This window comes from Augochlora pura, chromosome 6, assembly GCF_028453695.1.
Source record: "Augochlora pura isolate Apur16 chromosome 6, APUR_v2.2.1, whole genome shotgun sequence".
Lineage (NCBI taxonomy): Eukaryota > Metazoa > Arthropoda > Insecta > Hymenoptera > Halictidae > Augochlora > Augochlora pura.
Genome location: NC_135777.1, coordinates 23,479,366 through 23,618,264, shown reverse-complemented (window position 1 = coordinate 23,618,264; position 138,899 = coordinate 23,479,366). Strand labels below are relative to the sequence as shown.

At 39.5% G+C, this 138,899-nt stretch overlaps 20 protein-coding genes across 43 annotated transcripts; 9 read left to right on the top strand and 11 right to left on the bottom strand.

The window, feature by feature from the left end:
• The first annotated feature begins 17,666 nt into the window (after positions 1–17,666).
• LOC144471309 (uncharacterized) lies at positions 17,667–27,297 on the top strand. 2 transcript variants are annotated; one of them, XM_078183225.1, is made up of 13 exons: positions 17,667–17,835; positions 17,955–17,978; positions 18,166–18,281; positions 18,353–18,590; positions 18,958–19,757; positions 19,916–22,139; positions 22,681–22,878; positions 23,064–23,751; positions 24,342–24,542; positions 25,168–25,302; positions 25,583–25,860; positions 26,022–26,219; positions 26,327–27,297. In XM_078183225.1, the coding sequence occupies exons 1-13, from the start codon at positions 17,763–17,765 to the stop codon at positions 26,566–26,568; spliced, it is 5,415 nt and encodes a 1,804-aa protein (XP_078039351.1). In that variant the 5' UTR covers positions 17,667–17,762; the 3' UTR covers positions 26,569–27,297. The 2 variants fall into 2 exon arrangements, with proteins under 2 accessions (XP_078039351.1, XP_078039350.1); XM_078183224.1 differs by having other exon boundaries at positions 25,144–25,302.
• Positions 27,298–27,567: 270 nt separating this feature from the next.
• Positions 27,568–48,004, bottom strand: Capt (adenylyl cyclase-associated protein 1). Of its 6 annotated transcripts, none has more exons than XM_078182715.1 (9): positions 42,937–44,121; positions 41,454–41,681; positions 37,322–37,676; positions 36,943–37,227; positions 36,627–36,868; positions 36,372–36,550; positions 36,053–36,259; positions 29,605–29,748; positions 27,568–29,516 (listed from the first exon to the last, which is right to left on the bottom strand). In XM_078182715.1, the coding sequence occupies exons 1-9, from the start codon at positions 43,586–43,588 to the stop codon at positions 29,433–29,435; spliced, it is 2,376 nt and encodes a 791-aa protein (XP_078038841.1). In that variant the 5' UTR covers positions 43,589–44,121; the 3' UTR covers positions 27,568–29,432. The 6 variants fall into 6 exon arrangements, with proteins under 6 accessions (XP_078038841.1, XP_078038842.1, XP_078038845.1 ...); XM_078182716.1 differs by having other exon boundaries at positions 41,454–41,666; XM_078182719.1 differs by lacking the exons at positions 41,454–41,681; positions 42,937–44,121 and adding an exon at positions 47,866–48,004.
• LOC144471184 (uncharacterized) lies at positions 30,027–30,385 on the top strand. Its single transcript, XM_078183005.1, has 2 exons — positions 30,027–30,057; positions 30,177–30,385. The coding sequence occupies exons 1-2, from the start codon at positions 30,042–30,044 to the stop codon at positions 30,341–30,343; spliced, it is 183 nt and encodes a 60-aa protein (XP_078039131.1). The 5' UTR covers positions 30,027–30,041; the 3' UTR covers positions 30,344–30,385.
• Positions 30,379–35,810, top strand: LOC144471183 (uncharacterized). The gene is made up of 4 exons (XM_078183004.1): positions 30,379–30,694; positions 30,761–30,934; positions 31,072–31,393; positions 31,590–35,810. The coding sequence occupies exons 1-4, from the start codon at positions 30,564–30,566 to the stop codon at positions 35,808–35,810; spliced, it is 4,848 nt and encodes a 1,615-aa protein (XP_078039130.1). The 5' UTR covers positions 30,379–30,563.
• Positions 48,005–48,437: 433 nt separating the features above from the next.
• Spt-i (serine palmitoyltransferase subunit I) lies at positions 48,438–50,437 on the top strand. The gene is made up of 2 exons (XM_078183624.1): positions 48,438–49,674; positions 49,759–50,437. Exons 1-2 carry the CDS (start codon positions 48,774–48,776, stop codon positions 50,280–50,282), a joined length of 1,425 nt encoding a protein of 474 aa, XP_078039750.1. The 5' UTR covers positions 48,438–48,773; the 3' UTR covers positions 50,283–50,437.
• A 193-nt stretch (positions 50,438–50,630) lies between these two features.
• Rplp0 (ribosomal protein LP0) lies at positions 50,631–53,187 on the top strand. The gene is made up of 5 exons (XM_078183113.1): positions 50,631–50,682; positions 51,142–51,229; positions 51,320–51,730; positions 51,875–52,219; positions 52,912–53,187. The coding sequence occupies exons 2-5, from the start codon at positions 51,176–51,178 to the stop codon at positions 53,053–53,055; spliced, it is 954 nt and encodes a 317-aa protein (XP_078039239.1). The 5' UTR covers positions 50,631–50,682; positions 51,142–51,175; the 3' UTR covers positions 53,056–53,187.
• Positions 53,188–53,616: 429 nt separating this feature from the next.
• Gclc (glutamate--cysteine ligase) lies at positions 53,617–58,208 on the top strand. Its single transcript, XM_078183071.1, has 9 exons — positions 53,617–54,000; positions 54,649–54,758; positions 54,927–55,112; positions 55,189–55,361; positions 55,464–55,678; positions 55,788–56,156; positions 56,225–56,572; positions 56,656–56,837; positions 56,928–58,208. Exons 1-9 carry the CDS (start codon positions 53,851–53,853, stop codon positions 57,106–57,108), a joined length of 1,914 nt encoding a protein of 637 aa, XP_078039197.1. The 5' UTR covers positions 53,617–53,850; the 3' UTR covers positions 57,109–58,208.
• Positions 57,802–58,871, bottom strand: Mpv17 (Mitochondrial inner membrane protein MPV17). Its single transcript, XM_078183128.1, has 4 exons — positions 58,577–58,871; positions 58,373–58,488; positions 58,066–58,287; positions 57,802–58,001 (listed from the first exon to the last, which is right to left on the bottom strand). Exons 1-4 carry the CDS (start codon positions 58,647–58,649, stop codon positions 57,870–57,872), a joined length of 543 nt encoding a protein of 180 aa, XP_078039254.1. The 5' UTR covers positions 58,650–58,871; the 3' UTR covers positions 57,802–57,869.
• Positions 58,872–59,159: 288 nt separating this feature from the next.
• On the top strand, positions 59,160–75,861 carry Nhe3 (Na[+]/H[+] hydrogen exchanger 3). Of its 10 annotated transcripts, none has more exons than XR_013494228.1 (14): positions 59,160–59,505; positions 60,171–60,397; positions 60,474–60,551; positions 60,636–60,712; positions 60,901–61,110; positions 61,198–61,448; positions 61,536–61,738; positions 61,826–62,091; positions 62,175–62,226; positions 63,257–63,313; positions 64,385–64,573; positions 64,639–64,725; positions 74,826–75,044; positions 75,658–75,861. XR_013494228.1 is itself a non-coding variant. In XM_078183059.1 (13 exons), the coding sequence occupies exons 1-13, from the start codon at positions 59,262–59,264 to the stop codon at positions 74,979–74,981; spliced, it is 2,112 nt and encodes a 703-aa protein (XP_078039185.1). In that variant the 5' UTR covers positions 59,160–59,261; the 3' UTR covers positions 74,982–75,861. The 10 variants fall into 10 exon arrangements, 6 of the variants coding, with proteins under 6 accessions (XP_078039185.1, XP_078039186.1, XP_078039191.1 ...); XR_013494227.1 differs by having other exon boundaries at positions 64,370–64,573; XR_013494230.1 differs by lacking the exon at positions 63,257–63,313.
• Positions 71,339–73,174, bottom strand: LOC144471243 (replication protein A 32 kDa subunit-like). The gene is made up of 2 exons (XM_078183120.1): positions 72,846–73,174; positions 71,339–72,458 (listed from the first exon to the last, which is right to left on the bottom strand). Exons 1-2 carry the CDS (start codon positions 73,093–73,095, stop codon positions 71,959–71,961), a joined length of 750 nt encoding a protein of 249 aa, XP_078039246.1. The 5' UTR covers positions 73,096–73,174; the 3' UTR covers positions 71,339–71,958.
• Positions 75,862–75,977: 116 nt separating the features above from the next.
• Positions 75,978–77,915, bottom strand: Psidin (phagocyte signaling impaired). The gene is made up of 6 exons (XM_078183089.1): positions 77,753–77,915; positions 77,403–77,627; positions 77,068–77,321; positions 76,755–76,978; positions 76,366–76,675; positions 75,978–76,289 (listed from the first exon to the last, which is right to left on the bottom strand). The coding sequence occupies exons 1-6, from the start codon at positions 77,811–77,813 to the stop codon at positions 75,978–75,980; spliced, it is 1,386 nt and encodes a 461-aa protein (XP_078039215.1). The 5' UTR covers positions 77,814–77,915.
• A 382-nt stretch (positions 77,916–78,297) lies between these two features.
• Positions 78,298–79,991, top strand: LOC144471240 (GPN-loop GTPase 3). Its single transcript, XM_078183115.1, has 3 exons — positions 78,298–79,016; positions 79,105–79,301; positions 79,376–79,991. The coding sequence occupies exons 1-3, from the start codon at positions 78,972–78,974 to the stop codon at positions 79,962–79,964; spliced, it is 831 nt and encodes a 276-aa protein (XP_078039241.1). The 5' UTR covers positions 78,298–78,971; the 3' UTR covers positions 79,965–79,991.
• Positions 79,992–80,051: 60 nt separating this feature from the next.
• Positions 80,052–83,199, bottom strand: LOC144471219 (PHD finger protein 12). 3 transcript variants are annotated; one of them, XM_078183069.1, is made up of 5 exons: positions 82,994–83,199; positions 82,692–82,891; positions 81,729–82,003; positions 80,634–81,646; positions 80,052–80,521 (listed from the first exon to the last, which is right to left on the bottom strand). In XM_078183069.1, the coding sequence occupies exons 1-5, from the start codon at positions 83,039–83,041 to the stop codon at positions 80,141–80,143; spliced, it is 1,917 nt and encodes a 638-aa protein (XP_078039195.1). In that variant the 5' UTR covers positions 83,042–83,199; the 3' UTR covers positions 80,052–80,140. The 3 variants fall into 3 exon arrangements, with proteins under 3 accessions (XP_078039195.1, XP_078039194.1, XP_078039196.1); XM_078183068.1 differs by having other exon boundaries at positions 80,053–80,521; positions 80,634–81,649; XM_078183070.1 differs by having other exon boundaries at positions 80,283–80,441; positions 80,634–81,649.
• Positions 83,200–83,554: 355 nt separating this feature from the next.
• Positions 83,555–93,135, bottom strand: Smg (sterile alpha motif domain containing protein 4 smaug). Of its 2 annotated transcripts, none has more exons than XM_078182506.1 (9): positions 93,000–93,135; positions 91,360–91,696; positions 90,969–91,287; positions 90,638–90,882; positions 90,439–90,549; positions 89,988–90,359; positions 89,706–89,865; positions 89,359–89,611; positions 83,555–89,255 (listed from the first exon to the last, which is right to left on the bottom strand). In XM_078182506.1, the coding sequence occupies exons 2-9, from the start codon at positions 91,571–91,573 to the stop codon at positions 89,088–89,090; spliced, it is 1,842 nt and encodes a 613-aa protein (XP_078038632.1). In that variant the 5' UTR covers positions 91,574–91,696; positions 93,000–93,135; the 3' UTR covers positions 83,555–89,087. The 2 variants fall into 2 exon arrangements, with proteins under 2 accessions (XP_078038632.1, XP_078038633.1); XM_078182507.1 differs by having other exon boundaries at positions 90,650–90,882.
• A 439-nt stretch (positions 93,136–93,574) lies between these two features.
• On the bottom strand, positions 93,575–95,021 carry Yippee (yippee zinc finger protein). Its single transcript, XM_078182349.1, has 2 exons — positions 94,678–95,021; positions 93,575–94,046 (listed from the first exon to the last, which is right to left on the bottom strand). Exons 1-2 carry the CDS (start codon positions 94,836–94,838, stop codon positions 93,833–93,835), a joined length of 375 nt encoding a protein of 124 aa, XP_078038475.1. The 5' UTR covers positions 94,839–95,021; the 3' UTR covers positions 93,575–93,832.
• Positions 95,022–95,872: 851 nt separating this feature from the next.
• Bbx (bobby sox) lies at positions 95,873–102,629 on the bottom strand. Of its 3 annotated transcripts, none has more exons than XM_078182077.1 (8): positions 102,186–102,629; positions 99,749–99,949; positions 99,203–99,652; positions 98,933–99,120; positions 98,724–98,846; positions 98,524–98,631; positions 98,097–98,425; positions 95,873–97,911 (listed from the first exon to the last, which is right to left on the bottom strand). In XM_078182077.1, exons 1-8 carry the CDS (start codon positions 102,210–102,212, stop codon positions 97,823–97,825), a joined length of 1,515 nt encoding a protein of 504 aa, XP_078038203.1. In that variant the 5' UTR covers positions 102,213–102,629; the 3' UTR covers positions 95,873–97,822. The 3 variants fall into 3 exon arrangements, with proteins under 3 accessions (XP_078038203.1, XP_078038204.1, XP_078038205.1); XM_078182078.1 differs by lacking the exon at positions 102,186–102,629 and adding an exon at positions 101,358–101,399; XM_078182079.1 differs by lacking the exon at positions 102,186–102,629 and adding an exon at positions 100,684–100,773.
• Crn (pre-mRNA splicing factor crn) lies at positions 100,932–106,902 on the top strand. Of its 3 annotated transcripts, none has more exons than XM_078182075.1 (15): positions 100,932–101,019; positions 103,304–103,501; positions 103,603–103,692; positions 103,770–103,930; positions 104,006–104,202; positions 104,279–104,580; positions 104,665–104,779; positions 104,858–105,033; positions 105,122–105,222; positions 105,284–105,395; positions 105,487–105,633; positions 105,713–105,789; positions 105,871–105,988; positions 106,081–106,344; positions 106,414–106,902. In XM_078182075.1, the coding sequence occupies exons 2-15, from the start codon at positions 103,466–103,468 to the stop codon at positions 106,576–106,578; spliced, it is 2,061 nt and encodes a 686-aa protein (XP_078038201.1). In that variant the 5' UTR covers positions 100,932–101,019; positions 103,304–103,465; the 3' UTR covers positions 106,579–106,902. The 3 variants fall into 3 exon arrangements, with proteins under 3 accessions (XP_078038201.1, XP_078038199.1, XP_078038200.1); XM_078182073.1 differs by lacking the exon at positions 100,932–101,019 and adding an exon at positions 102,940–103,188; XM_078182074.1 differs by lacking the exon at positions 100,932–101,019 and adding an exon at positions 102,940–103,229.
• A 223-nt stretch (positions 106,903–107,125) lies between these two features.
• Positions 107,126–109,313, bottom strand: LOC144470668 (inositol-tetrakisphosphate 1-kinase). Of its 2 annotated transcripts, XM_078182081.1 has the most exons (6): positions 109,167–109,313; positions 108,658–108,790; positions 108,434–108,532; positions 108,229–108,370; positions 108,010–108,146; positions 107,126–107,930 (listed from the first exon to the last, which is right to left on the bottom strand). In XM_078182081.1, exons 2-6 carry the CDS (start codon positions 108,778–108,780, stop codon positions 107,337–107,339), a joined length of 1,095 nt encoding a protein of 364 aa, XP_078038207.1. In that variant the 5' UTR covers positions 108,781–108,790; positions 109,167–109,313; the 3' UTR covers positions 107,126–107,336. The 2 variants fall into 2 exon arrangements, with proteins under 2 accessions (XP_078038207.1, XP_078038206.1); XM_078182080.1 differs by having other exon boundaries at positions 108,658–109,312.
• On the bottom strand, positions 109,278–115,552 carry LOC144470665 (uncharacterized). The gene is made up of 7 exons (XM_078182072.1): positions 115,501–115,552; positions 113,781–114,054; positions 113,465–113,628; positions 110,166–113,306; positions 109,948–109,984; positions 109,706–109,876; positions 109,278–109,417 (listed from the first exon to the last, which is right to left on the bottom strand). Exons 2-7 carry the CDS (start codon positions 113,970–113,972, stop codon positions 109,388–109,390), a joined length of 3,735 nt encoding a protein of 1,244 aa, XP_078038198.1. The 5' UTR covers positions 113,973–114,054; positions 115,501–115,552; the 3' UTR covers positions 109,278–109,387.
• A 3,471-nt stretch (positions 115,553–119,023) lies between these two features.
• Pits (Protein interacting with Ttk69 and Sin3A) lies at positions 119,024–135,919 on the bottom strand. Its single transcript, XM_078182340.1, has 5 exons — positions 134,236–135,919; positions 124,386–124,537; positions 124,055–124,241; positions 123,435–123,679; positions 119,024–123,236 (listed from the first exon to the last, which is right to left on the bottom strand). The coding sequence occupies exons 1-5, from the start codon at positions 134,942–134,944 to the stop codon at positions 123,096–123,098; spliced, it is 1,434 nt and encodes a 477-aa protein (XP_078038466.1). The 5' UTR covers positions 134,945–135,919; the 3' UTR covers positions 119,024–123,095.
• Between the last annotated feature and the right edge of the window lie 2,980 nt (positions 135,920–138,899).

Genomic DNA, 138,899 nt, shown 5'->3' with positions numbered 1-138,899 from the left:
GATCTTCGCGAATTTTCTACGCGCGCCGAGCTGGTTAACCCTTTCGGTACGAGCGCCGGATATATCCGGCATCCATGTGATGACCTGTATGGACGAACGTCGGATATATACGGCGTCCACGTGCTAACTTGTATAAATAACAGAATTTCGTATCTGTTAATATTAAAGCTGGAAGTAACATTTTTTGTTTAAAAAAAAACACTGTTTTATTGCTCATAGTTTTTATTTAACGCTTAGGAGAATCTTTAGAAGAGCATCCGTGACGCCGCGGATCGACGGATCAGCGCGCCCGGCCGACCTCGACGGGGCACTGAAATTCGCGTTGATCGTTACGCAGGTATGCGGTCACGATCTTGATCCCCGCGCGCACGCGATCCACGACCGCCCATTCACGCTCGATCAACGACGACCGCTAGGCGCCGATCCTACCGCGCCGATACTACTTTCATCCGAGATCTTCGATCGCTCGATCCGTCGCGATCGGCGCTGTGCGAAAAAGGTTACAGCCGAGAACAATTTTTCAAAAAGAATTGCCAGATTCAATTGTTTATAACTCTACGAAAAATCATCGCAGGTCGATGAACTTTCTTTTAAATTAAAGCTTGAAGCTTCTACTTTAAGATCGTGTATCTAGATTTTACGTTCGATGCGTCCTCATCGCTGTAACCCTTGCGAAGTATAGCAATGCGAAGCCATCGTCGTGTTCGTTTATATACAAAGTTTGAAAAAGTGCTCGGACTTTGGAAAATTTTTTCCTAGAATGCCGTTTGCGGGAGAATCAAGTTCGATTCTTCCCCTTTAATTGAAAAAAAGCGAAAGTTAGCTGCGATTTTTTTTCGCAAAGTTATAGCAGTTGAAAGGAAGCATTATTGTCGATAACTCGGCCGGGGGGTCATTTTTCGATACCGATGCAAGGGTTGATTCAAAGTGCTGTAACTTTGCGAGAAAAAATCGCAGCTACGTTTCGTTTTCTTTAAATTAAAGGGGAAGAATCAAGCTTTATTTCACCGCAAACGGCATTAGCGAGAAAAATTTTCCATACTTTGTGCGTGTCGTCGAACTTGACAATTTTCAGGATAGCAAACGTTTCTATAGAAGGTCGCTAATAGCCTTGCAGCTGATGCGACGTAAAACCTCTAAGAAAAAAAAAAAAAACAAACATTTCTACCACTGTGCGAATCGCGAACGTAAACACGAAACCTCGCGCGCTCGCCTGATCGCGGGAAAAGGAGCGAGCATTGTCTCGCCCGGCTCCCGGGAGCACGCTCGCGCTTGTTTCTCGGGATGTTTTTGCGCGCGCGCGCGCGCGTTTCGCTTCTGTCTCCGCGCCTCTTTCAGAATGTCGCCGAGTCTTGATTTCATCGAGGAAGAAAGTGAACGACTCTCGGTTGCGCTTCTCCGCCCCGGTTTTATTTCTGTTTCGCGCGTGCTCCATTTGTTAACGGTGTTGTTCCCGATCGCGCGCGCGCGCGCGTCGATCATTAAAACGGCTCCGCCGGGGCGACGCGCGCGATGACACCGGATCTCTACTTTTTTTTTCTTTTTTTTCACGGTCCACCCGGCAGTTATCCGCGGCCTTGTCGACGAAATCGCAGCCATTTTTTTCCCTCCCGATCTGCGCTCTGTTCTAACGGTGAATCCCGAACAGGTTTGAAACGCGTGTCGCGCGAAATAAAATTCGTTTGCCCGTTGGCCCGGTTTCGCTGGCAAAAATATTGCAAGAACGAACTTGTCCACCGTCTTCTTGTAAAACGAATTCCTTTGACACGGATACGTCGGAACATCGTGCGCGACAAGGTCGACGAACCTTCGTCCGGCATTAATCTCCCGTGGTATAATTATTGAAAAAGAAGCTCGGGGTAATTAATGGGATATCCTGTTTCGATTGCAAAGTGTTACAAATCCTATTCCGCCGAGTTTCCAGTTTGATCGATTATGCGTGGATTAGCGATATACCTTTTTGCGTGGGCGGTGTTTTCGATAGCCTGCGATAACGTTCGTTAATACTTTTTTTATAATATTGCCGTCCGTGGACTATTTTATTTGGTAATTGTATTACGATCGACGATGTCGGAGTCGGCCATGTTTTGCTCGAACAAGGAATAATTAACGTTTATTTATTATTTAATTAACGTTATTTTAAAAAAATAACGTTTTTATTCCAACAAAATTATTCGAGGAATATTCTTCGATATTCGTTCGAAATGTATTCCATGAATTTATTCAGAATATATATATAAATAAAAGAAACGCGATAAAAATTTATTTTATGTTTTTGAACGGTGTTGGTACGGCGACAGTGACGTCACAGTATTTTTAAAACTAGTTAATATTTTGGATAAGTATTTCTAAACGAATTTTTTCTCTTCGCTATTCCGCATTTTTACTGTCCGCAATTTTTATTTATTAAAATTACGAAAAAATTGATACCGTAGATTTTTCAGCTCCTCGGTTTTTTATAATATTATTAGAAAAATACAGTCGTTCGAAAATTGCAAAATAGAGTTTCGGCCGTGGGGGTCGCTGCACCGCGCGCGAGCAAACACACGGTCCAAGCACGGATAAACAGAAGGATCGCATCCTTGGCAGGTCATTCGAAGCCACGGGCTTCTGTTTACGTTGCAACGAACGATTCTTTTTTGGTCGTCGTTTAGCGAGCGACCATAAAGGAAGAGCACGGTGTACAGAGGCGACGCTGCGATTATTATTGCTTCGAGTCTTTTAAATATTTCATTCGCTGAGCACCGTGTCGGCCCCGACACCGTTCGTTCCGTCTCCGGCGAGAGAGAAACGACCGCGTCCGTATTGTTTATTTATCCGTTCGCGTAGCTCTTATTACGAAGGTTTGTCGACCTTCGCGCGTTTCCTCGTCAGGAATTGTCTACTCGAAGGATCGCCGAGATTAATTCGTTTATTCTGCCGTCTTATAGACCGAATTATATTAATTTTTATTCGATAGAATCAGAATGATTTTTCTATCGAATCGGTGAATATTCTTATTTTCTAAGGTAATAATTATTTACGTTTGAAATCTGTGAACGTTTCAGTCGTCTGAATTTTTGTCAGTTTCTATTCATTAAAATAATAATTATTATATGTTTCGTATCGGCGTGGTACTTTTACTTTCTATCTATTAATTATTTATTAAATAATATTATGGTACAGCGGAAAAGTGGAGGGGGAGAGATAACTTTTAGAAAAAGGGCATAACGAGGCTTCCCCGAGAGACGGAAGAATATTACACGATAATAATCAATTTTAAACAACAAATTTCGTCTATCGATTTCCCATAAAAAGAAAATAGGAAGGAACAAATGGTATATATTTGAATAATATTTTTCTTGGTAAGACGTTGGTTGGAGATGGTTCTGGACGATCGATTCTGTAGTTGGATCCGGAGCGTTCGCGGCGGTCTGGAAATCCTGGTTCCGTGCTCGCGAGGTCCTGAGAGAACGAGAAGGTCAATACGGCGTGGTACATCACGAGCCTCCGCAGTCTCGCTGCCTTCCGGTTCGCGGTAAATCATGAAGGGGGAGAGGCGGGGATCCTCGCCTCGCCTCTTCGCTTCGCTTACAATAGAGACACGCCGCTAACTCGAGCCGCGTGGAGCGGGTGGCGAGAAAGCCGGTCTCTTCTCCCGTGGACGATCTCGTGTCACGGTTACCGGGATATCGTATTATGTTGCGTCTGCGCGTAACGACGCCGGCCGGGACCCGATCACGTGTCGGCAACACCCTCGATCGCTTAGTTTACCCGAGACGAGCCTTATCGCGAAGAAAACTTCCTGCGGCTCCAGGAGCCGAGCCAACGATCGAGAACCAGGCATCGACTGGCTTCTCGATCGACAGGCATCTACGCGGGGTATCGATGATAGAAATGCTACGAACGACGTAAACGATTCGCCTGTATTGTTTTAGAAAATTAACGAGAATTTATTAGTTAAATTGCTCGATAGATGAATTTTTGATAAAAATTCACGGACATTCGAGCGGCGATGATTCTGCGAAAAATCATCGTAGCCCAATGAAATATTTTTTAAATTAAAGCTTGGAATCTCTGCTTTAAAATCATGTATTTCGATGTTAAATTCGTCGCAACCCTTTGAATACGAGAACCGTTCAAATCCAAACGCAATTCGTACGCCCCTATCACCACAATTCGCCAAGTTCGACGAAACGTACAGAGTATGGAAAATTTTTTCCCAAGATGCCGTTTGCAGTGAAATAAAGCTTGATTCTTCCCCTTTAATTTAAAAAAAACGAAACCCAGCTGCGATTTTTTTTCGCAAAGTTACAGCACTTCGAAGCAACCCTTGCATCGGTATCCAAAAATCACCTCGACAGTGATGCAGGGGTTGCTTCGAAGCGCTGTAACTTCGCGAGAAAAAATCGCAGCTGGGTTTCGTTTTTTTTAAATTAAAGGGGAAGGGACGAACTTTATTTTCTCATAATCGGCGTCGCCGAGAAAAATTTTCCGTAGTCCCTGCAGTTCCTCAAACTTTATGCAATTTTCGATATGACGGCTTGACGTTTAAAGGGTTTGCGGTGACAAGGGTGCATGGGAAGTAAAAACCAGAGAAACTATCTTAAAGTAGAAACTCGAAGCTTTAATTTAAAAGAAGGGTCGTCGACCTGCGATAATTTTTCGGAAAGTTGTCGCCACTATATTTAGCCACCCCTGACGGCGACGTGTCAACGAGTCCCGTCGAAATCCTTGTTAACTCTTCGACGGCCAGGCGTACGTGACACCGCGAAGCGTCACGTAGGCAAATGCAAATGTAAAATGGCAGTGGCATGGCGTTCGAGGCTATCACGCGCGCCGGAAGGCCTCCTCTTTCGGTGGAATCGTATCCGGTCGGACAACCCTTCCGGTTTCTAATTATACCGAAGGACGGCTGTAAAATAGCCTAAAGCTATCAAAAAACCTCTGTGTAAAATCGTTGGTTTATCATGTAATGGTGGTGTAGGTAAGGGTAATTATACGTAATGGTTGTTTGATGGGATCGTAGACACCTGTGGGATGCGTCCAATGAGTTTAATGCGTTGCGTGCTGCGTGTCGTGTTTAAGGAGTTATTTGCAAGGAATGGTCTTCGACGCGGCGACTTCAACACGTTGCTTCCAATATGGCGACTTCGAAGCGTCGTCTTCAAAGCGTCGTCTTCCATATTTCGATTTCAGAGCTTCGATTTCAAAGCGTTGACTTCCATAATTCGATTTCAAAGCGTTGTCTTCCATATTTCGAATTGAAAGCGTCGCCTTCGACGCGTCGTCTTCTCCACACTTCGACTTCAAAGCGTCGCCTTCAACGCGTCATCTTTCATACGTCGTCATCCATACTTTGTCTTCAAAGCGTCGTCCTCAACGATCGAACTTCAACCCCGTCGTCTTCACCGCCTCGACACCAACGTGTCGACTTCGATCTTCCGTTTCCAGCCAGCCAGGTCGAGCGCGTCGCGTCGCGTCACAAAATAGAGAACAGTAATGATAGGATAAAGTTCGTAGAATAATTCCCGTCGTATAAAGCCGAGTCCAGCGGCACTAGATGTTCGAATCGGCCGGGACATAATAACCGACCAGGCGGCCGGTCGGCCGGCCGAGATCGGATGCCGGAAAAAATGAGGAGGCTCGTTCTCTCCCGTGAGAGAAGGAGGGTGGGTGGGTGGAGTGTGTCTTCGACGAGACGTCTCCGGGCGTGGATATTATCTGGCCGGACTGTTCCGAGTTCTTCATGGTCCGAGGGCGATGATTACGCGGACACGGCGAAGGGGATGGGGTTTACGGTGATGGGAGGAAACTGTTGCTGGACAGAAGAAGAGAGAGAGAGAGGGAGGACGATGCAACGGTCACAGCAATTACACGCGAACATAAGGCAGATCGCAATCGCAATTGGTCGCGATTCGCGACAAAACGCTGTCCTCGAGCGACTCGCGGCCTCGGGAATCGCTAACAAACTGTTCCGGGGTGCTGAACTATTTTTAACAATGGAACACTACCGAGCTTTATACGTCACTAATATATTATTATTCTTGTTATTTATTAATTATTATGCCGGAGAAGTTTGATGGAATAATTTACTAATCAATGGGTTCTTGCAACAGTATGCACGTTACCTGATACAGATACGACAATAAATAAATATATAATAATTCTCATATTTTATACACCGTCCAAAACCGTACTAAAAAGTCTTATAAACAATACCTGAGCGTTATTACAATGCCCAGCGTTTTTAGGCAATGTATAAAACAATATTTAACATAACCTTATCAGGATCTTTTTTCATACTTTGCCTAAATAGCATTAATCATTTTACAGAATATCTCCTATATTATATACAATGCTCGGAACAAATATACAATAATCCTCATACTACAATTTTAATTTCCAACAAATCGTTCTCCACGTAATTCCCTTTAGATCAAGCAAACTACGCGTAAAGAGCAAACGCGAGTAACAAACGACGCTGATACCACCGTAGAAGCAAACGGACAATCGAGTCCCATCGGATAATGCAAACCGCTCTGAAATTCCCCGAACGATTCAGCAGTTTTGTTTTCTTTTTTTTTTCGAGCCGAGCCGCTGCTTTTTGCCGGGAGCGCATAAAATCGGTAGTCCGGTTATTATGCTCGTTGGTAAACGCGAGCGGGCGCCGCGTATCCACGAGCGTTTACGATATTCCACTGTCTCCTCCGAGCGCGCGCGCGCGCAGCCTACATTCGCGCCGGGTTCCCTACTCGCCAATGGTTGGGAACGCGCGGACGAGTATTCCCCCGACAGAAAAATACGTAGTCGCGGCCGGTCTGCTTTTTGCTCCGCCTTTCCGTTTGCTTTTCCTCTTTGTCGGGGAATCGGCTCGCACCGCGGTACACCGGCCAAAGGCAGAAACGTTTTATCGGTGCGCAGGCGCCACTTAATGCTCCGTACGTACGGAGAATCTTCTTAATAAGCGAGAGAAATAAGCGAGAGGATTAAGCATCGTTTAACAAGCATCGTGCTCTTTTGTACGTATAATGAACAGTTCGGTACCAATCCCACATGACGATCACCTTGGAATTGGAACATCCTGCGAATTCGCGCGTATTCCTCCGCGTTATTTCGCTCCTATCGCGGACAAAGCGGCGAAAGATCGCTTTCGCGTCTCAATTATCGATCGAAAGCGATCGGGAGATCGTCGGCGCAATGTGTAATAGGACATTTTGCTTCTAAAAATGAATTTTAATTGTTCCAATCAATATTTAAATATATATATAGTTAATATTCTTTCAATTTTATTTTGAGATCAATGGCTCAAGTATTTTGTCGACTGAAAAGTATCGATTCGAACAATTATCGTGGACAAACGATTCTTGGAAGCGTTTCGCATATAACGAAATATTATAATTATATAATTATAACGAAGAAGACGATTAAGACGTTTCGCGGCGAATCCGCGGATAGGCGAGCCAATCTCAGCGATCCGAAAATTGATGTCCGTTTGCGGATCCATTGATTGGCAGCGTCCGGGAGGGAGATGATCCCGGCCGATGCATCATTCGGGATCTCTAAAAACTCGTTTACACTAGATAATTAGCGGCTGCGGTGACGCTAATGGCAAGCCGAGGGCCCGAGGCTACCTGCAATTGCCGATGCGGCTCTCTCTCTCTCTCTCTTTCTCCGAGCGCCGGGGCTATCTTAACGCAGTTTATCTCGAATCGCTTATTTCGCATCGGGGACCGGCCTGTTCCGAGAACGCAGGACCGGCGGAGGGTCCCCGTCGAATGAGATACTTTCCCCATAAACGAGGCCCTTTTCTAGCGAACGGACACCGGCCCCTAGGAACTAGACGCTCTCTCTCTCTCTCTCTCTCTCTCTCGAGGTCGATAATGTTCCATCGAATTCTCTCTTTCACATAATATTTAGTAATTATTTAGAGTGAAAATACGAGATAAAATTATTGCGGAAAATAATTTTGAGTAGAAATTGAGCAAATATAATATATATATAAGTAAATATAATAGACGCGAAGGTACAGTATTTATTATCTATCGACGTTTCCAGGCGGCAACCTGAAAATTAGGCAGAGGAGTTTGCCCGTTATTTAGCGATCGCCAAGGACGTCTTATTATAGCTCGTTGAAATCGTCTTTAAAGCGAACATCGGGTCGGGTACCAGCAAAAAGTTGCAACACTGGCACGAACGCGCGATTATTATACGCCCATTGGCGCGCAGCGTGCGTCTGCTGATGCATCTAAGATTTTTAAGAGATTCCGAATACAGCACAAATATTTCATTACATGTAAATACGTATATTTACATATTTATATCTATATTTATATATTCATTATATTTATATATTTATAGTTATTTACTAATTAATATATTTATATTTATATGTTCATATACGCATACATATGTTTACCTATCGATATATTCATATGTATGTATTCATATATATATAAATACATGTACAAGAACCAACGGAACAACGAGATCAGCAGAAACCAGAAAAGCACGTAGAACAACTGGAGCCAGAGATCAGTACGCGGATACGGCGCATTCCAGTTGTCGCGGATCGCGGCCGCAGCGCAGCGGCGCGTTTAAACGGGCGTCGCGTCGCGGGATCGCCATAAATCATGCAGCCGATGAAAGCGGATAAGCGGCCGCCGGAACCACCTTGCCGGCCGGTTACCATTTAACGCAACAATATTAATAACCGCGAGAGTTTTCTGTCGACGGGCAGAGCCGCAGAGCCGTGACGTCGCGCAGCGGGCCGGCGAGCCAGCGATCCGTGACCGAAATCATCTCGGGCGTTGTTTCAAGGTTTACTGTTATAATTATAATATAGTAGGTCGTCGGAGTCGTCACCGCGGACGCTGGAGACCACAGTCGAGTTGAAAGTATATAAATATAATATATAAATTAAATATAAATTTAAATAATGAAATATAATATTTAAGTATAATACAGTCGCGTTTTAAATTGCATCTGATTTCTACGGTATATTAAATTCTATCTAAAGAACGCCTATTTGGTACTTATGACGATAATCAATGTTTTCTGAGGTAATATTTTCGATTTTAAGTGACTGGAGGGTGGCGACACCGTTCGAAAGACAGTCATATAACATTATTAAACATATAAGAGTTGCGAAACGGTGTGCCGACCATAGATAGCAACTCTGCTCCAGACCACTTAGCCGTCGACGGTCGCGGAAGAAATAAGCGCGACGCGGCGCCGTGGTCCGAGATGCGTAGCATCGCAGCGTGCCGCGCGTCTGGGTACACAGGTGCGATCCGCACGCAGGTGCGTGGATCGTGACCTGGGCGGAGCCGTTTCGCGGCCTTCGAAGGGGCGGCACGAAGAAAACGCAAGGCGAAGATGCGACCACGAGAGACCGGAGTGCAAAGATCTCTCAAGGCCGCCACCGTAGCCCTCTCGTCCTTGTCTCGCCTAATGAGACTCCCTAGAAACCCGCGCGTACACACCGAGCGTACACGCGCTTCCACGCGGTGCTCCCGCGGCCAGATCCACGCGAATATCAATCGATTCGATACGGTCGGCCCGTTCGCGCTCGTATTGAGACCGTTTCGAAACGCGGTATTAACCCTTTGCCCCCGCGATGCCATTTTAACTGTAAATCGGGAATAATTTTCCTAACGAGTTCAATTCTATGCAACGAAGTGCATTCTCGATTGTCGAGCAAAAATTGGCCAACTTTGACTGACGATAACTCAGCGTAAAATGGTCGTAGCTGGACGACCTTGATTCTATGTTAAAGCTTGAAACTTCTACTTTAAGACGGTGTTTCTCAATTTTTAATTCGATGCACCCTCGCCGCTATTATTAATTAAATGCGAGACCATGTTTACTATGCTGAAAATTGCCAAGTTTGACGAAGTCCACAGACTTTAGAAAATTTTTCTCGGCGGTGCCGTGTACAAGAGAATAAAATTCGATCTTTCTTCTTTAATTTAAAAAAAATGGAACCAAGCTGCGATTTTTTCTCGCAAAGTTACAGCACTTTGAAGCAACCCTTGCATTATTGTCAATAACTCGGCCAAAAGTCATCGTAGGATAACGCAAGGGTTCCTTCAAAGTCCTGTAACTTTGCGAGAAAAAATCGCAGCGACATTTCGCTTTTTTTAAATTAAAGAAGAAAGATCGAATTTTATTTTCTTATACACGGCATCCCCAAGAAAAATTTTCCGAAGTCCGTGGATTTCGTCAAACTTGACAATTTTCAGTATAGCAAACATGGTCTCGCATTTAAATAATAACAGCGGCGACAGTGCATCAAACTTAAAATGGCGGAGCACTATCTTAAAATAGAAGCTTCAAGCTTTAATATAAAGTCAAGGTCATCCACCTACGATGATTTGTCTCGCAGTTATCGTCAGTCAAAGTTGGCCAATTTTTGCTCGAGAATTTACGCTATAATTCGAATCATCGGTGCATAAATTATCATAAATCTTAGAACAACTGCTAAAGATATTCAGCCTAATGGAGATCACACGTATATATCCCACAATTTACTTTCCAAAGTACTTACATCCTAATTAATAAAGAAAACGCCGCGCACGAGCGTTGTTCGACGGAAGAACCCGAAGCCGGAGCCGCTGAGTTGTGCCCGATTCCCGATTCGGTCCAGCGAGCAGCAAGCTACTCGGTCGTCATTAATCATCCCGCGCGATCCGATCCGATGTGCGATCCTTTGACGTTGGCACGAGCAAGAGGAGCCACCATTAAAATTAATTCCGGAAAGCCGTGGGTTACGCGGAGCGTGAAAGGACGGTGATCCGTTGACACGTTGCGATCTCTCTCTCTCTCTCTCTCTCTCTCTCTCTCTCTCTCTCTCGTTCTCTATTGGTCTGTTGCTCTCTCTTTCTCTCTCCTGAGGAAATGACGCGTTAAAGTTAAACGAACCCGCTTGTTTGGTGCCCGCAGCGTCATTACCGATAATCCGAAAAGAAACGGCGCTTCCTGATCGTTACACGTACAGCAAACCGATCGCAAGAACGCCACTAATTTGAATTTCAGTTATAATTGTATAACTGTTCCTTACTTCGTTCAGTTTCTTTCGATTTCGCATCCACAGATTCGGTTTTTAAATCCTCAACCTGAAATATTAAGCTGTACCATTAAATGTACAGTGACAAATGTACAATCGAGCTGAATTCTCCGCTCTTATGTAATTTATATTGTGGTCGTTGAACGGGGGGCGATCAAAGCGTTTCTCAGCGTTTCATTCGACAGTTGTACTTATCGACAGTTTCAGCAAACAAGAGCCGCTCGCGACAACCACCGCGTCGACGTCCACGGGGAGCTAATGGCCTCCCGGTGGATCCTGCGTAGCTGTTACCACGGTTTCTGATCCATATAGTTGGATATGCTCGGTAACGCGGCTTAAGTGCACGCGGCTAATTGTTTTTGCGGCGGCGGCGCGCGCGCGCCGCATATTTCGTGAAATGCAACAAGAGTAACGAACGGCCGTGCAAAAAACTGCCGGCGATTCCATTTAACGTGCTCGCTGATCTGCAACGCTAAACATCCGAGCACGCTGGAATCCGGCAGCTTTACTTTTGTCGGCACCGCGGCGCGCCGCGGTCGACCGATCTCGCTTGCGAGAACTCTCCTTCTCGACGGATTAAATGAATCTCCGTCGCGAGCTGGCCATTGTTTCCTTTAGAATTATTCTTGAACCGCCACGGAAAAGAGAAAAGTATTATACATTAATTAGATGGTTTATATTGTTCGTTTTAAGGTTCATCTATCGACGTGCAAGTGAATATTTATATATAGTAAATATTTTTCAATTGTTGCTGCGACATAACCTTGTCCAAGGTCGAAAGAAATGCTCGCGGAAAATTTCCGTACAAATGAATTAGCAATACGATTTACGTCGCACGAAAATATACGTTGCACAATAAGAGAATATTAATCGGCACTAACAATATCATAAAGAAATATTAATCGTACATATTTTCATACCTTTGAACTAAATCGAAGAACAGCAGCAGCGGATTTTAAGACGTATCCATTTTGCAGCGCCCTCTTGTATTACACTGCGCGATCGAACCTAATATTATTCTCGCTCGATGTAATAAATTTCCTTAAAATACTACAAATGGAGAAAAACAAATCGGAAACATTGTTAAAAGAAGCATGGTAATTAGATACAAGTTTAGCCGTATTGGATGAGAATTCGAGTATTCAATGGAAGCTTCGGCATCCACAAATGCTGACAGGAAGACGCGGAAATTGAGATCTACCTTATTGGTTAGTAGCTCCGACCGTAATCGTCGAGCGCCAATCGCGAACGAGCGCGATTTAATTTGCGCGCGCGCCGCGCTTGTTGGTAGAGTTAACGACTTGATGAACGGTGAAAAATAATTTCACGCTGAAGTAACACGGCCGATCGGAGAGGCCTCACGGTCATGTAATCGGAAGCCGATGTGTACAAGGAGGTCGTTGCCATCGGAAAGTGGAAACCGAATCGTCGAGGTGTGTATACTTGTGACGCAACCCGAATGCCATTCGCGTTCCCGGTACCATTCGGCAGCGCCTTTATGACCGTTTTAAAGCACGCAACGATTTACGAGGTCCAACGTGTGGCGATATAAATTGACGGGGCATCGGTTTTCGCCGTTTGAATATTATTCTTTGTAATGGACACTCGACGCTGTCAGACAATTATACGGCCACCACGGTAATTAGTCAAATATTGAAGTAGGATCCTTCTCGTTTGCATATTCATCGCATGGAATATTTCTTCCGATCGCGAACGTTCGACGTTAATTTATATGATATGGACGATAACGCTAATTTATATATTTATTACCTTCTCAGGGCTTGTTTGCGTTAATCATTATAACGGTAATAAATATTTTAACAAATGCCATACGCAGCCCTTCCAAAAAAAATTCTCAACTAAAAACTGTTGATGGTAATTTTTCAGCACGCAGACTATTTTTCAAGGTTTCTCTTTCCGCGTGTCCACGTGTTAAATAATCGAGAGGATGATCAAATATGTACACTATAATCGAGTGCAAAGAGAAATTAACGTAAATGGTCGTCCAAGTGGAGTGTGTGGCTGCGTAGCCATGAACACCAACGCGGAACAGAATAGGATATTAATTTTAATTATTTAATCATTTTTATTTCGTACGCTGATGATCACTACGATTGTTTGTTTCAGTGGATTGTATTCGGAATCGCGACGCGGCCTGTATAATATGATAAACGATCTATTTACGAGACAAAGAGTTAGCGGGAAACAAGTGATTCGAATCACTCGGAGGTCCGCGCGACTTCCCAAAGGTCCATTCGTTACAGCGTCCCTTGATTTATTGCCGGCCATGTTTTCTCATTAGCATCGCCGAACAAGGGAGAAATGAGAAAAATTAAAGCACAGAGGAAACTGTGGTCGACGCCGGGGGGCGCGCTGCTTTATTTATCTTAACCGAGAGCGGGCGCATATGTATCCGTCGAATTATTTAACTTATTCAGTTGAAATAACTGGACTGTGGAATTTAGCACCAGAGAACAAATGATCGTCCAAAACAATTGTAGATAATATAGCAGTAATATATAAAGTGTTATAAAGCTGTTTTAAAAAATATAAAGGTTATTTCATCAGAATCGAGACGCAAGAGCGAATTTGTTATTTACTTGGACATTTTATAGGGAAGGTAGCGGAGGAGTATTTTTAATGTTTGCTCTGAACTATGCAGTTTTTTTTTTGGTCCCACCAATCTACGCGCGTCATCAACGGAACACAAGATCCGAAGCCCGGCCATTTACGATTTGATATAGCGACGCGCGAGGAATATTTAAAACCGCGATTTCCGTTAGGGAACAGATCCATGGAGAATTGTCATTAACGAGGCGATTCGGCGCCTTTGATACTTTATTCGCACAAAGGCTCCGTGTGCCCCCACTCCGTGGACCGCACACAGGGGTTTTGTTATTACTATTTCCACTCCGCGTAGGGCGCGTCGAAAAGAGCTCGAATTTTACGACCGAATAATAAACGAACCCCGTCGTCGTAGACACCGGAGACGATACTACGCAGAATACAGGAACATAATCGTTTCAGTTTTCTATCTAGATTCTGATCGAATATCTTAAAAATATAATTCTTTTTATTCTCTTTTCTTGCCTCAACAAAGCATTTTACGATTTTTGTAAAATTAAATTAAAGGCGAACCGTGACAGGCGAACCCGTAGGTTATGTGAAGTACGTGTCCACATAACCTCGATCGAGCGATCATTCGCAGTTAACTGTAGATTCGACAAATCGATTAGACACGGGATTATTCGTGTGTTCGCATTCCGTTTCCGTCGGGCTCGGCCCTGCCTCGGATTTGCTGACCAACATAGCCGGCGTCGCTTGACGATTCAATAATCCGAGCGCGCAATAAAAGTCGGTTCGTACAGTAATACATATAACGGTACTTACGCGGCGTGCCGGTACCGAATGCTCGAAACGGCGAATAAAAAAAGGCGAGAGGACAGAAACGCCGGCAGAATTTTCGAAGTGTGACAGCAACAGGTGGAGCCGAGCAAGAAGACACGGTATCTCGTCTCGATCAGCGGTACAGCGAGCGCGGTCGGCACGGAAATCGAATCTATCGCGTTCCAAAGCCGTGCTTCTATCGGGAACGGACCGCCATTACCATATTTGCCATGGTTCTCCATCGCGAATCGTACCGATTTAACCGCGTCACGCGGCTAACATTCTGTTCCGAGTTTTCGAGGCCACAGGACAGAACATTTCTTGCGGTATTTACTAGACGAGGACACACACACACGCGCGTGCAATTGTTCTCCGAGCACTGCCGCCCCCCTCGCAGCTATTCGATCAACTACCCTCCCCCTTTTTAGGCGAATACTCATGGAAATTGAAATGTTTAGTTACCCGAAACTGTTGGAATATTTTAACGTGTCGCGCCGGTCGCGCTCGTCGCTCATTGGTCAGACGACCGTTATTAACATATCTGCTGCAAGTAACGTATATATTGAATAAATAACTTATAAATGTATCCCTACAATCTGAGCAATCGCATGTTAACAAATCACATTTCTTAACACTTTTCAAACTAGCCTAATCGAGCCTTCGAAACCTTTCGAAGGTTCGTGCATGTGAATTTTTTCACCGTGACACTGGCGAAAGATGACCATCCGCGCGTTCGAAAAATAATAGAATGCGGACGAAAGAGAGGTCGTCCGAAGGTTGCGGTATGTTTTGATGGGTCTTGATCTGTCATCCGCAGTTCTATGAACGCGTCGATACATCATTTCGATGCGAAAGAAGCTCGGCGACCTTCGAACCTCCGTGGGAACAACCGTTCGTAACGAAAAACTCGTCCGATGGTTATAATACATCTTCGAAAAGGCGCAGTCCGCCGCCATTAATGTCGCCTATAGATCGCCAGAAATAATGATCTATCATTCAGTCGGGAGAACAGTGCGACGGCGGCTTCGAAATCATGGAACAAAAGTAACATAGGTGGGGATCATCAATTATCGCGCATTGTTCTTTGGTTGGTAGCTCCGAGAATATCGTGTACGGACATGGTTAATTGGATATATCGTTTCAGACGATCCCGTGCGTTCACGAGACGCCCGTGGAAACTGCGAGGAATCTCGAATTCGAGATACAATTCGGAATGGAATTCAAGGAGTTTGCTCGATAAAGCAGACGTCCGATTCTAACGTCAGGGGAGCATCACGGAAGGTGCAAAGGTTCTCGAAGCCGGCCCCGTACGCCTGATAATAAGGCAAACATTCAGGTTTCTGCCGGCGGAGGCCTTTTCAGGGTTACGCGAAACGACTGTCGATACTGTCGACGATAATGGGGATTCTAACGGCGGGCTCCGCGTCTCCGGCGAGCCGCCGCGCCGCAAACCCTCGACCTTCGACGGAAATTGCATAGTCGGACGGTTCTTTTGTCGTTGTAACGATCCGCAGATCGGCCGGATCCAATGAGAGGGAACCATTTAATGGGAAATGTCAAGCAACCCTTCCAATGCTGACTAATGAATCATACTTGTGCAACTAATTAACGCTTGTACGTTGCTCGAACGCGCCGCGACGCACGACGCGACGATCGGCGTACGATGATCGAAAAATTGATTTCTAAAATTTCATATATGCTGTCGTCTTCGGGAAATAATTAACGCAACGCGGATAATAGAAGAAAGAATAATAGAAGAAATTTCTCTTGTATACAGGGTGTCCCAAAAGTCAGTTCCAATCGGGAAAGGAGAGGTTTCTGCTCATAATTTTCTCCTTAACGAATTATTAACAAAAAAAAAAACAGTAACTAATGAAAGATAGGATCGACTGGCAAGATGTCGAGCCAATGAGCGGAATTAAAAACCAATGAGGGAAAACGCTAAAAGGATCGTAATTGAAATCCATGGAAAGAAAAAACTTACATTTCAGAAAGTGTTTCGCCGCGAGTTGACGGAGCCCGACCGACCGCCTAACGATGTTAATAAACGTCGCCGGAGATCTAAGCACGCACGCGGTCGACGTCCTTCGACGAAAACTCTCTTCTGGGAACCGAGAACCGACGGACAGCTTTTATCGCTAGGCGTTAATGCTGTGCGCGCGGAGGGAACCTTGTCAGATGGCAATTTCATCCGGCTGCTAAAACTTCTAAGGAACCATTAACATATCGGCCGATTAGGCTAAACCGATCCCCGCCTCGTGGCTCTATGCAGATGAGACCGGAGTAGTTCTCGTGTCGGTTATCAAGAGCCGCTGACCCAAATGCAGATCGCTATCGTTCGGTGCACGTCGACCAGATCGGGCTGACTCATTGTCAACGGGAATCGCATAAATCAGCATCGCTGATCGACGCGCTCGGCTTGACCCTTCTCGAGGAGCTGAATTAATTCGATGCTGGCCGGACCTCCGCGAGGATCACGCGGTAACAAACAACGCGTAATCGCAAACAATGCGATCGAAGAACAAACGTTCCGTTGAATTGCAAAGATTAAATAAAGGATTAATTTATACGTTGGTGAAAAAGGTTGTAGCGTAGATAAATTCTTGAGAAAAATTGGCTAACTTTGATTGACGATAACTCGGCGAAAAATTATCGTAGGATCATAACTTTGTTCTTAAATTACAGCTTGAAACTTCTACTTTAAGACAGTTTTTGTGGATTTTAGGCGTAACGCTGTATCGCCACTGTAACAATTTAAATGCGAGCCCATGTTTGCTGTATTGAAAATTGCCAAGTTTGAGAAAATGCACGGACTTTGAACAATTTTTCTCAGGGATATCGTTTATGGTAAAATAAAGTTCGATCTTTTCCCTTTAATTTAAAGAAAACAAAATGTAGCTACGATTTTTTTTCGCAAAGTTACAGCACTTTGAAGAGACCCCTACATTATCGTCAATAACTCGGCCAAAAGTCATGATGCAAGGGTTGCTTCAAAGTCCTGTAACTTCGCGAAAAAAAATCGCAGCTACATTTCGTTTTCTTTAAATTAAAGAGGAAGAATCAAACTTTATTCTGTTGTAAATCGCATCCTGGAGAAAAAATTGACCAAGCCTGTGTATTTAATCCAATTTGAATGAAGTTGTCGCGCTTCGAAAGGTGAAGGAACACTTTCGTATCCGACTGTACTCGTACGAATCTGATATGCGAATCCTTTTATGTCTGATTGCAGAACGATTATTACTTGCCACCGCGGTCAACATGGTCGAGGGTCTCGCCGCACCAGTCGAAGAAACAAAGAGGCAGCACCACGTGGAAAGTGGGCAGTGCGATGTTAATTATCTCCGCGATGCTGGTATTAATCGCTGTGTTCGCGATCGCCGGTCTCGCGTTATGGATGGGAGGTACGTAATCACTTTATAATTCGGTTGGTCGGGTCGGCTATTAACGGGTGTACCTTAGAAGTCTACCGAGCGAACACGACGCAAATCATTCTCATACTAAAATCAACTTTCTGTTTCAGCACTACGAACAGACTCGAAAAATGGTAAGAGAACGTTTTCCTACATTTTACAACGGATCTTAGTTAGAATATATTTTTAAAAATAATTCATTCATTTAATCGATATTAGAAATTGTCAATTATCTGCATCTGCGATAAAGCGCAATTATTCGCGATAAATAGAATTAAAAATAGAGCTAACAGAAACAGTAAACGTTTCGAATGATTTCAGCGATTGTCGGGTTCTCGTGCACCTTCAGGGTGGCCAAAGGCGAGAAGTACAACCCGATGTTAAAGCTGAACACGAGCATGGTGTTCCGGGAGAAGGAGCGGAAATACAAAAATATTGTGAGTGCCGGTAATCTGCGAGATCGTTCTGGCCCGTATACGAACGTAACCCGTTCATGTCGACTTTTCAGTTCGAGCTGTTGTTTCGGAGGAGCGTGTTAGGCAGCGCTTATCAGAAAACGATTATCGACAAATTCGAAAGCGGCGTGCTGAAAGTGTTCTTCAGAATCTACCTGGACAGGAGGAAGATACCGCGATCGATCACGAACGTCGAAGATACGATCGAGGACATTATCGCGAAGGAGACGTACTCGACGTCCTCCTTGTTCAAAGACATGGAACTGGACCTCACCACCATATCGGTAAAAAGTAAGTATCCGTTAGATTGCCGCGTATCATTCTGACAAGATAATGACGCCGGGACTGCTGCTACTCCTCGTGTCATATTTTACCGGACGTTCGATCCGGCCTGCTCAAATTGATACATCCGTTTTTGTAACGAAGCGAGGTAATAAGCCAAAGAAATCTGTACCGAGCATTTTCCTGCGGTCCGAGGATCTTCGTAGACCAGTTCTTTAACTGATTAGAATCAGCAAAATTATACAATTATTCTCTTTACCGGAATTAATAAATTATTCACATTATTGAAATATTTTCTTTGGCAAAACATATTCGATTATTCTTTCGGCAATCAGTCTCTTCGACTCAACGACGATAACTGTTTCCTCTGCCCCAGGAATAAATCCGGACATGTCGGGTAACCAGAAGCAGGCCCAGCAAAGGAACGCGATGATCACGAAGAACGGGCTGCTACGGCCGAGCAGGAACAGTTCCCTGATCACGAGTCCGAAGCTAAAAGCAAAGCCGAGTAAACCGGAGTCGAGCGAGCCCGAGATCGACTTCAGCAACATACCGACGATCCAAGGAACGTACAAAGCGTCGAAAGTGAACGCGACGTCGCCGGGCAAGTCGAACGGGACACAGGAGATCGTGAGGACGCAGCTGAGCATCAAAGACGCGACGAAAGGGCCGTCGACTTCGCAGGACCAAACGACGCCGAAGACCACGGCCGCGACGACTACGGAGGTCAGTCAGATAAACGCGCAGACCACGGCGTTGAGAATCAAGGAGAAGCCGGATCAGACGGGTCACGCTGAGAAACGGCCGGTGACGATCGAGGAGCCGGCGAAGAGGGTAGTGCCGACGTCGACGGCGTCGACGACTCGCGCCGATGATATATTCAAGGACTTCCGGAAGCCGGACTTCGAGACGTCGCCGTGGAAGCCGATTGTTCCCGGATACGTGAACACCGAGCTGAAGCTGCTGCCGGATACCATGATCAAGACCAACTACAAGGTGAATTACAGCAACGCGAACACCGGCGAGATCGTCCCCGAGGCGGCCGTCAAGGTCGTGAGCGAGGCGCCGACGATTTCTTCGACGAGAACGACGCCGGAAGCGTTCGACTCCTACGTGAGGAACCCAGGATTCGACCCGGAAGACACGGACTTCCCGCACGATAGGATCGTGCCGCAGGTAATGTTGAGACTGATTCGTGAAGTATCAAACGAAGTATCGATACTTTCTTTAAAGTATCGAAGAAGCCTCGATGGTTTCGACGAGCTATACTTAATACCTTAAATTTCAATGCACAATAATGCCAGTACCAATTCCATCCATATCACTGACCGCAGGAAACGGTGAACTTCCGCGTGAACGGCAAGTTCAAGAACAAGATCCCAGGCCTAATGGAGGACGGCCAGATATTCACCGCATCACCGTCGTCGGGGTCCGAGGACCGTCCCGAGATCGAGGTCTCTGGTCACCTTCCATCCGAGACGTACAACCTGAAGCTGCGGACGTCCCCGCAAGCCGAGAAGTCCGAGTCGTCGTTCACGAAACCTTACCGGTCCACGAACGAGAACGAAACCGGATGGAGAGTGCCGGAACAACCGTCGGTGTCTCACGATCAAAGGATCACAGAGAACGATGGATCAAAAGGTGTACCGAACGGTGGGATTAAGAACAATGGACCGAACGGTGGGACCAAGAACGCTGGTCCGGGTAAGGACAATAAGAAGAGGCTGGAGGAAAACGCGAACGTGCTGCCGACGATCGGGACCAGCACGTCGAAGTGGCAGCGGCCGTCTCATCTGGTAGAATCGAGTACTTCGACGTCGAGGATAGGCATCGCGGAGCCAGTGGCCGACGGGGAAGTCGAGATGGAGCCGAGAAATAGATTTTCGGACATACAGGCGGAGCAGAGCGACGGTCTGCAGGACAGGAAAGTGGACAAGATCAGCCAGGAGCCGGTCTACACCAGCTACAAGACGCCGGACCTGAACGGCGCCGGCCCAAGACCCAGCCTGATCGAGAACTCTGGAACCCTGAAGCCGTTCAGACATACTATACCCGTCGACAAGATTACCTCTGTAGTCAGTCTCGATCTTGAAGACAAGCGAACGGTCAGCGCTGTCACGGACAGTATAATAAACGACGAGAGTATTCAGTCGAACGCGACTGACTCGAGGGTAAACCCGACAGAATTGAGAATAAAACCGACAGGGGTCAGCGAGACGTCCCCCGAGGATGTCGTCGAGGTCGAAAGCTTCGGCACGAAGGGCAACGGTTACAGGAAGAACGCAAAGGTCGAGCTGTCGTCGGACAGCGATTCGACAGAATCCAGTGACCTGATCGACCAGGACAAGTTCCTGAGGCTGGGGACCACCGAGGTCTACTCGGAGCTGATCCAGCCAGCCTACAACAACATAGACAAGCTGATCCTGAAAGTTGAGGACGCGAAAGCTCCGCCCGGTAGACTGACTCCCAGTATCTCGAGGAACTCCACTTTCATCGAAATCGACACCTTGAAGCACACCCCCACGGATCCCAGCGACCCGGACGATAAGACGTCCTCTGACAACGAGGACGCCATCTGGCTCTCGAATGGAACCAAGTCCGGGTCGGCGGACACAAGGAAGAAGGTCTACAACGACACGTTGAAGGCGTACGTGGTCGAGAACTTGGTCACCTTAGCGCCCGCGAAGAGCAACACCGGCGTCGGCAGACCCGTCAGACCTAGGCCGTTGATGGACAAGGAGAAATTATCGAAGCTCGCGGAGAGGACGTCGAATCGCAGTTCGTCGGAGGACGCTATTCTTCTGGAGCAGCTGTTCGGCGTGCAGAGCTACGACCGCAACACCACCAAGCGCCACTCGTTGACCGATAGGGAGCATTTGGAGGCGGATCACCGGCACGGTGGTCACGCGAGGATCGAGCAGATAGTGGAGGTTGTGACCTCGATCAGCACCAAGGTATCCTCGAACGTCGGCAACGATCCCGTTCTCTTGAAGCTGCTGGCCGCGAATTCCACGAATTCCACGTCGGTTAGGGCCGAGCACCGCGAAGAGGAGACCTCGACGCCGCAGTTCTCCATACCCGAGGATTATTCCGCCGACGAGCAAGAGGAGAATCGGTCCTTCAGGGAGGAGCCGGAGGCCAGCCAGGAGTCGAGCAAGTCGACGAAGGGGTCCGCGACGGCCGCGGACGCGCAGACTTCCGACAGGAAAATCGCGGCGACCGAGGAGGGCAGTTATCTTCTGGAGAAGCTGAAGCAGCTCGCCGATGTCGGAACGGACGACACGCCGGCGAAGAGCAGCAAGAACAGTTCCAGGCCGGCTGCGAGCTTCGCGCACGATTCAAATACGAAGTCGGATACGAAGGAAGCTGCGAAACCGTTCGATTTCGATAAACTGAAAGAGATCGCGGACATCGCGACCGGCAACGAGACACTGATGAACTCCAGCGCAGGGTTCACCATGACCCGCGACGGCGTTGAGATATTTACGAAGATCCTGAACAAGATGGAGGACCGCACCGACAAGATGATATCTACCACTGAGAAGAGCGTGGGAACTGGTAATAGTTTTTTTCATTTTGATATCTGAAAGATGACGGTGGATCAAGGGTTAAATTGAAGCATTTTTTGGCCAAAAGGTTGATCTTTGGACAGCTGTAACTCTGTTAGAAATTATCGTAAAATTATGATTTTTTTTTTAAATTAAAGCTTGAAATCTCTACTTTACGATAACATACTCTAATTTTTATTATCAAGCATTTCTAGATATGCTGAATCAGAGAACCAATGTTCTCGATACCGAAATGTGTTCAAGTTTAACGGGCTCTACGAACCTGGACAAATTTTTTTCGAGGATGTCGTTTGCAACGTCGTGAAGTCTAGACTTTTCCCTTTAATTTGAGGGCCGAATCAAGTCGCTGCGATTTTTTCTCGCGTAGTTACAGCACTTTGAATGACACACGTGACTCCGGTATACGAATAACTCAAGGTACTCTGAGAGAGGAGTGCATAACAACCAAGATTTTTTTAAAAGAATAGATGCCTAATTTCTAAAAAAAATTTGACCACATCGAATGCATAAATTTCGTTCATTTTTCGCAGACGATTGCCTCGGCTTTCTATGCAGAGATGGAAAATGCCTGCCATCGAGCGGCAGATGCAACATGTTGGGCGAGTGTCCGAATTCAGAAGACGAGGCCAACTGTACGTGTGCCGACTTCCTAAAAGCGCAGCTACTGCATCAGAAAATTTGTGACGGGATCGCGGACTGCTGGGACTACTCCGACGAGACCGACTGCGGTATCCATTAATTATTTCTAAAACAAAACTGAACCGTTGCTGATCTACCGATTTTATATCCTCGCTCGGCATTTTTTCCTAAGCGCATCAGCAACGGCGTCACGATACGAAACAATTGCGCGAACAACCCTGTACAATGTCTGTCGAAAAGTCCTGTTGAACCGAATTGCTTGTTCATTATCCAGATTGGTGCGAGGAGGGTCAATTCGTATGCGGCAACAGCCGCACCTGCGTGGATCAGGACAAAGTGTGCAACGGCTTCACGGACTGCCCGGAGGGCGAGGACGAGAAGAAATGCGCCGCGTTGATCGAGGACGACGCGATACTGAATTACGAGGACGAGGGCGTGCTCGACGACGCCGGGAACAATTCGAACGCGGCCGCGACGACAGCTGATTACCCGGAGAACGTCTCTAAAACGGAGTCGAATTCGGGAAAGGAGGCGATCTTCGATCAGGAGGCCGTCGAATCCTCGATCTCTGAGTCGAGTACGCTAAGCTCCCCGAAAAATGACGCCAGACCGGAGAAGATGATAAATGTTAAAGGCGACGCGACGACCAAAGAGACCGCCCACGACAATCGCGATCATCCATCCACCCTCGTGTCCGGCAGGGAGATCTCCTCGAACGCGAAGGACGTTCTGACCCACGGGAACTCGATCCATTTGAACCCGAAGAAGAACGGGTCCGCGTCCGTGGTCAACTTCAAGAAAGAAATCAACAATTACAATGAGAAGGGTTACATAAACATTCGGAAGAACGGCAAGTGGGGCAAGCTGTGTCTGAGCGGCATGGACGGTCTTCTGCAAGGGAGACAGGCTAGCTGGAGCATCGAGGACCTCGGCAGAGCGGTCTGCAAAGCGATTACGTATCAGTGAGTAGCCTGTGCAAAGATCCTGCTTGATACGCAGGACAAACGGCACTTATTATTTTTTATATGTTCCGAGAACGAGTTCTCTTCCGCGGAATATGCGTTGAATAACAAAGCTCTGCGAAACGTTCGAAAACATGTATGAATCACGAGCTTCTTTAGCATGCGTTTATATCTAAACGCAAATCGTTGTAAATGAATTTTTTGAACGCGTTAGATAAGCTTCCGTTATTTTTAAACGTTCTTGACAAATTTTAGGAAGGTATTAACAAATATTCCACTATTTCATACCAAACAGTATTATCTGCAATACTATTATTATTAGTCTGCTGATTTTAATGCACAAATATTATATACATATAATGCAATTAAGTGATTGCGAATTTTGTCGATAGATGGTCTTTACACTTTTTTTTTGTTTTACTAACCTAGTCAAAGCGACTAACCTATAATTTTTTCTTATTGTTTGAACTTCTACTTTTAATTTAGTAAAAAAAATTATATCGATTGGTGCTTTAGTTTTGTTTTTATCCCGATTTAGCTTTGATATTATAGTATATTGGTAATATTATTATATTTTTCGTGGTTCACAGAGATTTCGAGACGGTCGAGAAGGTGCTGGACGAAAATCCGGAGTCGAGCCGTCCCTATTACACGCTGTCGTACAACGAGAAACCCTTGGATAAAACGATCCTGACTTTCAAACCTTCCGAGTGCCCGAGCGGCGAGATTCTCAGGGTCAAGTGCAAGAACCTTGAGTGCGGAATAAGAACGCAAGCTCCCTCGCAGGCCAGGTATACTCACTGAACCAGTTTCTCATAATTATATACCGGCTGGAACATTTGTAAAACTATTTGTGTACATACCGCGCTCGAGGGCGATGCTCTCCCACGATACACTATGAACGGGATGATAGTCGGTTGCACAAAATTCTAACGAACGAGCCGAATCACTGTTCCGCCCCTGGACCGATTCTTTTTACGGATTTTTAGACCCGTGATCGTTTATGCGATTCTGAAATCCGACTGTAGACGCATGTACAGCAGAGTCTCGATTATTCGAACTGGGAACGTAATTGTTCGGATAACGGAACGTTTAAAGAACTAGATTCTTAATAATTTTTATAGTGAACAGTGTTGTAGCTATATAATAAAGAATATAATATAAGAATAGAATTCAAACATTTGAGATCCGGATAATCGAGGTTCTGTTACAGTTCCATTCTTTTTATATTGAAATATTGTTGCAATTTATAGATATGATAAAATTATGAATCGCATAAATTAGATTCTTCTTGTTAAAATCTATTTTGCGACAGTAATTTAAAATGAAAAAGCAATGAATAGTACAAAAGGATTTTAATTGACCATTGATCTCGATCAACGATTGAAATAGATCGAATGTTTCACGACGTTCCAGGATAGTCGGCGGCGGTAGCTCCTCGGCCGGAAGCTGGCCGTGGCAAGTGGCACTGTACAAAGAGGGGGATTATCAATGCGGCGGCGCGCTAATCAACGACAGGTGGATCTTGTCCGCCGCGCACTGCTTCTACCAGTGAGTCAACTAATCCACGAAATGAAATACAAAAATCACAGTTTAAGTTAACTAGAAACTTCTATTATATTAAATGAAATATAAAATACTTTGAATAGTATTCGAGGGATAATACTATAAACATTATCGAATAATTATCACACTCGAATCTCTATTTTCTGAACCTGTTACTTATTCTAAGACCTCTACAGTAGTAATTCTAAGGATAACAAAAAAATATTTTAAAACGAACGAAGATTGAAATAGGAGAGAGAGTAGTACACGAAATTGTTTGTTCCAGTGCTCAAGACGAATATTGGGTAGCGAGGATCGGTGCAACCCGCAGAGGAAGCTTCCCGAGTCCGTACGAGCAGGTCCTGCGGCTGGATTACATATCTTTGCATCCTGAATACATTGATAACGGATTTATAAACGATATAGCTATGCTAAGACTCGAGAAACCGGTCATCTTCAGCGACTACGTGAGGCCGATATGCCTTCCTGAAGCGGAGCCGAAAAGCGGCACTATGTGCACCGTGACAGGATGGGGCCAACTATTCGAGATAGGACGAATATTTCGTTAGTATTTTCACCGTTCAAAGATAAAAACATGAACTATATCTGTTAATACATCAAATTGATTATCCATGTAAAAATAATCAATTGTCGAAAACAACATGGAATGAGAATATTCATTTTAGTTGATAAGAAAATTTCTTACTTGTACATTGCTTGTGCAGCGGACACCTTGCAAGAGGTACAGCTTCCGGTAATATCGACGGAGGAATGTCGGAGGAAGACTCTGTTCCTTCCTTTGTACAGGATCACGTCCGGTATGCTTTGTGCTGGATTGAAGGATGGCGGAAGGGATGCTTGCTTGGGAGATAGCGGTGGACCATTGGTTTGCTCGGGATCTGACAACAAGTACACGCTTCACGGTCAGAACACGACACTTTTACAAAATAGTGATAAAATTGTCTATAGTTTTGCTTTGTATTTTTGTTGAAACGACGGACGATTGAACTATCGTATTTTAATTGATCAGGTATCACTTCAAACGGTTATGGCTGCGCGAGACCGGGAAGGCCGGGAGTCTACACGAAGGTTCATCACTATCTTCCTTGGATCGAGCACACTATATCGAGAGACGACATCCGATCCACGATGGTGTCCTGCAGAGGCCATCGATGTCCTTTGGGCGAATGTCTACCGAAGTCTCGAGTGTGCAACGGCTACTTGGAGTGCTCGGACGGCAGCGACGAGCGTAACTGTCTTGTTAATCTTTAATGAGCAAAGACTGAAGTAACTCAAATTATACACGCCGCGCTGCCACCCTAATCTAATTTCGTATATCGGAGATTCCTGTTGTCCCTGTGACTCAGCGCAGTGGGCACATATTAATTGAGAGACATTATCTTTCGCGCTCACTGCTCGTTCTCCGACATTCGATTGAAATGGCAACGAATTCTATGCGAACAGAATGGCGTTAGTCGACGCGTTAATACCAGCGAAGATACGCAAGTAAAGTTCAATATTTTTAATCGACGATAGGAATGTTGCAACTGGCGAATAGTTCTGTGTAGCATCATATGTTCGTTGAATTAATGTATGTGCAATATCTAGGTCGAAATCAAAAGTTGAAGGTAATTGTTGGAGAGTAGCTAAAACGTTATCAATAATTAACGACACCACGGACACTGATTTATACTCTTCCACGCAATTATCTTTGGCGTTTGATTCTTATAACGCGTTCGAGTAGTAGACGAGGGTTCGCAACATTGTACGTTCGACAATGACGTGAACACGGCCGCGAAGAATTGTATTTCTGAGCCACGGTGATGACTCAGAAATACTTGACGTAGAAATATTTCAGACGAACCTGGCTTTTGGATTCTTTGTTAAAGGCAAAACGAATCTCTAGGCCACGTATATCGTGCTATCTCCAATTTAAGTTTTCCCTAAGTACGACAAACGAAATATGTATATATCGTGGCTAATGTATTATGTAAAAATGAACCTGATGCTAATAAATAAGAATTTTTAGAAAATAACGCTACTCCTGTTCGATCGACGTTCAAATAATAAGTAACCTCTCACAATTGAAAGTAATTACGCGCTGAACAGCACAAGTTTCTAAAAATAATAAAATTCAGATTTCCAAGCGTCATTAAAAAGCTATCGTAGCTTTCATTAAAAAGAATTCATCAGAATAAAATTTAAAGCCCGACGACAGCACTATGGATTACGATGTATTTCTCAAGGGAACGAGCAATAACGATACAGATGTGTTATAGACGGTATATCATTTCATTTTATTAGGACAATTAGAAATAGCACTGAAAATCATATTTGGAAACAAATATTGATTATTCTCGATACAATACTCTATCGATATTAAAAATGAAAGCTGTTAGAAGTCTACCATGTTAAGAACAATACGATCCTTGGGAGTAAAGAACGTCAGTCAATAAATCGTCGTTCCGTCGCGAAACACGTTTTTAGTACCATACAAAATAGATAAATGAAATCGGACCATTCGAGTACCCTCCGTATAGTTCATTCGTTAAAGAAGGATCGTACTGTTTTGAATCCATTGTTAATCCTAAAACGATCTCGTTACTCTATATCGTGCCGCTTTTAAGTAGAGCGCTAGTTATTACATTATACCTACGATTAGCACAATATACCAAGTGGTAAAAATCACAATGTAATTTACGTCACGTTCAAACAGCACGCTTTTTGATGTTCAATTTTCAGGTTTCACAACATACCCCTCCATCATTGTTCGCAATAGCTTTCCTCTCCTCAACCAGTGGACCGTCCAGACTTTTGCACGTCCATCATTTTGATCATTTCGCACGCATAAGCAGCGTGTACGCCAAGACCTCGAGAATTCTCGGGTTAATTGGCCCTTCCGTGAATAACGTTCCTGTTAATTAACCAGGGTGGTCAAGAAGGAGTGTACAATCTTTATGTTCTCATCCAACTGTTATAGCCAGTAATCCTTCATTGTCTAGCATTTTCTTAGTTTTACTTTTAGCAAGTAATTCGTCTGAAGAGAATGACCACCTTGGCCAACTACCTGACGTTCGTTTTAATCGAAAACGAAAATCTGATTAATCTATTCGTAGATCACGGACACTTATAAACTCGGAAGACTCCTGAACCGAAATGTTACGCAGTCTTAGTACAATAATTACTAAACTTTTCGACAACAGGACTGAATTTTGACGGAACCCTTAATCGATCGTGATGAACAGCCTTCGTTGCAAAAGTCAAGAGACGATACATCCAACCATTGATATGACATCGCCCGAACGCTTCGGAAATAGCTCCGAAATGCTTTCCAATTCTATCTTCCCGGTGTGCCCGAAGCGACACTCGCTCTAATCACCCGCTAAAAAGAAAATCCCGAAACTAAATGACGTCGAGCGGCAATTCCTTGGCGAGTCATCTTGACGACCGGTTTGGGCAAAAGTTCGATCACGTTAGAAAACGGTGTAAATGTATAAAAGTGCGGTCCGAAGGTAGCAAAACTTTTGTCCATACCTATATACTCTTAATACCGACCTACAAACTGTCCCCATAAATCAGCACCGTACGTGCGAACCGAAAACAGTCTCGTGGAGGATGCCGATCCCATCTACATGTATGAACGAATCACAACCACTAGAGATCTAATTAATCCTATATTACAAAATATCATGTCGCAGATTATCGGATACCCGCGTATTCAAATTCCGTGAGCGTAATCGTTTGAATTCGTGCAATCGTTTCCCTATTAGAGTGACCTTTGTATTTTTTTTTTCATCCTCTCAATTTTCGCCTGAACCGGAGTCAGTGATCTCCACGAAATGCACGCAGTATTGCATCGAACGAGATGGGACTGTGTAACGTTGTGTAGTGAAATTGTCTAATCGAACGCCGTGTCTGCTACGCGGACACGGGACCCTAACCCCCGCGGATGAGTCTATTCCGTTGGCTAATTCACCCCTCCCCTCCCTCCCCCCCTTCTGATTCGTCTTAAATTAACTCGAAGAAGCAATAAATAAAAAATCGATGAATCCTCTGAAGACGATACCTCTAATGAGCCGTACTCTTAATCGGATAGTTAGTTTAGGCTATGAATGATGTTGTACCGCCTGGCGACTTTAACCAAGCGAGTCGACCGCGATCGTGCTGAGACCTTTCGGACTGACCGTGGTCTTAAACTGCTCCGGTACGGGATACTCGACCTGCAATCAACGTTAAAAAAATATATATATATAAACGTACTGAATTATATCTCATCCGGTCGAGGCATTTATTGTGCAAGGCTCTTACGTAATCGCCGTTTCCTTTCGGCACCATGACATTCATCTCGCTCGACTTGCTGCTGATCAATTCAACCTCCATCGATTCCGAGCTTAGATACATCTGGCAACCGTCGGTTTTATCGATGGAGATGGTGGGCACCTTCCCCAATACCTGTGTAAAAAACGAAGAAAATCATTTTTAATTAATATTCAAAAAATATCTTAAGCAAGAATTTTATAAGAACTTTATTAACGTTTTTAAATAATGTATCTAGTCTTCGGGTCACCCTCTACACAAAATATCGATTGAATCTCGTCCTCTATGGACGAACAATTGCAAGTCGTGGTTTCTCTCGATTTTTCATGGTTTCACGGGGTACAGATTCCTGGACTGGATAATAACAATAGGCACGAACCGATGACTTCTTGAAACTTACAATCACGGCCTATCCACCTCCAGACAGAATGCAGTGGCAATTCGGTGAGGCTCAAAAAACCGGTCCCTCGTCCACAATTTGCAATCTGTTCATTCTCTATTCGAGCTAGCCTCAACGCGTTGGGAAAAAACAAACGAGACCTATTAACCAATTTGAATTCTAGGTGGAAATCTGGAACCAGTGCAAATGGTCTGCGAAGTTGATTGGAAAGAATGTCCTAGAGCAATCGCGAATTATGTCTGGAGCGAGATCGTGACCGACGTCGTCGATTGCATGACTCAAGGGATCATTTTAAAGGTGCGCGTCTTCCTACATTTAAATTGCGAATGAATTTTCGAATGTAATACTTGTCCAGTCGGAAGATGAAAAATAATTCTAATCATTTGTTCGGAAGGTATTTTGTACGTTCCTCGTTTGTACCGTATTGCTCCGTGTAATACATTCGAAAACTAAGCGACTAAACGAGTTCCTAGACGATAAAAGGATCCTGAACAAAGTCGGATACAAACTAGAAGATCTCGAGCTGAAAGTGAGCATACTAACATACAAAATGCAATACGGCTCGTGGCCTATGCCCCACCAGATTCAAAAGCCAGGCTTCAAGAAACATTTGAAAAATCTTCGATTGACCCTGTCGAACACCAATGACCGCGCTGATTGGATCAAACGCGTGCTGCTAAGGTATCGTGAGCCTTTCGAATTTTTCAATAATTAACAAAGCATGGTATACAGTTATCACTGTTTCAGCCCCCAAACGAACAAGTCGTTCATTTCGTTTCAAAACAGAAGTTATTATCCCTCCGAGCACCGTGTGACGGAGCTATTCGACGCAAAGAAGAAGCCTCTTCATCCCTACGTGAAACGCAACGCCCTAGAACAAAACAGTAGATCTTCAAAAAGCGACAGCGACGCGTCTCGAAAGTACAGCGCAATCTTAAAACCACACTTAAGAATTTACCAATAATTAGTATAATAGTGTTATATCTCTATAAATGGCATATTGTACCGGCAGGAATTTTGACAGCAATTGCAGTGTCGTGAACATAATTTAATTACAGGATAAATTCCATCGAACCTAAGAGGACAAGTCGAACACGACGCAGAGTGTCGAAAAGCGAAAATTTTGAAGTGCAGAACAGAAACACGGTCGCGAATCCGAACGTGGAGCCGAACCGACACAGTAAATCGACGAGTAAATTAAGAACCCGTAGAACTGAGAAAGCGGCCGCCGCGCCTTGCAAGAGATTCGCGAAAACTATGGACGATTGCAAGCGATACTTGAAGGAGTTGCACGAGAGCAATAAATATCTTGGACTGGTCTGTAGCTCTGTGGAAAGCAGCAACGAGTCCTCGTCGAGAAATTACTGGTCGGATGCACAGGTAAAGGCAGAACAAACTCGTTAGAATCTGTGAACTCCGTTTTCGTATAGTAATTGGGGTCAGCCTCCTGGATTATAGAGATTGGAAGACAGTCTATAAAAATAAAATATCGTATTTAAAACCACAATCTAATAAACGTATGATATAATTTTACAAAGTCTCATAAAAGAGTTACAAATAATCGTCTCTATTTTAGGAAGGGAACTGTACTCCGCAAGAAGATACATCCAACGCGGGTGAAAAATCGAGAGAGAACCCAGACGAGAAGATATCGTCGGAACGAACAACTGGTGTGACAGAAAATGAGACAAGACGACAACTGAATGAGGAGAATTGTTTGGAACTTTCTAATACCGTTTGTCCAGTCATGAAATTGGAGGAGAGGTGCTCGATACCATCGAAAATGAATATAACGTTTCACAGCGAGATATTTCCACAACAATCTTCGCATATACTCATCCCACAACCGTGTAAACGCCAAAAGTTTGTAGAAACGTCCCAGGAGACGTTGTATCAAGTGAAGAAGAAACTGGAGAGTTTGCACAACGTGTTGCGGACTTATGAGACACAGAATTCCGAGGCGAGACTAACAGGTAAACTACGAGGCATTAAAAGCAACTTGAACAACATTGGTAACGATCTCACGAACGAGTCTGTTTCATTTAAAACAGAGAGCAACAGTTGGAACGAGAAAAACAAAAACAGAGTGAGGTTCGATACCGCCGCGAGAAAGCAATTCGACGATCTACACAGAACCGTCTACATCAGTTCGGAACAGTACGACAGCGACGAAACAGGCAGGAGTTCCGACGTGTCTGTTCGAAGTTATTCCCAGGTGCTCAGCACTTACTATTCGAACGATATGAAGAAGTCGTATTCGGTCGACAAAAGGGAATATTCTTCGATCAGATACGACAAAATTCCGGAGAGGATATATTACACTATCTCGTCCGACTTCTTCGATAACGAGAACATCGCCGTAACAGGTAATTTCCCGTCACCGGACGCATACGTAGAAAACACGCGAACAGGATCGTTCGGACATTTAGATAGACAGACGGCGCCAATGGATACCGATGAAGATTTACTAATAACTTCGCCGGCCTCGAGTCGCACAGAGATATCCAAGGAGAGCGAATCAGACGATAAATCCACGGCGGTGTTGCTTCAAGAGGCGCTGCAAATCAAAAGAGCACTGCTTACACGCGTAGAGTTGGAAAAGATATGCTATACGGACAGGGACGAGAAAATTGTGCAGGGGGGCTGTACCGGAACAGAGTGCGGTAAATGTTCGTACATTAACAATAATCTACAATCGAAGCTATTGGATATCATATCGGAGGAACAATCGATTAGCAGCTCCACTGAAAGAAGCAGTCGAACTTACATGTATCTCAACATAAAGCAAGGAAAACAATTGGCTCATTCTTCGACATTCAGCAATAATGCGAAGAACTTTAAACACGAGAATGAAATTGCAGATCGAGGTATAGATATGGAGAATATCGAGTCGACTCGAAACCTGGCGTCAAACTCCGAATACTTTAGTATCAGTAACATAATGCAGGAGAACGACCAAGTATCATTGTCAGAATACAAAAGCTGTCACGAGACTAGATCTATTAAATCCGGAGAAATGGCATCGGATAATTTACGTAAAAAATGTCAAAGTTACGCTTCGAGTAGGTCCGACGAAATGCGCGAAAATTCGAAACAGGCAGGCTGTACGAAGAATGAAAGTAACGAGAACAAATTCGAGTCGAACTTCTTGCGTATGAGCAACATAAACGAGCTCGCGGATAGCAACAACAGCAGCACAGAGATATTTTCGCAGAACTTGAACGACTCCTTTATAAATGAACAGGATTTCACCTTGAACAAAAACGAAGAGTGCAATTTTCTGGATTCGGACACCGCGGACCGACGTGGGAACGTTTCATTTATCACAGACATAGACAACTTTGTAAGTACAACGTCGGATGCATCGCAGAAAAAAAAATACAGCGAAGAAAACGAGATTTTTATATCTAGTCCTAATCTGAGTTTAAAAAGGCACCCAGGCACGTGCTCTCTAATAGAACAAACAGTGGTAACAGAAAACGAAACAATGAAAATGCACATGGTGATAAATGTCGCAGACAGAATGTACGAGTTATCAGCTTCTGAAAGCAAAGAAAATTCTTTGGAGACGAACATGCAAGATTCGTCGAGTGCAAATCAGTCGAACGATTCGAACATTCCAGAGCCTTCGTCTATGACAGCGCTCACTGTTAAATCGTTCGATGAAGAAGAAATAAATGTAAATTGGTCAACCGCCAAGAACAATTACACTGACCGTTACAGTAACGAGAAAAATACGCAAAGCGCTTCAACGAACACTATTACTCTTCAGAAACATGATTACGCGGAAGTGGCAGATTGTAACAGAGATCCATACAATGAAGATGCAACTCTAACAGAGTACAGAAGCTTAAAAGTTCATTACCATGAGAACAGTAAATTGGATAATGAAAAAGATAATACAGTTGTGAGGAGTTCTTTTGCAACCCCAAGCAACAAGGAAATAACGAATGTGCCGGATCTGTATAAATCTTATTCCAACCTCGTTTCTCCACAAAGCAGCATATACTTTACAGACGATGCTTCAAATTCTGCTCTAAAATTAAACGATACAAATTCAAAGCATATGGAAATCGATCTACGCTCGGCATCAAAGAAAGAAGAAGTTGATATCCATGTACGATGCCATGAGAAAAACGTAGGCGGCACTGAAAATGATGATTTATTATTTATTAACGTGTCAAACAATGATGATATTAGTCAAAAATTAAAAGAACTCTACGTTAAAATTATGAAAAAGGAACATTGCATTGAACAAAAATTAGCAGATTTTAACGAAGATATAGATAATAAGAGCAGAACAGAGGAAACTATGAAAGAGGAGAAAACTTGTGATGAAGCTTCGATATCATACGATAATAAATGCAATCAAACATCGTTACAAAGACCAAGTATAAATCTCAACGATGAAGAGCAATCTAATTCATCTAAAAACAAAGCGAAACTGATACACGTCGATCAAACTACAGCTTCGTCGGAAGTATCTTCGCGTCAGGTTTCACCGCGGAATACGAAAGACGGTCTACAGATGAAAAATATAAATACGATAATAAAGTCGAAAAGTCAAGAAGAGTATACCGTGAAGTCTGAAATATTCAAGAAATCGGTTGCAACGCAAAATTCCAAAAATCTCAAATCTGATGCGATAAATACTGTTCACAGTGCAAGGGACCATGCTGGTACATCACGGACCCAGATGAAAGCAAGAAATTTGTCTACCGAACCTAGACATAGTGCCGATCATAGTTTTAAGTTAGATAAAAAGAGATCTCAGTCGCAAGTAAGTTTTCGCTCAAACGCCTCGTCGAGTAATGCAAATTCTGTGAATTGTGCGCAATTGCTTGACTCCAAAATGAAATTAAAAAATCTCGCGAAGTCGTTGACGCCGAAGACCTCGTCGCGGTCGTGTATTCCGATTTTAAGAAGTAGACTGGAAGCAGCGCGTAAAACAGAAAACGAGGCGAGACACAGAAGTCCGGTGAGAGGGCCGCTGACGATGACAATGTTCTGGAAGGATAATTTATCTAGTAAGAGTCATTTTGCGACGGAAGAAAGTTTAAAATTAGAAGGCACATCGGAAATCAATGATCAATACGTCGAGCAGAAGAACACGTGCGAGATAGCCGCAAACGATGCCGGATCATTGTGCGTGATGGACAATAAAATTGCAAATACCGATAGCACGATCGTTGCACAAGAACAGATGGTGATCTACGTTAACATATTCACGAAATATGATCACAACACGACAAAAATAGTAGATCCCAGCAAATTTTTAAAATATGCTAGAGACAAAGAGTTGAATTCGCAAAACGAAGCTATGGCTATCGAGTCTAAGAAGAGAAACGAAGATTTCGTTTCAACAAGCGCGGTCGAAGAGAAACAAAGTGCGATGCACAAAATTCTTACTATTGTTTCTTCAGTCGTAAATGGTAACGAGCTGAATCAGAATTTGTCCACTGATTTAACTGCTTCGAAAACGAACAGTGAACCGTTAACAAATAATTTATCAAACGAGAAATTAAAACAGTTGTGTTTCCTTTCTGTGGAGCAAAGAGAAATTGATGTTACTGCTAAGCCATCGGTGACCGATACAAGCACGTCCATCACGGATTTAGGGAATGTTACGAGACCGTCAGATACCGTGTTAAGTAAATTCCAAATATGCGGGGTACCCAAAGAATTAAACAACGACGAATACATAGCATTACTCGAGATACTCTACCAGGAACCAAACATGGCACACCTGCATGAATTACAAACCATTTGCAAGAGACTTGTATCAGAATTACAATAATTTAACTGACCGTCGATAAAAAATATTATTTAATATCTACATCCATAAAATTCATAAATAATGGTCCCAGGCATACTTTTTATACATTGTCCTTTTAATTTTCAATATAGGGATGACCACTCTGTGTAATTACGTTCTGTATATACGAACACATTTTGAAATAAATATATTTTTTATACGTTACACTAAACGAAAACATAGGAGACCACATTTATACATGTAACGGCGATAAAAAGACTTACCTGCATTTGGACACTCTGACAGTTGACGAATTCAATGCTCGACACAAGTGAGTCGAAAACAACGGATGATTTGCGGCACGAGTCCATCACGACAGAATTCACTTTGCCTTTAACAACTAAAGTACTATCTTGACATCGGAACATGTAGATGACGTTATTCATCTCCACGTTTTCAACGAGCAAATCTTTGTTTCCTTTATGATATTCCTATAATAGAAAATGAGATATACCATCAATCATATATGAACGCATAATAAATAATGTAATAGTTCAATAACGATACCATTTTTAAACTAATAATGTCAAAGGTAGTACTTACTATGAGCCATTTCTTTCCATCTTTAGTAAATACCGGTGGCTTGTCAATTGGTGCATTTGCAGGCGGTACTATCTTCGTTGGTATGGCATTACCGACTACTGGGGCCTTAAATGGTGCCGGGCCGGTTCTGAGCGAGGGGTTTTTATGCGTTTGCATGTCAGAAGTTACTTTCTTTAAATCTGTTTAAACGAAACGTACATTTTATGATTTCCTGCAACCGAAATATTAATATTCTAACACTCGTGTAATATTTACTCTTCGTGATAGCTTCTCCCTGATTGATTTCCGCGAAAAGGGCGCTTCTGTCGTCGCCAATGCCGATGGGCGCCACATCGCCAATAGAAGGCATACACGGCGGTGGAGGTGGTGGTATACCTGCTGGTGCAGAGCCACTTTTTGCCCACACCAGTCCTGTTGTGTGATGTTGTTTTATGTATTGCTGAAGATCGGTTAACGTTTGTACCCAAGCCTTGCACCATTCCGCATGCACTTTATCTCTGCGGATATCAAAGATTATAATGAACTCTCCGTCAAGGAATAACTTTTTTTTTTTACAAACACAAGTACCCACTTTTCTTTCCAGTCTTTTAAAACGCGATTGGTATAAAATTGTCCGGCGTTGTTCATCTCTTTCACGAAAGGTGCCGGGGCGGGTGTCACGACCACCCATCCTAGAGCTGGAATACTTTCGCTAATCGCTGACAAATGATTGAAAAACGGAGAAGCTCTATTCTTTTCGCGGAAACTTTGTATCTGTTCAATTTGTGTGGCGGTGCGCGAAAGGATATTAACCTGTTCCACTTGGTTTGCTGGCTCCGGCCGAGTTGCCGCGGTTTGAATGAAATCCAGCTGAATTCTATAAGTAAGAAAAGCAAAAGATTTATTTGATCAATTTTATTCGTCTATAGAAACTTTGAAACGATATCGCTGTTCAATACGAAACTACTTACTGAAATGCTGCTTCTACAAGCTTGCTGTGAGCTGCCACATCTCCGCCAATTTTATTACTCAACTGCAAGTATTCTCTGACAGGTCCAGCCAGAATATCTTCGTAGCCAGCGACCGACATGCTTTCAATTTTTATTGATGCTGATTTCGCAGGTGACTGAACAGGCGAGGCAGACTGTACCGACGTACCGTTCTCGACTGGTTTAGACCTCCTCGGCGAAGGAGTGTTCGTCTGAACAGCAGTATCTTGAGTTTCAGCTAACGGATGATGTCGCACGTTTTCTAATCGTTTGGTGACGCTTTCCAATCGATTTACTAGTTCTTCTAAATGATCCTCCTTATCGCTAGAGTCGCAGCCTTTAATGTAATACAAATTGAACCAGTCAATGCATAGAGATAAAAATGCTATTAAGAGATAATGAAAACCATCCTTATATAACGGCATATAAATCATTTACATCCCATGAAGTGTTAAAGAATGCATGCAGAGAGAATGAAAATTGTATTTCTTAGTGCTCGTAAAATTTAAGAGCGAATCACATAATTATTTTATCAGAACACAACATGCTATTACGGATTTTATGCATTTTGTTAGAAGATCGGCTGACCGTGACTCTAACGGATTGTCGGTACCGAGGGATAGGAGAGCGTGAAAAGGTCTTGAACAAAATCTACTCCAGTTGGTGGAAAAAGCAACCCAGCGATTTATTTCGACGCTTCTACAGGGCGATCTCCTGCGTGTTGTCGTTTCGCTCGCTTCGTCGGGTGCGGTCGGCTGGGACCAGGCGCAGCACGATGCGTGGGTTGCGTCCGGGTTCTGAAAAATAAGAAATATTGGCCGGAACCACCAACAAAATTAATAAAGCTGTCAATCAGCTATTTGTTGTCCCAACTCAGCTGGGCAACAGCAAAACGCGTGCTCCAGCGAGAAGGGGGCCACTCAGTCGTGAATCCGTCCTGAGTGAGCCAATTTCGGTCGCACTGATGCTCCTTTGAAAGCCAAGGAATGCATCCAGTGACGAGCGCGTGGAATCGTACGTGAGTTTCCGATACCACGGTCTCACCCTCTGTAGCCCAGGACGGCCGATGTCCCGTCGGTCATGTCCGACTATCCACAAACGGCCGCTCTACGCAGATTCGGAATCATCCAGCGAATCTGCGGGCAGTCCTGGCTAGAGAGATACATTTCTGCTCGGCACTCGTCCACTGGAGGTCGTAAATCTCCAGCAGATCTGTTCCACGAGCGATACGACGTTAAGAATCCCCAATCGAAACTCTCACTCCTATTTTCGAGATGCACGGGTCTCGAGGAGCAACGGGGAGTGGGGGGCCACAGGGATCTGCAGCATCCAGACCTACCCCAAACGATCCCGTTGAGCGAAGTTTAGTACCCGCCGGAGCTCGACCGCTAGACAAGTGCAGGGCGTGCACCTCCTGCATCTTGCTAGCGAGGTTGACCCTCGGTGTGATCCGCCCAAGAGAAACCGTTCGACGAGGCCAATCAATCGTAGGTCCTCGCCGTACGCCGTATACTACAAACAGAAATGCAAGACAGTCGCTCTAATCGAGCTCAACTGTCTAGCGAGTCAGGAAAAGATTGTTGCGACCCGAACGTTCGACTCGTGCACTGTAACAGTACAGGACGCGCCGAACTCGGAAGATTCGCGTATCACCTGAATGCTCTGTTAATGCGCTACAAACTCACAGCTCGAGCACAGCAATAGTGCAGGCCGAGCGGAGGGTGTAGGCTCTAATCTCTCTAATTGCGCTGGAGAAAGCACAGCACAACTAGAGTCGCTTTTCGGTAGAAAACGCGCAAATGTAAAACACATTTGAACTCTTAACCTTACCGAAAGCTCGAATCTTGTCTGCGTCCAGAAGAAACCGCTTCTGGTTAAACCTCTTTCCTTTTCGTCACACGAAAGCACACGATGGCACACGACAAAACGATCGATGTGTCTCGTACGAGGTCACAGCACAAAATCTGTATGCTCGAAGAGCGGAGGTGCCTTCGAAAAATACTTCGGGCCCCGTCGCGCTTCATCGGCTATATTCGGGAAGTTAGCGTAACCGTTCTAACTTGCCGATTCTCTCTCTCTCTATACCCGGTTACCATGCAAATTTTTCCGAAGTCCGTTAAAATTTGCTTTGTCCTCTGTATAACGTTCCGATTTCGATTTTGACTCTATTATCGTTCGTTGTTGCCGAGGTCGCCGAGTCTCAACGGCCGCCGGTTCGAAGTGTTTTTCGACCGGGGTCGTGACTCCGAGCGTTCCCAGGCAAAAACTCAGAATCCGATAAATTTAGTATCGCTTTCGAGGAATTCCCTTCGAAAATTAACGCGATATTTAAACACATTTATTAAATGCCAATGAGAACTATTAAGAATACCGTTGTATCACGTTTCACCTAGTAAAATGGCTAAGTACAGAAATAAATGCCCACATCTTGCGATCAATGCAAGCAATTTTTATTTTACATAAAATATCACGTTCTAGTAACAACCACAATGTAGAATTATTTTGAAGCTAAAGAAATATATTCCAGATAGTTCGCGTTTATGAAATGTAATATTAAATATAGAATGAGTGTATAAATAGTTGGAGCAACATCCACAGCCATTAGATCATTATGTTGCAAGCATGAGTAATAGAAATAAATCTGTGTTTCCATCGAATCACTAAAAATATTTTAGTACATTATTTGCGCAAATACGATCGAAGTAACATTCGATATTTCTAAATTCCAGCGTCTTCGTTTAATGAGCAGACGAGACAAACGATCGATTTTGAAACAACAATAAACCGAAACAATAGTTCCCGCGTCCATCGAACTCGACATAAAACAAAGTTAAAATCGCTCTCCGTTTTAAGTATTTAATCTAATTTACCGAGGATTATTTTTACAAATGAAACGATCGCGGTCCGCGGCAACTCGACTTTTCAGAAGCTGGTGAAGAACTAAACCGCGATCCTAATGTTATTCAACGCCGTGTACACGCCGGCCTATTCTTAGGAAATCTGTGAAAACTGAATCGCAACCGTCAGCGTTATAATACCCAGTGTGGGCAGAGGCGCTATTTCGTCCAGCGGATTTTTCACGGTAATTCCAACGATTATTTAACGACAATGAAATCGCATCGACGCAAATAAGTAACAAACATTTTAATATTCTCAGCTCTCCGTAAATATTATTTCAGAAATTGCATTGCAATAATAAATTCAACAAATGTATCATAAATAAATAAAAGAATCATTACGTCGATCAATTCTCACAATTATAATTCCTTGATCGAAAATAGTGTTTCACGCTATATGGAGCTCGTTAAATATTACAACCGATTGAAAGGTAAATAGGTCGAACGATAAAAATAGAACGAACCAAGTTCGAGACAATGCGTTAAAGCCTGAAAACTTGTGATAAACGCGAGAATGCTCCTGTATAAACTTGAGAATGGAGAATGTTTCCCGACGCCGGTACATGTACCTTCATCTCGGATATACATTGTACCACACATTATACGTCACGTGTATTTCAAAGTTACTACGATCTGTAAGATATTTATGACCGTTCATATTTTAAACTTGTGCTCAAGTTCGATCACATTATGGTGCCTTCAGCTTTGCTACACATCGGCATACATATTAATAATTCTTTTCATAATTTCAAGTTATCGAAAGCAATAATATAACATTCGATCGAATTGCAAAAATAAACTTAACTAACAACTATGAGATTATGATTGAGACATACAGTTCTACAAAACAGCGATGGTCACCATAATCATGTAAGTCACCGATTGGTGTCGCATAGTATAAAGAAAATAAAAAAATATTAAGGTATTGTTGCGCGTGGACAATACACGACACTACGTTATATTAACAGTGTTACGATCTGTTTTTGTTTTTTTTTTTTTAAGAAGACTTGTTTCTTCAGACTTGCAACATATAAGCGGAATGGACAGCTATTACCATTATGACCGTCTATCGGGTGTCTCCTTAAAAAAAAAAGATAAAACAGATCATAAGAAACAAATGCAATGTATTGGAAACGAACGTTTGAAATTACAAAAAAAAAGAATGCAATCAATAAAAATCATACAAAGTAAGAAATGGATTTAGGGTGAACCCTAACCAGTGTGCACCATCGGTCCTAGGGGGTCGAACCTCACTCTGTGCTCGGTCGCGTTTTGCGCGGCTTGTAATAAATCGGAGAAGAATCTGTGACGCCTTAAGGCTAGCTCGTCGCGGGCAACTGGCGTCGCGGGTGGTTCTTGCATTCCGCTGCACTCTTCCGAATCATGTTCGCCGTCGTCCTCTTCCGACAGCCATCGAGGCACTGACGAAGCTGTGCATCGTACATCTTAAAATTGACATTTTATCACACAGAGTTTCCTCGATATCCTATTAACCGGGGAATACGTATCAACACGTCACTGGAATATGTCTTCTGCAACGCGCCGGACGAGTTAACTCGTCGCCAAGGAATACTTTAACAGCCCGCTAACCGAGCCAACTCGCCGTCAGGACAATGATTGATTCCGCAACACGCTGCAGCGAGTCACTTCATTATTCAAAAATATGTATATCTACAACGCGTATAGAACGGCGCTGATTCTATACGAAATCGTATAGACGTCATACAATACGTTGAAAAAATCGATACATCGTTTTTTTTTATTATCACCGCGTTGGCACACGTATCAATATCCCCGCGGCACCTTTTGTCTCCGATTGATCAGAACGCATCGCTGACGCTGTTTACTCGTGACTCGTGGCACAGCATTTTCCGGATAGATCGTTTAGGTATAAAACATTTGTATTCGAATGATGGGATTTTGCTCTCACTGCGAGCTAAACAAATGAATTCCAGTTAGAATTGATTCCAGCACCGGTAAAATTCGCTGATACCTATTTCCCCGGTTAACGGATTAAATACAATTTTTACAGTGAAAATACAGTAAAAGTTAAATCGAAGAAGACGCCGCTTTGGAGGGTTGATACATTATTGATAGAAGCGAATTCCAAAGTGGGGTGACGAAGATAAAAATCGACCCAATAAAAATAAAATACACAAGAATAGTTTATGGAACGTGCTTCGGAATTTTACCTATCGTTTCCCTTCAGAAAATATTATAATAAAACACAAACTCCAACGAATTCCATTTCACTTCGGAGCAAATTATGCTTTCAACCAGTTAGCTGTTGCGACCTCTAAAAACTGTGTACCTTAAAAAAACTATGGCGCAAACAAATACTAGCTAACGTAGACACCATACACAGTTCTTTCGTAATAATAATAATAATAATAATAATCTTGCTCTTTGTCTGATTTATTTCGTTACGGCCTTCGAATATTCAAACCATTTTATATATTTTAATTTGCATTTGAACAGCAAAAATTTCACAGATGACGAGTATACTGCCGTGACAGAAACACGTCGCCGTCAAAAACAGTTAACTGGTTGCCGCACTACCGATGAATTGTACAACGCAATCTAACAAAAATAATGTAACAGTCGAGGGTAAAACAGGTGATAAAATAATGCTAAGAGAATTTCGCGTCCGAAGTAGTTACGAAAACTGACGGTAAACGTTGCATAAGTGAAAATGTGTACCTGGCGGTGGTTTATTATTCGTGGAGTTGTCGTTCGGACAAGCTTCGAATACCGAATCGTCGCCTTCCTCTTCCGGTCCATCGTCGATCGTTCTCTCGATGTACGCGGTGGTCGAATCGTAAAGATTCGTTTTGACGGTATTAGAAACGCCGGAATTTAGTATAACCGCCAACAACCCACCCCCACCCTCGACACCGCCGCTCACGCTAACATTGTCACTCGCATCTACTTCTCCGTTTCCACTTTCATCCTTGATTTCACTTGCTCGTCTTATCGTCTGCTCTTTCGTACGACCGTCGTCCCCATTTTCGACATCGTCGCAGTTCTTGCCGCCCGATTCCACCATCGAATCGTTCCTCGATCTAACCGAATCATTGACTTCGTCGCGTTTACCGGATGGCAGCGGACTCTTCACAGTCAGATCGTCGACGATCGGTTCCGCCGGGCAATTCTCCATCGACGGGGAAACTTTCTCCGATCTCTGCACGTCGCCGTTCAACTTTTCGCCCCTTCCGATCTGTCCGTTACCGTCTACCGTCGTCGAATCGATGGGAACTATCTGCGAGTCGCCCGCTTTCTGACTTCGCTTCGTCACCTCGCCGCCCAGCTTCTCCTTCTTCGGGGTCTTGTTACCCACACAGCATTTAAACATCGTCAATATCGATCGTGGATTTCCGTTGTATCAGCAATAAACGCTCTCGGCCCCGCTTTCAACCGAACCTCGGCTTTACGAAAGGCGAGACCCTCGCGACGTGTCGCACGTTAGTCGTACGGCCGGTATCGATTTTGACACTCGTGTATCGCGACTAACCGTCGATCGATATAGATCAGAGTCTACTACTACGTTCGTCAAAAAGCTGACCGCAATACCGATTCCAACAAGAAGACAGATATACGCCGGAAAATACGTAGTATACAACTATAATAGTAACAATGTAACGTATGCGAATATCGGCTAAAAATCCAATATTACATCACGAAGTCAACGTTGCAGCTTATTCAACAGTTATAATGAAACAATGCGGCAATTAAAAACCGTTGACGTTTTTTTTTTTTTTATAACAATTCCTCGGAATATTAGAAGCGATAACGACGAGAGTAACAATGCTTTAATATTTCAGGTGAGCTCGCCGTTGACCCGCCGCCCCCTCTTACAGCCTACGTAACTGCTGCTTGCATATTTGAATTTGAGCACGCGTTCTGACGGCCCTTCCCGGGCGGCGGAACTTTGACGATCGAATACACTATTTCAGCCGGATTTCCCACGGGAATCACGCACTATAAATTGCTCGGTATACAAACGTGCTTCAATTACATTCGCTCACAGCCGGTGCGTGTGTTCACGGTTGGAGGAATGGCTAACTCACCATTAACAGCACTAAACAATGATATCATTAGGAATCAACGGGCTCTTATTATTTCCATCAGCGCCAATGTAAACATCGCGCCTGCATTTGTTAATCGGCAAACGTGTATTAACAAAACAAAGCTCAATAGAATTGAGATGCAACATCTAGACACATCTCTCGTTTGTTTTCGTATCAACAATGAAATTTATCATCCGTAAAACCATTACATAGAAACAACAGGTCTCGTAACACCATGATAATATTTGACAACGTAACGTTAATTTTCTAACAAAATTACATTCACTTTTTATTAGGCTCCGGCTTAACCGAGAGATCTCCGCGACGTGTTTTCCCCGCGAAATTCTGTTGATGGCGCGATGATCGATTTCAACTACGCCCAGGTTTATGTTTTCGAGATTAGTCGCGACGAAAATGTGTACCGAAAGGGGGGGATGTGTCGTGAATTTTGCACTTTCATGGGTTTACTCGTCGAACAATGTTTATCGTTTCTCAACTGCGCTTGAACGGTTTCCAATCGCGATTAATTGGAAACGCGGGCGGGACAGATTTCGTTGTCGGAGAGCAAACACACACGCCCTTTCTAACCAGGATGATACATCTCTGTGGCTATATACGGTATCCACCACGTTTCTCATGCTCGCACAGAACAAACTGACCGACTCGACTTGTCGCGTGCTGATAGATAAACGGTCACATACATGTATAGATATATATATGTATATAAATATATTGTATATATCTATATCACATTGTATGTCGTTCAGTATGTGGAGACAATGTTTCCGACGGAGACATGTGTGTCACTGAAACGACGGATAAGCATTTCACATGGACAAGTGACCGATTAACAGAGAAATCTCGCGTAGATCGTACGAATCACTGTCGATAATTGTAAACAACGTAATTGACCATGACAATTAACATCTTCGCTGGTCGATTATTGTACTCGGGCACCGGGTCAACCATTGAGATCACTCGAAACAATATTCTCCGGCGCGCATTCAGGTTACGCACACTCGAGTAACAATGTATTGTTAATTGCGGTTGAATTACGAAGAAATGCGTACGGTCCGTGAGACAAATTTCTTTTTTTTTCAAGAAGCTCGCGACGAACGGACGTTTTCACTTGTAATTATTCGGACGTTGTTGACACTCGGTGAACGCGTGAATTTACTCTTACGTGTACATACGGAACATTTTAATTGAATTACGTGAGCCGCGAGGGTGGAGTTTGTGTCCTCAAAAACAGTCCACTTTGGAAGTAACCCGGCGCAATGCTCTACCGCTTCTGGTTTCGACCGGCAGACTGCGGTGCTGCCACAGGGTGGTCGAGACCCGAAATTGTTGCAAGTTTCTTAGGCAGGGGGGCCACGTGCACCAAAGGACAAAGGACTCTCGAAGTGTGACTTCTCTCCGCGATGCTGCTAAACCTCGATCTAACGTCTTCTCCGTCCGTTGTTGAATCAATCCTACGGCTCGCCCGAGTTCATCTTTCGAATTTCAAATAATAATTTCGAAAACTCGATCGATGGTTCAACGACAGGTAACACAACTCCTTGTCATTGCACAGCGGCCTTGAAGAGAATAATGTTCTTATACCATATTTGACTACTTATCGAAAATTAGTTCCAAAGAAACAGTTCCAATCACAGTTTAAGTTAATTTCGACAAGAAGCTAAAATAATTAAATAAACATAATATTTGACGACTTTGTTTTTGCGGTATAACATCTGATCGAAAGATCGTCCGAAAAAGAAAAAGCAACTTTCGAATATCTAGAAAGTCGTTGATTTGTTAAAAAAAAGAACGTTGAACAATTGGATTTTCGCCAGAAATTACCGCTTTCTGAGCCACCGTGCAAAAGCATTACTGACACCGATATAAGTAGGAAACAGGATGAGTTAACAGCACGATATTACAAGCAAGAATTTGATACCACACATTCAAGAATATTAAAAGAAGTTTTACAGATTAGTCATAACAGTCTCTAATAGCCGTGAACAAATACACGCATAATGTGACTCATATTATTTCCGTTGGCTTGCGATTGTGTTCAATTGTTCTTTATCAGTTTTCAGACCATATTATATGTACATATGTAGGAGTAACCCACCGAGAATTGATAATTTATCTAATGTTTGTCAAGTATATATGTATAACTTCGATAAGAAATGTTCCAATTTTTTGTAAAAATAATATTATAAATTATGAACAATAACAGAAGAATTGCAATCTTAATGGAGGTTAGCTTGTTGAAAACCGTTTTGAACAATAAAATGCGTAGCACTGATAAAAATTAGTACACTGACAAGAAATTTCAACAACTACGAAAACGGATGAAACTAGTTTGCTGTAACATATAATAATACTAATAATACTATTCTAACATATAGAATAGTATTAGAATAATATTATTTTAATTGATTCGTACAATCTTAACGAAATTATTTACTTATACTTACTCAATAATAATATTTCTAACATATATACATTTTATATTACAGACTATGGAATTTTTGCGATAAATTCGACGAAAGTATGTAACTAAAAAACCACCGTTTTATACTCACGATTTTTCCACATGTTTAACACTCTTTTGTATGCACCTGGTACCATTCGGGAATCATCCTCCTTAACTTTATGAACTTCAGACATTTTAAATATATTTTATTTACAGTAATAACTACTAGTTTCGAATCGATCAACGTAACGAAATAACTATACAAAATTAAAAGACAGATCCGTTCGACGTGTAACTGATGAGTGATGATAACGGACTCACTTCGTCAGCTTTCACGATGGTATTTTAATCTCGCATCAGGATCGCAGGACCGTATCATATAACCAACCGAATAGTAAAAACTCTGACCTATGAATTTCGTTGTTTCTTTCAATTTCGAATTGGACAAAAATTTCGTTTGAGAAACAATTAAACAGAACGAATTCTCACTGAAAAACATCAAACATAATCTAGAATTTCTCGATGTCTCGATGGTAACGCTTGATATTCTTTAACTACATTTACATATTCACTTTTTTTTTACACGAAAAAAGAACGTTCTCCCTCAATGCATACATTTGATGTCGTTTGTTAACATGAAACTACGAAAATATGAGATATTTGCTGTGACGCGAACAGATATTTTCGATCATTTAATTATTGTTTTTAATTAAATTGTGCATAAAATATTTATACGATACAATTACAATACATCAAGATACATTACCAGGTGTCAAGAGTCAGGTGCACTCTAGTATGACTCACAGTTGAAACGTTGCAAGAGGCACAAACTGCACACGTATAATTGTGTTCATAACCAAACGAACGCTCTCTCTCTCATATTTTCATTCCGATGAATTACTTTCTCAATATTTCGAGACCCACAGTTAATTATACCACGCTCCTTGCGTACATAGATATCCAATGTAAACGTATAAATAATACACAAATTATGGGAAAGCATAAATAGCGAAAATGTTTTCAGAAAAGTTCATATGTATCTAGCGGCTGTGGTATGCTTTATTCCACTATTCTGCAAAAATATGATTGTTCACTCACCAGTATGACGGCTTACGGGAGTTCAGCACCATGTATGCTGTCACCTTATGACAATCGATTTGACAATAACACAACAAACACGATACGCAAGTAATACGAATTCAGTCTGACAACATTACTACACTGGGGCGTTTGCCGGATACCGGAAGTACTACTCTTGCTATTATGGGAGCTTAGAATCCTTTACTGCGCGTGCGCCTACATTCAAGCGCATTTCATTCAAAATGAAATTTATTGTATTAGAATAATATCGATTATAAATTTATAGTAATTTAATTACGAGACGTGAAAACTTCTCTCTTCCATTTGATAGATCAACAAACTTGACTATGCTTTGCATGATTAAATAGACTCAAGTTGATTCGTTTAAATATTTCTAAAAAATTTTGATTCAATACCCAAGTTTAAAATACGATTTAGAGCGATGCAAAGTTTAAACAAATTTAAGAATTAAGCATAAGAAAATCTGTCTATTTGAAAAGTTTGAGAATTCCGCATTCATTCTCGCACACATGTGTGCATACGTATGGATGTACAATTTGTTCCGGGTGCTGCCATCTGGTCCTGCGGTGAAAAAAGGTGACTGCAGTAACTAGGCTAGGCTGAGTTTATCTAGTATTCGCTTAAGTAGTACATATTCGATATCATGAGGTTCAAGGTTTCGTAGTACCTGGTGATGTGTCTTTTCTTTTGATTAATATTACTAATCCATGTAATTTAAGTAAATAAGATGTTTTCTTAACGTTATAAATTTTACGTGAACCGATCGCACAAGTTGTACATACATAGGTATTAGCGTAATATTGTCGAAGCGAACGTGTATAAAATAATACATGAAGTGATTGATTTTACTAATTTACGAAACAAATAGAAACAGGGTACAAAGAATATCATATAAACAAAAAATCATGAGCACAAAGTTTATATTTATCGAATCGAGAGACATTTTAAGTACGATACCCCAGTATCATACACTGATAGGAGCGTTCTTGGTCTTCTGGTTTATTTGGTTTATTGCTAAGAGGCGGTACAACAGACATGAAAGAATTCCGACAGAAGAGGAAGTTCAGAAGAAACTCTCTGAGTGGAATCCTGAGCCGCTTATAACCAATCCGCAAATGTCTCATCCGTCTTTAAATCCGAGATGCGTTACATCAAGAATTGGCAAAAGAATAGTGGTCAATGGCAAGGATTGTTTAAATTTAGGCACACATAATTATTTGGGTTTTATGGAAAATGAGGATATAGAGAAAGCAGCGACAGCAGCGGTAAGGAAATATGGAGTTGGTTCCTGCGGTCCTCGTGGATTTTATGGTACCGTAGATGTACATCTTGAATTAGAAGAACGTTTAGCGAACTACACAGACACAGAAGAAGCTGTGGTATACTCGTACGGATTTAGTACAATAGCGTCTGCGATAGCAGCATACTGTAAGCGTAGAGACCTTATATTTGCAGATGAGAACATAAATTTTGCCATACAGAAAGGTCTAGACGCGTCTAGAGTCAATGTTAAATATTTTAAACACAACGATGCCAATGATCTCCACGATTTATTAAAGAAACAAGCAAAGCTTGATGAGCAAAATCCCGTTAAAGCAAACAAGGTGAAACGCTTTTTAATAATAGAAGGTATTTATGCAAATACGGGACAAATTTGCCCGTTACCAGATTTCTTGGCACTTTGTAAGAAATATAAATTACGAATATTTATCGATGAGTCAATATCATTTGGCACCCTTGGTGCACATGGAAAAGGGGTGACAGAATATTTTAATATTCCCATAAACGAAATTGATATGATTATGGGTAAGTATTCCCGAATGTGAATTCATTGTATTATAGTCGGATATCTTAATGTATTCTTATTTGAAATGTTTATGTAAATTTCAGGATCTTTAGAGTTGGCAATAGGATCCATTGGTGGATTTTGTGTTGGCACATCCTTTGTTATTGAACACCAACGCTTGTCCGGACTTGGGTATTGTTTTTCAGCATCTCTACCTCCACTTTTAACATCTGCTGCTATCACATCTCTAGACATTATGAAAAATAATCCGCAAATGTTTGACCTGCTGAAAGAAAATTGTATAACCATGAATAATGGACTTCAAGAAATCCAATGTTTAGAGTGTACGAGCTTTCCAGGCTCGCCGGTAAAACACGTCTATTTGAAACAACGATTAAGTCATATTACAGAAGAAGCGTTACTTTCTGCGATCTCTAAGAGATGTATTGAAAATAATTTAGCTATCATAATGCCCGTGTATTTGCAAATAGAAAAGAAATTACCAAGACCTAGTCTGAAAATTTGTATATCTACACTTCTAAATAAAAATGATATCGATTTTGCACTAAATGTATTAAAGAAATGTACCGAGGAAGTTCTGTCTTCTACAAGTTGCACAAATGCATAAGATCTCTCACCGATTGTACAAGCAACGAATTTTTCTATTTTACAAATATTTTATTTCTTATTTCATATCATGCTGTTTTCACACAATTACAATGTATTCTATAATGTATTAATAGTTTAAAAAACAAATAAATACAAAGTACAAATCAAAACGTATACATAGAATTATAATTTATTTCTTCTAATAATTCTTTATAATTTTATTATAATCTATATTTAATTTGAAAACATTAATCGAATTATCGAAATTCACGACACGTACAGTACATAGAACACAAATTATATTTTGAAATTCAAAAAATTTCGCGGTTCTATGACGAACTTCCTGTAACATGGCCGTTAGAGTTACGAAGAAGATGACTTCCTCTTTCTTCTTCATTGTATCTACAAAGGTTGCCGCGGTGAGTAAAACCGATTCTGGCATTTTTGTCAAAATCTCAGTAAAAACTCGTATTTTGTATTCAATAACCACTTAACAATATTAATCATGTTTCATTATATAAATAGAAGAAAAAAATTATGAAATATCTTTGGTATTTCTTTGATAAAACTTAAAATAAACCTTCCGTAAGGTTAGCTCTCCATGTGTTCATCACATGAAATTACTTGTGCTTTATCGATGCTTTTGTGATGAACAAAAAGTTGTAAAATTTATAAGTAAATGCAACAGTAACTTCATGATGATAAAATTACGCGTCCGATAAGCCGAGAACCACACAGAAGCTAGAAATAGCTGAACCCATCTGTGTGCGGTTTAGAAGATTATAAATCGCATGTGTGCAGTCTGATCACAGCTTCGCATATAATTATTGCGTCGATTTTATCGAACTGTATTCTAACGAATTTGTTTATCTTTTTAGTTCTTAAACTCTTCGGTATCCCTACATACACAAGATGGGTAGGGAGGACAAGGCAACATGGAAGTCGAACTACTTCACCAAGCTTGTTGTACGTATTTTATATCAGCACATCTGCACCATCGAAAAATATACTTTATAACAATTTTTTTTTTTATAACAATTACATTTTTTTTTATAGCAACTTTTGGATGACTATCCTAAATGTTTCATTGTGGGTGCCGACAATGTGGGCTCTAAACAAATGCAACAAATTCGTATGTCCCTTCGTGGAAATGCTGTTGTATTGATGGGAAAGAATACAATGATGAGAAAGGCCATACGTGGTCACATTGAACGTAATGCAGCATTAGAAAAGCTCCTGTCACATATTCGTGGCAATGTTGGCTTTGTTTTCACTCGTGGGGACCTAATTGAAGTAAGAGACAAACTTTTGGAAAATAAGGTCAGAGCTCCAGCTAGAGCAGGTGCTATTGCGCCACTGAGCGTTATTATTCCTGCTCAAAACACTGGGCTTGGACCCGAAAAAACATCATTCTTCCAAGCTTTGAGTATTCCGACAAAGATTTCCAAGGGTACTATTGAAATTGTGGTATGTATATAATATATCTTATACTTTGTTAATATAATTAAACTTCAAATATGCAATTGTATTTTTATGTGAATTAATTTGATATTGCTATTGTCATATCAGAAACGTACAATTGATATTTCATTACTTTTTTTTTTTTCTTAGAATGACGTACACATTTTGAAACCAGGTGACAAGGTAGGAGCATCAGAAGCTACTCTTCTGAACATGTTGAACATATCTCCGTTCTCATATGGTTTAATTGTGGAACAAGTTTATGATTCCGGTACCATTTTCGCCCCTGAAATTCTGGACATCAAGCCAGAAGATCTTCTCGAAAAATTCATGAGTGGAGTTGCAAATTTGGCTTCAGTATGTTTAGCTATTAACTATCCAACAGTAGCAAGTGCTCCACACAGCATTATCAATGGATTTAAGAATCTGTTGGCTATTGCTGCTGTAACTGAAGTCGAATTTGCTGAAGCTGCTACAATCAAGGAGTACATCAAAGTACGTTTATATATGTTGCTTAATATTTATAATTCTATTAATATGACCAATCAGATTTTTCTAGGTATAGACGTTTTCGAGATTTTAAAATGAATTTTGTATTTTTTTTTTTTGATGGAATTATACATTTCCACTTAGCCAGATTTTTACGCGACTCCAAAACGAATTCTTTAACCAATCATTTGCTTAGCTGAATAGTTGCAAGATTTTCCTCGTATATATAACTAAGATTCATGCGAGTAAACAGTACTATCTTGTAGTCATTCAACAAAGGTAGAATTTAAAGAATCATAAATAATCTTGGAAGGCCAACATTATAGACCAATGAATTCGTCTTGAAATGAGCCAGCTAAATGAAAATGTATAGTTGTATTTTGAAAGACAAGGTCGCCTTAAGATCTTGGAAACGCCTACGCTTGGACACATTTTTTTTCAATAAGGAATAGTTTAGAAAATGATTGCATGGATATATTAAAATACATATGTATGTCATCCCGCACAAAGTGATGACAACAGTTACCGTCTTAAATTTCTGTGCACGGTGTCAGAGCTAGAAATAGCAGAACCTACTGACACTTCAGAATTTTATGTTGATAAATGCTTTAGAAGCGGTCTGATATCGGGCATAAATACTATAAGCTGTGCAAATTATTGTTACGCTTGTAAAATAACGATTACTAACGTTTTTATAGGATCCGAGCAAATTTGCTTCAGCTGCTGTTACTGCGGCACCGGTTGCTGCTGCTGCGGAAACACCAGCCGCTGAAAAGAAGGAGGAGAAGAAGGAGGACTCCGAATCCGAAGACGAAGACATGGGATTCGCTTTGTTCGATTAAAAAAATTACGTGTATTTATACATGTATATACAAGGTTCAATGTGACCACACATGACCATAATCGAGTCATGTTTTTACAAGCTGAATATGAAAAACATACATACTTGTAATAAAACAATCTTTTAATATCAATGATAAACAAATTTAATTATCCTCAAGTGTCTTACCCTATTGCACCATTTTTCGCTTCAATGATTTAACGTTGTGTCATAACATGTAGTGAGTTGCTATTTTACAGATAATTTATAGAGATTAGATACTCCTGCAATCGAATCTGATAAGTCAATCGATGCACAAAATCGGCTTTTTGAAATATAAGTTCTTTTTTTTCTAAGTTGAAAACACGAATATATTCATTGTTTACATTTGTTATTAAATTGATAGACTATAAATTCTCGGTAGAAAGGGATTCGACGATTGTAACGTAAGAGATGACTAATTGATTGCTCCAGGTTGTCACACCAGATGACTATTAATCTTTCAAATTAATATCTCGGGATACAAGTATCGTTACAACGCGATAGTAGGAGGTATGGTTACCTTGTATTTATACATCATTGAAAAGTAACAGAAGAGTAGTTCGTAGAAGTGCACCTAGTTGGTATTGGTTGGTATGTATATAAAGCGTCGGTAGTGCTATGTTTCATTTCATTCTGAAATGTTGGGTGATTTCGTAAACACAAGTTACATTGTGCCTCGGTGTACCTTAACATAACTCTGAGCGTGCCGATTTTGTAGAAAATTTCGTTTCAAGCATAAAGGTTTGAAAAATTATACTGGCTAACCTATACAAATATGGGTCTACTCTCCGAAGGAAATCCTTTAAGTTGGGAAGAAACGAAAAATCTTGGCGATCATGTGCGAAAACATGGGATTATACAATTTATTAACTTGTACAAAAGACTCAGAGATCGTCAAGGTGATGTGTTGAAATGGGGCGACGAGGTAATATACATTTGCCGATTTTTCTTACTCATGCTTGTTTAGAAACTTGTCTTTGAACATGTCATATTACAGTTTCTGCATATAACTATGTACACATTATGAAATATATTGCAAACTGTATTTCTCGCAATCGGTATCATAAGTGAAAGTTGTACAATATTAATTTGAATCAAATCTCAAAATAATGGTGAAGTAAACAATGAATGTTTACGTATAAAATTTATTTTTTCAATGAACAAAATATTACAGTTTTTTTATTGTGGCATAATAGAAGAATTATATACTTCACATTGAGAATTATTGATTTATGTATTGATTGTGTCTGTAAAAACATTCTTTTTTCATTACTTTGTAGTATCAACCTATTGTTTCATGGTATTGATTGAATTAATCAATGAATGTTGTCAGCAATTGTAGTTTATGGGCCACGATTGTTATGACCTTGTGGTTTTTTTCAATTATACTTCAATGCTTGCTGATACATGAGTCAACACTTTTAGTTAGGTTACTATCTAAGTCTGATATGTCATTAGATACTTATGACTGTCAAGATTATTAGAAAATCCTCTAAGTGACATCTCATCTAAACACTAAACACTTCAAACCAATTTTTTATTGTACCTATGTCTATTTTTTGTTTTCATATAGGTGGAATATATGTTAATAAAATTTGATGATGAGGCAAAAACTGCTAAACTCAGTTTAAGAGCAGAGGAAATATTGAAAACTTTAAATGAAAAAGAATACAGTGATCCAGAGTAAGTGTTTCTCCCTATTCTTTGAGCAAAACACTAAAGTTATAAATATCATTAAGAAGATATTATGATAATATAAACATTTTATTTGAAATAGTTGTGGTTACAAAATACTTTTAAATATCTAATACAAGCAGATTCATATTCCTCTAATACACATTTCCTTTACAGAAACATTAAATCTTTATGGAGACCTGAATATGGTGCTTATATGGTAGAAGGAACACCGGGAAAACCATATGGTGGACTACTGTTTCATTTTAATGTTGTTGAAGCTAACATGAGATATAGAAGGCAAGAAGCTTCGAAATTACTGAAACCTAATGAAGTTCTAATGTCTTTGACCAATTTCCCAAGGTGTGTCAAGATGTTATTATATTGTTAAACATTAAACAATAGGAAGCAATTTAACTATTTATATTTTTCTTTACAGATCAGGAGCCCCTGATTTCACAGATCCACCTACACAGCCAACTCCAAATTCTGGTGTATCAAGAAGTTTATTTTTTCCGGATGATGCTATATACCCAGGTCATCCGCGATTCAAAACATTAACAAGGAATATAAGACAACGACGTGGAGAGAAAGTGGCTATAAATATTCCTAGTTTGTATTCATTGCTATCTACTATTTGCATGATATAAAGCATAATAATGTTTTTTGTCAAATGAACGAAATTATCGTTTAGAATGAAATGTTTGTTTACAGTATATAAGGATAAAAATGTTCCAAGTCCTTTTAAAGAAGATTTTGGAAATTTGATTGAAAGTGAATCTAGTAATGCTGCAAAAGAAGATCATATTTATATGGATGCAATGGGATTTGGTATGGGATGCTGTTGCTTGCAGCTCACTTTTCAAGCTTGTAATATAGAAGAAGCTAGGACATTGTATGATCAATTAACACCTTTGTGTCCAATAATGGTAGGTACCACACCATATGTTATTAATGTATTATATGCAATTACACAACCATGTGGCTAGCATATTTTTTCGCGTAAACGTTACAGAACATTTATTTAATATTCGACAGTTGGCTTTGACCGCTGCCAGCCCATTTTATCGAGGATATATAAGCGATGTAGATTGTCGATGGAATGTGATATCGTGTTCCGTTGACTGCAGAACACAGGAAGAACGCGGTTTGAAACCTCTGAAGGAGAACAAATTTAGAATTAGTAAATCTAGATACGACTCAATCGACTCGTATCTTAGCGACCAAGGAGAGAAGTATAATGACGTTCCTTTAATGTACGATCACGAAATATACAAACAACTGATGGATAATGGAATTGACAAATTATTAGCGCAACATATAGCCCATTTATTTATTAGAGACACTGTATCCTTGTTTTCTGAGAAAGTATATCAAAATGATGAAGAAGATACTGATCACTTTGAAGTAATTATCATTTAATACCGCTAATCGATCCTGCGTCATTCAATAAACATTCAAATATGAAATTTCAGAATATTCAATCTACCAATTGGCAAACAATGCGATTTAAGCCTCCTCCACCAAATTCTTCTATAGGGTGGCGTGTTGAATTTCGACCGTGCGAGGCGCAAATTACCGATTTCGAAAACGCCGCAATAGTTTGTTTTATTGTCCTTCTTACAAGAGTTATCTTAAGTTACAAATTAAACTTATTGATACCAATTAGTAAAGTTGATAAAAATATGGCTAGAGCACAAAGGAGAGATGCGATCAAGAGAGAAAGATTTTGGTTCCGACGAGATATCACATCGGACACGAAAAACGAAGACGGTCAACCAGAATATGCAGAATATACCATTGGTGAAATTATCAATGGAAAGGTAAACCAGTTCTTTTCTATTGAATAGACGAAATTGTATGGTTTCGTGCGAAATTAAATGAATGTACATACTTGGCTTTTTAGGATGACGTGTTTCCTGGTTTAGTACCATTGGTAAATTCATATTTGGCTAGTATGGATGTAGATGTTGACACTCACTGTTCCATACAAGCATATATGCAATTAATACAAAAGAGAGCTTCTGGAGAATTATTAACAACTGCTGCATGGTTGAGGAAGGAAGTTATTTCACATCCAGAGTACAAGCAAGTATTTTTTATTACTCTATACATGAACAGAAAATAATAAAGCCTGTTGCTAAATTGTTACGTAATAATTATGTTATTTAATTGTAGAAACGACTCTGTAATAACGCAACGTATTAATTATGATTTACTTAAGAAAATACAGAAGATTGTATCGAATGAGATATCGTGTCCAGAGTTACACGGGACGTGTATATCGTCTAAAACTAACGAAACAATACCTGCGGCTGTTGCAAAAGCGGAAAAGGTTCCATTGACTATTAATCATTAATAATTTAATACGCTTATGTAGACTGTATTAATTCGGATAAAATTTTAGTTTATTTGATTACACTACGAATATTTTGCATACTTAGTGTGAATAATTAATACTCTTACATAGATACTTAACGGTTGTTACTTGCATTCAATAACTAAAAAAACTTGTAAATAATTACATTCCAAGGAACAATTTTATTTTGTAGCATTTTAAAGTGCAACTATTTGTGAGGACGTTTACATAGCGTGTGATTAAAAAGTTCCAAAACTGTAGTTTTAGAAAGATTTGGGGAGACACTCTATCTTCTTAATGTCTATATCTGACGTCTCAAAATGGCATCTACTTAATCGTTTTTCATTTTGAGAAACAAAAGGAATCGGCTGGAGTTTGATCTCGTGAATATGTTTAATTGCAGAACAATTGACTATGTTATAGAAATGTGGCATTTAGATATGTATTATCCGTGTTTCTTATCCCAAATTATCAACAGATTGTACAATTCTGTAACTTTTATTTTACATTTAAAACTTAAACAAAGATGATCACCTTGTATGGTTTGTATGTATATATAGTTATACATTATTTTTTTACAATACTATTACCACACCATTCATAATGAATGTCATTGTTTGTATGATTGTGAAAAAATAGTTATTAATCACTACATTACATGGCATTTTTGAGGTATACATTTTGAAAAAGAACAAATATTTATATTATAAGAAATAAACTATATTGTACTCATGCATAACAGTTTTCATTATTTGATACTCTTATTCTTGCTTTTTTATACTAGTTTTATAAGAAATATAGGTGTTCCATAGCAGGGCTATCGATTGTACAACCAAGACTTGGTATTGCAGGGGTACAAAATAGAAGTTACATAATTGTACCATAGGCCACACCTGAAAGAAACATTGTAATTATTGATTCTTGGACATACATACAAAATAAAATTATAAACGTTACCTTATAGTTAGTCCTTAAAATATCAAAATATTCGTTTTGCAATTTAGCTTTTAAATGTTCCACATCATTTCCTTGCAAAATACCAATTACAGATAATAAGACAAAAATAAATGTTGGCGCAAATAGTAGTTGATCACAGCATACTTTCTTTAATACTATAATTCCTCCCTTAGAACCAATGTATCTATCTAATATTCCATACCAAGTACGCGTTGCTGGACCCTGTTGTGCGATTTGATATTAATAAAATTTTATAAAACAATACAAACCGTTGGAATAAGGATGTTTTTGCAGTAAAATTACTCACAGCAATACAAAAACCTATACATGCAAATTGTGCTGTACGTTTATAGTCTAATTCTCTAAATGTTTTCCGTTCAATTAAGTTTTGTGCAATCTCGTCTCCTAATGCCATTAATATACCTGTTCATTCCAAAGTGTAAATGTTAGTATTAACTACGAATAAATAATGTGACACTAAATTTTGTATCTTATATGCATATAGATTTACCAGCTTGAACAGCTTGGGTCCTAAATGGATATTTTGTTAATACCCTTTGATATAATTTTATAATACTTCGCATGTTTGTAATTAATAGGATAACCAAAAGTTCACGTAATAATACATTTAACGTATATACATACGCGAGCTTCCACTGATTTAATATTTAATAAAAATCACCGACATTGTAAACACACATTTTATAAGAAAACGCATGAACTATGAATACATACGTGCAATGTAGGTATTTGACATGCATGCATTTACATATACAGACATACACAGCGTAGAATTCCGTTCGAGATGCGCAGCACGTGTGTTATTCAATATGGAATTAATCACTTACATATTTCAAGTCATAAAATTCATACATGACACATAGATCGATCAACATTTTTAACATACCCCATACGTGTTAAACATAAGAATTTCTCAATGATAACATATCGTTTTTCACGATAAACGAAATTTAAAATATTTTCTTTCTATACAATGAAGAGGCATATTTTTTATTATATCCATGTATATGTATTGCTGGCACCATATGTACCTCTGCATGAACATGTACATATTGTATTTGTTTGGTTTTCTATCTAGCAGCGTCACATTTCGATTGTATCATTTGCATCATTAACACACAGTTGGTCATACTGCTGAACTGACAGTTTCATTGGGAAATGGTTGTAAAGTAAAGATGGCAGTGAGAGGCGGTGCACGAATTTTTCTCCTTATAATTTTGTGTATTATCGTGTTAGAATCGTGTAACGGGGCCGCGACAGACATTGAATTAGATGCGAAAGCACAGTTCTTACATAGGCTCGATAGTTTGAATCTTCTATTGTACACATTTCTATTAATATTAACTGTTTTAACAATATGGACATTTAAGCATCGTCGACTTAGGTTCCTCCATGAAACTGGTCTAGCTGTCATTTACGGTAAGTCGTCTGCTTTTATCGTGTTTACGAGACAATATCATTAATAGAAACGTATTACGAAAGTTTTTCTATCGGTTTGCAATTGTAGCCGTATAAAATGTTCTATTACGTCGTTAATTCATGTATAGATACATGTACATACGATATGTAGTTCTGTTTAATGTTAGTAGTTATTATTGTATAGATATAATAAAACGTTCTTTTCGATTTTTTGTAAGAAAGAACAATGTTTGTACATTCAAGAGCGTACCGGTGTAAAATAAATCATTGTACACTACCATGAACAATCTTATTTCGTAATTACAGCAAGAATGGATCCTTTGTTTTTAATCAGTCATAGAGTTTACATCTAAAATATAACGAAACGCTTTAGTTTTGTTATCAAACGTTTGAAAAAAATAACATTAATGTTATTTTCTATTGAAATATTACAAATAGTGCAGGCTTTGAACAGCCATTAATGATTGATCATTATAAAAATGTATTTTTTATATTTCAATCAATTAACACAGATACATAGACTATAAGAAAATTATATAATGATAATTCCAGTTATGTAAATGTCCAAGGGTACATACTTGATGAAATGAAAGACATTAATTTATACTCTCCACAATATGTCACATGACTATTTCAATTAATTTCAAACATATGACATTTTGCAGGATTAATTATAGGAGCAGTAATTCGCTATGGCTTTAAAAAAAGTAGCACCATACTCCATATGCCTGTTGTGCCAGACAACAGTAGTAAATACAACCAATCAGTTCCTCCAGATACATTGTGGTTACGTTTCCCAGAAGATAAAAGTGGTGGCACTATCAAAAATAAAACATTCGCTTACTCATTTAGGGGGGAAATTTTCAAGCAGGATAATGAAATTGATTTAAAGGTATTGCAATGAAGTAATGTATAAAACACATATGAACTTAGCATATATTTTCTCAAAAATAACTGGATTATTATAGGCCACCTTTGATCCAGAAATATTTTTCAATATTATTTTACCACCAATTATTTTCCATGCTGGTTACAGTCTAAAACGAGTGAGTAACTTCGTTATATATTTATTGTACCTATTGTACTGCTTGATATACGATATAATTTGCTTCATAATTCTTTTATTTCAGAAATACTTCTTTAGAAATTTAGGTGCAATTCTTACTTATGCTCTAATTGGAACAACAATTTCAGCACTTGTCATAGGGTATGTACTTATTATGTGTAATAAACGTACCAGACTAATAATTAATGATAAAAAAATATTTTCTTGATGTACAAAAGTTTTAATAATGGTCTTATCTTGCGATAACTCCATAGGTCAATTGGATTAAACTTATCTCTTCTCTTGGAATGTAGTCAGATATGCAGTGTATATTTCTTTATTTTTTTCAGAATTCTAATGTATGCCTTTATGCAATTAATACCACATCTTTCCCATTCGTTCACGTTTTTGGATACGTTATACTTTGGAGCATTAATATCTCCTACAGATCCACTAACTATAATTTCTATTTTTAATGATTTACATGTAGATGTAAATTTATATGCTTTAGTATTTGGGGAAAGTGTTTTAAATGATGCGGTTGCTATTGTGCTCAGTGGGTATGTATATAATTATATGGATATAGTTTTATAATTATACTTGTGTCAGTGTTATTTTTAAACTACTGCGTATATATTTCATTGCAGTTCTATACAGAACTATGGAGAACGTTACCAATCTGGTTCAGGTGGTTTTGAAACTGTAGCCTTTTTCCAAGCATTTGGTGATTTCGTTGGTATCTTCAGTCTATCATTATTTATTGGTGCCACAATGGGCTGTATTACGGCTTTGTTAACTAAATTTACTAGAGTCAGGGATTTTCCTTTGTTGGAATCGGCATTATTTGTCTTAATGTCTTATAGTACCTTTTTAATTGCGGAGGCGTCCGATCTTACAGGTAAATTGTGATGTAACAGTACAACGAATAATTTTTCAACGAACCTCATTTTCAATTGATATAATTGTAAAAAATATTTTTATATAGGCGTAGTTGCTGTTTTATTCTGCGGTATATGTCAGGCACATTATACCTATAACAATTTAAGTCCCGACTCTCGTCAAAGAACGAAGCAACTGTTCGAACTTCTGAATTTTTTAGCTGAAAATTTTATATTCAGTTACATTGGTGTCACGATGTTCACCTTCCCGAAACACCACTTTGACCCAGGATTTATTTTCACAGGATTTGTATCCTTCAATGATAGAATTAATTCTTTGGCCAACATTTTATAATATTTTTACGATATAAGAAGTCCTTAACTTTGTTTCTCATAGTTGTGCGCAATGTTAGGACGCGCAGCGAACGTGTATCCATTATCGTTTATATTAAACTTGGCGCGAAAGCCGAAAATTTCATTAAATTACCAACACATGTTGTTTTTTGCCGGGTTGAGAGGCGCTATGAGTTTTGCTTTAGCCATCAGGAACACTGTGTCGGACGCTCGACAGGCCATGTTAACAACAACAAGCTTAATTGTCATTCTGACAGTCATTTTCCAAGGTGGAGCAACAACTCAATTTTTAAGTTGGTTTAATATACCGTGAGTATATATAATTGTTCAAATAATTAATTTTACATAAATAATTGCTTGTGACGACTGTATTGAAGCTAATCATATTTTAGAGTCGGGGTGGATGAAGAAATAGAAGGATTGTCGCATAATGGTATGCGTAGTGTAAGTATTTTAGGTATTTTATCCTAAATGAAATATTTAAACAAATTAATAGCAATATTTAGCGACAGCCTTTAAATAAGAATGTATAATAACTTATGTGCTGCTAATACTTAGTTTTAAAAAACTGCACTTTCTTGATGACCTTAGTATATATAATTCAGTTTTAGTTCTTTCTTATATACAATATGTAATTGTATAACATTTAGCTGTGTTGTTTTCAACATTGTTCATTAACGCCACCCTTTTTGTTTATAACGTGTTCTATAAACATATTAGACCTTCTGGCACTGAAGAAGAAGAAACAAATGTATACATGTTTCTGAAAGCAAAATTTTAATAAGATTATCTTTAGAATATTCTACACAAAAATTTATATTTTATAACAGAAAGCATCTCTGTAGATATGAAAATATGATTTCGTACATTAACAGGCATTCAACATTAAGTATTTAGTACTCAATACTAGTACACTCTACAGCAAGATGTACTTCTTCCTTTATCTTTTTTTTCGACTCTTTATTACTTTCATCTTTATAATGATTTTATTTATAGCAAATTCATATAAAATTAAGTTAAAATGTATATAAAGAATTCTGGATCATTCATTCGTATTCTACAAATACATAGTTGTTTAATTTATGCAAAGGTATTCACGCATGAGTGCTTTAAACGATATTATTCTCATGTTGCTAGTTTTTTGACAATGTTTTTTTTAGTCCAACATGCATTTTGAAATATTCTAGAGACTGGTTGAAAATTTTTAGGGGTATAATTTCTGTACTTATTGACTGTTTCCAAAGAATATATTCACTAACATTATTTTCTTATAATTACACTTATATAATATTGGGTTACTGATGCACAAAAACTACTAAAACTATAGCTTGCACTAGATCTTAACTTTTTGAGAAATCCAGCATGTCTATTACATTATAATGAAATCTGTAAGAATGCTTTATTAATTCTAAATAATTACGCTTCATAATTAATCTAGTAAATACAGGAAACTTTAACTTGCTAATTTTAATAGTCTGGAGGCGAAGGTGGCTTTGGAGATCTGGACATGCGTAGGGAGCGAAGTCCGTCGGTATGTTTTCTTATTAATTCAAAAATTGAGTATTATTATGTACATGGTCCGGAACAATTTTCATATAAAGAATTGTGTATTCAAAATTATCAGTATTTTGCATTTGTGTTTGTAGCATATGTTTCATATTTTCTTACGCAATTATATAAAATATAAATTACTAGTTTTGTGCATTATGACTGGTATTATAAGAGTTGCTTTCTGCTGTTGATAGATACAAAATTTAAAAAAAAAAATTCTATCTACAAAAGTCTAGGATATCTTATCTTATCTTATTAAAATGTTTGCAGTAACTATTGACAATATTACATTACCAGTATTGGTGCATATACAAATAAAAAAGACACGCATTTCATTATATCAGCGTGCTTTAACACTTTATGCTTACAGATTAACTCTTGTAACAATGTAAATTATTATCTTAAAGAAATATCAAAATAATTATTAATTATTAATTTGCCTTTTGATAAGTAATATTTTATTTATTTGTTGAAAGCAGCTTAATAGTAATTTAATAAATTATAGTATTAACAAGTTTACATATGTTATTTTCATGTTTAGCTGTATTTGTATATCTAAACGATCTTATTAATTGCTTTATGTATTTCAAGCTATAATTTTTTTTTTATTGACGTTCTATTTGTTAACAGCATGTGCTCAAATATTTTTTCGTATCGTTTTTGTTATCCATTCTGTATGTTGATGATTAGTAGTATACAAAATATTTATACGTACTTTATATTTATTAAGAAAACATATACAATTATAATTAACAGGGTACACGAATATAACGACGATTAATTAGCATGTTCATTAATACCTAACACTAAATATTACATTACACAAGAAATTTCATTGATACTTATGTTTTGTTAAATTGCCTTATGCATATTTTAAACTTTCTATTAATGTTATATAATTTAAATTACTTGAGAAGAAATAGAATGCCTCTGGAAGCTTCTTTAATAATTATAATTTTTTTTTACTCGATTACGTTTGAAAACAGTATCATGATCATACAGGATGGATAATCGAAGTATCCTTCACCTTTCACAGTATAATTCTATGCAGGATGGGTCATTACCAGGCAGTAGTGCGAAACCTAATGAAAAAGCATTACTTGCCAGAATCTGGGGTGATTTTGATACTCGCTACATGAAGCCTCTCCTAACTCACTCCAGGCCAACATTGCTGGAGACATTGCCCGTATGTTGTGGACCTCTGGCCAGGATTCTTACAACAACGCAACAAATGACAGAGGTATAATATCGAATACGTAAAATCAAATAATAATGATCTTAATACTGCAATTTCTAATGTTATAGGATGATGCGATTAGAAAGATAGATTCAGATTCAGATTTTTGTCTTGAAGATCGTGAAATGGGACGGCGAAGGAGTGGTGTTCAACCGGTGAGTTTTCATCAACCTAATCTCAATTACACTATTAACCCGTGCTATCAACCTAACAACACAGATGCCACTAATCCAGATGAACCTTATGTAATTCTTAATTTACACAGAAGGTAGAAGTTAACATAATTGAATTGAGATACTTAAATTTTTGTACAAAACTAATCCATACGCGAGAATACTTCGTACATTCGTACAAACGAATATATATCATTTGTAATTGACTATTTCCTGTAATTATATTTACACGTGACTTGAAATTATCCCTTTGTTATAACTAGACTGCGGAAGTTTATGCACTGACGATTTGAAGTAAATATGCAGACTGTATGCACGAATATGCAAACTATACGGAAGATATATAGGAAGTATGTATAGCATAGATTTGGTAAATATGTACTTACGTAGATGCTAAAAGAAATTCGTAAAATTGTGTTCAGTCAATGTAATCGATATTGCATCAAATGTGTAGTACATAAAAATGTATCTGATACGCATATGTATAAATACAACGTCTCCGTCTCTGCGTGTCGTCACCGAAGAAGTGACGCCGACTACACGTTCGTGTCTTATCGTTCTCTGCTCGATGCGAATGTCAATCGGTAATCGGTACGTATCAATAGCTTAATCGTCGCACTCACACAATTCTGACAATATGCATGTAATATGCAAAGAGAAAAGAAATATATTTTTTATATATTCTCTAACGTTGAAACTTATTTCAGTTGAAGTTTTATTTCTGTAGCTGATTTTTCTAAAATACGCATTTGCATAAACTTTCGCAGTCTAGTTATAACATTTTTACATTGAGACATTCTCGAAGACACATGTACAACATAGTCTTTCCATTTTATATGAAAGTATTAATTCAATGTTTAGGATAATGCTTTCGTTTCTATTTAATGTCTTATAAGCTTCCCATGAATGTTCTTTAATGAAACTCACTAACTGACTATGCTTTCCTAACTTGACCATTGCTTATGCTGAATTCTTTCATATAAAATGTGTTGATATGCATGAAAAATTCATTTATCTTCACTGTAGGAAGGCAATGATATACACGTGATCTATTACATAGCGTACATAATATGCAATTGTAAAATGTTACTTTTGCATTGTCGATATGCATATGTAATTATTGCCAAAGACCTTTGTGAGTAAACATTGTTTACAAAAAAAAAAGAAAGATATGTATTGCTGTTTAATATAATTAGTTTCTATGGGTTATAAAAAATATCAACAGTACTTCTACACTGATGAAATATCAATCAATTATAAAAAATATACTAAAGTTGAACCCCCTACTGTATAGGCATGAATTTACATATAGTGTTCTTACCAAAGTTATTTTACAAGTGCAGTAAATGTATGCAACTATTCTAGTCACTGTTTATCTTTAATAAACACATGAAGAATTAACGAGTTAGAATTTATTGAAGAGTCAATGTACACGTATGTGACATTCTACAATTTAACACTTCCTTGTTCACGTAACATAGACTAGCTAATATAAAAAAGAAAAACACATTCTATTTCTTATTTTGTGCATAGAATTTCGTTTGAAAATTACGTTCTTAATTTGAAAATTATGTTTAATGTCTGCTCATATAGCTGTACTGTTAAACGTTAAAAAGGTATTTCTGTTAATTTAACTTAAGCGCCAAGTTTTTGTCCGACTTTTCCTTTAGCCATTTAAAAGCCATCTATCTAGTCTACATTTGATCGCGTTCTTACCGATTTTTTTAGAGAAAAAGGAATGATGATGATGACGATGATGATGATGAAGACCTAAGAATCATTGGAATGGAAGGATTTATTCCATTACGAACATTGTAATGGGGGCAGAAACCATTGAAAATAGTATTTTGAGAAGATTTTAAAAGAAAAAAAAAACTTTGTAATACAGACTTTCGGGGTAGGAGAAACAACTAAAAGTAATTACTTTGTATCAAATATTTTAAACGATAATTTCACTTAAAGTGTTCCCATTCTTGTGAAAAAAAGTTCTGTATTATTAGCTGACAATCTAATATTTTTGTATAGACTGAAAAAATGCGGTATACGAATTCTTTTATTTAAATGAGAAGTGCATATTTATTAATTTTATCATACTGAAGTCACAAATATACATTTATATAATATATTTATTTGAATGATTTGGCGCTGTCACGAAATGTTGTGTTAATTGTACTTTCTTTTAACATTAGCAATAAGGTGAAAAGATAATATTGGTGCAAAGAATATTAACTCATTATCTCTGTATTCAGAGCTTGTTGGCGTGATAGTGTGGTGTATTTTAGTATGAATGCAATTTACAAGAATCAGATGATATAGTCTGTGAACAAGAAATTCCTAGAATATGTACATATTATGATTTTTCTTTCAAAGTAGAATAATTATAGCAAAAGGCTCGACACAGGCATAATGTACAGAAACATGTTATTAAAATTGCCAAACTTACAAATATTGTAACCGAACATTAAACATAATTTTCAGTATTCAATGTACCTGTAAGCTTCATACTTTAGTAACATCAGAACTTATTAACAGGTTGAGGGAGTAGAATATTGCCCCCTTGCAGTTCTTTTCCATTGTTTTACTTCACACTTCCTACATTCCATCTCTCTATATATACATATATATAGTTGTACTTATAAAAAGTTTAGTTTAGATCTATTGTTTACTGAATGTTATTGCATGTGAAACCAAATCACTTTACCAGCCATTATGTTCTGTATTAAGAATGTTATTTAAGATTTGCCGCTTGCACACTACTTACACTACTACTAATGAGTCGTTATGTAGAAAAGAAAATAATTTCGTTCAGCTTTATATGCATTATTGTAAGTATTTCTTACTGTACGATTATTTCTTAAGTAGAGTTCTTGACATATTCTTTATACAGTGCTGCAATTAGATTAATGCACTCATCCTTACGCATAAGTTTTACACATCGTATTCTTATATTAGAATATAAGAAATAACTCGCAAGGAAACACGTCAAAAATCTAGCATACCAATTTTGATAAAATTTATATGGGAGATTAATCTAAACTTTATAAAAATCGTTATGTCCGGGGTTTGACATGTTTCCCTATAAATCTCTACTTTATACAATTTGCATTTCAGAATAAGTCATAATTAAACCTATTCAAATTTTTCATCGAAAAAACGTACATTATCGTGCAATCGGCAAACAGTTTATTCTTACGAATATAAATGTTTTATGACTGTTTGTATAGTTACAATAGTGTTTTTAGTGGTTTGTGCAGATTTTTAGTTTCTATCCTGTTATTATATCTTATTCATTTTCGTTCTTTCATTTAATTTGTTCATATTGCTTATTTCTATTTGGTTTCTCCAGATACACATCTAAGGAGCTCCCCCAAACAGAACACATTTATGAAAGTGAATTTAACATACTTTATTGTCGTAATAGCGAGTTGTATACATTTTTCAAGATCTAGCTGCAATTACGTTGTTAATATTAAGCGCTGTTCCTCTTATTTTACAACATGCCATAATCATATGTATTGTTTAACGTCTAGTTTCTTTTTAATGAATTCTGACTGTATTTAATTTCTAATCAATGGAATTCTGTTACCAGATAAGTTTGAAAATTCTTAAAATGATACAAGTTGTATATGTATGTCCTCTGGCACATAGTAAGTAATACCTCAATCGATACTTAGCGAGCAAATTATGACCTAGATATGTGCATATGCAATCTTGGTGTCACACAATAATATTGTCGTATTATAGTTTTTTGTAAATGTTAATTATATTTTCCTGATATTTCTTTAAGTTGAAAAATATTTGTTTAGTATTTTGGACAAGATAAAGATACAGTAACAAGAAAAACTTTGATGTAAGTATATAATATACCGATAGTAAACAACAAGAGAGTTTTCGCATTACTCTTTGAGGTGACTGGAAGTCCAGGATTAGCCTACACAATCCTGGACTTGCAATTAGCATCAGAGTTTCGTTTGGTGCGTAAACATATAACGGATGTTTTAATCAGCCGGTTACAACTATTTAAAGAGAGAAATTGATGAATTAACTTCGTTTCTCATGGAATATCCTGCATTATCTTTTCTAAAATATGGGGATCCTATTATTATTTTACATGATTTGAATCCTTGTAACTACGGAGAAACCTTATTTCTTATAGGAGAGATTTAGTTGAGATATGTGTTTAGTTCCTTTGTGTATTGTATGTAATATCTCATGAATGACTTTAATCAGGATTTTCAAAGTACACAATATTAATGTTTTAATAATTGTATTTGGTATGACACTAAATAATGTGTAAGAATCGGGAGATGGATTCTTGATGTGTTTAATACTTTGTGGGGCAGCTGGGAACTGTGATGGGAGAAGTTATTCCGGGACCACTACTACCACTGCACACACGCGTCGCCTTGCCAGGTTTGGTCGGGAGACATTTGTAAAGACTAATTTATATTGGTAAACAAAGTTACATTGCTTAATGTATTGTACTCTACTTTCAACTGATAAATGTATTTATTTGAAAGGCTTATCATCTATGCAGATTAGTGTATGGAATTGCAATACTGTCATCTGCCATAGATTTATAAAAGTGTTTCCAGTATCAGCTGCCTTTATGATATTAGCATAAATACTTTCCAGTAATTATAGAATACATTCTTTTATCAGTACATCATTCGCTTCAAATATATTTACATAGGAATGAATACAACTCTTGTTACATTCACTTTATAATGGATACATTTTCAAATCTTATGTTTAAATTATTTATTAGTGCTCGATTGTCATTGATGTGACAACTGGCTTGAAATAATCGACTTGTATATGCGTGCGTGTGCGTGTATGTGTAACATGTTTAAATCTATGTACGATTTGTTGGTTGTATTATGTTCAGTGAATCTCAATTTAAGGGAGTTTATCGAAACAGTTTTGTAGCCCCTTCATTACAACGTTGTTTACTATTGCGTAGAGGTCCTGGCTCACAACGATTATTAGATAGCAAATTTATACTAAGTTGTATCGGATACAATACAGTGACACCAACATACATTTGCTAAGTGTGTATTAATGCATTTGGGTATAATAATTGATGCATTTGTTAATATATAAGAAAATATTTCAAAAGTCATCCTTTCTGACAAAAATACTATATTTATATAAAATTTTTATATTCATCCCGTGACAATAAATTAACGTTCTTATGACTAAATTCCATTTCGTTGAAAATATAAAACGTTTAATGCACTTTAAGGCTAAAATGTGTGATACAATTCAATTTCTATACTCAAATGTATTTCGCGCTAATCTCGTAAACAGTTACATTTGTACAACAGCTATTTGAACATAGAATTTAATTAGTTATTCAGTGAATTGATTTTGCTGGCATATACAAACAATTTTTCCTTAACCCTCCAGCGGGCGTGCCTCTTTCTATAAATGGGGGAAGGGTAACTTCAATGCATTTGGCATTCAATCATCAAGCAATCATTGTACACGGTATGTTCGAGATACGATTTTTTATTCTATGTTCTATAAAGGTATTACAATGAAGAATTAAGTAATAATCGTATTGTGTATTAACGATTTCGGTACGCACAAAATCCTGGGGGCACGGGTCTACCCAAACCCGGGGCTTCCGTCATCATGGTGCAATTACTTAGCGCTCCGACATCTTTTATGATTCTATGATTCTTTGGAATATAAAAGCTGAATTTCATACCGCAGTAAGCGTTAATAGAGATATGTATTTAAATTTGTACCTTCAAGGCGCTTAAACGACGTGAATCACATTTAAAATTAAAATATCCCTTAAGGATTAATTGCAGTTCATTTACGACAACGCGTTTCGATGAACAAAACATTTGAAACGAGACTAAAAGAATAACGAAAATCCTCTAAATTTATAGTTGAGGTTTCGCGACATGCTGTATGTTTATAAATTCGACCGGCGTGGACGGTTGCGCCCGCCGAAGGATTAAATGGCGCAGGATATTTAGCAGGGTTATGTTATCCAAATATATACATTTGTATTATAATTTGTAAATCTATATGCATTTTTAAAACACGGAGAACGTGTAATCGATATGCAAGTATACCGGACAAAATGAAAAAAAAATGTATTTGACAAATTTCTGTACATGACGAATAAAACGTGTGCCAAAAGTTTGCATAGGTATTATGAACTATAATGAAAGTCATGTATTTCGTTTTACGAAAAACTATTGTAAGTAAAAATGTAATACCTTTCAAATATATGATTCAGTTAAAAAGAAAAACAAACACGCAAACGAAATGACACTGTCTTAAAGGTGACCTAATTAGTTTTGGTAAAGACGTGAACTATTGTCGTTATCGACAACCTACAGAACATTTGTAAGATTGAAAAAGCATCAACTTATAATTTTTTATGTATTGCTATTGTGATGTATATAATGAGCGACTACATATATATTTAAATATGATTTATTACCACCTGGGTTTAAACCTTTGAATACAAATGTATTGAATATAAAAATAATGTACAATGAATCTTTACTTTAGATGTTGGCTGTGAGTATATAACGAAATGTTTGAATACTTAGTTCGCATATTAGAAATGAATATTCAAAATGCAGTATATTGAGAAATTATATCTACGGTACATGTATATTATCGTATTTACAATAACACGCATTTACTTAGTTAAATCAGTCTTATTATATAAAGCGAATTACGTTAACGGACTTATGAAACTTCACAATAAGCCGGATTTCAGCACATAGTAATTGAAACGCTCTTTTCTATATATACATGTGTGAATTGTATATGTAATAATTCTTAAATATACACTATATATAGACTACAGATGTTGTGATACTATGTACTACACTTTACAGTGTTTAATAAATTATTTATAAAAACGCAGAACTTAATAACATAATTACTGAACGCATTGTTACGAACACGTAATAACAAAGAAATATCATATGGTTACAAAAAAAAAATAAGTTTCCTTCGTTAAATGACTTTTCCATTTTAAATTACTAAGGAATGGTACTTTGAAAACAAAAATATATTTCTCTCTTAATAATTATTTTTAATACTTATCGTAATATAAAAAAATAAAATATTTACATTATAAAAAAAATAAAATGTTTACATTATAGAAAAAATAAAATATTTACATTATAGAAAAAAAACTGAATGGTATTGAGATGCCGTTAGGTTACTTTGAAATATACGTTAGGTTGCTTTGAAATAGTCGTTATTGAGGGTAGTATACAAGTGGCCTTCGCCTGAAAGGAAATCAAGTATAGCGTCCAGTTTTGGTGCGATGTATTGTGGCACCTTCTGAATGAGGACACTTTTGTGGATGCCGGTGTCGTCGACTTTATCTTCTGCTCTAATTACATTTAAGACTAAACTTTGTTCCCTTGATAACCCGCTAATATTATCTTTTATATTACTATTACTACTACCAGCATCGACTACTTCCATTTTCTCAATTTTTTCTTTCTCCGCGGCGGCCATTTTTTTCGATTTTAATGCTATGTACATTACTTCCAGTAAATGAGTCGTCAATTCATTTAATTCTGTCATGGGCATCATTTTCAACATTAATATGTGGGGTACATCATTTTGTTCGCGCAAGTGCCCATATACCCGCACGTACGTATCTATTTTAAAAGTTGGACTAGAACTTGATTTTTCTGCTTCCAGCCAACGGAACGCTGTAATCGTTCCTGTAACATAATGAATTATCTACATTTTGTTTACTTTTGTCGCTATAATAGTTATCACGGAAATATCTAGGTTCAACACGTTGACGCCGGCGTCGATATTTGTCATTTTCTCTGCGAGTCGGCGCCCGAATTTTACAAAAATTAAATAATTATGTTAAGTTTATAATATTGAATTTCCATGCTTCTACTATTGAATATCTGTTCATAATGTTCATATAAAGTAACGTAAACGCATTTTGTGGTATCTATTTTGTGAAATTCAAGCAAAATAAGCAAATATACGACGCCAACGGGTCTAACACGTGTGACCTACCGGTAGGTCAAGCCGGTGGCCACGTGTTAATCAACACACCATTTTAGAATTAACTGTTTATAAATGATCTTTACCAGTTTGATCCTCTATGATGTACGTCTCCTTCGTGGCCGATTCTTCCACGCTTCTCAAAATTCCTAGTATGGATACTATATGCACGGGCTTCCCGAGAACTTTTAGTTCGCCCTTGGTTCTGTGCAAAAGCCCGATCATTACAGGTACGATGTTTCGCACCCTTACAGCGTTTTCTCTGCTGCTGCCAGCGATATTTTTGCTGGTGAAACCACCTGTGGTTCCTGAACCGTCTCTAGTGCTATCCCACATGTTTTCTGATAATTGAAAATAATCAAAGGAAATCTCGAAAGCGTGCTCTACTGTTCGTTACTGCGCGTGTAATGCCCGGAAAGGAATGAATATACCCGCGCAATAACGTCGGCCAATTGTCCTAATCGACTAGTGCTGCGATCTTTCGTCAGTTTACGATTGAAATTGCAAGTCATCATAATGCACTTTATTTTTAAATATACATGCGACATATAGTTAAAGAAATTAATTTTGTTTCATATAAATTTATTCAATTTATTAATCAAAGGAAAAGTCGAAGGCGTGCTCTACGGTTCGTTACTGCGCGTGTAACGCCCGGAAACGAATGAAAAAAAACCCGCGCAATAACGTCGGCCATATTCTCCTAATCGACTAGTGCCGCGATCTTTCGTCAGTTTACGATTGAAATTGCAAGTCATCATAATGTACGTTATTTTTAAATATACATGTGACATATAGTTAAAGAAATTAATTTTGTTTCATATAAATTTATTCAATTTATTAATTTCATACATTTTAGTCAACTGATTATTTAAATTACATGATTAACAAGTAATAAATTTATTAATGTACAGTGTAGAAGACAAAGTACAAACAAGTAGCTTTGTCAAAAACAATTAAAAATAATAGTGTTCTTTAAATTAATTCTCAGTGTTACCATTTCGATAAAAGTTTTCATCTATGATTTATACACAGTTTTGAGAAAGCTGTCTATTATTGTTTCTAGAACAAAGAATTTAAGTAAATTATTAAAAAAAACTAGCGTTTTGAATAGATCTGTAATAACGTTTAGGATATGTTAGAAATTATACATTAATTTCAAAATATATACAGATGAAATATCCAAAAAACAAATAGTGTTACATCGTTAAAGTGAGTTTGTAACATTACTTTTTACTACAAGTTAAACAAAAGATGTATTCATCTTACACTTTACAAAGACGACATTTGCTCAACTATTTCGAGAACAGAATTTTATGGCCACTGATAAAACGATCTACTAAAAAAAAAAGTAACTATTTAACATAAAAGCTCCTAATTTACCAAATTTTGTAAATTCTTCGCGGGACTGGTGTAATTTAAAGATCTAAATTTGCAATAAACGATCCTGTTGATATCTCTGATTGGTTAAACTAAGTAAGAATAATGTACACAATAAATGAATTAGTTTTTAAAAATCAGTAAATAGTTGGATGGATATTCTTTGTACAAGAATTTTCGTACAATTTCAGCTCTTTAAGCTATTCAATAGTTTCCTAGTGATTTGTGTTCGAGATTTTAAAGATCCGCAGCTTTGCACGAGACTAGCTTGTCCGTATTTTATTATCGTTGCATGTACATCGTCTTCGGTATTGTTTAGTCCTGTATTTATTTGATACTTTTCCAATTCAGTTAGCACCGAATCTAAGTTCTGAATCCTCGTCGCAAGCAATGTTGAAATATCTTTCCAACTCTGGAATCGAACAATAAAAGTATAAATTAGTAATCCTTAAAATGCAACGTGCTTACTTCATATAAAACTTCAGCGGATTGTCTTACATGATCGTTATCATCCAACGAAACCGATTCTATTCTATTGCAACACTTTTTTTTATTTTTCTTCCGTGAGGTCTGAGGTTGCGACCGAGTGGCATACATAGTGCACATAGCACTAATCATTGCAAGCGTTTCGCTACACGTGGATGCTCTCAATAGAAAATATTTAAAAGATACTGGAATTTCTTTTTCAGGAATATTTATCGTCTGGAGGCATGGAGATTCCTGCAGCATTTCAATACATTCAAAGTCGGGATAACCTGATCGAGACAGCGACTCCGCCAACTGAGCAATGGTCTTCAACTGCCAAGAATAATGAGCTTCTCGCAATCTTTCCACCGCATCCGTAGGAACCAATATTTTACATGGTCTGTTCTTCTTTCCTTCTGGTTCGAACGATTGCAACGTTAAAGGTATTTGTTCGTCATCGAGCTGCTTCAATTCGCTAGATAGTCGACTTAAAACCGAAGAAGAATCTTCCATTGCGCATGCTGCTAAAATTTTCAGTATTAAATTCCTTGCGACAAGTAGTCTTAACATACATTCCCTCGTTTCATTTTGCATTCTCGGATCTACTTCATTTTCTGTCAAAGGCTCCCATCCGCAAACAACCTGTTAAAATAAAATGTATTACATATTTTAAATCGTATGTCACCATTTGAAAATACGAACTCGGTATTTACCTTCAAATCACGATTATCTCGCAGGGCATTCAAACGTACTGAATCCTCGTCCGGCTGAATATGCATATTATTTATAGTAGAAAGTAGCGACGTGGGGCTGTCACACCAACTTAATTCCAGCAGCATCTTGTCCATCGTAGTCATAACGAAATGAAAGGAATTCTCCAAACGCTCTCGCAACTCCACAAATTCTTGAATTTTTATAAAACTTCCATATTTATAGGCGAATGTTAAGTGATCTGCGCTCTGGTTCCATATTGGAATTAATACATTATAAATTAGTTTCGAAATAATGTTTTGGTTTTTATAATTCTGTGCTATATTAATACATACATCTTTGCAGTTTGCGACGAAAAACTTATTGGAAATCTCTAAACCTGCAGAAGCCGCGAAAAGATGACCGAGCGGAGCTAGCATTGGAGCAAGTAAATGGCCCAGAGAATCTAACTGAATGTGTTTAACATCTAATAACGTAAATGTATGATATCCTGCCCCTACTAATCCGGCCTCCAAATATATTCGCACAAGTAAAATTTTTATGTGAAAATTTGCAGGACTTGATAATAAACCGCGCTCTAATATCGACATAGCCCTACAAAAGCATTTTATAGTTTTATTACATAATTCCATGATCTAGTTAAATCAATTTTGTCAGAGATATTATCACCTGTAGAGGTAAGATGCGTCGTCGGTATTGCTCCACAGTTCGTGCAATAAGTGTGTAGCTAAAAGGATGTAAGAATCCGCGGGACAAAAATCTGTTGGTAATCTTCCCTGAATCGGACATAATACATTACCCTTTTCATATAATATACATAATCGTTCTACTAGTTGCTTTTGTTCGTCTATAGATACGTTCGGGGAATGATGCAAACCACAGATACGACGCAATTGTTCGTAATGAATATGACGTCGCATTTGCTGCACAGTTAATGGGAAACCCTCCGATTCAACATCCGACTCTTCCTCCTCTATCTAAAAAATGTAAAAATGTTCTGCAATTAGAAACAGAATCTAAAAGAGCGATACATTCTGAGATCTTCTAACTTACTTTTCGAAGCAATTCTAACTTCTCTACATGCGTTAATAAATTTAAGTACAGCCGTAGGTCTTCAACTACACAGTCTTTTTCTCCAAACCATAAGAAATACTGATGCATTAAATTTATTACTTCAGCAGTATTCTCAATGTTTCCTTTGCTCTGAGTACTCTTGTATAATTCAAACTGAGCCAAATACGGTGCTCTGACTTCTTTCTTTGATGTATTTATAATATTCTTGAAGAATTCTAAACATTCCTCAGGTTTTTGATATTTCAAGGCCGCAGAAAGATAATCTTTATAATAAGCCCAATTGTCTGTACTTCTCAAAATATAATATCATATAATATAATAATACTACAATATTATATCTAGATATTGTAACAATGTATCATACTCACTTTTCATTGATAAGTTCTTTATATGCATTTGCAGCTTCAGGAAAGCGTTCCAATTTTAATAGAAGAGCAGCTTTCGCTTGAGAAATGGGCGAAAGGTGTATAGCTAAGGGTCCAGAGAGAACATTCAGCATTTCTTCGCTTTTATCTTGAAGTTCCAATATCATTAAATACAATTGGACTTCTTGTTCCGCTTCCATTTTACCTTCTTCAATTATTTTCAACACCTTGGTACCAAATTACATGATCATTAAAATAATATTTAATATAATTTACACGCTGTAAAGGTTTGTTGATCTAAACACAATTTACAAACCATTCTTTCCGCTAAGGGTAAAATAACTGTTTTCGCTAATTTCTTTTCGGCGTGTATAGCCTGCATAACTATACTCATCACAGCCCAAAAGTAATAAGGATTTTTTGGTTTTAATTTATACAATGCAAGCGCAGTTTGTTGCTGTTTCTTGTAATCTCCAAGACGTACATAGGACATAAAAAGATGCGTTAATAATTCCTCATTATTCGGGTCTGCTTTGGCCGCAGCCTCGTATACTTCACTAATTTTGTTTGCTACAAACAAATGCATCCAAAGTTATACTTTAATAATACATTTTTAAAAACTCCATTATTCTGAGAACTAATCAAGCTTACGTTGATGTATTTCTCTGTAACAAATGCTCATAACCTGTAGAGTAGAATCCTCACAGGGTATCTTTGAGCGTACTTTATCCATAATAACCTGACACTCATTTTCTTTACCCAACCGCAACAAAGCCAAAGCTTTGAGCATTTGGGCGCATTGATTGCTCGGGTGTTTTTTAATCACCTTATCTGCTTCTTGCAGAGCTTTCTTATTGTTTCCATTATCCAACCAATCTAAAATGCGTAATACAATGATATTACATAACCTCATCACCGGTTTAATATTTCTATTAAATACTTATGCAGCTTGAAAAATCGAAACGTTTTATCAACGTTTAAAATATGAATAGCACACTTGCCATATATCCGACGTAACCGACGTTCGTTAACAATACTTTCCACATGGGCTTTAGACGCCATGATACTTTTTATGGTAATTTTAAATCAACAAACCGAAAGAGCAAACATTCCTTCGTCGAGTGCATTATGATATCATAGGGCAGATTTACAATAATTTTTATCCTACGTGACTGATTTTCTGATTTGCACGACGCGCGATATAAAGCCCCGAAAAAACTGTAAGCAGAAATATCTTTAGTCTTTAAATTGGTTGCCGAAGAAAACTATTTCTGGAATATAAAATATTTTTATGTACGCATATTTATATGTATTGTTCTACGCAACTTCTATGAGAAGCAAGTTTTACGTTGAACAGTAGCTTTTTACTAATTATTTTTTAATGTACTTATACCTTTGTTCACACATTTCATCAGTCGATAATACTTTATATGCTATTTATGCTATCTTGCTTATTTAAAAATAAGAAATCAATCGACGAAACAAGTTTTATAGATGAGCTGTCTCTCTAAATTAAAAATGATTAAATTGTAAGTTGTAAATTATTCGTTATAAATTAATGAAAGTTTAATCGCCAAATCGCAAAAATAGCTTTTCCGTCTGAAAATGAAACTTCAATTTTTCTGTGTGATACCATTTGCGTATGTTTCTTTAAACTTGTCACCACGAGGTGTATCATACAATTAAGAATTCGATATGTACGATAACAAACAAAGCGCCATTTTGTGATTAAAAATTCGCACGTGAAAACTCTGTTTAATTTTGTACCGGGTTCAGTATTAGGTACACGTAACACGTGACAATAGGCGACAGCAGACGTTTACTATAAGACTATCTTTTTTTTTTTATTATGGATATTGTTCAAATATATTCTGTCATTAACTAATATTTGATGTCATTCATTTGTACCATGTACGTATACAGTATAGTCCTCGCACGGCAAGAAGTCACCCTTGTATTTACTTCCCCCCACTGCTTACTAGCTGTTCCACTGGCACCGCTAGTAAGAGGGGGAATGTAAACACAAAGCTGTCGTCACGTGAAGACTATACCATACGTATATATGAATGGTGAACACAACCTAAATAAACTAACCTCGTCTAGAATTACGAGGTTTTACATTACATCGCCCATGGTGAAACGAAAATAATAATTGATGATTGCGGATGTGCTGTATTCGATTTGTTTTTATTACATTCGGTTAATAGTAATTAATTGAAAATGAGGTATGCGCAACTTGTAATGGGGCCAGCTGGCAGTGGAAAGGTAATTCTTTCTTTCCATATAAAAACATGCTTTTATTACCGACAAACGTTTGAGAGTACGCTAATGAATTTTATGTATCTCTTAACAGTCTACGTATTGTTCTGCCATGCAACAACACGCAGCCAACGAAGGAAAAGTGGTCGAAGTAGTAAATTTAGACCCCGCGGCTGAATTTTTTGATTACGAACCTTTAGTAGATATAAGAGAATTAATTCAATTAGACGATGCTATGGAGGATGACGAATTACGATTTGGACCGAATGGTGGTCTCGTATTCTGTATGGAGTAAGTTCACAAATTGACAGTTTTAAGCCATGTATATTATCAAGTTTGTACTTAATACAAAATTTGTTTTGTAGGTACTTGTTAGAAAATTCAGCATGGCTGGAAGAAAAGCTGGGCGATGTGGATGACGATTACATTATTTTCGATTGTCCTGGTCAAATAGAATTATACACGCATATGACAGTTATTCGACAATTGATAACAGTGTTACAGAATCTCAATTTTCGTATGTGTGGAATATTTTTAGTGGATAGTCAATTTATGATCGATGGGTCGAAATTCCTATCTGGTACAATGGCTGCGCTTAGCGTTATGATTAATTTAGAAATATCCCATGTTAATATCCTTAGTAAAATGGATTTATTGTCTAAATCGGCATTGAAACAATTAGATAAGTACTTAGAACCCGATCCGCATAGTTTATTAACAGATATGCAACAAGATTCTTGGAATGAAAAATATAGAAATCTCACAGAGGCTATAGGAAGGCTAATAGAAGACTATAGTCTTGTACGTTTTTACCCATTAAATATAAAGAATGAGGAAAGCATAGCAGATATTAAATTAACTATAGACAATATTATTCAATACGGCGAGGATGCTGATGTTAAAATTAGAGATTTTGACGAGCCCGAGAATGACGATGGAGACGAAAATGTGTAAAATAATTCTATTTAATAAAGTATTTTTATAAAATGTTTCTTTTTTTTATAACATGTTTCTTCGTGTTGGCGGGAAAGTGGAATTAAATTCGATAAATTTGTTTCATTAATTTAATTATTTTTAGCTTAAGAAAATATCTGTACATGAAAATGATGAAATATTTACAATGAGAGATTTCACCGTTCCAAATGTGCATTCATCGTATTAAAGACGAATAATAGGCATCCAAAAGCTAGTGTTGATCCGTGAGCAAGAATAGCGCTTCCCTCCCAGCCTTCTTCTAAATTATCCGTATTCCCAGTTTCGTATCTTGTTAAATTACATTTGCATAATACTCGTTTTCTTTCTGTCTGCTCTTGGGAAAGTAATACTTTTTCTTTTATTATATCTTTCACCGCCTCTGTCGTTTTCTGTTCTTTCGTTACTAGTTGTATTTTCTCATCAACTTCTTCCTTTACTTGTTCTGTAGCTACATCGCTATAATTACAAGAATAAAGTACGTTATCAACTACAGTTCCATATTCGCTATAGTTTAATAGTTCATAACGTTTTGTACTCTGCAAGTAAAAACGTGCAAATGATTACAATTACATTACACATGTTTGAAATTTGTCGTAATATGTGTAATTCTAGCATAAAACTGATTGAATACTTTTTAAATATTATTACCTCGTCAAAGAAAATAATTGCATGCTTTGAAGATATAAAGCTGCAATTACCATAATCTGATAAAACTAAATCACAGTTCGGGCCGCTTCCTATAGTTAATGTTTTATGAATCATAAAAATCGGTGGTTTAGGTTTATGATTTAAAGAAAACAAGGCTGCTCTCGCCATCGTATGACAATTGACAGGATGATAATTTTCTCCGTCCGTGTCAAGTAGTTGTTCTAATCGTTGCAGCGCTAATGCTTCCAATACTGGTCTCTCAAGTAACTGTACACCTTCTTTTATGTTATAACCAAAATGTTCTGCACAATACTCAACGCTACCATCATCTGTACAACTATTTTCATTAATATTCTCTTCCCCTACTTTTTCTATACAATTCGTTTCACTACTTATTTCATCCTTATTTATTTCTTCTTTTATTTCATTATTCTGTTCAACCTCTCCTTCTATATCCATCTGCTCTTCTGATTTCTTTATCTCAGTGTATTCAACCTTAGGAGTCTTACAATCATCGTTTTTTTCGTCTTGCTTTTTTGTGCTCTTGTTTACCGATCGTATGACAGCGTCATGGTAAAATCGTATAGGATCTAACTCCGGTGGGTGCTCGTAATGGAATTTCACAGAACAGGGAACTTTTACCCTTGTCCGACCCTCTAATCTAACTTTCGTACGAAAAAGCGGGTTTGTTGTGCGCGCTTTACGCAAAAAATCTAACTTTACCGCGTGTTGATCTATACGTTGATTGGCATATTTATCCCAAAGTTTAATACGTTCCGTTACCCTGCAAGATGTCAATAGATTTTGGTCTATAAAATGATTTGGATGATTAGGGCACATCCATCTACCAATAGGAAAAGCTGTAAGTGGAGGGTCCAAACAATCTTGATGAAAATACAATGGACAGTAATCGCATGCGATCAATGGTGCTTTTCGGCAACTACGCCCACACTCGAAGCACAAACGTGCTGGTAAAGGTACCATTAAATTACTGTCTAAGCAATGATTTCTTCCTGCTAATAAAAAAGGTATTATTATTTGTGCAAGCGTATACTTACTATGTTTTTTTTCTTGCAGAAAATAACGTATACATACCATTGGTAGTCCCGCTTTGTTGCTTTCCTCTCCTACCCGAAACATAATCTACTTTATTGCTACCGGGAAACATTATCGGTAATTGCAATTCCTTAGGCAATTCGAACTCTCTAGGATTAACTAGAGATGCTGCCAAAGCGAGTACCTCCAAAGCGGATTTCTTTTTATTCTTTTCATTACCTTTGCTGTCCAAAAGGTTTCTTTTCGATGCACACCGACAAGCATAACACAACCATTCTCCGTTAGGAATGTCTGCTGGATCAACTGGTGGATAACTACAAATAATTGTCTCGTGTTTATTTAAATGTATTCTTTTTATTACCATGGAATCTCAGTGAAACATAATATATAATAATTAAAATTTTCGAATATGCATTTCATTAAACTAATTATATTTAGGACAGAAAATTTGATCATTTATAAATAATAAATTGAAAAATAAATTATCTTTCAATTTAATCAGTTCTTATCTAATTATATAAACCTATTATTACAATTCTCTACAAGTTGCAGAAGAAATTCAAACATGCAACATTTTCTATCAAAAAGAATCAAGAAATTTATATACATCTATACAAAACAATATCGTGCTATATTAGCTTCCAATATTTACATGTCTAACCAGTCATTAAACAACTTACAGTTTGCAAATAAACAATAGAATATACAAATTCGTATAGTAATTAACAAAGCAAATAATACATTGTGCTACAGAACTTTAAGAATACATCAAGCTTTCCAAGGTAAATACATTAACATTCTGTACGATGTTTAAATTATTCCCATTGAAGCATCGAAGGTTGAAAATTAATTCTCGTCTTAAAATATGTAAAATACATGCATGTTCTTACACGTTGTGAAATCTTAAAAGAATAAATATGAATAAATGGCTCCTCAACGGTACCATCTATAACATCGGTACTAAGCTGACCTTTTTGTTATTTGAAAAAGCCTGAAACTCACTGGCATTGTAAATGGTACGATGCGGGGCATTTATCACAGCATATTAGTTCTCCCCCGTCTCTACAAGCATCACAGATATCGCGATTATGACCTCGTCCACGTCTTTTAAAGTATGGATGTTTCTTTTCCTCTTTGTCCTTTTTATTTTTTGCTGCCTTCGAATCCTCTGACACGGGCGGTGCTATAAGCGCTTGAATTTGCTAAAAAATGCGAGGATCGGTCGGTAAGTGGATGATATTCTTACAATTATACAGTGAAAACATTCACGGTTTCAGAATAATTCATATTTTTTTATTACTTACTGGCATTAGACCTCCTATCATTGGAAAACCGTATTCCACAGTCCCCATTTTGAAGCAAGTTTTCTACTTGTAGAGGCCTGAAGAGGTTTTTATTAACTTTTCTTTTAGAACCGCATAATATTTATTTGATTAGGAACAATAGATCTACCCCCACTTTCTATTTTTCATATCTAAGTTGGTTATGTTTGAAACATAGATAAAGAAGATAGTAGATACGTCAGTGGTGTACACCCTTAGATAAAGGGTTTAAGAAGATTATTCTCTATGTTTGAGCTCCGAACGATGTCCGTACAGCGCCAATTAGTACAAGTGGCAAAACGTTCAAATTGTTAGCCAAGCAGCGGCGCCGCCTGCGGCGAAACCTGAAAGCTCTGATTTGGCTAACAGTTAGAGCGCTTTCCACTAATTGGCGCTGTACGGACATCGTTCGGAGCTTCGTTTTTCCTCCGCAAGAGGCGCCGCTGTCGCCTACATATGCTCAATACAGGATCGTCTAAAAACGTTAATTATGGCAAAGTTAAGGCATAACAAACTAAACCATGGTCACGGTACTATTCAGAAGAATCTGCCGCATCGATATCGTACATAAAAACAAATGAAAATATTACAAAACGTAATTAATTGCTGATTGAAAGTTGGCCGTTCAACAGACGCAATGCCTGCCTCCGGTATGAAATACAACAAGGGGAAGCTGATTGGGAAGAATTTGCGAACAAAATATATATAACTTACATTCTGCGTATGAAAAATTTTTTATTGAAAAATGTTCTTTCACGCTACAACGTCAGTGTACCTTCGTCTATTTAACGTTATAACAGTACAAAAATTGCATTTTTACAAGTTATCCAGCTTACGTGACTAAAATATCCCAGTTAGCAATCTGATAATTCAAAAGCTACGTCTCTTACAATAATAACAGAAGGCGCCGTAGCAGAGGCATTCTTTGGCGACAACGCAATATACCAGCCTCGAAAAACCATTCTTATTCCTCGTCACAATCGATAGACAACGAGAGAGATCCGGATACATGAAACGCGTGTTTCGGTTGGGACAAGTCGCTCGAGATTTCCTCTTTCTACGTTCGAATAAAAATGGTGTTTCACCTGTACGGCTCACTAAATTTGGCTGGCCAACGTTTATTCTCAGTCCGAATCGTTGCTGATCCCGTTCGATCGGTTCCCACGGGAGACCATTACGGAAAGGTCAGAAATCTATTTATGTGGCAGACGAGAAAAACGTTCGACCGGGTGAACCGTAACTGTGCAAACACACGAATGGAGCATATAATTACACAGAACCTATAAAATAGAGACCGTTGGGTTTACGTACACTGTCGTTATTACACATCAGTATTCACGTTCGCCAGCCAAAGCACGCCTAAAAGAACATAAAGAGGGCGGAAGCCCTCGGGGGGGTTCGCGAGGAGGCAAGTTTCACGCCATGATTGAGAACCGTCTTGAATCGTTTCTGCGCGCTCGTTCCGCGAATCTTCTAAAAACCATTTCACATCGTCTACCGATGCAAATTAGACCAACAGTCATTGCTTTGCTATCTGGGTTATCATCAACGACGCTTTCGGCCGGAAACTTGCCTTTGCCTTTTTCTTTTTTTTTTGTTTTCATTAGCGAAAATGTTTTCAATTGAAACAAAGTCTCTAGATTCATTCACGTTATTCGATACATGCGTATACTATGCGTATGCACGTACACATAGTGAGCCACCCAAGACTGGAAGCATCGTATTACATTGTATTCTTTCGGATCATGTTCTGCAAAAGGTCGTGGACGAGGTTGATCGCTTACCACAGTAAAGCTATTGCTGACCAAATTTATCAATTCGGCAGATGTATTAGTTTCAATATTGCAGAAAGATGGTACTGCTAGTACAAAATCTGCTTGATGAAAGTTACGCTCGTGAGAAGGTGCTTTAACATAAAGTACAGATCAATCGATAACTTTGATCATCAACAGCTTGATACTTGTAAAGAACGACCAGCTACGTTAATACATTTCGATATTATAAACGATTCATCGAATTCCAGTCTTCGGTCGCTCGTTCCGTACACATAAACGCATACGTATAGTGTACGCGTACACGTGTCCTACGAGTCGATCACCTGAAACGCAAGCATCCGGCCAAAGAGAATATCCTGTGCTAGCGTTTTCTTTTTTTTTAACAATTACACCCCGCCCGTCGTGGTTGGTACAGAAGTCCTCTTCTCTAAAGCAAATTAAAGCGAAATGTAACGAATGGATAAGCGCCGATCAAACACGTCCGATTATAAAATTGTCTGAATGTTCACATGCGTCCAAGCTACCTTAAATCCGTTAAAATCTGTTCTCACGAGGGTGCCCTCTTATCCATTCGATGCCATCGAGTCGCGCGCGCTATCCTTCTGCCTGAGAAACCACCGACGCCCGTCTACCCGTCCGCGCGCGTTATGTCGTTCCTCGTTCGAACATCATCCTGAACGAAGCCCAAATTGCTTCCTGGGGACCTTCGACACAACGACAGCGTAAGTACTAAGTACGGAGAGTATTCCACTCGATTCTACTTTGCCTTGACTATGCGATGATGGCTACGGTCGAATCAACGAACGACGAGAATCGTCGCGCGGGGGTACGGCGGGCCTCGGCAGTGTTGTCCGCTCGTAAGTTTTAAACGGTCCGGTGTCCGATCTTTGGCAGAATAATCGCGCGATACCCACAATCACATCATTTTACTTTACATCACATACATTCGTTTCGATGCGGATAATATCTCTGCGATTCTCGTTACTTAGTTCAGGTCCTGCCCTTTTCTTTGTTTGTTTGTTTGTCTTTTTTTTCTCGTTTTCTTTTTCGTCGCCGTCCTCATCTTTTTTTTTTCTTTTTCTATTTTTCAATCGATCGCGTATTCAGATACCGCGTCTTAGTATGAAATAATAATTCTACGTTGAACGAGTTTCCTGAAATCGTTTGGAAGCAGTCTTTTTCAAACATTTCTTTTCCCTTTGCCATGCTCTGACGTAAAAATCGTCGTTATATATCCCCCCCACCCCTCGCTCTGTTGCATCTCTTTCTCGCGCGCGTTTTCTTTTTCTTTTTTTTGTTTCTCTCGTTTTCTATATTTTTTCCATCCCGTTCGCTGCCTCGCCGATCTCGCGAGCGCGAGCGCGCGCGCGCGCGAGCCCGTTTCCTATAATGGTTTGCTTTTTCTGTTCCGTGTTCATTTTTCTCGTTTGTCCTGCGTCCGATCCCGCGCGGAATCGTTATTGTACAAAGTTAATTATCTACACACGTGTTAGCTGGTAGAAATTAGAATTGTATTCGTTTGACTAGTTTTTGACCGTCTCTCCTGAAAATCGTCATACGTGTACGAAATATGTCTCTGGAATTCTAGTCGGACCGACGACGTACAAACATTCTACGCGTGCCGCCGCGTGTGTGTGTGTGTACGATTCGATCGTGTATATGTTTGTGCACATGTGTAACATGATCTTGGGTATACGCGTTTCTATTTTTCGAGTGGTCCGCGGTGTACACGCGATCGTACCGAAGGATTCCCCGAAGTGTGTTCGGCGTGTAAAAAATTTATCGTCCTCGATTTTTCTTTGTGTGCAGAGGTGTGTTTTATGTGATACGCGTGTAAAAAAAAGCAAGTCTCCCGCGATGCCGAAAAAAAAAGAAACCGCGACATTTGAAAATATTTTTCGATCGTGTACGGTAATCCGCGTCGACGATCACCTCCTCTCTACGCGTTTCGCTCGAACAGGCTAATCTTCAATTAATCGAGAAATCACCGCGCGCCATTTCTATAGATTCATCATCCTAGTAAGAGTATAATCATTAAAATATAACCGTTGTAACCTATAAATATAATTACAGCTAAACATTATTTCTCGTCTAAACTCGTCTCGTCTCCCGCTCGCTCTAGTTCTCGCTCGCTCGCTTCTCTCCGCGCATATCTCCTTTTCTAATTCTTAATATTTTGACAGGTTTTTCCTTCCGCAGTCTTCCAATTGTTTCATATTCACGCGCGCGTGCAGCTATCCTACACGAATTAAACGAGTGCAAATCGTCCAAAATTCAACCGGCTCCCGGCGCGTGAATTATTCAGTCTTTCGTTTATATATATTTTTTTTTCTTGTTTCGCGTTTATCGGTACGTTAGTCGCTAATACTACGTTAATCGTTTATTATTATTATTAATTATTATTATTATTATCGTTATCGTTAAATTTAAACTTCTTTCATCGTTTCCCATCCAATTCTGTTTCCTTTTTCTTGCCTTGCACGAAAAATATTATGCTATGCGTTTACTCGCGACGTTTCTTTCGAGTTAAAATGCTAAAGTCCGTAAATAGAGTAAGTATTATTTTTTTTAAATGATGTATGCTTATAATTTAAAGCCACAGATTTCGATGTCGCATCACGTGTAAACCACACCGACGCGTGTTTCCTCCCGTCGCATCTCTCAACGTCACTACATTATAATATTTAGTCTTATACCCTTTTTTTTACGTTCGCTTAATACATTCTTAAGGCCTTTAAAATCCGTTTGTTGTATAAACCTCATCGCCTTTTTTAAATCCCTTCCTTCTTTTTCTTTTTTGCTCTTTCCGTCTCGTCGCCGAGACAAGAGACACATGGTAACTTTCGCGTTCGCGATTCGTGTGTAACAAAAAAATTTCCGAGATCTGTGCGCCGCAAAACTACAAAGCATACACGTTTATGTTCATGTTCCCTTCTTTGGGGCAGCATATAAGACGACGAATTTTTCAAAAACGTGTACGTTCCCGTGTTACGTTAATTTTTCCACCTCTCTTTCTCTTTTCGTTCTTTTTCTTTCCTTTCTTTCTTTCAATGCATGTAACGAACTGTCAAACTTTTCCTTTTTTCTTTCTTTTTAAGTATGCTTCCACTCTAGGGAAAATTACAGTGATAATACAGTGATAGTGGAGATAGTATAATAGTAGTAATAGCAGTACTTGTAATAGTAATAGTGGGCGCTACTAGTAAGTAGAGTAATAGGAATAGTGTGATAGCATAGTGATAGAATGGTAGTAGTAGAAGCAGCGATAATGATAGAGGATAAAAATAGTAACTGCATAAAAGCATACGAATAATTGGTGTTAGTTAAATTGTCAGAGAGATATGGTGGCGTCGGTAGTGATAATAAGGGTTATATAGCAATAATAATGGCATTAACTATAATGCTAGTAATAATAATATGGTGAATCGTAATGACGATGGCGATAATGACGATGATGGTGGCGAAGCATTCTTTCTTTTTTTTTTTCTTTGACGACGATTACAAAAACCAGTAATAGCAATAGCAGCTGTGGCGATTAAGAGCAGATTAAGAAAGATAATTCTAATAATGATAAAAAGAAGTAAAATCAGTCAGTTCATTAAAATGAATTACATTACATTAGTATAATGTGTCCCTGGCGCTTAAAATCAGACGAAATTCCATTTCCCGAAATGGATAACACGAAAAAAAAAATAATATTGCAAACATCGCACAATAATGTGGTGTACCTTTTTCGTCCCCCATTTTTTTTTCTCCATATTATATGTTAAACGATTTAATCCGCTTCCCATAAAATTCTATCATATGTGTATACATATATATTCTTTATATAATACATTTATATAGATGCAGCAAATAGTCAAGGAAAGAATCTATCTTCCTAATAGCATTTGGCTTGCCAAATTCTGTCAGTTTCATTAAATAGTATAATTGCATCGGGTATAATAAAAAATATTATTTTTTTTTTTTTCGTTTAAATCCTCGCGAGTCATTTAGACGTCGCAAGCTGAGTGTTCTCGGTAATGTCTCTTTAAATGTCAGACATTCTTCTTTTTTTTTTCATTTGGTAGGGCTATTAAAGCGTGTGAATTTGTGCGCGTCGAAGCACGCGCAACTGTCAGCACTATCATCGCTGTCGATCTCTTTAGTTCGCAAGATCTATGGGAATCAGTCTTGCCTTCGGCTTTGAAAAAACGGAGCTCGGACACAAATATATCTATATATCACTTCATTAAAAATTCCCCTTCCACTTTTTAAACAGGACTTACTGCGTAGATCCAGTCATCGAAACGAAGAATTCGTTAGGCCTCGCCGAAGCCGCCGATCGCTTGTTCTGTCATTCTTAAACAAAGAGATTCCAAACGAGAATTTATCTCCGGCTCCGTTGTTTCGGATGTGTTGTTCCCAGTCTGGCCGAGGAAATGATCCCTCGGCGCGCTGTACGTGCGCTGCAACGTTCTTTGTAATTGCTGGAATATAGGAAATACAAGTTAAAAAAGAAAAAAAGAAAATAGAATCTATGCTAGGTGTGCTCTTTTGAGATTAGAAAATTTTAGTTCGGCGCCGCCGTACCTGTAAACTAGATTCTTGTAAACTGGGTCTTTTCTCGGCCGTGTGAACTGAACGTAAGGTATTCTGATTTACACTTTGGTTCTGATTATTTTGTAGGTACGGTGTGGATATACTGTTCCTGTGAGTGCTAACCACGAAAGAATTGTTCTGCTGATGCGCGTTGTGAATGTGGCCCAAGTTTAAACTTGGCTTTCTGTTGTGCTGTTGCGGATTACAGTATCTTCTGTTATTATATCCATAATTGTGTTGCCACCTGAAATTTAGTCGACAAATTATCGTTACTATCACGATAAACGGCAGTAGACATTTCCGTAATCCATGAAGAGTGATCATTTAATTTTCCTTACTTTGGGGTAGGTCGTGGATTTCCAAGTCTACTACGCCATTGTTGTACCTTTTCCTTCTGGTTTGGTGTAAAGCAATCATGCTGCAATACTTTCTCTAATATGTTAATACAAGCGCACAAAATGCCATCATCCACGCTATCCAATGCCAATCTGCTACACACTAAGAAATAAACGAACACAGTTACACGTTAAGAAAGTGTTTTCACATTTGTTACCCGTATGCATTATATTGTTTCTTCTTCTTTTTTTTAAACATCATGCTTACAAAAACGGTATACTCACGTTTACCGAGAACCTTGGTGAATTGTGCAGGTATGTCTTGAGGATCGTTTTCTTGACTTGGTTTCATAGGGGTAGCTAAGATTGTTTTTAACTCGTCGATGGTATTAACCAGTATCGTTGGTCCTTGGGAGAACGATGTTGACTGTGTGTTATCACGGGTCGGCTGTAATAAGTCTTTCTCTAAATTTACAAGCGTAGTATAACGTTGCTGCAACTTTGCAATGGAAAGGGCTAGTTTATGCCTGGCTCCTTTTGTCACTCCCTGTTCTGCTAATTGTTCCTCAGTCAATTGAAGCATTTCTTCATAACTCAGGGTAACAAAAAGATAACTATACTTATGAAGGCGTAAGGTTTTAAGCCATGATGGAACATCTATAAATACAACCAAACAGATTATACGCAATATCTAGCAGTACGCTATGAAATTTTTTAAAGTTATACAAGTGCCTACCTCTCATACCACTAGCAAGAGAGAGATTAGATGTTTCATCTAAACGTCCCTCACTGCCACTACTTGCACACGAGCTCTGGGGACTCAATGGGCCTAATCCGATTAGATTGCCTGTTTAGAAATTTACAATTATTTCAAATAAAACAGAATTCTAACTAAGAATATGATATCGCGTGTTACAATATTAATGTAAACTAACTAGTATGGTCACCAGAGATGCTAAAACTTCGTGGCTTGTGCCTGGTCGAGCAATTCACATTGTTACTGCGATCGACTACCTCTAAATGATGAGGCGGAGCAACCGGTGGCGTTAAACTATTTGATCGACGTTGGCGAGTTACAGGTGGAGGAAATTGCAAGTTAAAGGCAGTGCCCGGTTGTGTACCGAATAAATTAGTTTGATCATTCTGTTGTTTAGAATTTCGTTGCCATGCATTATCCCACCTGCAATGAAAAAATAAGCTTATTACATATAATCGTAAATAATCGGTATATAGAAAATTTGGTTTGTGGATTTTGTCTAAACTCACCTGATAGTAGTATTAGTGTATTCTTCAAGACTATGTATAGGCGGTGTACCACTAATACGCTCTTCCAGATGACGAAGCCATTGAGTCAAAGAACGTCTATCTTGACTAGTAATAGCTGGATGGATCAAAGTATAACTTAAAAGTTGTTGAATTTGTTCAGTGTATTGGCCTGTGGTTACACAGTGGCTCACTAACTCTGGAATAGCTACTAAGTAGCATTGTTTGCACTCTACATTCCCAGGCCTTAATAATGGCAAATGTGTTAGAAGTTGATTGATAGCAACTTCTGTCGATTCGGATAGTAAAGAGTTGATAAATGCTGTAAAATATTATCCGTAAGTATCTTTAAACATAACTATAGTAGCATTTATGTCAAGTAGAAAAGAATTACCTGGATTATTGGCATTTAATTCCTGCGTGTCTAACTCGGAAACTGAGTGCAAGGAATGTTGCACCGCTTGTGCAAGAAACCTTGCCTGAACTGCAGGAATGCGCCGAAGTAGAGCATAAAGAACCACGGTTTGTTCGCACTCGTTCCATTGCGAGAAAACTCTGGTGAGTTCGCCTACTTGTTCACAGAACAAAGGGCCATGTGACCACTTCATTTTTGTCAACGTTTTAATGTCAAGGAGCAGATATTGAAAGCTCCACTTTTTCTTGTATTGTACGATTTACAATTTACTTGTATTCCAACGATGATTCGACAAGAACAAACATGTGCCAATATTCTGTTGTAAAAAAATATATATCCCATTTAAGTTACACGGTTAATTTTACTTGTTATACAAAGATATATTTGTAAAATCAAAATACAAAATTTGTAATGATGTTTTGTAATGATAATTTAGGTTTCTTTATAAAAAAACAACTGTTTACAATAACATTCAAAAATATTGAATGTAATTCGTAAAATTAAAAATTAATTATTTTATGAAGAGAAATATGTAATTGGCGAGTTTCAACTTTTTTTCTTATTTATAGAAGAAACATTGAATCGTTGTCGAAATTTTGTAACATTTAAAATAGCGTTGTCGAATTAATATTTAACATAAATTAGCATATCAGCTTTCTAGAACAGTGAAAGTGTGCTGCGCATACAGTCATTGATCAATTAGATTTTTTTCAAAAACGATATTCCAATTTATCCCCGTTTCATATTCGAACGAGCCCCATTAAACTTCAAACGAGAAGAAAAGTAACAATAACGATTACTTGCCGTTAACTGAGGCTCGCGATTAAAAATACCTTCTTTCGCGAATTAATGTCGCGAGGATCCGTTCGGCATCTCGCTAACGAAACAATAATTGCTGTTACTGTGCAAAACGGTCAGATTTTCACGCACTTCGTATACATAATAACGAACGGAACGGTTCGACATAACCTCAAACGTGTCTGTATACACTGCATCAACTGTAGATATGTACATCGATAAGAATTCCGCTGAGGTCAAGTTTGTTTACCCCGCGATGCGTGTGTATTTATAGCTTTCCTGTTACGATCCATTTGGCGGTGCAATGGCACCGTGTGCGAGACTTTACATGTCCTAACAGCGATTGATATTGCCACGGATTCTTTTTCTCGGGCCGGAAGGATCGTAAAGACGCCCACGAATTTCAGCGAAAATAGAAAACCGTTCGCGCAGTAAAATTCACGTATTTCCTAGGATAATTCTGTTCGAAATCTCCATAGAATGCCTCGAGTCGCTTTCGTCGGTGCCGCCGCGTATCTTTGTATGCGTGAGACACTGTAGAGGGGAAAGAACGAAGGGAGGAAAACAAGGGAGTTAAAAAAATCTGGTCTATGGCAAAAGTATTAATCGGTTTTTATAGGGAAACGTCGGTGAACGACGAAGAGCTTAACGTTCCTGCGATATTAATGCGATCGATAGAGTAATTCTACAAACGTGACGAATATATCGCTACTGTACGACCAGCACTCGGCCATTGAGCCGAACAGCAAACAACAAATTGTACGCTCGAATCGGACAGCACGCTATTGCTACGTAACAGAATTACATGCCGTTCTAATTACCGTGTGCAAGGCTGGAGATGGCTGCTCCACAGGATCGTTGTCTCCCTTGCAAAATAACAACAATACACAATTATAGCATTTTATACGACGTTGAGTTAAAGGAAACATCTATCCACCATGCGGTATGGTGGGCCTACGTGACCACACTGGTTCATTGTCGCTACTCGTTGCAGAACATCGCCTTTGCTATTGGTCCTCGGTCGAACGATATCAACCAATCGGCCGACAGTCTGGGGCGCGGTTCGTTTGTGTCTCGAGAAGATGTCGAGAATGTTTTTACATTCATCTTTCGGTCTTTATCCGAAAATTTTCAATAAATTTATTCCACGAATTTTATAATATACGAATAAATTTACTCCATGAATTTAGAATTCATGCTCTTGTACGTTTTAAATGAAAAGTTTCTTCCAGTTAACGAAGAATGTATGTAAAAGGGCTGTAAAAATTAATACTCAAGTATTTACATTTAGGTTTAGATACATATGTATCAATTAAACGCATTTATTATTGTTAATGTTGCTTTATTGAATGCCACTAGTTCTTGTCTATTTTCTACCTATATTTAAACTACAACATAAAGTACGCACAATCTTTATTTTCAATTAAATTTATCACGATACACATGTGTAATGAGAAATAAATTTAAAAAAATCGTCACTAATTCGCTATATCATAAGAAACAGTATTTTATATAGTTACAAAAATTGTTGAATGCGAGTATAAATTCATGTACATTTAAAGAACAATTTTCGGATTACTTCAAACAATGAAGGAACACAAAAGAAGATAACAACTGCTTTCGTATGTTGACTATGATATTATGTATTTTAATCCTAGGACCTGTTATTCGTAGGGTAGACAACATTGTCACTCATTCCGTCGGTTTCAGTGACTAAAGCACGTTCCAGGATGACACGTCCCTCTTTGTAACGTTGATTATCGTCTGTTGCAAATTCATACGACCAACCGAGCTTGGCCTCACAGTTTTTGCAGCTGACATCCCTGACCATGTGATGACCCGTCAGCATCACTCTACTGTGTACGTCGCTGTGTACCATTGCAGATGAATTAAATTATGAATATGCAATCATTTCATAAGATTAATCCGTTAGTACAATTTCTTTGAGATTTTGTACGGTTAACAATGGTATCCTGCGTGCTAAACATTGCTAAAAATCTAAATATACGCATCAATAAAAAAAAAATCATGAACCTAAGAATAACTGGATAATATATAGAAAAAAAGAGTGACAATCAAGATAAAACTATTTTTCTTTTATTTCTGTAAATAATTTTATTGAAACGGTACAAGTGCTCCAGATTTCTTTATCAACATCGGTAATCTACATTTAAATCTGTTAATCGAAATAAAAATAATACCACACTATGCACTCGTATTTCATTTAAAAGAAGAAAAAAAATATGAAGAAACAGCCCCGATCGTTATTTTTCTATCGCGTGCGCTCGTACAAATTTTCATTCACGAAAGATAGTACCGATGTCATTCGAACATATAAAGAATTCCATTTTCTTAGGTACATGGAAACAACAATATTCCATCCTTACACAACTGTCTTTGTCTGTCACAACTACGAGAATGTTCGAAACGTGATGGCAGCGTATGACATATTGTATCGTTTCATATGAATGTAAAGTTTGAGAAAAATGTCACATGTACCTGTAATTTAAGTTGACAACTTTGTTAAAGAGAAAAGCACGGCCCGTGGCTCCCGTGAAACGCGTGCTTATCAGCTGAGCTCTGTTTGTAAGAATGGTGTCACAGGAAGCGCAAGAAAACAGACGAGTACCTCCGATGTGTTCCAAAAAAATTACGCCCATCCTGAAATATATCGTTAATCGCTTCCGAGATATTTGACAGCGAAATAGGAACGATCGAAGAGTCCAGCAAATTTACTCCGAGTCCGCGGGACGAACAAGCCAAGCAATTTGACGTAGATATCACTGCCGTCACACAAGCACGATATAAACACTACGCGCGACACGACGTATACACGCGAGCTGTATTTCTACATGGGACATATATACACGAGCATTCGTAGTGTCAAGTCAGTTTCTGATCGCATTTCATGAATTTTAAACACCGAGATGTTTAAACCCTGTATAAATTTTATATTGCGCGACTAAAGCGACCCTAACAAAACAATCTTACGTTGTAATTATTTAAAACAATTCATTTTTTTATTCGTTCGTTGCGTAAAATAATAAATCTTGAAATCCTTACACTATGATTAAATAAAATGACTTTTAACAATGATACGCATATATTTTTCATATTCACCGTCTTTCATATTGTTATCCAATTCAAAGGATACAAAATCAATAGTTAATATAGAAAAAGATTTGATTAATACGAGAAAGAATTGTACGAAAAAATGTATATAAATTTCGATCTAACGATTAAAGTCTTTAATAGATTTAAAATCGATTTAGTAGACTGGTTTTTATTATTTATTTTTGCTTAATGTACTTTGGACGTGAAACTACGATTATAAAAATTACAAAAATGTAAAGGCGCCAAGGGATCTGTAAGTTGGGGATGGTTGAGCACGTTGAGCACCACGAAAATATATGAAAGGAAAAGAGTAACACGTTGAAAATTTTACATTGTTCTAAACATTTGAAGTTATGCAAATGCTTTAATAAACAATTTGCGTGCACGGGAAATGGAAGAGATATAAACATCGTAATATATTTTTAGAAAATGATGCAAGGACTATAAATATGCATTAAAGATTTTGTTTTTCAGATACATACATTATATACTACGAATATAAAAATTATTCATGAGAGAACACGATTAATAATTTTATATTCACATGAAAATATTTTATTATGATTTATAATTCTATGATCTCAAATACATTGCAACAACTTCAAGGTTACATCAAAATATTATATCTTTATTATTAATATAAATGGTATACAATATGTTACAAGTATATATACATATACATATATGTATGTAAGTGTATGTATATATATATACATACATATATAATAATATATATATGTTCCGTGTAAATTATATTTTTAAAGCTAGGTACATAGATGTTTGTGCAGTAAAATTCGAAACACTTTCCCTTGATATTTTTTTTTTTCAATAATTCCACGTATTCGGACATTGGCCACGAAGCCTCTCTATAATTATGTACCGTAACCACACTTAGAAAATGTAGAAGGTATAAGTGTAAATGTCGGAAAACAGTTAGAATACCGAAACGAATCGAAAATATATTATTGGTCATTGATTAATATCTATGTTCAAATCTCTTCAAGGCACATTTGAAATATAATCAGTATACTCATTTCCATATTACAGAGGAATTTACTAATATTAGTTGCTCTTATCATTTTACTAACAGTATCTGGAGTTAGACTTCAATGAACATAAAAAGGTGAGAAAGAAAAGGAGAGAGAAAAATCAATAGAAAAATATAAAATATTAAAAACTCCTTTAGCCAAAATCACAGACGAGTCCCTTACTTTCTCAAACAGAGCACAGAATCGCAATTTCATGGTCTTAATACTAAAATAATAGTTAGTCGATATAAATATTATAAATATACATTTATATATATATATATGTAGTCTTATCAAATTACACACGTACATATACGCATACGCTTTCCGATACAGAAAAAACATTTACTAACAATAAAATTTACATTTTTTATACTTTCTCATAAATTACATCGTCGCGTATGCATATATGTACGCGTGTACAACGTATAAATAGTGGTCTTGCATATGTGTATAAATATATATACATATATATTTATACAGGTATATTTTTTGATTATATCCTTTTTTGATATTCAGATCATGAAGGATATCTTTCATAATACTGCACCTATTTCTATGTACATAAAAAGTTTACAGAACATAATGAAATATAGATTAAACTTATGCCGATGATAATAACAAAAATAGTAACAAGTGACTTTGCAATTATTACGTGTTATCGTTACTACACATAGATATGATAAAATGCCCTGCTCATCGGCTTTATTTAAGATTCATGGCTCTATTAGTGTTACCTTTCAATCATATTTATATTATTTCGTAATTAGAAAAATTAGTTCACAAGATTCGACTCTTGCTTTTCCAACATCATCTTATACAATACACACTGACTAACATTCTTTTACTGTATATGTACTTTTCTCGCTTCGTTTATTGATAATTTCTTTTTTTCTCTAGTCAGGTCCTATGTGAAGAAAATAGTTGTTTGTTTTGCGTTAGAAGCTTCACAAATTTTCCAATGAACATCAATACACACGGGCATTTTTTTTCTTTCTTTAAATTATATATAATGGCTATCATTCATCTGCACTGCAGGTATTTATTAACAAGTATAGAAACGTGTGACGCAATATTTTAATAATTACACGCAACGCAAAGTGAAAACTAGAATCTTCTTTCAAGATGTAATAGTAACAACATTATTTGTTAACAAACTATACAAAAAAAGGTAAACTGTCTCTCAGTGACCTTATTCGCGGAATATTTATGTAACATAAAAGAAATATATCTTTATATGTCGTGTTGCGAAATAAACTTGCAGCGGTCACAATAGTAATATTTATATAAACAGCGGTTAACGATATGGATATTAACAGTAATAATGTGGTACAGTTTTGATCGCTTGGAAACGTTATTATGTATTAACAGCAATCAAAAAGCAATTATTTCTGTAATTCTCCTAATAGAAAATTATATTAAAGAAATAAACGAATATAGTTTTGGCTTTGCACAGTGCAAGTTCGTATCGCGAACAACTGTTAAACATCAAAAAATATATCTTATGTATTAATTTTGGTAAGTTTTGTTCTGTAGGCGGCAACTGTTGCGAGACATGCCAGTGCTTCCAAGTCCGGTGACGCACACCACGCTATTAATATTTATATAAATAATTAAAATTTTTTGAGAACACATTTAAAAACTATTTATTATAATATTATGTTTAAGAAGAATATAATTATAATAATTGTTATGTATTGCGTAGTCTATTACGTTAAGCAAAAGAAAAAGTGTAGAAATAAATAATGAAGATACTACTGCTTTCTTTATACTCACGTTTATTAGATTCTTCTGCTTCATTTTGCGTGGATTCGCTTGTAGCGGCTGCATTACGTGTAATGCTCTGTTTTCGTGCTTTCCTTTTTTGACTTCCAACAAGGAGCGCTTTGTCAGCTTCTTCTGTACTTTCACGATCTGTTTGATTATTCGAAATATTTGCTTGACCATTAGCGTTACAATTATTTTGATTTTTCTTGTTATTCGAAGTTGACGTTAATTTCTGTACTATTTTTTTCTTTTTCGTACGTTGCTGTTTCTTCTTTTCCTGAAATTCTTCTAAACTTAAGGATGGTAACGCTTCAATTTTCTTTTCTAAATTAAAATCCCTACACAAGAAAATATCACATAAAAATAATATTGTATATTCATTACAAATATAATTCCATTACAGAATATTATCGCAAAACTATCATATTGAACTTACTCGGCCCGAAATCTTTTACGTGTACTCCATGGTCCAAAATCTAATTCACTTTCTGCACCTTCTGTTTCCGTTTCTTCTGGTTTAGAAGCTTCGATGTTTCCTTCAGCGCTTTAAATGATACTCGCGTTATTTTTGTTACTTGTACTTATTTGTAAATTATATGTAAAAAAAAGTATCAAATACAAAGCAAAGAAATCTACCTTTCTACAAGATGTTCCAACTCTCCGCGAGAACTATTTCCGCCTTCGCTACTCAAAGAATCGGTTTTTTCACTAACATTCGATGAAATCGAATTTCTACGTTCATTTGAATGTCCATCGGTGCTAGGAGAAACATTTGTTCAGATTATTTGTAATGTAAACAGTAAACTAGTAATTTATTCTGATTAGAAAATCGATGAAATATTTACCTACGATTTCCGGTATGACGTTTTCGTTTAGGTTGCTGTCCCGATGTACCAATATTTTTCATTTGCTCTGCAAGGAACTTTTGATAACGTAAACCTTTGCATGTCCGTTCACTTCTAAAATTAGTTTCTTCTGAAGGCATATTTGTAGTTATAAAATCATTTATTTCTATTTTCACATCTTCTATATCCTAGAATATATAAGATTAATAATAGTTGAACGCATAGTGATTTCAATTACAAAAAAAAAAATGAAACGGCAAGATTTCTTACATATTGTTGCTCATTATTGTTTGATTCGGATTTTCTTTTTTTCTTTGCATCGAAAAGGTCGGCTTTGCATTCTCTTTTAAGTTCAGGTGAAAAAGTTGCTTCTATATATTTCTTTTTAGGGGATTTCAGAACATCGCTATCATCAATCACAGAACCATTGACAGTCGCTTGCTCGTCGGTTATTTGCATTTTCTGTGGTGTGAACAGCGAACTGAGGCCACCAATTTGGGATTCGTCCGCTAGTTTACCCGGTTGAATTGATTGTCCATCTCGTTTGTCACCTTTTGAATAATCGGAAGACTCATTCTCGGACTTGATTTCTATAGATTGCTCATTAGAGCTCGTTTCTGTTTTCTTATTTGTAGGCCTAGTATTCAAAGTACGAAGAGGAGGTGCTGGTAATTTGTACCATTTGAAATCAGGATTCGCATTCAAGAATGCATCTTTGTACTGAAAGATATTTCAATTGAATTAAAATAAACATCGTAGACTTAAAGAAACACATTCAATTCTTTATTGAGACTTTATTACAGAAATATCATTTACCTCCTGTGCTAAATTTGTGTACGAACGTTTTTGATCTGGATGAAGAGTGGCCCACCATTCGCCTAGAACTCTTGTGACCGCTCGATTTTCTAAATGTGGGAAACCAGACCGCACAGAACCACGATGTCGTTTACAAAAAATTAGAAATGCATTCATAGGTCTCCTCGCATGGTGGGCTGGCTCTCTTAACTCCCGTGGTTCCTAATTATTAATATTAATTCATTAAACAATTGTACAGATATAAAAGCAGACAAAAACATAGCATAGTCATTTAAAAAAAAAATATATATTGAATTGCACATCTAAAACTTATGCATTGTACGTATATGTACCATCCGGTGATTTGTGACATATTGTGTAATTTTCTAAAAAAGTTAATTACAAATAAATAATAACATGTGAAAAATGTATCTGGAATCTTTAGGTCACAACATTATGTAGCCATGTTATAGCACTTGTGAAGCCTTAATATAATATACCTTGACAGTTTCTAAGGTCACGTATGCTTACATAGATGTTCAATATGTAATGAAAATCCATTAAAACCTATTACCCATATCAGACACAATCTCAAGAAATTTACTATTGCAGTATGGTATTGTTATCAGTAAATACACTCACTGTTCTTGGAAATTACACTACAATCTTCTATCAATGTTTTTTCATTCATATTTTTATGACAAACCGCTTATCAATTGTGACCAAAACAATATATTTAGAAAAATGACATGTTCCTCGTAGCCTCATTTTTTCCTAACAAATCAAGGATAAATATTACGGAAGTAATTCGACATTGTGTGAACGAAAAATATATACGTAAAAAACAAAAAAGGTAATGCAAAATAAGTTCTTTGTTAACAGCTTATTGTTGTGCCCGCAACGAAATGATACAAGTTTCTTAAAATATCTCTTGGCCTAGCTGTCGTTCTATTCACCTCCATGCTTAATTAAATGTTATTCAAGTAATCGCGAAATGTAAACGTGAATCAACGCACGAACATGACTGCGATCGCCACACATATGCACCTAACTCGTCGCACATATACATATACGTGCATAAGGACAAAATAAAAGAAACGTATTAGTTTCGGCCGAGAACAGCCTTTTCGTTATATTCATTCTTATCGTACAATATTTTTTACCTTCCCGATAAGTGAACAATATTGCGAAACCGCGACGTGTAGAAAAATGCATTAATTTATATTCCGTGCGGTATTATGAAATCGAATGTAAATTGCAGTATCATCTACAAATTGTCAGGAGAAATAAAGGTATTTAATTGGATTACGTCGTTCGCGAGGATGCATGAACGATTCAAAAAAAGGAGAAAAAAAAGAAAAAAAAAAGAAGAAAAAGAAAGAAACAAAGAAACGATTTCGCGACGATAAATCTGTAAAGAATTATGTCAATTTACGGGTGCAACGAAGAGGACGATTTAGATCTCGTTTCAGTCAAATTCAATGTCAATGGAGAATCTTGGATTCCGAGTATTCCTCTAAATACGGTAATCCAGCGATTCTCGATCGACGACGAACACACCAATTGACAATTTTTCAACGGTTACCAGTTTGATCTTGTCGAAGGAAAAGAAAAAGAAAAATCAACGCACATACACATCTGTCGTCGTAGAAGGCATATGTTAATTTTCGTATTGTGTCTAATTAGTTTGAGCGCACAAAGTCCAAATTATTTCAGCTGCACGTAGTATCGTTTTACATGGTCCGATTGATTTCAATGAAATGAAACGGTCGATCTGAAAATCCTCGGTGAGAAAAACGACGGTGCTCGGGCATTATCAAAATTGTTAGGGCATGTCGACTGTCATACGTCGCAGCATTTCGTTAATACTGTTGTGCATTGACTGGGTGGTTATCGCCACCGATCGCTCGCAAATTTTCTACGAGCTTTCGATAATTGTGACAAAAATGATCGAACATTCTGCGCGAGGTGAACGCAAACGGGGATTCCGCATCGCATATTTCTCGCTGGATTTCATGACACCATCCCGAACGTCTACTGACAGCTGCTCGTGCGAATGTAAATACTACATACAGCGATCTATATGTCTCTCTCTGTGCATCGATGATCTGGCAAATATTTGAATGAAGTGGAACGTCTGTTTAAACAATTCCTGTTTGCGCGAGGCTCGAGCAATTTTCCCTACGGTACACTATTCGATCCCTGTTGTTGACAAATATTTATCAATGCCGAACTAATGCCAGAACGGTGTTGTTTCCCTTTACGCACGGCCCAAGTTCCTCGATATATCGCAGCGATCTGATTTTTTGACTAAAAATCCTCACGAACGAATTACGCGTTCGACCGTTCCATTCGGAAAATTTGTCCCCGGATGATGTCACGGATCCAACGTCCGATGTCACGCAACGATATGTTATTCGGAATCCGAGAAAAATACAATGTATTTCTCCCTACTCACCTTGCGTTGTTGCTCGTTGGCAGCCATTTCTGATTTCACTTGACAATTCACTCAGCGGCGCATAATAAAGATAAAGCTTCGGCACTGTGACTGCCCCTCTCTTTTCCGCCGTGTTTCGCTTTCTTTCTCTGGCTCTTTTCCGTGCACGAATTAACCTCTCCTTCTCGCGTACTATTTCTATCTTTCTCTTCCACCGATCCGTTCATCCACGGTCGCTTCGTGCAGCCCACGTGAAAGAAAATTCTCGCATAACACCGCGGTATCCTCTTGTTTCACACCGTTCGTTCACAAACTTCGGGGATGCCCTCCGGATCCGTCGCGTTTCAGTCACTCGAACGACATTATCCGAACAATTTTCTGTTTGCAACTAAACATTCTCCGTGCAAACGTCACGGGAATCTACAAACGTCACTATCAAACCAGTCACGCGCCTGTTTTCACTCCGAGGAAGGAGATTAACTTGTGACATCGAACAAATCCCGTCCTGCGTCGGGCCGATATTAATTTTAAACCCTTTTCATAGATATCGAACTCTTTCCTCGCTTTATACGAATTCGTATACGTAACGGAGAAGTAATGTATTATTGTCCTGTGCATTTTCAGTATTGTGCGCAACCCGTTCAAAAAAATACAAGATTCGCGCGTGTAACAATGCGACAGGGTCGGCAACCACGCCGCGCGAAACTAGCTGAGAGACGTTTTCGTTGCCCGAGAATTTATTGTTCTTTGGATTCGTAACAGCAACAATTTCAAATTGCAATGGCATTCTTTGAGAAACGTGTGTACGCGTTGCGTGAATCGTAACAGAGGAACGTGGAACAGCGGTTCCTCTGTGAAAAAGTTAACAGCAATTTTAAATTCGCTTGCTAGATAATGGTGGTAGGATTGAATCGTGTCTGCGATAAAAAAGTTGCCAATAGAATGCAGTGAACAATCAAAATGATCAGAATCACCGTAAAATAACCAACAGGAACTGCATAAGCATGTTATTCTCGTCATATAGGTTAGAATGATCTAACCTATCTCTATTTGTGTTTGTTTATTGTACGGTGTTGTAGTTATTGAAAGGGTTTACGATATAAAATAACAGAAATAGCTGATGTTGCGTTTATTTCCAGTTTGCGGTGATTTATTAAAATTATTAATTATTCGCACGAAAATGTGGAAATGAAAATAGGAAAACGGTGATCTTGCGATACATTGTACATTTGTTAAATAACTTTATTCGTTGTTGTTTACAATATTTCGTGTTCGAAGAAGTTTAAATATTTAAAACAACGATGGAGAAGTCACAGAAAATGCCAAAAGTTGCTAAGGTATGTGTATACGTTTTATTATAAGTATTGCATAAAGCACACATTTTAATATATATATAAACGATCACTTTGCAATCACGAAATTATTAAAATGTTTACAGGTTAAGAATAAAGCGCCTGCTGAAATTCAAATAACAGCGGAGCAGCTTTTGCGGGAGGCTAAAGAACGAGACCTTGAGATTTTACCACCGGTAAGAATTCACAAAAATTATGACGAGAACGCGTTAACAAAATTATATGTAATACAATGATTAATGTTTGTCCGTAGCCTCCGAAACAAAAAATCTCTGATCCTCACGAGTTAGCCGATTACCAGCATAGAAAACGCAAAGCTTTCGAAGATAATATACGCAAAAATCGTATGGTAATTTCGAACTGGATAAAATATGCTCAGTGGGAAGAAAGTCAGAAACAAATTCAAAGAGCAAGGTTTGTTCATACGGTCAAGCTCTACAAAATTATAAGCATTCGGATGTAATAATAAAATGTATATTTTAATTTTAGATCTATATATGAACGAGCATTAGACGTTGATCATAGAAATATTACATTATGGCTGAAATACACGGAGATGGAAATGCGAAATCGTCAAGTAAATCATGCAAGAAATTTATGGGATCGTGCTGCTACTATATTGCCCAGAGCAAATCAATTTTGGTACAAATATACATATATGGAGGAGATGTTAGAAAATATTGCTGGTAAAATTTTATTGTAGTTCATATATAGAACTATACAATAGTAATAATACGATTGTTAACGAAATCATTGATTTAGGAGCGCGTCAAGTATTCGAAAGGTGGATGGAGTGGGAACCCGATGAACAGGCTTGGCAAACCTACATTAAGTTTGAATTAAGGTATAAAGAAATACAAAGGGCAAGACAAATCTACGAACGATTTGTAATGGTTCACCCCGATGTTAAACATTGGATAAAATACGCACGGTTCGAGGAATCCCATGGATTTATAAATGGAGCGCGCGGTGTTTATGAGAGAGCCATTAATTTTTATGGCGATGAAAGTTTGGATGAGAAATTGTTTATTGCGTTCGCAAAATTTGAAGAAGGCCAAAGAGAGGTAAGTGTATATAAAATAAGATACGTGGCAGATTAAGATAAAATGTATAATCTTGTGTATTTACAAATATATAATTTTTTGTAGCACGATCGAGCCAGAGTAATTTACAAATACGCGTTGGATCATATTCCAAAAGAGAAGACTCAAGAAATTTATAAAGCGTATACCATACATGAAAAGAAATACGGAGATCGTTCAGGTACTCTTTTTATCATGATAACAAAATTTTCTAAATAATTTTTCAAGATGTACGACTAAGTGATATCGTTATCGATAGGCATCGAGGACGTAATAGTAAGCAAAAGAAAATATCAGTACGAGCAGGAAGTGAAAGAAAACCCTTCTAATTATGATGCTTGGTTCGATTATTTGAGATTAGTGGAATCTGAAGGAAACGCAGATGTCATTAGAGAAACTTACGAACGTGCTATAGCTAACGTACCTCCAACTAAAGTAAGGAATATTGTTTTATGCGATTTATTAAGATATATCTTTTGCATTGATATGGATAATGTAAACTGAATGCATTTATGCGATATAGGAGAAGCAGTTTTGGAGAAGATACATTTACCTTTGGATAAATTATGCTCTTTTTGAGGAACTTGATACCGAAGATGTAGAAAGATGCCGCCAGGTTTATAGGTAATTAATTTCTGCTTCAAAACTGTGACAGTGATTTATATTAATTTATAATTTTTTTCAGGGCATGCTTGGAGTTGATTCCACATAAACATTTTACGTTTTCTAAGATTTGGTTGCTCTACGCTTACTTTGAAATACGACAGAAAAATTTACCAGCAGCTAGGAAAACATTGGTGCTGATTTAATTCCATATAATAATCTTTCACTTTACAGAATTAATTTAGTTTTTTAAATTATAAATGGTTTTATTTGAAACTATTCTAGGGTATGGCATTAGGTATTTGCCCTAGGGACAAATTGTATCGCGGATACATTGATCTGGAAATTCAATTGAGAGAATTCGATAGATGCAGAATATTGTATGAAAAGTTCCTTGAATTTGGGCCGGAAAATTGCACCACATGGATGAAAGTATGTGACCAGAATTATTTAGCAATTAACGTGATTTTTTTAATATATATACATTTTTTGTCAATTTTTTATTTAACAGTTTGCAGAATTGGAAACACTATTAGGCGATGTAGAGCGTGCACGAGCTATTTATGAATTAGCTATATCGCAGCCAAGGTAAAACGGTTAAAAATAACTAACCAGAGTTTAAGGTGAAGCTTTTTGTTATATTTATGTGCTTTTGTTTCTAATATGCAGATTGGACATGCCAGAACTTTTATGGAAATCTTATATCGACTTTGAGATAGCACAGGACGAAACGGATAATGCAAGACAATTATTTGAGAGATTACTGGAACGTACGCTTCACGTGAAAGTAAGGAACATAGAGCCCCCTATCGGCCTTTAATTTACAATTGCATAATTGTAACATTTATCTATTTCATTATTCGATATGTATTTATTCAGGTTTGGATTGCTTATGCTAAATTTGAATTGGCAAATACGACGGCTGAAGACGACGGTGTAGATAACGTTGTTCTGGCACGAAGAATCTTCGAACGTGGAAATGATGCTCTTAGATCAAGCGGAGATAAAGAAAGCAGAGCGCTGCTGTTAGAAGCATGGAGAGATTTTGAAAACGAGAAAGGAGACGACGAAACTCGCGTTAAAATTATGGAGAAAATGCCTCGTAGAATTAAACGTAGACGACGTATTGTGGGAGAGGACGGGGTAAATAGATTCCCTATTTTCGTAGTGTATTTTCTAAATACAAAAATTAATACCGTTTACCATTTTTAGAATGACGACGGTTGGGAAGAAGTATTCGATTTTATTTTCCCGGAAGACGAGTCGCAGAGACCTAATCTTAAATTCCTGGCGTCTGCCAAGGCCTGGATGAAGCAAAAAGAACTCATTGAAAGTAGTTCGAGTACGAATAGCTCGCAATCAGAAACAAACAGTTAAAGTCTAACCGCATTGTTTACTGTAAAAAATTATGTTATATTCTTGTAAATAAATTAATATCCTCTTTTATATGAATAAATAAAGACGTTTTGAACTTTAAAAAAAATTTATATTTAGAAAACTTTACAGTACAACCAGCACTTATTACATCGTATATGTATGTTTTGTTATACATAATATTTGTACTTGGAACTTTTACATATCAATAATAAAATGTGTCGTGGATAATAAATATCAAAGTTCTTTTAAGTAAAATATAAATGTTATAATGATTAATTAGTTTTATTATTATTACATATTCTCAATATTTTACTATTGACTTGTTCATGAAAGTGTAGCCTCCTTACGTTAATTATCGAGGTTTTTCTTTTTTTGTTCATGAATGCAAACGTATTGCATGAGAAAAAAGTATTTGTTTTCGGCAGTTCGTGCTACGTGTGTTTGTCACTATACGAATACATTTATTAAAAAGATTCAATGTAAACAGTGAACGACTAATTTTTTTTCAACAACTGTATACAGGAAGTAGAAAAATAAGTGAAAAATATACAAAAGAAATTATTTTTTTATTGCAAAACGGAGATCTGATACAACTGAAACACAGCTGTCCTTGAATGTATGAATGACGAAAGGTCATGTTCTATTGTAAAAAAGAGTGTATCATTTTCTCAAACAATACCTTTTTGTACTTGATAGAATATAGTAAACTGGGATATCAATTTCATTGTTGTCTGTTCTCTTAAATTCCCCGCTGTTTCTCACGTTTTATTCAATTGTTTTTGTAGAATATTCTTTTTCTCATCACTTTCAAAACCAGAATCTAGATCATCGCTGGAACACTTTTTTAATGAGTAGCTTTTAGAATTTTGTTGCGCGTCTGTTTGTTGTTCGACCAACAATTGTCTAACGCATCCTATCAACTGTTCGAAAAAGTTTGGATAGCCAACGTATCCTGGGAATACGTTTACATCTATGATCGCGTATCTTCCAGTGTGATTTTCAATAACAACGTCAACGCCGATTAAACAAAGCCCAAACAATGTAGTAACTTCGTTCACGATTTTCTCAAAGATTTCCTGTTTCGGTTTTACCGTTAATGGAATGTTCTCTTCCGATAAGATCGACCATTTGGATGTTGAACCGCTCTTAAATATTAGCGAGTTAAAAAATATGGTATTGAACGAAGTACAGTCTTCCTCATAGAAATTCTTAAAGCTGGGTCTCTCATCTATGTAACAATGTTCACGGACTATATATATTTTGTAAACAATTGCATTGTGGTTGATAAATTCTTGCGCTACACAAGGTGGTTGACAGTCTTTCAAACCTTCTTCATTAAAAATCACCATCATCTGAAAATACAAACTGTTTGTGTACGCATTCTTTCTTACAAGTATGTACGTTTTTACATAGAGAATATACCATGCTCACCTTATGCGCATCATTAGAACCAAGAGCAATAAGTGGTTTGCAGATTACTGGGAACTTAATGTTTGCCTTTTTTAACAGTGATATATTTTCAACAGTATCTTTAGTTTTAATTTCTACAAACTTTGGAGTAAATACATCTGAAAATAGATGCATAATTTAATAGTTTGATCAACAAATTCCTCGGGTGACCAAATTTAGGAACATAGCTAATTAATTCACCATTAAATTGTATACGTTCCTGTATGAACTTATAATATTTATAACGATTCATTAAAATCTTAATATTGTCCAAAGGATCGATAACTATTATTTCAGGATGTCTACAGAAGTACTCCTCGATTTTTGAAATAATTGCTTTGGCCTGGAACAAGAAATAAATGGTTAGACAAGTTCTAATTTCAAATTCAGACAAATTTTATCATACATTTTGATCACCGTTTTCCGCGAGCGCTAGTTTCGGCGTCAATTTATGTATAAAAACATGAAATGGTCCCTGAGATTCAAGATCAGAATTTAAGTCCATCTGAAAGCAATACACATTAGTTCAAGAATACATTGCCAGTTCGATTTCTTTACAAAGCCGTTTATAATTATTTAGAAGGTTATAATTGCGTGGATGATAATAGAAAATGTATAAAATTGATTTACCAATTTTAATTGAAACCCTTCAGCCTCGCAGAGATTGCAGAAATGGTTCCAATTGAACTTCTGTCGTTTCTTCTCGGATATCCAGTAACCGATTGTATATTTCTCGCCCATTTTCTTTTCCATTTACGATTCTCTTGCGTCGAATAAAATATTCATCCATTAAAGATAACGCAATACATTATTTTAACAGTCACCCTATGTGAACTATATTAATCGTGTTTCCTACAAGACTTTTCTTACTTTAAGCGATCTCATATTTTCGTCGGAAATTTTAGGTTATATCTGCGATATTATTACGATATTACTACGATATTTATTATGTTCATCGAGTTCTCGAGTATTTCACGTTCTGTCTCTAGAAGATAATAATTCTTCTATATTTAAACACGAAGCGCAAACACTATTCGTATAATTCACGTCCGTGCATGCGATAAATGATCATAGGTTAGCAAGATAACAATGACGGTCACGTTTTACAACATTATTACTTTCTCTTAATTAATACATACTTTCATCGTTTGTCGGTACACGATACAAACACTTTTAAATAACAAATTTTTATTATAACGTGCCGGTGCGGTTGTGAATCATCTTCTACTGTTTATGTGGAAGCACAAGTAGTCGGGAATACGTTACCGCCGTTGCGTCTCCAAATGCAATTTGTACATACATACATAGATTCGCGATTGCGGCTGCACTAGTCGACGCACTTTTCGCCAAAGCGGCAGCTTCAAATTTCCCCTATACTTCGTACCAATGACTAAAAAATATACAAACTTTACTAAGCACGCCAACATAGTATTTAATTGATTTAAAATTAATTTCGAAAGCCAACAGCGCATACACACGCAGAAATGTCTTTTATTTAAAGGCATTGCATAATAACAATCTTATCGTACGCCTACGCTAAGCTGTCATTTTATTTAATATGAAAACATAACATTTGTAGCTCTAATGCATGAACAATAAATGCATATTTTCGAAAAACTAAATCTTGTATTTATATTTTAAATAAAAGAATCACCGCTCGAGGAGAAGATGTACTCACTTTTGAAGACTCGCTCCACAAAGACAACGTCTCCTTGGTGACAAATACAGTGATTATATTGTCTTGTTCATTGGTATTTAGCATTTTAATTTCGCCTAGAGAACAAGAACCAGAACTTGGCATGAATAACTCGCCCTCGGAGCGGGAAGTATCCAAAGATACCGATTCGACCTGAAATTATGAAATATGTTTAATATAAAGAATCTCTCACATGGACGCCATTACAAGAGAAGATATCTTACTGTTTGCGAGACTGTTGGAGGCACGTCTTCCAGTGTCCTAAAAATAAAATAATTAAATGCGATTTTTATGCCAAATTATATTAATACTAAGAAACGAGATCCTTAATAAATCCTCTAATATTATTCGCTATGTTCAACGCGTATTTTACTGGTCTAACTATTAAAGCGAACTGACAAGAATAAATATAAAGGAAACGAAAAGAAAATCATGTTCGCACCTAGTATTCTGTTGAGTCGGAGCCGAATGATTCATAGCGAATGTGGAATGCAACAGTTGCTCGTGTATCTCGTCGTACAAGTCTGAAAGGATCTTTTCTTTTTCAAATATATGGCCGCGTGGATGTTTCTCATTAAATACTCTGTTGGAGATACTGTTCACCGCGTTATTCGTTTCCTTATGTTGATTGATCTCATTTATCTTGCCGATCGACTCCATCATGTTTAACAGTTTCGGTTCGTTTCTCGAGGAAGATGGAAGAGATACGCAGTCGCGTAAAGAATCAGAAGACGATGCTCTTCGGGCGCTGTCATCACATTCTACTGGGACTTTTGTATTATTCTGGTCCAAGCGCGACTCAATTTCTTCATTTTCCACTTTGGAACTTGGTTTACTCAGGAATTCTTCGTTCACAGAATCCTGTGGACGCGTACATTCGGTTTCTTTATTTTTCCCTGACAAGTTATTCATTGTCTCCGATACTGTATCCACGCATACAGCTACGTCGCTCCGCATTCTTTCATCGGCCCTGTTCTCATCGGCTTCCATCTTAGCGGCAGCAATGCTCGAAACGTTTCTCGTGGAAGCTGAACTTCCATCGTTATTACTTGTTACGCTGTTTTCCATTTTTCTGTTCGAAGCACTATCATTCTTCGCACTTAAAAGTTCTCTCGACGATTCAGTGTTCGCATTAATTTTACTCGGCTCAGCAGCCGAGTTTTCTTGCCACGAGCTTGTCGCAAGTTGTTCAGAGTTCGAAAATCGACTCGCGGGCTTGTCGACGAAATCAGCGTTAACATTGACAAGTGTATGTAATTCACCGTTAGCATTTTTCTCGGTAATATCTACGCCGCTTTTCACGATTTCCATAGCGCCCCTTCGAATTTCTGTTTCCGAATAGTTTTTCTCAGATTTGTCGTCGGTTTTCAAGCGTGCAGTTTCCATCTCGTGTACGTTCGAATCGACATTGTTCTCCGGAGCATTCTCCGTTATCAGTAACTCGAGATTATGCGGCGAGCTGGTCGCACCGTTCTGAAAATTCTGCAGCAAGTTCTTCACCAATATCGGCATCATTTCTTCCAGATCCAACGCGTCTTTTATTTTATTCTCGAGGTCTGCTCTTGCTTCCGCTTGTTCGAAATCGTGTATAGTTGCCGCATTCGATGGCGGACTCGAGTCTTTCTCGAGAACGTTGTTACCGGAAACTCCTGACATTGCTCCCGATTTATCTTCACGAAGGCTTTGCGTGTCCGTGTTTACTACCGAGGGATTCATGGAAGTGGTCAGGCTGGAGCTTTCTTCGCTTGCTCGAAAAGCATTCGCGTCTCGCGAACGTTGCACTTGGAAAAATTTTACAAGCGTTTTCTCGATATGCTTCGCAATCTTATCGCTGTCGCTTTCAGTTAACGCGGTCTCGATATTCGACGAAGTTCTCGGATCCGCGCCTGTCCGTCTTCTAAATTTCGCGTCGCTTATCGACGGAGCGTCAATCGAGTTTTTGCGAGGGATATATTTGTTCTTTGAATTATAATCCAGCTTATTAAACCGCGCCGACTCTAATTTAACAGACCTCGCGCCTTTCGCTTGGGACATTGTCTCACAGGTTCGCTGCGCATCGTTTACATGTCTGTGTTTTACATCTCTTTGATCTCTGACCGATTTTCCCTTTGCCGGTTCGAAATTGTTCCGCTGCGACGGAGTCGGTGACTCGCTGCTCTGCGAGGCTTCGTCGCTCTGCAAAAATTCTCTCAATTCTGGCCGCGTTAAATATTTGTCCATCGTTCTCATCGACTGCGACGCCTCGTCGATTATACTGTTATAAGCTAGCAGCACGTTGTCGAGTTCGTCGATGGCCGGATAATACAATTCGTCATCGGCTGAGCACTCCGAAACCTCGCCGGAAGTATCTACACGCGATGATTCAAAGAGACTAGGCTCTTCTACGCTTTCATCGTTCTGCTTGCAATATTTTTGACGAAGACTCGCAAAATTTTCTTCAATAATCTTGTAGTGTTCGCGATTCTTTTCGTCGTGAGAATTTTTTTCCTTCTTCTTATATCCCCCTTCATTTCCTCCCATAATCGAAGAACCTTCAAGTGGATGAAAATTATGATCCGGAACAGTTTCGTCTTCCAATTCGAAGGGTTTACTCCTCTCTTCGTCGTCTCCTGTTTCCGTTGACGGTTTTACAATGTCCTCGCGAACCTCTTCGCTGAAGTGCACTTGCTTGTGGTCGCTTTTGACGCTGACAGCATCTTTCGGCGTTCTGTCCGGTGCCCCGCCATCCGTTCTTTCCTCGAACGCCTCAATTTCCACTTGTACTTCTCGGTCTTCCGATTTTCGATTATTAAAACTAGACGATTCGAGGTCTTCGTTCTCCACGCTAATCGCTGCTCTCTCCTCCCGTTCCCTCGCATCCTCCCCATCGTTTCCAACGTTCGCCAGAGAAGTTCCACCGGACTTTTCCGCAACTTCTGCCGTCGATCCTTTCGACACCGAACTACGCGAAGACTCGTTGCTATTCGTAACTTCATTCGTCGCTCTTCCGTGCTTCCTCCTTTGCTTTTCGCTCGACTGTTTACCGCTCGCGGCATCCTTGGACTCCTCAAATATTTTCACAAACTTCTCTTTGCGCGTCTGACTTTTGGGTCTACATCCATGGGAGACTATGTAAGTGGCAACGTTCGCGTTCTCTTGGACGAAAGACGGATCCGGCGATATGTGAATGCTCTGCAAATTCTGCGTCGTCAGTTGCCTTTCGATGTTCACCGTCGGACATGCTTGATAGGTAAAAGTCTTCAACCGCGAGTTTCTCTCGAGATTCGATATTTCATCCGGCCCCTTGGCTCTCTCTTTGCTTTGCGTATCCGTAGCCGGAACTCCCGGGTCTTGGACTCCGTACGAGGCGCGACATTTGAACTCCTTGCCGCGTTCTTCGGGCATTTTGAATTTCGGCGCGGAGAAATCGGTCGTCCTCTTCGACCTGGCTCGGGGCGTTCTTTCGTACAACGTCCCTTCGTTCTCCAGACTCTTGTAATTTGCGTCAGGCCAGCCGTTCGCCTCTTGAAATTTCGACGCTACTCGTTCGCGGACGTATAAAAGCTGGTCGTTCTCGTCGTCCAAAGACACCTCGGCCGAGTACCTGGAAGAAATTTAGACGTTATTCCGAATTCTTAGATTGTCAAGTATAAAATAAATATAACTATAGTATAATAGTAATAGTAATATAATAACAATAATAATAATAATAGTATAACTTTGACTTTTGCGCATGTTTTCCACATCCGCATAATAACCCACGTTTTCACAGGCGTGCGAAAAGCATTGCAATCGGCGACCATGTTGATCGCTTTGATTTGAATCTCCGCGTCTTTCACTAATCTGTCGACGTTCTCGAGCGCCGCCGATGTTTCCGGGCTGAGGACCGGGGAGACAAGAGGCGTCGTGGCAGATCTTTTGCTATCCTACAATTGAAATCATACAATATATAATTTAATATTATAATTTAATAATTTTTCTCTTACCACAAGTTATTCGTTTAACAAAGTATCATGTAATTTCTTCAATCGTACATAATAGTTTAAAATTGTCGAATAAATTAATAATTGTAACGTACCTGATCATCGTTGACAAGATTCGCGGGCGTTAACGGAACGTTCCGTTCGCTTCTGCTGGTGTCCGTCTTGCAAACGGATGTTTTCGACGTCACGAGCTTCACGCGACTCCTGTCCGATTGAATGCCGTTTCGACGACGATGCGTCGGCTCGCGAGCTTTGCAATAACAATCGCACGAGGCCTGGGAGTGCATCTTCCTGTGACAAGCCGCGGACGGGGGAACGTCCGCGGGCCCCTTTTGCAAGTCTAAGTAGTCCACAACGTTCTGCTTGTTTCTGTAACATACATTTCCTTATTTCTTTATTTATTTATTACTATTCCCTTAAATCGTATCAGCGCTTATCAGAAATTAACAATTAAATTCTTACAATTACGTTTGATTATAAAATGACATACGGATTCTCTTCCGAGAAGAGATAGTTAAATAATATTAATAATTTAAAGGATGATCACGTTTGCGTAGACAAAATGATTTTCTGTCGAGTGACCTTCTATTAATTACCTTCGATAACTAATAGTATAATATAGTATAGTATAATATAATATTATACAATACAATACAATATAATTCGTGATCATAAATGATTAAAATATTATAATAAATTCTACGTTACGAATTACAATCGTAATTACTTAATTATATTTGTTTATACAGTAGAGATTAAAGTCTTCTGAAAGTACCCGCTTCCCACAAATTGCCTGTCCTACTTAATAAAAAATGATACGAACAAATGAGGCGATAGTTAACATAATTTTTATTCGAACAAAACTTCTATCGCGCCGTAGAATTTTTCAGTAATTAAAATACAAATGAAAAGCAATTGTTATTCAGTAATCGTTCCTTTCGAGAAAGAGAGAATTGTTGCGTCTATGCAACGTTTAATTATTCTAAATAGCAGCAAGAGGGTGAAGAAGCGTGTCCCGAAAACGAAAGGGTAGGACACGCGCGCGAATCGCGGGATACAAGTTCACGAATCGATGACAATAAAGCTAAGAGTTTCTTTCGTGGCCGGGGTGGTTGTCCTCGGGCTTCCCACCGCCCTCCGTCTCCTCGCGAGCAGAAAATCAAACCGTCCCATGCATCACGTTGTCAGCCATTCCACGTTCTATCCTGGATTACGCCAAGGAGTATCTTTACTATATCTATACACGTGTATAGGAAATATCGATCCTTAAAGGGAGCCGCCGCCGCTTTCTTCCTGTTACTCTATCGCATCGCAAAAATTACATAATTTTCCTGCCGTTTAACTATCACACCCGCTATATTAAACGCTAACAACAATCTTCAACGATTAATAAATTAACAACAATAAAACGGTAGGATTCTTTTAATCAAATAAATTATTTCCTGGAATATTCCGCTCTTTTTTGCTAATTTAATAAAAATGTGTCACATTAAAAAGCAAAATAATCATATTAAACAAAAGCTGTATTATTACAGTAATTTTAAGGTAATCGTGTCATTGTTGGTCATCAATGAATTTCTTCGTATTTCGCATAATATCTGAATGATCGTTAATGTTAACGTTGACTGTTTTTAAAGATGAGTTTACTTTATGGTAAATTACCGTGCCCACTTGTTGATCTAATTCGACACTTCGCGACTTTCTCGAGGAACGGTTTCGCTTTTTTTCAAAGCGGAGGGTTTCGCCGAGTTCGCGGTTACAATCTCTAATACCATTGCAAGATGGCGGAAGAGACTTCGGGTGCCATGTACATACATTGCAGCGAGAAGAGATCCTGGACGCGATGACGTCGCGCCGTCTTCAACGGGCTTCCTGCTTTAATGTCCCCCGGGGAGCTCCGTGATCAATAACAATACGTCAAAGGTACGTAATCCGCGGCGTCTTTTAAAGGGGATGGATCGGTGTCGGCGCCGATGTATGTATCACGCGCAGTGAGTCATCGAGGGACTTCAATCGAAGCGAAACCGCGCCGTCAATCCGATTCTCTAAACGTCCCTGAATTCGCTACATATTTATATTAATATTTATAATATATATATATATATATATATATATATATATATATATATATACATAATTCGCTGAACTGGTTAAGAACTTTTACGCAAGATACGTTTACAAGTAGATGAAAATCTAGTGCTTCTAACAATTAAAATAAATAAATAATAATAATAGTAAAATGATCGTTTTTAAAGAATTTCGAGAAGTCTAATTTTCAGTATTTATGAGTTAATAATTTTTGGACAGCGTAATTTTTGAAGTTCATTCTGTACAATTAATAAAATATGTAGTCGCTTCCGAATTAATAATTGATCAATTAGATATAGATCTGAGAAAAATCGTAAATACTAATTACTATAAACTCTGTGCAACGATTTCGGGCGACAGTTTTCCATCGACGTGCAGCAATCGCTGCGGCGACGTGCTCTTTAAGAGCCCTTAATGATCCTTTAACATTCTCTCCTCTCCTAATTATCCACTACCGAAGATACTCTAACAATAACAACAATTGTATCGGGCAAATTCGTTCCACGAACAATATAAAACTAAATGACGTAAAAATAATAGCACAAAAAAAATTACATAAAATCAATTAAATGAAATAAATTACCTAAAATAAATTACACAAAATAAATTACATAGAATAAATTACACAAAATAAATGCTTGTAACAAGTAGACATTCAGGATATCGTGAATATCACCGATGCATTCTTTCGCTTCCAGAGTCGAACCAGAGAGCATCACCATAATTCTTGGTTCGAGGAGCAACGTTCTAAAATTATAAAGGTTCTAAAGTGAAACTAGAATCGAGAGAACTTTCACGTGGTTGTCAATATCTAAACGAATGAAACTTAACAAAACACAGTATATTTCTATATTCTATTATCTCTATTATACAAATATTTAAGCAGGATAATTCGTCAAGTTCTTCTTTAAAAAGTCACTAAAATTATAAAACTCACTTTGAATCTATAATTATGCACGTCACTGTATACATATATCCATGTGCTACGTATACAGCGACGCGCATAATTATAGATTCGAGGCAGCCTTCACATTTTTAGTAATATTCAAAGAAGAGCTTAATAAAACTATACTATTTTTATATTACAGATGATAGAAAATAAAAATATACAGAAAAATATACGAAGTTCTGTCGAGCCTGTAACAAGGTACGCTGCTGTTAGCGAGCGGCAAGCCCTGACCAATCTAAACAATTTAATAGCGCAACGTCAACCATTCGAATTAAGCCATCGAACGGGTCGTCTAATAATAAAATCGTGACGAAAAGGTGAGATTCAAGCGAGCGGTCGCGCGTCGCCGGTGGAAAATATTTTCGTGCGGCGTTTCCCCAGAAACGACACCCATCCCCCCGCGAGCGCGTTGGATGCCAGAATATGGCGAGATGTCGGGCACACGTTGCCGTTCGTGCACGTGCCGTCGGCCGCCTGGGATCACGGCCCGTCTCCCCGGTTTCGGCACGTTCGGCCGGTGCGCGCACACGGTTGTCCCATCCTCTTTAAACGAAACACGGGGCCGACCCGTTGCGCAGACAGCGGAGCGTGGTTGGCATTCGAGCCGTCTGGGAGAGACAGATCAATATGCGCCGGTTTTCCCGTTTTCCTCCTTCGCCTCCCCTTCCGGTCCGCGCACCGACAGCACAGCCCTCCCCCCCACACGGTCGGCCATAACAGCCCTCCCCGCCGAGAACCTCTTTCTCTCTCTTTGGCCCACCTATCACACAACAGCTGAACATTGGCATTGATTTTCAAAGTTCAGGAAGTCTTCTGGAGCCGGGCGTGTTGTGACCGGACTGCACACGCGTCCGGGGACACGCGCGCTCTGATGGATGGAAGACGCAATGGTACGGTGGATGCGCTACCCGTAGAAAGTTTCGAAAGAAAGTAACCCGACCGGGGAGGATGACGTAACGAGAGGTTTCTTTTATCGCGGAAAAAGGCCTGGAAATTCCGGAAACACGGCTGCGATGTTCGCGCGTCAGAAATATGCGAAATCGATTCGTTGCAAGCGCGAGCAACGTACGCGGCATGCGAACCGCTCTGTTATACTGTTTTGCAGGCGTGTAGTTACTTTATAATTAATTGTTATTTTTTTTGCTCGGTTGACAACTGTTTTCTAATTATCCTGTCGAATTTGCGACGACTCGACTGCGGATTTTATGCATTGATTATAAAAATGAATATTGGAACGACTTCTTAACGTTATTAGAACAGAGAATGCATTTGCATTTGATTTATGCGTTATTGCATAATGTTCCGTAGTCTAATGGCATTGATGTGAAAATTACATTGAAAATTACATTGGCGTACTGCACGGCGTTTCTTTTTAGCATATATTTCGTAATGTACTTTATTATTAAAGTAATTTTTGGAAAGAAAATCAGGAATTTGCAGTGTAATAGTTTCTGCTTTTAAAAGACACGCAACGATTCTTTTCCACACCCGTTGGTCGAGATTATATGAATAACGATAGCCAGCATGGATCCCGTATACGCAATAGGTCTGCCAGAGGGTTCATTGATTTCGGAGAAGCTAGGACGCCGGAAGTTCTCTTGGTGTCATTGACATTGTCCTTCGCGTCTGGTATTGATCGACGAATTTGGCGGGAAGTTGAAAATTTGGGGCAGTTGACGGTGACGTACCGCTATAAACAGCCCTTGAGCGTTGCGTCTAAGGGCGGGGGTGTCGCATCTGAAAGTAAATCTCTCGACAGTTCCTCTATCGACTGGTGTAACACATAAAAAGATAATTTAAAAAAAAATTTTTAAAACAAATAACAATTTAAAAACAATCGTGAATTATCCTGGTTGAAACGATAAAATTTCGAATGTACATTTCTAGAAAGTAAACGTATAAAACTCTCTAAAAATATTAGGCCACCTGCTTATACAAAATAAATAAAAATAATGAAAAATAATGTAAAATATACTGCAATTTTTCATTCACTTTAGTAATTAAAATTCATGAAAAAAATTCACGTTGCTTTCATTGTTAAATAAAATATATCTACCCACTTGCTACAGCTCAATATAATTAACTTTGAAGTAAATTTTCGGATCTTTTATCAGTCTTTTTTTAAATTGATCCAATTTTCTGCAATTGTCTCGATACTTTCGCAGAGGTGGGGCGTTCAGAGTTGAAACACCTGCGTGAACCACGAGGAGAGAGCACGGACAACGTGTGAAAGGAAGGGTGGTGGTACCTGGAAAAAACATTGGAAGAACATCAGAATTTAGAAAAGAGAAACACCCACGATTGTTACACATCAACACATATATTTTTTGCTTTTGCATGTTGCATACATACGATAAACAGTACAGTGTTACGCGTTCCTCGAGGTATGGTATACTAGAAAATTTTCATTATCCACTACTACAATTGCTATTCGACATTATTCTGCCTCGTACTTCCGCTTTTCTTTCGTGTGTAGTTTGCGTGGCTATATGAGAGTCTATAAAAAAAAGAAGAAGAAAGAAAGAAATAAAGAAAGTAAGACCAAACAAACGGAACGAACGACACGAGCCGACGCGCGCTTGTAAAACGATTGGAGGGGCTTCGCAAACGGATGCCGTCTCTCGTTCGGGTACAATGTTTATTGTGCGCTCCAAGCGCTTCATTCCGAAAGGACGTGTGTGTTTGTGTCTCATGTATTGATAGTTCATCGAAAAATGGCTTGGTCGTCGACAACGAATTCGACTGCGATCTACCGAATGCGACGGGGGACACGCGATGGTGACTCTCCGGCGGTGATGACTCTCTGGCGGCGGTTGTCGTCGCCTTAGGAGGAAGAAGGAAGACTCTATATTCTTCCTCCTGAGAGAGCCGGATGTCACGAGACTCGGTTCTCTCCCGCGGCATTCCCCGGTTTCGCTCATCTGGCCGACCGACGATCCAACAAATTTTTTTTGTTCGGTAGTTTATTCGCTGCCGCTTTACCGAAAAAAGAGCGTACACAGGCTACCCGCCTCGGGGGAGAGGGGGACAACGCGGTGTACACACATCGAAGGACGCGAGCGTACGCATCCCAAAACCAATTCTCTCCTTGTCCGCAAAACATCGTCCAAAAATAGTATCGGGGGGGAAATTGAGCAAGCGTCAAAACGCGATCCGATCTCGCGATCCGAACGTCGCGGCGGTGGGGCGAGAGGTATACGCGGGAACGGATGGTGTGAACAAAAAAACATGGGCAACGATCGGCGCTCAGACGACGAACTCGACGACCAAAATGTATTCCGCGGGAACCCGCGCGTTGTCCCGACAAAGTACGCGATACGGAAAAAAAAGAAGAATATTACGAATACGGCTCCATGGATCCGCGGTGTGTGTGTGACAAACAAAGAGGTCGTATCTGCGTGAGAAAGTCTCGACTTATAAAGAGTTGCATTGTTTCATCGCTCTCGCTCTCACTCTCTCTCTCTCTCCCTTCTTTTGAAAATCGTCACGATTTATCTACGAAAAATTGTTAATCTTTATTTTCATGTTTGCACAGGGACGTATTTGACCCCTAAACGAGTGCCGTAATCAACTTTGACATCGAAGGTAGGGAACTACCTGCCTCGGACTAAAAAATATCACGTACAGCCTCTGTAAAGTATTGCTACGATCAATTGTGCTCCGTTCTCATTATCGGCACGCCTCCATCCCCTTCCATTCTCGCTCTATTTTTCTTTCTCTCTTCACCACTCTCTCTCGCTCTTTCTCTCCCGTCGTCGCATTTTCCCGGATTTCCTTGCACTCGCGCATACTCTCATCTCTCTCTCTCTCTCTCTTGCTTTCAGTCTCTCTCTCCCATAATTCTCAAACAATTTTCACGATATTTCGGTACATAAGTGTTGCTTACGCTACGCAGATAGCCTCTACGGGGGGAGGTGTGGTTGTCTCGTCGCGAAACAACGTTCAAAATCAAACGACGCCGGTTCGCGATCGAAACCGATCCCAAAAGATCCGCGACAAAATGGCGGTGGTGGATCAAAATGTTTCTTCGGCGGCGCGCCAACGACCCGCGGCGCCGCTTACTCAAAGAGGTCTACACAGCTAGCGCGCGGCTGCATTCGTCTCGCGAACATTTCCATTTTTTTTCCCTTTTTTTGCTACGTTCATTTTATCTCTTTGCTTCTTACGTTTCAATCGCCGCTCCCATCCCCATCATTGTGCTGATCTCCGTTTTGTACAAATATATATTTATTTACAAAAAAGTACCGCAAGCGTGCGAGAGAGTCCGTCCCCCCACCCTCCCGAATTTGGAAACGAGGGTGGGAGAGAGACACGCTGCTCGAACACGTGAGCGCGAACGTGTTGTCTTGCGTTCTTTCGCATCCTTCTCTTCCCCTCCTCTCTTTCACTTCCGTCAATACACCTCTCCTCTCTTTCTTCCCACATTCTTCTTCGTTTTAACGTTTTTTCTTTTCTTCCTTCTTTTTTTTTTAGACATAGCGAGTGTATGGTTCCTATTCGACGGGCGTACTTCCTCTTTTCATCGGCAAAAATGAAAAACCAAAAGGCCCTCGCACTTAAAGTCTAGCGATTAACTTAAAGGCGAAAGTGGACGTTACAACGATCGGACATCAGATCCGCGCTTACTTTTTTCTTTATGTGCTTTTCTCTTTTTCTTTTTCGTTTTCGCTTCTCCTCTTTAACCGTGACTCGCGTGAGAAACGATATGCTCGCCCTGCCGCCTCCCTCTCTCCCCGCGAACGTCCGGACGAGTCTCGCGAGAGATGCGTTAGACGAACAAAAAATATATATATATAACGGTGTGTACAAAGAATTCTCGAGAGGAAACGATCGAAAAAATGACATAAAATCAAGAACGGTGATGTATGCGTTCGAGCGCGGCTTGTGCGCGCGCGCGAGTCCGATGAACAAGAATGAAAGAAAGAAAGAAAAAAGAAAGAGTGAAATCGATGATGCGAATAGACGATATCTCTAGACATACGGTTCCCTTTTTTTAATTCTCGAGTTCGAATTGTTCGATTGGAAAACGAGTGTAACGAAAATAACGGAAAACATTTAGAGAAATAATAATTTAAGACGATAGAGAACACGCAAAAACGAAAAGTAAATTTCTTTTGTACATTCAAAAATGGTTACTCCTTTAGTCATAAGTTTTATTAATAAGGTGGTATGTACACATATACATAATGTACAGAAAAAACCCGTGCGCTGGGTCTAAATATGTCTCCGCCATGTTTCCTTTCTTTTCTTTTTTTTATGATACAACACGAGGGGTAACAGTAGAAAGAGTGTACAAATAAAAGATTAGAAAAGGACCGAACCGTGTGTCGGGAACCTCGCCCCGACCGGTTCAAAAAACCACCGAACGAACGCGCGTTTCGGTTTTCCGTTTTAATCCGCGATATCCACGCGATACAACGTGGTAAAAAAATAAAGTACAATACGACCGTACAACTTTTACGGCATCGTGTTTACGTGTATTGGTTGTCTGTGTGCGCGTGTGTATGTGTATATGCACGCGTGCGTGGGAGGCACGCTAGTCTGTATGTTTATAATGTGTTGCAGCAGCTCGGTAGTCCGCAGTTTCCGTTGGCGGTACACATCGTACTCGAAAAAAGAAAAAGAAAAGAAAAAAAGATTCGCGAGAATGCGCTCGCGATACAACAAACAATAAAGGCTGCTACCGGGCCTAAGTACAAACCCAAACCGGACACAAATCTCTCTCTCTCTCACGTTCTCTCTCTCTCTCTCTCGTTATCCCTGCGACACGTTCCTTTACATTATTCGTATAGAAACCGACTACAAAAAAAGTCCACGCGCGTACGTTTCGTTAGAATCCTTGCTCGTCAACCGTTCTACGACGACAATCATCCCGTATATACAACCCGCTCTCCTCTATGTATCCGTGTGTGTTATGTAGTGTGTGTTGTGTCCTCTGTGTACGCAAGAAACCGACGCCAACGTGCAAAAATTGCCAAAGACTTCTTCTCATGACCCGTTCAAAAAACGACTGATCGAAAAAAACGATCCGATCGAGATCTCGAAACATTATCGTTGCCATCGTGAATCGATCGACCCCGCCCAATGGCGACCGTCGCTGCCATTCAGCAACGAGACACCCGCGGGGAAACGAAAATCGTCCACTTTCCCCGGACAACGTCAAACAACGCTCGTGAAAATCCAATTTAACACCGACAACGTCTTTGGCTCGAATCGAGTGGATGTTGGCCGACAATACCGGCCAACAATCGATCATCACCACCATTACCAAAATGTAGAATTTCCAGTGGACCTTCACGGTTCCACCATGATATTCACCCTCCTGAGGAGGGTGGAAAATTTGAGCCCCGATTAAACATTTGACGAGAATCCCTTAAGTTTCTCTCTCCTTCTTCACCTTCAGGCCGGAGCCTGTGGTGTCGTCGCCCAAGATGGTGGCGATCTCGCCTTGCATGAATGCCCATGGCACTTGGCTGTTCGCCAGTGGACACTTCTCTCCGCTCGGGCAGTAAACCTGAAACGAACGGAATACGTATACATACATATACATACATACATATACATACATATATATATCGAACCGGTGAAATTAAGAGTCGTTAAAAAGAACCGGCCTAACGGTGGATTCAGGTTTTTTTTACGCGGCTAGGAAATTGGAATGTTAACCGGGCGAGAGAGACCGGCACCGACGACCACGTGAGAGTAAACCTACCTCTGAACCGGCACCCTGGCGCTTTATGCTCTCCCGGCTGCACGGGAAACAGAATTTGTGGTGCGGCACGCTGGGACATTGAACGAAGTGCGTGTCTTCGAGCCGTTCCTGGCACAGGGTACACTTCAGGATCGGTGCGGACACTTGTTCCGCTCCAGCTACCTGGGCGACAGCTCCTTCCGACGATGTCGTCACGGTCGTCGACGATACGTGCCTTGAACCACTGGACCTCCTACCCGATGGAACTATAAGCCAAGGTATTCCATCGATTACAAGTCGAATTACGTTAATAGCGTTAGCCTCGAGCTACCCCTAGCGCCAACCCTGCCCGATCAAACTACACTCCTCTCCAAAAGTATTAGGCCACTCACAGAAAATTCAATGAATTTACAGTGGTGATTGCATTGAACTGTATCAAGCAGATACACTTATGTACTTTTTACATTACTATAACAACCGCCAAGTTTATAAAAAGAAATTAAATTTTCTCTGTGACGATACTGATAGTTTTTAAGCAGGGTGTGTATAAGCCAATACGAGACATTCCGGAGACTATGCTTCGAACGAGGGTCGAACGAGAGCCCCGTAATAATTCTGGTTTTCAGCGAGAGCGCCCTTACCTGATCCGTTCGGGCTGTGTTGCGAGGTTCTCGAGGCACTGCGTTGCTGAGCATTCGCAGCCGTGGTTGGTGGGCTTCTGCTTGTCGGGCTGGGATTGTTCGGTGGTTGTGGCACTGATTCCGGCGACGCTAGATTGTCGGCGACGGACATGAGCGCGGCCATCGGCGATGGCCCATTCGTCGAACCCTGAAGAAGAAAAATTACGGTCAATTTCCATGTCGGTTAGAGAGACACCCTATAAATAATTCAGCGTCGCGCGAAGGCCGCGACCGGTTCGCGAAACAACTCCGCAGTCGCTTCGCGGAGGCACTGACATATGAACTTAATTACCTGATGGTGATTCGATTGTGGATTATCGTTGGAGCCCTCTTGGGCAGGTGGTGGCGGCGGCGGTGGACTTGTTCGTGGACGCAGAGGGGAGCCTCCACCGTTCGCCGCCACGTTTGCCGGCGCCAATGGGATCGAGGGGCCAACATATGCACCTGAAATGCAACAGTCAGTCAGTGAAAGGGCTCGAAAAAAGAAAAGAAAGCCTGCGCTACCGCGTAACGTGACCGAGCGCGATCTACCATGCGTCTACCTTGACAAAAATATTTCTTGCTCTGCAGTTATTCATTTAACCCCTTTCAGCATCTTTAAAATACCAAATTAAAAATTCTAAAATAATGTAGAAGGATTGAAAGTATTTTATAAACGTCGCGGTACTATTTTTTGATCGTTTAAGACGATTAAAGGAATGCTAAAATTTTTGCTATAATTCAATCATTTTGTACAAAAATCTGCAGTTGGGATGTAAACGTTCGTTCCTCGTTCTCTTCGGACGGGGATGAGTGTACGTGTCGCGATTAAACAGTGACCGAAATGGCACACCGGGAGACCCGGTTTCCTCCGGGCTAAAACTCTGCGGGCAGGTTCGACCGACTTCTTCGAACGTTTGCGCGTAGAATTATCAGCTGTCCGTTAAGTCGCACGAATTCCAATATTACCACGGCGGATTTATATTCCGCTGGAGGCACGCCGTGATCGAGGGAACACGACGTGCCTTCGATATCGACTCACCGCCACCGATTGCGCCCCGCGTGTATGTGTGTGTGCGCGCCGTGTCGTCCACGGTCTATACGGAATGCTTTTCGTGACTTATTTACTTTTCACGACCGCGACCGTCGCCGATACACACCACGGAATTTAGAGTACCCCTTGGGTGGATTCGAGCGCTCTACAGGACGTTATGAGGTTACGCATCTTGATATTGTTTACGAAGCCCCGGCCCTCGCGCGCGCCCGCTCGCATCTTAGGACACTTCTTGCCCGACGAGGAGGAGAGATCATTAACACGCGGTACACGCGCATATTGAAATACGTTGCATAAATCCCATTTGCATGGCACCATGGTGTACATTGTTTATATTGACACTGTAATGCAAGATACTGCGTAACAACGTACGGCAACGCGAATTCCGCGATAGCACATGTCGCTCTACTGTATCCGTATGCTGTTGTTCGCGGTGAACCCATCGAACACACTAAGGGCCTCTGACATGTATTCTCTTTTATAAAAATCACGAGACTGAGTCTGATTTGCACATCCTATTATTATGAAAGTATTAAAGACAATTTAGATTAATTTTTCAGATTAATTATAACTTTAGATTAATTTTAATTTAATTTAGATTAATTAATAATAAAGACAGATTAGCAACAAAGTAATTTCGGCTCTAAAAGCAAAATTACAACACGCTCTCTACGTGTGAGAACAGAAAATATATAGTTACCACCCGAATGTAGCAAATGATTGGATAAATTACACTGACCGAGACACACCTACTGCAATCAAAACAGTAGAAGATTTAATTGAAACCTGTTTCTACATTTGTACAATGTATACTAGTTAATTTTCCTGCTCGATAGATTCAGCGGTAATTATGATACAGCGATGTGCCACCACCCTCGCCGTACGCCGCGCGATGCTACTATTCAGCGACGTCGACGTGGTCTGAATGATCACAGACGTGTACAAGTGTGGACGGTTGTGAAGCAGAATTTGGAAAGCGTGCAACGGATACAATAACATGCAGGCATTTCGGTAGTCTAGTTAACATTTCCTGAAAACGTGATCCCGGTCGACTCCGTCGCCAGCCGCCGTTCACTTCGTCGAATCGATTACACGTTAAGAAAGGTCAACAAACAAAACCCGGGACACGCTTGTTTTCTCGAATTCGCTAAAATGTTACGTCAATAATTATGAAGAGAAAAAAATGTTTACCCCGGCCCCACGTGTTAGATATCCCCGCGACCCTGGACAATTCATGCACGGCAGTATTAAAGTATCCCCATAAGTTTCCTCCTTTTTTTCTATGTGAAATCAATAGACGATATTTGTTTAAGGTTGAACCGTCTTTGCTCTATTACCTTCTTCCAGCTCTCTGGAAGCCTCGTTATGCCCTATTTTCAAAACAGTTCCCATTCACAAAATATTCATCGAGCCGCGTTTTTATTTTGCATTTTACAAAAGACTTATGGGACAATATTAAATCTGGTAATAATTATCTCATCGTTTCGCGCGTTTCCGACTACGGCAGAAGGTGTCGCCTCGAATCGAAGCGCGCGTTTTCTCTCGACGAGAAGAAACCCCGACGATAGTTCAACACGTAAACGGTTCTTCTCTGCTATAATAAATCGTGTTCATTCACTGCGGACGATCAATGGAGCCGGCACTTTCTAATTGGCCAAGAAAGTTAGCGAAATTTCGAAAAAGAATCACTACGAGAGCTTTTCTAAAAACAGAAGCGCGGCGCTCCTCCACACACACGTTCGACAGAAATTTCCAAAGGTGTATTATCTCGTCTCCGTAGCGTCGCGCGCGTCCCGCCGATATTATCCATTCAGCTTTATCGATCCTACGCAACGGAATTTACTGACAACGCGCTATTTCTTTCCCGGTTATCGTCTCATTATTTCTGCCCCGGGTGATGTTTACACGGGCTCCGAACCACCGTACGGAGAAACGCGTTCCCCCGTTGGCGAGATAAGCACGAATCGATATTAAAAGCCACGATTTCGTCACGTTCCGGCACAGGGACAGGACCGTGTGACACACGCGATATCTCCTATCCAACCGTTCTCCAGTGCAACGCAGCATCCGCGCGCACGTACAACGGGCCACAAGAACGTATTCGAACGCTTTCTGTGTGTGTAACTTTGGCTATCTCCTACGTTGAATAAATATTTAGCGACTCCCAATTGCCGCGTCGTATGTTTAAATAAATATACATCTCGTAAGGAAAAAGGTACTTTGCGGTACGTCGAGGTATAGTATATAAAGGTCGAAATAGAACGAAGTTTCGATTCGGTTGAAAACGTAGCCTGCATAATTAAAAAGGATGACGTTGATTGCCGGCTCTTGGATGTTTGTTTCGAGTAGGTAACTTACCGAAAGTTATTTCAAAGAGTAAGCGCGGCGAAAATAGCATCGAGAGATAATTTCCGTTCGAAGAATGTTGGAAATAGTAGACCTTTACTTCGTGATATATTCGTTCAGCTTCTTTGAATCGATACCGTGCCCGCGAACGAGTTATCTCGACGCTAAACGCGCCGAGGTCTAAAAGCGACCGATACGCGTTGCCTTGTAAGAGTCGCGAGATTCAATTTATATAAATTCTGAAAAATTTCGTGACTATCATTAAGAAATATTGTAAGCAGTTTCGTGGTTCCGAATATTATTACGTCATTTTCCTATAATTATTAATAATTTGAATTATCATTGAATTTAATTTCATAAAATTCAAAAATATTTTACACAATTCGATAAGTTTAAAATAATCCTGTAAACCATTTAGGGGTTAACGCATAGCCAAAATGTTAAATGTATGTACGTAGTATTTTTATCTAATTTATACATTCCACGAAGTTAACTTGGACATGTTTTCATTTCGCATAAAGCTCCTCAGACCGGTTACAAAACAATGTACGTTAGTTGCGATTAGGCCTTGGTAGTTCTAGCGTCAAGATAAGATGATATTATTCATCGAACACATGTCGATTTAAATTCTAGACCATCGAATACTCATGAACGATATTTCAGATGGTTTTTCCCGAAATTTTACCCGTCTTTGCTAGAGTCGTAGAGGAAGAGAGAAGGAGGGAGAGAAAGAGAGAGAGAGAGAGAGGGTGCGCGCGCGTGTATGTGTGGTTTGTCATCGAGAAGACTTGTGACCGGTACTTTTCCGTGACGCGGCTCTGATAGAGCCGAGGACCGAACGGCTGCCGCATCTCTCTATATCTCTCTCTCGAATCGTGCGAAGAAACGTAGCGGCCGGAGGAAGCGAAGGAAAAATGGTGGACGCGCGGGTCCGGACGAGCAGTCGGCGGAGCACGCGTACGCAGGCGCGGTTTTATAACAGACATCATCGCATCGCGCACGTAGGCGGCTGGCTTAGTCACACTCTGCGCTTTGTATATCACTGCTAACAGGTCAGCCACGTACAGGGTGTTCGGTTCGACCAGCCAAAATAATACAAGGCCTAATAATATCGACACTTAAATATATTTAATTAATATTTAAATATATCTGACGTCTAATAATGCAACATCTCTCGACAGAACGACTGAAAAATATGTTGCGAAAAATTGTTAAATAATAAACGATCCTACCTATGCTTCTCAGCTGTATTTAATCAGTAACTAATAACGAATAATAATTAATTGAGAATGCATTTTACTTTGGCGCGGCAAACACCCTGCGCGTATCCCCGGTCTCGTCTCAAGAGCACGAGAGTCCTACACGCCGCCGCGTCGTTCCATGCCGCAGACAACACGCGCTCGAGCTGACGCACTCTATACAATGGTTCCGAAAACCTATTCTTAGACCGCGCGCATAGGAACCCCGAGAGATAACCTTGGGAATTGTTAATGAAACGAGAAAACAACGCCGTTCCGAGTCGTAAAACGAAATGGCGGGTGCTATCCGGCCCGGAATTTAGCCAGATGGAAATCAGTGGGAATTACGAGGGCCCGCGGGGGCATGGTGGTCGTAAAACGTAGCCAGTTTTCTATAAACCTCTGCTGCCTCTCTTACAACACCCCCCGCGCGCGCGTGCATTCCTCCTCGTACGGACCGACCCTTTACTTGGTTCCTTTTAAATCTCGTTTCCGGGAACCTTTTTTTACTACAGCCTGCCGGTGACGTCACACATTTTTACTAGGCTCTATAGCGAAAGCTAATTAAGAATTTAGGAGTGGAATGGGATAGAATATTAAGTGGGATGTTCGTTGAAATTTTTAATACGATATTGAGTAACATATTCAGTAAAATATTGAGCAAAATATTAAGTAAAATATTGAGTAGAATATTGAATAAAATACTGAATAAAATCATAAAAGTATTATCGCTATAATTCCGTCGAACGGTTCTCGAGACGCATGAGAAACGCTTGACGAGCACCCACCCGGTAGACTGAGACACGAGGAGACACGCATCAGCGGTGGGATGAACGCGATAATCGTTCGGTGACGTAGCACTGAGACCGATGTATTATACATACACGCGGTAGAGCGCTGTATCCGTACGCGATCGATGTGGAGTGTTGTTGAGGAACTCGCGTAGCGTGGCGATCATTTCGAAACAAAATAGACTTCGCTCCTGTTACCCAGCGTTGACAGCCGTCGTTTCTCACCAGCCTCCCAACACATGCACCCCCCCTCGGCCATCCTATATGTGTCGGACTAATCAATCGGAGGTAGAACGATATGTATTTTCGACGCATGATTGCTCTAGATTCTCGTCATTCCGAAAGCCCGCCCCCTTACCCGGCTCTACGGTCGACATCGATTCGGCACGACTCGAGAAAATGGCGAATAAATAAAAATGGGAGACAACGGATCTCTTCGATCATTCCTCTCTATATTACCAAATTATTAAAACCTTCGGGAATTTCATGTTGATCGAATTACGATTACAATTCGACAAATAAGTACATTAATAAAAAACGTGAGCTATGTAATAATAATTCTCCTGCTTTTTTTATATCAAGTTGACTGCCCCAATTACATTTATAATGTTTACAAACACAAGTCAACATATTTGATATTAGTACGAAGCGCATCGTTCTCAAAACGAAGTAAACAGGCGCGAAGTATCCCGTTCAATGGATCCCCTGTATCGGATTAATCTCGAAAATTAGCGGCGCGTAAGCGTTTCGTGCAATTACGCTGCATTATTAGCGGGAACAGGAGTGCGCGCGAGGTGTGGCGGGGGAGAGCGTGTAACGCGCGCACAGATAACACGGAACGTAGCAATAAATATAAGCGCAGCCGGTCGGGGAAAGAAAATGTACATATATCGTGTGTGCCCGGCAGTCAGATGATTGTACGCGAAATTCTATCGAGCGACGGAGCGCTCTACGCGATAAAGATACGAGAGGACGGACACGTTCGTGTCTTTTGCTGCGACTGTGTTCCCGACACTGTATTTACACAGAAACGCGTAACGCGTAGCGGTCAGAATTACGAAATTATCGCGCGACCGATCCGCCATCGCCTACGTAATCGTAGCGATTTTTCAAGCGAGCCTGCGCCGCAAGGCAACATTGTCGTCCAGCAAAAAGAAACGCGGGAAAAATCTGCGCGCCGATCGAAAAACGGCGGCGAGAAACTTTTTGAAAACTTTCCTGTCATATCTTACCGTTTATTTCCGGACGCTAATATCTTTGCCAGCGGTAATCTATTTTTATCGGGACACGCATACGCAGATTTCAATTCTATCTCTCGGCCGGAAACGCCGGCTTTAAAGGGGTGAAAAATTTAAAAAACAATGAAGCCGTGTTTCGACAGAGAAACCCGACGGACGAAACGGCAGTCGTTCTAGAAAATCTACCAGGACGGGTTGGTGCTCGGATCGTCACGGTTATTACGGTCATTTGAACGGAACTATTCTTAATAGATGCTTGCCCCGCGCCTTCGCGAGATTTCATAGCGTTTCATAGACCGTGTTTATTCCCTCCGCCGATTTATCTATTACTCGATACGAACCGATTTAAGGTCAGGTAACAGAAAAATACCTGGAGCGAGGTAAAACGGATAGCCGTCCCGTTACCTCCCCAGAAAATATAATTCATCGCTTCCACGGCATTAAACTCACTGAACACGATTCCGATTCGTTCGCTAATACGGTATATCCTTCCCTTTCCTATCCAGCAGCACGCATTTTTCACTTTTCATATTGTGTTACTTTTACTTGACGCGCCGGTGTCGCTCGATATTATGCACAAATGTGTGTTCCACGCATCGACGAGTCCACCGCGGATCTTTGTACGAACTTGTTTGTGTGTCATTGCGTAATATAAATTTCCTCGATGCGTCGGCGATCGAATAAAAATAAGATCGAAGAACGATTCTCTATACTACAGTTTACTGTTCTTTTTTACAATTTCCATTCGACGGAGATACGCGCGCAAAAATGTTAAATGAGTCTATTGAAAATGTGAAAAAAAAGAAAGTATTGTTTATTGAATACCGGCAACGAACGGTACAATATCGATGCGGAATAATAAAAAGAGTGTTTATCGGACAGAAAACGTGATCGGACAATTTTCAAAACTGTATTATTTACTGAACGCGAAAAAAAGAACTGGTCCGAGGATCGCGTGCGTGTAATCACCGTAACCGAAGCTAGCCATTCGACAACCGTAAACACACGCGTTAAGGTCGAATTAGAAAGTGGCCAGAGTGTCGAAATAACGGTCGATGACCAAGGTCGGGCCGCGGCGCGGGTCTGTACGTAGAGGTACGTACGTACGACGGACGTACGGGCGGCAAAACGCTTCGCGTTTCGAACCGTCTCTCGTCAATGAGAGAGCCTACTACGAAAAAAGAGCGCAAGAAAAAGGGGGCCACGCTACAGTTAGCTCCGCGATGCAGCGAAATATCGTGCCGCCGCCGCCGCGGACTGCGAACCGGTTTTCATGAAAGTGGCCGCAGCGCGCGCGCCGATACGATCGGATTAACACAGTAGGAACGGATTATTTTACGCGGCGATCAGAAATTCAAATTCTGTTCTACGCTGCTGCTGTGTAGACACATTCGAAAGTAATGCGATTCACAAACGGCCCATAATTGGTAAACAGAGTGAATGCGCGCGAACACGAGCTCCTTCTTTCGCGGAACGCCGATGGCGTGCTCTCTCTCTCTCTCTCTTTGCAAAAGGGCATCGACTGCGCAAAAAAATATATTAGGGTGTTCCATAAATTTCTTCCTTTTTTAATGCCAAATCAATCGTCGATATTTGTCGTTTAAGGCTGATGTATTGTGCTATATATGATCCGTTCTATTCTATGATCTTCTTCGTTTTTATTTCGCTTTTGGATCCGGTTACATTTATCACGGAATTTTTTATCGAGAGAAGCAGGTATTTTTTAAATGCACAGAAGAACTTTCTTTAAACGAAGGTCCTGGATTTTTATCGAGCACATTCACGAGGTCGTGCATAGCGTGGCGCGGAAAAGTCTTATAGGACACCCTAATATTCTCGGCGACGGTTAAACGCAATCGGCGTTCTGGAGAGGCCGACCTAGCCCAACCGACCGCTGTCCGTTAGGATTCACTAATCAAAATTATACTCGCAAAATGATCCGCCGTCGACAAGATTCGTAATAAAGCAACAACGGTCTCATTCATTGTGTCTAAATATACCGTGTGACGTCATCCGATCGGACGTCACCGCGCGGCAACTCGTATCTTTTGGTCGTCCCATCACGTGCTCGACGTACGTCTCCTTTATACGCGTTTGGACGACTGCCGGTCTCGTCCAGAATGAAGGAACCGGCTTTGGAATACAAGAGAGCCGAGCTCTGCGCTGATACGTTCATCGTCGAAAACGAGAGAGAGAGAGAGAGAGAGAGAGATCCTTTAACCCCTTGCAGTCGTATCGAGCTTATACATAGGTGACATGCTGGTCGGAATTAATTTTCATTGAACAAAACAGTAATCCATAATATACACGATTAAGAAGAAAAACAGAACTTAATCATTCGTTTTTTAAGGTTCGGATACATGTAACACGATAATATGTTTTAATTTTATGCAGACATAAAAAGAATAAATAAACAGTTTCTTCGTTGGCTGAGAGTAGACACACGACCGCAAAGGGTTAATCCGGCTTTGATTCTTCGAAGCCCGAGGGCCGCGTCTTTTAACGCACGCTACGGCTCTTTTCTCCTGCCAGATGGCCACGCGACCACTAAAACGTATTTCTATTTTTACCGTCCACCAATCAGATCGAGCCAAACACCGTTTGCTTTAAAAATGTCTATGGGATGACTGGTGAGACACGAGGAACGACTTCATTTCTTTTTTTTTATTTATTAAATCTGCAGCGAGTTCGATGCGAATTATTTTCCTCTGGTTTCTTTTATTTGAACGCTTTATCTCATCGACGGAAGGAAATATAAATTGAAGGAGCTTGGAAAAATGGTGTATGCGCTCGCTAAAACGGCAGAATCCATTTTAAGGATCGACGATCGATTACAGTTTTTGATATATTCGCGAAAAAATTATGCTGCCATTTATACGTCGAATTCTTGTTTCAGACGTGCACACATCGGGGCATCGTGTACGCGCGAGCCATCTTTTTGTTCCCGCATACACGTCGCGGTTACTAAACACGCGACATTTTGTCCCTAATTTTGGTACTAAATGAAAGAGGAAAATATTTGATCAGAATATTGTCCTTTGCAATTAATATTTAAAAGAATTCGCGAACGTTTCCTCTCTTTATCTCTCTCTCTCTTTAAAAGAAAACTAATAAAAGCACATTGCTCCTCCGATTTACGTTTCCTCCCGACGATAAAATAAAGCGTTTCGAAGAGAAGCCGTAGGAAAATAATCGGATTTAGGGCAGAAGTCACTGAACTGCAGATTTACCGGAGAGAGAAAAAAAAACTCTAAAGAAACATCTCGTTTACACTGTGTTCGGATTCAAGTCGAGTTATTTGCTGGAATCGGTGTGTATCGGAAACAGCAGCAGCAGCAGCAAGAAGATCGCACTTTCGGGAGACATCGTTCAGCTGGACGCGAATTCCAAGAATGGTGGGGTCACGTGACGCGGGCCGAATTTACGACGGCGGAAATGCAACGGGAGCGAGGGATCGGGGTTGGCCGCCGTACACCGTGCCATCTGTGAAACTCACCGTTCGACTTGAATGTGGTGGCGGTCTCGAAGCTGGGCGCCCTGACCGGGTGTTTCTCCTTGTTTCTATCCTGGACGTAGCTGACGGCGAGGCCGGTGGGCAGGGAATCGCCCCTGGTCAATGGCGGCCTGACCGGATGCTGTTCCTCCAAAGAGAGCCTCTTGTCCGCGTGCTCGTCCTCGTCGATAGTGGAGATCCCGCGTTTGAGCTGTGCGATGCCCCTGTTGTGGCTGAGGTTCACGTGATGCGCCACCGCGGCTAGGTGGGCGTTCGGGATCCTCACGTTGTTGCTCTTCATGCCATTTTGAATTTCATGAGTCTCCTCGTGTTGGCGCGCCATGGTGAGCCTGGCGGTGCCGGAATTAAATTCGGTGATCGAATTTCTATGATGCAGCTGGGAGTAGCCGGCGATGTTGTGATGCCTCGAATGGCTCTGACCCGTGTTCTGTATCGGCAGAACGTCCATGTTCGTCCCGCCGTTGTGCTCCGTGTGCCCGGTCGTCCTGTATGCCTTGGTCGTCGACGACCTGGCCTCTTGGAAACCGTGCGCCTTCTTCATCTGTTTAGCCGATTCCAGGACCAGGTCTATCCTGTCCGCGCCCTCGTAGTTCACGCAACCGCGACAAACGGGCTCGGAATAGTCCAGGATCATCGCCCAGGGCATCCTGGGCAGGTCGCACAAGTAACACTGCGTTCTCTTCCCCATCATTTTTGCAAGACAGCTTTTTCACGTCCGTGTATAGGCGGCGATCGACGACAAACCGTTCTCCTTTATCACTCACATCCACACTTTTAACGCGCGTTCTATCCTGATTCCCGTTTACCCGACCGCTTCTTCGATCGACGCACACTCTCTTCGGTCAACAACTTCGCACAGACAGAGTCGGTTCTCTTATACTCGTTTACAGCATATTCGGGGACGCCCACGGGACGCCGTTGGTCGGATCGTGTGACAAACACCGCGTATACGTATATATGTTATATATACAAAACACCACGCGAGAACAACTTCACACTAATGGAAAATATAATGATCACTTCGATACTCCCACCGAGTGAGTTTCACGCTTCCTTTCCACTCGTCGAGGTGCCGTGGCTGCATGGAACGACGCAGAGCGGCCGAAGCAAATAGGGAACGCAGCAGCAGCAGCAATAGCGCAGCCCGTACCGTCGATTCGATTATTTGTTTAAACGCGAACAAAACCCGTTTCGATGTGCGGTACACTGCGTTTAATTACGGCCGGCGGCCCGAGCCGAGCTGCCGCAGCGGAGAATAAAAAGAGCACGACACTACGACGCCAGATATATATTTTTGCCGCAACTTACTCGCTCGCAGCGAAATCGTTCACGAAAACCAAGCGGATCGGTGGTTCGATCGAGGGGGGGGGCCGCGCCGAGCGTCGACGCCACCGGGATTGGAGAGACGGACACGATGGACGAAACTAAGGAATCGTATTCTAGGTTGAACACGAGACACCAGACAAAGTAAATGGTATGCGCGCTCACGACACGACGTGCGGCTCTCGCTCGCCTGGTTGCCGTACGAGGAGACGAACGGAGACGAACGCTCGAGAATGCGGCGGTAAAGCGGAGCTACGGGTGTCGGTCCCCCCTCCTCTCGCCCTTCGGCCTGCCCCAGGCTCGCTCGCTCGCTCGCGTTTCCCTCACCCCGCCGCCCACTTACACTAGCCGCGTATACACCACGCACGGGTTCGACACAACGACGGCTGACGACGACACAGCGACGGCTACGACGCGCTCCGCCAATCGGGCGTTGTGGCGTCATGCCGCGTGACGTCATAGTCGCGAGCCGCGAGGCCGCGCATGCGCGCCACCGGCCGCCCTAGGGGGACACGTAGTCAGCGACCGGGACCCGAGCGCGAACGGATCGCGACGGTGGGAGGAAGACGGCGAATAGCGAGGGGAAAAAGAAAGATGGAGATTGTACGCGCGCGCACTTGATCAGCGTACCCACTCTTCTCGCGACGAGAGGCCCACTTTACACCGGAGAAAATGCTGCTAACGAACCACCGCTCGGAATGATTTCGTGTAATTTTTTATGAAACAACGAATATCGAAATATTCGCAGAAGTTTAATGCTATTTCCAAATGCTGTTTGATTCGATGCGTGAAAGAAAGTACTGTTTCGTGATATTTTTTCGTTTAATGCTCTAGAAAAGCGCTATTATTTGTCTTTGGTTATGAGAAAATACTATCTTTTGTTTATAGTCCGATCAAAATGTAACGTATAACATGATACATTGTTGCAACGGCGCGTCTTCCATTACGGATCGAGAGGACAAAATAGCGTTTGCTAAAAACAAATTAACAAGATCGATGCTAAATAGAAACTTTGTTACAATCGCAAACGTATTATATCCTTGGGTTACTAATAATGACCGAGACCGTGTGTGTTTTTATAGCGTTCGCACGGTTTCCAACGGCCATCGAGGATCGGCGACATGAAACCTGACACAGTGTGCAAAAATCGAAAACGGCTCCACCCATTTCCGATCCGCGCCGACGACAATGTTTCTCAATCCGAGAAATGAAATGTATGTCGAGAAAAGTGCCGCTGACCGTTCGACTCACGAACGTATGCACGATTGATCCTCCGACGGTTCATTTGGGTCGGCCCGAAACGTGTTTGCTGGCAATAACGTTGAACACAATGTTCCTTTTTCTTCTTTTCTCTGCCAAATACCGTCTGGAATTAGCCGGCGCATGTTACTTTGAAACCGTTGATCGACGTGAAGTCGTTCAAATTTGTTTAGCGACTTTTCGCCAGAGAAACGTAAGAAACATTTGAAATGCGAGTTGCAGGTGGGTAACCGTTCATTGACGTAGAGGCTACTGTAATAATCTATACCACTTGACGATTTCCGTTGACTTTTGTTTTACAGTAATCTCGAGATAGACCGATTCACACGACCTGCCTTATCACGATTATCGTCAATTAATAACGGGACTTCGGGTCGTGAAAGAATTGGATCGGTAGGCTGAGACGCGCTCGAGTGAAATTGCAGCGAACGAATGACATAAACAATGGCTATTCATGTCGCGCCGCAAGCCGGATGATCGCATAGTGGCGTGCCATTTTATCAGGTTTTCTTTCGCGATAAGGGAATAACGTGATAACGGTCGCAGGAGGCTCGCCATACGGAACGGACGGTCGGTTAGATGATCGGTTATACCATTATCGTTATAGCAGCAAGGTAGGCGACAACGATACAACAATTCCATTCGCGATTACACATGTTCGGTTTCGTTAATAAAATACCTGTCGAAACCGGCGATTTTTTTTCCTGTTCGCAGATGTTGGCAATGATTATCACCGGCGCCGCGCCATGGAAGTGTCCGTATCGTACAACGAAGAGGAAAAATTCGTAGTATGCTCAATCGATTAACAGCGGCGTTAAAGAAGAAAAGATTCCGATAAGATTGTTGGAACGGCATTATCAGGAAATGTATTGAATCACGTGATTATTGTTCCGTCTGCGTTAAATATCTTTTCGTCATCTCGAACGACGCGCCCGATGTCGAAATCTAATTTTGATATCCTCCGCGAAAGCAGAACCTGATAAACCAGCGCGTAATCAGCGACCGAAACGTTGCATATCATCGCTGAACGTCTCGCAATGACAAAAAAAAAATGTAAATACTATACTATCTATTGTCGCGATGGCAGATATTTTTTTTTTCGCTTCGATTATTTGGATAAAATGGAGGACGCAGAGTCGTAAACGTTGTAAACGGCAGGAAAACCGTACAAATATCGCGACCGCGTTTACTATACGATTTATTTGCGAATGAATATAATAGCGCCGAACGTTCGATTGATAAAACGTTCCTCGCGCATTATGTGCCTTCGTTAAACAGTACCATCCGGATATCTACAGATGTGACATCACTCTGACATCATACGCCAATACAACTTTGTAACGACGTAACTTTCGACGCGGTCCTTCGTTCCAAGGAAAATAACTTCAGCCACGCGCTGTCCAGTATTTTGGAGGAAAAGCAATTCGACTCTGTAATTTCAATATTTCGAAGAGATCTGAAACCTGTTTCGAAAGCGCGACGAACAAATATACGTGCGTCGCTCGGACGCGATTTCATCGTTCCCGCGACTTTATCTGCGACTACGAAAAAGAAATTGCAGTGGTCTCGACTGTGCTCTTATCGATAAACTTAATCGGTATTATCCTTCTCCGGTTCTATAAATAATAGTATCGGCGGACAGATTAAAAACGCAGTTTCGTCTAGCGATGTTACTTCCCTGTAAGCTTGCTTTTCAGAAACCACGATAGAATAAACTCGTCTATGCGACGGACTCGTCGGCAGACAGTCGTCAGACATCCGTGTCATGAATATTGTTGTTTTTTGCGAAACTGCTCGGCGATACTAGCGATAACAATGTTTACCATTTTTATTTTTTTTCAGATTTCTATTTCGCGTAAGCGAGACCGCGTCGTCGAAATCAATCGCGATAATCGTCGCCGATAATGACATAAACTTTTTAAGAGGCGCCACATACCGAACGTAAACGTGTATGTAACGTGCGCGCGTCAGTGGGTTACTATATGTATGTATTTCATAGGGGCAAATGATAGGGCAACTTTATCTAGCGCGACGCGCCACAAAATTATTTCCGCTTCGTCGAG

Coding starts and splice junctions, on each gene's coding strand:
- LOC144471309 (XM_078183224.1), top strand. CDS start 17,763: ATGTTAATTATCTCCGCGATGCTGGTATTAATCGCTGTGTTCGCGATC. Junction 23,752..24,341: donor TGCAAAGCGATTACGTATCA/GTGAGTAGCCTG, acceptor CGTGGTTCACAG/AGATTTCGAGACGGTCGAGA. Junction 24,543..25,143: donor CAAGCTCCCTCGCAGGCCAG/GTATACTCACTG, acceptor CGATTGAAATAG/ATCGAATGTTTCACGACGTT.
- LOC144471183 (XM_078183004.1), top strand. CDS start 30,564: ATGCAATACGGCTCGTGGCCTATGCCCCACCAGATTCAAAAGCCAGGC. Junction 30,935..31,071: donor GACAGCGACGCGTCTCGAAA/GTACAGCGCAAT, acceptor ATTTAATTACAG/GATAAATTCCATCGAACCTA. Junction 31,394..31,589: donor ATTACTGGTCGGATGCACAG/GTAAAGGCAGAA, acceptor TCTCTATTTTAG/GAAGGGAACTGTACTCCGCA.
- Capt (XM_078182715.1), bottom strand. CDS start 43,588: ATGTTTAAATGCTGTGTGGGTAACAAGACCCCGAAGAAGGAGAAGCTG. Junction 37,677..41,453: donor AGGACCGATGGTGCACACTG/GTTAGGGTTCAC, acceptor ATTACATTAAAG/GCTGCGACTCTAGCGATAAG. Junction 29,749..36,052: donor GTCAGAGTGTCCAAATGCAG/GTAAGTCTTTTT, acceptor TTTTTTACACAG/GTATTGGGGAAGGTGCCCAC.
- Spt-i (XM_078183624.1), top strand. CDS start 48,774: ATGAGCACAAAGTTTATATTTATCGAATCGAGAGACATTTTAAGTACG. Junction 49,675..49,758: donor CGAAATTGATATGATTATGG/GTAAGTATTCCC, acceptor TGTAAATTTCAG/GATCTTTAGAGTTGGCAATA.
- Rplp0 (XM_078183113.1), top strand. CDS start 51,176: ATGGGTAGGGAGGACAAGGCAACATGGAAGTCGAACTACTTCACCAAG. Junction 51,731..51,874: donor AGGGTACTATTGAAATTGTG/GTATGTATATAA, acceptor TTTTTTTCTTAG/AATGACGTACACATTTTGAA. Junction 52,220..52,911: donor CAATCAAGGAGTACATCAAA/GTACGTTTATAT, acceptor ACGTTTTTATAG/GATCCGAGCAAATTTGCTTC.
- Gclc (XM_078183071.1), top strand. CDS start 53,851: ATGGGTCTACTCTCCGAAGGAAATCCTTTAAGTTGGGAAGAAACGAAA. Junction 54,001..54,648: donor TGTTGAAATGGGGCGACGAG/GTAATATACATT, acceptor GTTTTCATATAG/GTGGAATATATGTTAATAAA. Junction 55,679..55,787: donor CACCTTTGTGTCCAATAATG/GTAGGTACCACA, acceptor AATATTCGACAG/TTGGCTTTGACCGCTGCCAG.
- Mpv17 (XM_078183128.1), bottom strand. CDS start 58,649: ATGCGAAGTATTATAAAATTATATCAAAGGGTATTAACAAAATATCCA. Junction 58,489..58,576: donor GACCCAAGCTGTTCAAGCTG/GTAAATCTATAT, acceptor TGGAATGAACAG/GTATATTAATGGCATTAGGA. Junction 58,002..58,065: donor TTTTAAGGACTAACTATAAG/GTAACGTTTATA, acceptor TGTTTCTTTCAG/GTGTGGCCTATGGTACAATT.
- Nhe3 (XM_078183059.1), top strand. CDS start 59,262: ATGGCAGTGAGAGGCGGTGCACGAATTTTTCTCCTTATAATTTTGTGT. Junction 61,111..61,197: donor GTTGCTATTGTGCTCAGTGG/GTATGTATATAA, acceptor ATTTCATTGCAG/TTCTATACAGAACTATGGAG. Junction 62,092..62,174: donor TTAAGTTGGTTTAATATACC/GTGAGTATATAT, acceptor ATCATATTTTAG/AGTCGGGGTGGATGAAGAAA.
- LOC144471243 (XM_078183120.1), bottom strand. CDS start 73,095: ATGTGGGATAGCACTAGAGACGGTTCAGGAACCACAGGTGGTTTCACC. Junction 72,459..72,845: donor CATCATAGAGGATCAAACTG/GTAAAGATCATT, acceptor ATTATGTTACAG/GAACGATTACAGCGTTCCGT.
- Psidin (XM_078183089.1), bottom strand. CDS start 77,813: ATGGCGTCTAAAGCCCATGTGGAAAGTATTGTTAACGAACGTCGGTTA. Junction 76,676..76,754: donor AAAGAACTTATCAATGAAAA/GTGAGTATGATA, acceptor TATTTTGAGAAG/TACAGACAATTGGGCTTATT. Junction 76,290..76,365: donor AGTTAGAATTGCTTCGAAAA/GTAAGTTAGAAG, acceptor TACATTTTTTAG/ATAGAGGAGGAAGAGTCGGA.
- LOC144471240 (XM_078183115.1), top strand. CDS start 78,972: ATGAGGTATGCGCAACTTGTAATGGGGCCAGCTGGCAGTGGAAAG. Junction 79,017..79,104: donor GGCCAGCTGGCAGTGGAAAG/GTAATTCTTTCT, acceptor ATCTCTTAACAG/TCTACGTATTGTTCTGCCAT. Junction 79,302..79,375: donor GGTCTCGTATTCTGTATGGA/GTAAGTTCACAA, acceptor TTTGTTTTGTAG/GTACTTGTTAGAAAATTCAG.
- LOC144471219 (XM_078183068.1), bottom strand. CDS start 83,041: ATGGGGACTGTGGAATACGGTTTTCCAATGATAGGAGGTCTAATGCCA. Junction 82,892..82,993: donor TGATAGGAGGTCTAATGCCA/GTAAGTAATAAA, acceptor CGCATTTTTTAG/CAAATTCAAGCGCTTATAGC. Junction 82,004..82,691: donor TCGTACCATTTACAATGCCA/GTGAGTTTCAGG, acceptor AATTATTTGTAG/TTATCCACCAGTTGATCCAG.
- Smg (XM_078182506.1), bottom strand. CDS start 91,573: ATGAAGTGGTCACATGGCCCTTTGTTCTGTGAACAAGTAGGCGAACTC. Junction 89,612..89,705: donor AATCCACGACCTACCCCAAA/GTAAGGAAAATT, acceptor ACTAAATTTCAG/GTGGCAACACAATTATGGAT. Junction 89,256..89,358: donor TACAAGAATCTAGTTTACAG/GTACGGCGGCGC, acceptor CCTATATTCCAG/CAATTACAAAGAACGTTGCA.
- Yippee (XM_078182349.1), bottom strand. CDS start 94,838: ATGGGCGTAATTTTTTTGGAACACATCGGAGGTACTCGTCTGTTTTCT. Junction 94,047..94,677: donor GTTGTCAACTTAAATTACAG/GTACATGTGACA, acceptor AATGGTACACAG/CGACGTACACAGTAGAGTGA.
- Bbx (XM_078182077.1), bottom strand. CDS start 102,212: ATGGCTGCCAACGAGCAACAACGCAAG. Junction 99,653..99,748: donor ACACAAATTTAGCACAGGAG/GTAAATGATATT, acceptor AATATCTTTCAG/TACAAAGATGCATTCTTGAA. Junction 98,632..98,723: donor TTGGAACATCTTGTAGAAAG/GTAGATTTCTTT, acceptor TATCATTTAAAG/CGCTGAAGGAAACATCGAAG.
- Crn (XM_078182075.1), top strand. CDS start 103,466: ATGGAGAAGTCACAGAAAATGCCAAAAGTTGCTAAG. Junction 103,693..103,769: donor ACCTTGAGATTTTACCACCG/GTAAGAATTCAC, acceptor GTTTGTCCGTAG/CCTCCGAAACAAAAAATCTC. Junction 105,034..105,121: donor CTAACGTACCTCCAACTAAA/GTAAGGAATATT, acceptor TATGCGATATAG/GAGAAGCAGTTTTGGAGAAG.
- LOC144470668 (XM_078182081.1), bottom strand. CDS start 108,780: ATGGAAAAGAAAATGGGCGAGAAATATACAATCGGTTACTGGATATCC. Junction 108,533..108,657: donor AAGGGTTTCAATTAAAATTG/GTAAATCAATTT, acceptor TATTGCTTTCAG/ATGGACTTAAATTCTGATCT. Junction 108,147..108,228: donor GGAACGTATACAATTTAATG/GTGAATTAATTA, acceptor ATCTATTTTCAG/ATGTATTTACTCCAAAGTTT.
- LOC144470665 (XM_078182072.1), bottom strand. CDS start 113,972: ATGCACTCCCAGGCCTCGTGCGATTGTTATTGCAAAGCTCGCGAGCCG. Junction 113,629..113,780: donor ATCTTGTCAACGATGATCAG/GTACGTTACAAT, acceptor TTTCAATTGTAG/GATAGCAAAAGATCTGCCAC. Junction 109,877..109,947: donor CTCCAACAGTCTCGCAAACA/GTAAGATATCTT, acceptor TCATAATTTCAG/GTCGAATCGGTATCTTTGGA.
- Pits (XM_078182340.1), bottom strand. CDS start 134,944: ATGATGGGGAAGAGAACGCAGTGTTACTTGTGCGACCTGCCCAGGATG. Junction 124,538..134,235: donor CACCACATTCAAGTCGAACG/GTGAGTTTCACA, acceptor GTTGCATTTCAG/GTGCATATGTTGGCCCCTCG. Junction 123,680..124,054: donor ACACAGCCCGAACGGATCAG/GTAAGGGCGCTC, acceptor CTTGGCTTATAG/TTCCATCGGGTAGGAGGTCC.